Here is a 119,159-nt window from a genome sequence, read left to right on the forward strand (position 1 = left end):
TGAGTTGAGCTCCACTAATTATTGTTATTGTTATTGTTCCTCTCAGTCTCAAACCTACCAGGTTTGCACAGCTGGGACTCTCAAATCACATTTTCCTGCTAGATTCTGCCAGCAGGGGGTGCTACAGGAAGAACAAAAAGAAATAGAAGAAGCTCTGTCAAGGGGGAGGAGGATGCAGTTCTTTTTCCCATGTGACAGTTGGTTCCAGAAAGAAGTGGTTCCTGATTCCAATTTTTTCAACATTCCCACAACACCAGTCTTATCTTACCCCTCTAAAATGCCGGTAACCAACCAGGTTTGCTCCAACACCACAGAGCCCCCCTCACAAGTCTCAATTTCCCCCCTACTAAGTTTCTAGGTTCTAATAACCCCAAGCATTCCACTTATTCCTTGAACACTAAGCATAGCTGCCTCCTGCATTTATGATTGCTGTGTTAACTCTATGAACTCTTTTTGCACTTTCTGTTCTCCAATTCCTGATAAATCAATCTCTTATATTAATTTGCTCTAGTAAAATAACTGGTGGGGTTCTATTTTCTTGGCTGGAGCCTGACTGATATGAAAATTGCCATCCTCAGAAGGAAGGAATTCACTCTGAGGGGTAGTATAAATAATTCCAAAGGGCTGGTGGATGGAATTTCCTGGGACTCAGGTTGATGTGAAGCTTCCAGAAGCAGGGAGGTGATGCTGGATAAACCATCACATAGGCAGACAGCAGGTACAGAAAGATGTACTTTGGTGAAGTGGGAAGGAAGGAAGGAGGTTTGACCTTATGAACCAGCTGCAGTTCTTACATTCATGTGTCCAAGGGGAGGTCATATCTAAGAGAACACTTACACAAGGGTCTCTGTTACAGGAGTTCTTAGCAGTCTAGGGTATCACCCTGCCACTTCACTGGTCCAAGAAAAGCAATAGTCCAAGGTGAACTTGACAAATTATATGATGATACATACTATATCTTAGATGAGAAAATAATAGCATAAAAGTGTTACTCCATCAAAGAATGGGCACCACAGCCAAGTGTGGGGTGAAAAGGTAGGTAGATGAGCGTGCAGCAGCATTCCCAGAAAATTGCAAGGAAGAGCAAACAGTCAGACAAGCAGAGTTGTTTAAAGTATTCAATTAGATTGAGGTTGCTGGGGTTGGAGTAATCTTTTATTTGCACTACTTTTAAGAAATGAGTGGAGAACTATCACATTTCAATTAGGCTTAAAGAGAATTGCAAACTAAGGGCCTTGGCCCTTTACACAAGAGAATTCAAGACATCTATTTACAGGTAAATTAAAGAGTATGGGTCGCAAGTTTTTCAAGTCAGCAGTCAGTACCAATAGTGCTTCCAAATAGTATTAGTCTACAATATGTATATCTTATTTGTTTTAGAAAGTACAGACTAAAAACTAACACCTAACCAAAGTAAAAAAAAAAAAAAGAAAGTACAAACTCTTAGAAAACCAAAACTAGAATGCTATCTCCTAGACATGATAAAGAATACCTAACTTAATGCCAGTAGAACTACCTGACAATATATGTAAATAGAGGTTCTTTAGAGAGGAGGAAAATTATGTAGATAAGAAACTTGGAGACTGGGGATGTAGCTCAGTGGTAGAATACGTGCTTACTATGCACCGGTCCCTGTGTTCAATCACGAGTAGTACAAAAAGAAAAATACTTGGATCTGTGTAAAGAAGAGCACCAGAAGAGGAATAATTTTTTTCTTTTTTTTATTGTTGTGCTAGGTGGGGATACATTGTAGCATGTACAAAGGTTCTTACAATGTAAGAATAAATATTTTTGGAGTGAAAAAAAAAGAATACCTAACTTAAATCAGTAGTAAACATCATACTTTAATTAATCACTCAAGAGATTACTATCAAATAAAGATGAAGTCCAAGATGGTTGCTATCTACAAATTATTTACTCTCATTTGAGAACAAAACAAACAAGATAACTCTGCCAAATGAATTTGTAGAGTGTAGAATTTGAAGTACAATAGTGTTCATATATAAATGTTCTCTTCATCTTTGAGGTTCTTCAGTTTTATTGTACTGTATTTAGATGCAGTATTATATTGTCGATCTCATGAGCCCTTTCAAACTGAGGTCTTTGAATTCTACTATCTGAAGCCTTTCATGTTTCTTTCATTCTTAGAAATAGATTATCATGTTTTATTTAACAACAAGAAAGGACTTAAAAAAAGAAGCCAAGTAGAAATCCTGATTGAAGACTAGAATTGCTAAAATAAAGAAGTTGGAATGGATGGTATGAATATTAGGACAGATTCCAGCAAAGAAAGAGTTCATGAAAAGAGCAGAGCATATCTTCCCACAGAGCATCAGGGTATAATAAACAGTCAATATCCAGACAACAGGGGTGCCAAAAATAAAAGGAAAACAGAAGGGAGGGAACATTTAAAAAACATTATTAATGACAGAAAATTCTTAAAACTTGCATAGAGAAAAAGCAAATTACATTCAAAGGACCAAAAGACAGCAGATTTCTCAACAGTGTCTTTGACATAGAGAAGATAGCAGTGAAACTTTAAAGAGACCCAAAAATAATAGCTAAATGGTTTTCATAAAACATAGCAGGGAATTCTGACTTCTGAGAATATGATCTGTCTTCCAGAACTCAGGCAGAAGTTTGGTTATCAAAGTCAAAAGCTTAATCTGGCTATGTATTTAGAGGTGTGGCATCTGGAAAGTGATTAGATTAGATCAAGACATCAGGGTGAAGCTGCCACCATTGAAGCCTGGTGGCATTATAAAGAGGAGAGATACCTATGAAGAGAGATCCATAAGTTCTCCTTCCATGATGCGATACAATGCAGGAGAGGCCTCACAAAAGCCTGAGCTTTTTTACAAGCCACAATAAATCTTTCTCTCTCTCTCTCTTTTTTAAATAAAGTAGCCTCCTCAGGTGTTTCATTACAGTAAACATAAGTTAACTAAAACAGATGGAAACAGAAGAGAGAGGAAAGAAGTGGGGAGAGAAAGCAGTAGGAGAGAATGAGAAGGTCTGAGGCTGGAGACTGTGTGGTGAGATGCAGTCAGAAGAAATCTCCCAGTGAAGAAGTGATCAAAGAATATGTAAGGACAATTTCAAAGTTCAATTATAGTGATTTAAAAAGCTAGCAACTACTCTCAAACTATTTTACTCTCCCAAATTCATTGTAAGTACATGTATGAAAGAGAGAGACAGAGACAGAGACAGAGTGACTGACTAACTCATCAAGAAGGCTGAAAGCAATATCTGGATATTTTTGTATGTACCAGAGACAGCCTCACTGAAACAAGAAGCCTGCAAACAGAGGTGACCAAAAGAATGCAAGCCCCCAGGAATTTGTAGAAGCCTTGGAAGGGAAAAGAGGTTGGACTTCCACAAAGTTTTGAGCCAATTCCATCTGGACAGCCAAGCCGTGGGAAACTTCATTCCAGCTGACGTCTGGATTACATAGCACTTCCATGTCCAGAACAAATCCATTGTTTCTACAGTGGCTTCTGTACCTTGGGTTCTTCCTATATGGATCCTCCAATAAATGTTTCCCTTATGTCTGGGTTCTCAGACTATACTCTTTCCCTGCCCTTGTACTCTAACTCTCATCTTCATTAATATGTTTGGATTCCTTTCCTCTGTAGAAGCCCAACACCTTTCACAGTTTCCATAAGCACATCTCTTCTGATTTTCCCAGGCCACTCCCCACTGGGGTCACCCCCACTCTACTCACATAGCTTCATATCAATTACCCTGAACTCAAGGAGCCTGAACATCTGCAAGTACATCATGAGTTTGGAAAGAAAGGGTGCTTTGTTATAAGATTGCTTTATCCAACTTTCCAAACTTTCTTTTTGTAAAATTAAGACATGAAAACAGTCATAGGCAACATGCAAACAAGTACACATGGCAGTGCCCAGTAATGTTATAGTTACAAAAAAAGGTGAGCAGGATTTGGCCTACAAACCTTGTTTGTTAATTTTGCTCTAAGCAGGCACTTGCCAAGCAGATACCAGTCCCCTAGGATGTGAAATGACACTGGATTTTGGTGAGATTGGTCTGACTTCCTTGGGGATGTCTAATCCCTCCCCAATGCTTTTCACAGATTTTGAGGTTTCTCAATGAAGATTTTAGCTTTAGAATTCTGCTTTTGCAGGGACTGCCTCTGCTCTGTACCTGATGTACCCTGATTCATACACATAAACTATTTACACTACATTGTGGTGAGTGTATCAGTTTGCTAGGAGTATTTAATAAGATCGTTGGTTTAAACAATGCAAATTTATTTCTCCACAATTCCAGAAGCTGAAAGTCAAGGTGTCAGCAGGGTCAGTTTCTCCCAAGGCCTTTCTGCTTGGCTTGGTGATGGTTGTCTTCTCCCCGTGCTTTCTCCAGACTGCCCTGCTCGCAGGCCTTTGTTTTAGAAGGACACCAGATGTACTGGATTGGAGCCCACTCTAATGACTTGATTTTAATTTAATTACCTCTTTAGGGGCCTTGTCTCCAAATACAAATCACATTCTGAAGTATAAAGCATTCAGGAGTTCAATACTTCTTCAATGTGAATTTGAGAGTTACATATGTAAATTTTTATAAAACATTGTGTTTGTGGAAAGGGGATACCACCAAATACTTAACAATAAATAAAACTTTTCAATTGCTTTCTCTTGTCAAAAAATCTTTTTTATGAAGCATGGCAGCACATGCTTGTAATCCAAGCACTGGGGAGGCAGGGGCAGGAGGATTAAAAGTTCCAGGCCAGCCTGGGCTACATAGTGAGATCTGTCTGGAAAAAAAATAAGTCTTTTTGCACCACTCTGTCAATGTGGGCTTTAATCAGTCTCTATATCCCAAGTAGTATGCAGATTTCCACCACAGAACTAGCATCCCTTCATCTATTCCCTTTTACATGTTTACCTCCTTCCCTCTAGATCAACCTCATGGGCAATCAATCAATGATGCCTTTGTGTTGAAGACATAATGAAAACTCTGAGTCTGAAATATGAGTGAGTGCCTGTAGTTGGCAGTCCTCTAGGCATACTGTCATGCACCAATGCTGGAAGACTAATGCATCCTGACCACACAGAAAGAAGGCAACAAAATCTCTATGGTTTGCACCCTCCTGGACTCTGCTTTATACACTTCTTCCCTGGCAGATTCTTATGTGTGTAATAAACTGTAACTATGAGCATAACAGCTTTCACTCAGTTCTGTGAATCTTCCTAACAAAGTATTAAACCTCATTATGGTTTTGAAAACCCCCTGAATTTGTAATTGGTGTCAAAAGTGAGGGCACTCTTAGGTGGACTAAATGTTTTTGTGTGTCATGCTACTCATTTCCTTCAGATCCAACTAAAAAAGAACTAATCTAAAGTTCTTTCAAAGAAAGTTATAAAAATAGTGAGAGAAATACTGTTAAAAACTGAGATGCAACATGTTACCAGGGTACATCTGAGGCAAGAATACCCTAACTCCTCTAGCCCCCAAATTCAGAAATAGCATCATCAGTTGCCAGGCAACTAGATACCACAGTGTTCTAAGCAAAGAGAAAACAACATGGAACCAGAGACCAAAGACCTCCAACCAGATTGATCTGGACAAAATTAGAGAAGGCACAAAACCAGTAACAGACAAAAAAGAGGAGGAGCTTCCTGCCTGTTCATGGGAGACTTAAGAAGTCCCAGGTGACAAGGACTCCTTAGACCAAATTCTAACCACGCCTCTTCAGAGCCTTCTTTTTAGCTAGATCTCCTTGGCCTGGGAGCCCCACTTCAGCAACAATTAAGCCAACCCAGGACATGTATTCTCCTTACTGGAAAAAGAACAAGATCTCTGGATGGTTTTGAGAGACTACCATCTTGATCTGGAGTCACTGCCCATAACTGGTGCTTCCATCATCTTCATGGTGAATTCCTGGGGATCCTCAAATACATAAGGGTTTAGAAGCATTGGTGACCTAAAAGTGATGAGTACCTCATGCGTCCAGACTTCGTGAATCCCATGTTCCACAAAAAAGTCAATTGAAAATGAATATTTAAAAAATATAATTAGAGATTCCAAGATGGCGGCTAGAGGTAGGAAGCAGAAAGTGACCCTTCTATAGTGAAATCTTGGAGAGACGCTGGAGACACACTTTGCAGGCATAATCACTGAGAAGAGGCATAACTTTGACCCCTCCACACCTCCAGCCTGCACAGAGAATCTCCACTTCACGTGAAACAAAGAAACCAGGAGGGCCCCCGGGCCGCCAGTCGCCAGCGCCCAGACTGCTTGGGAAGATGCAGACCAGCTTACTGTCGATTAGTACACTAAAGTTCCCTTTAAACCTTCTTGCCTGATACCTTGTTCTGTTTTCTCCTTCCAGTCTGTGTATTTGTTTTTCCCATTTCTTTAACTTCTTGCTTTCCATCTCAGCTCACCCTTCCATTCTTTTTTTTTTTTTCATTTTTCTTTTATTATTCATATGTGCATACAAGGATTGGTTCATTTCTCCCCCCTGCCCCCACCCCCTCCCTTACCACCCACTCCGCCCCCTCCCTCTCCCCCCCCAATACCCAGCAGAAACTATGTTGCCCTTATTTCTAATCTTGTTGTAGAGAGAGTATAAGCAATAATAGGAAGGAACAAGAGTTTTTGCTGGTTGAGATAAGGATAGCTATACAGGGCATTGACTCACATTGAACACCCTTCCATTCTAAATATTACCATTGTTATTATTATAAGCTAGAAAATACTTAATTGCACACAGTACAGGGACAGTAACAACACCAAAGACAATGATAGGAAGACAGAAAAAAAAGGGAAACCAGTTTCCCCACAGCAAAAAATTAGTACAGGAACCAGAGGGGAATGAAGAAAACAGGTACTCAGATCCAAACTCCAACAAAATGAAGATAAACTATGCCAAAGGACTCGATGAAGCCCACAAGAATAATTTAAAAGAAGACATACTACAGGTACTCAATGAGAATTTTATAGAGATGATACTGGATAGGGTCAACCAAAATGTACAGGAGACACTCAAGAAATTCCAAGACAACAAAAATAGAGAATTTGAAAAAGCAAAAGAAGAAATAAAGGAAACCATAGAAGCACTGTATAAACACCAAAGTGAAAGAGAGAACACAATGAATAAACGGATAAATGAACTCAGAACAAAAATAGACAACATTAAAGAGGAAAACAGCCAGGAAATGGAAAACCTCAGAAAAAAGAACGAAACAGAACTGCAAAACAAAACAGAAGGCCAATCCAGCAGAAGAAAACAAACAGAAGACAGAATCTCAGAACTTGAAGATGAAATGGTAATTAAAGGTAAAACCAAAGAACTATTAATTAAACAACTCAAGACCTGTGAAAAGAAAATGCAAGAACTCACTGACTCCATCAAAAGACCAAACTTGAGAATCATGGGCATCGAAGAAGGAGAAGAGGTGCAAGCGAAGGGTATGCGTAATATATTTAACAAAATAATAACGGAAAATTTCCCAAATCTAGAGAAAGATATTCCCATACAGATGCAAGAGGCCTCCAGGACACCAAACAGACCAGATCAAAATAGAACTACTTCACGACATATCATCATTAAAACAACAAGTTCAGAAACTAAGGAAAGAATATTGAAGGCTGTAAGAGAGAAAAAACAAGTAACATACAAAGGTAAACCCATCAAAATCACAGCAGACTTCTCAACAGAAACATTAAAAGCAAGAAGAGCATGGGGTGAGATCTTCCAGGCACTGAATGAAAATAACTTCAACCCCAGAATACTCTACCCAGCAAAACTATCATTCAAAATAGATGGAGCAATAAAAGTCTTCCATGATAAGCAGAAACTAAAACAATATGTGACCACAAAGCCACCACTACAAAGGATTCTTCAAGGGATTCTGCACACAGAAAGTGAAACTCAACTTAACCATGAAAAGACAGGCAGCACCAAACCATAGGAAAAGAAAAAGCAAGACAGTAGAGAGTAACCTCAACTTAGGTACACACGATCAAACCTTCAAACAACTAAGACAACTAAATGACAGGAATCACAACAAACCTATCAGTAGTAACGCTTAATGTTAATAGACTTAATTCACCCATCAAAAGGCACCGCTTGACAAAATGGATTAAAAAGGAAGATCCAACAATTTGTTACTTACAGGAGACCCATCTCACCGGCAGAAATAAACATAGGCTAAGGATGAAAGACTGGAAGAAGATTTACCAAGCCATTGGCCCCTGAAAACAGGCAGGAGTAGCAATACTTACCTCTGACAAAGTAGACTTCAAACCTACATTGATCAAACGAGATAAAGAAGGACATTCCATACTAATAAGAGGGGAAATAGACCAAAAGGAAATAATAATTATCAACCTGTATGCACTGAATGTCAACGCACCCAATTTCATCAAACATACCCTGAAAGACCTAAAAGCATATATAAACGCCAACACAGTGGTTGTGGGAGACTTTAACACCCCATTATCATCAATAGATAGGTCATCCAAACAAAAAATCAATAAAGAAATCCAAGATCTAAAATATACAATAGATCAAATGGACCTAGTTGATGTCTACAGAACATTTCATCCAACTTGTATGCAATATACATTCTTCTCAGCAGCCCATGGAACCTTCTCCAAAATAGATCATATCCTAGGGCACAAAGCAAGTCTCAGCAAATACAAGAAAAAAGAAATTATACTGTGCATACTATCTGACCACAATGCAGTAAAAGTAGAACTCAACAACAAAAGTAAAGACAAAAAACATGCAAACAGCTGGAAACTAAATAACTCATTACTTAATGAAGAATGGATCATCGATGCAATAAAAGAGGAAATTAAAAAGTTCCTGGAAGTCAATGAAAATGAAAACACAACCTACCGGAACCTATGGGACACAGCTAAGGCAGTCCTGAGAGGAAAGTTTATAGCCATGAGTACATATATTAAAATGACTGAAAGATCCCAAATCAATGACCTAATGATACATCTCAAACTCCTAGAGAAACAAGAACAAGCAAATCCCAAAACAAATAGAAGGAGAGAAATAATAAAAATAAGAGCTGAAATCAATGAAATAGAAACCAAAAAAACCATACAAAGAATTAATGAAACAAAAAGTTGGTTCTTTGAAAAAATAAACAAGATCGATAGACCCCTGGCAAACTTCACTAAAATGAGGGGAGAAAAAACCCAAATTAGTAGAATCAGGAATGCAAAAGGGGAGATAACAACAAACACCATGGAAGTCCAGGAAATCATCAGAGACTACTTTGAGAACCTATATTCAAATAAATTTGAAAATCTTAAAGAAATGGACAGATTTCTAGATACATATGATCATCCAAAACTGAAACAAGAGGAAGTTAATCACCTGAATAGATCTATAACACAAAATGAAATTGAAGCAGCAATCAAGAGTCTCCCCAAAAAGAAAAGTCCAGGACCCAATGAATTCTCTGCTGAATTCTATCAGACCTTTAAAGAAGAACTGATACCAACCCTCCTTAAACTGTTCCATGAAATAGAAAGGGAAGGAAAACTGCCAACACATTTTATGAAGCCAGTATTACACTTATCCCAAAACCAGGCAAAGACACCTCCAAAAAGGAGAACTATAGCCCAATCTCCTTAATGAACATTGACGCAAAAATCCTCAACAAAATAATGGCAAACCGAATTCAACAACACATCAAAAAGATTATTCACCACGACCAAGTAGGCTTCATCCCAGGGATGCAGGGGTGGTTCAACATATCAAAATCAATAAACATAATAAACCACTTTAACAGAAGCAAAGACAAAAACCACTTGATCATCTCAATAGATGCAGAAAAAGCCTTTGATAAGATCCAACACCATTTCATGATAAAAGCTCTAAGAAAACTAGGAATAGAAGGAAAGTTCCTCAACATTATAAAAGCTATATATGACAAACCTACAGCCAGCATTATACTTAACGGAGAAAAACTGAAACCATTCCCTCTAAAATCAGGAACCAGACAAGGATGCCCACTATCTCCACTCCTATTCAACATAGTACTGGAATTCCTAGCCAGAGCAATTAGGCAAGAAGAAGGAATAAAAGGAATACAAATAGGTAAAGAAACTGTCAAAATGTCCCTATTTGCAGACGACATGATCCTATACCTTAAAGACCCAAAAAACTCTACTCAGAAGCTTCTAGACATCATCAATAGCTATAGCAAGGTAGCAGGATATAAAATCAACATAGAAAAATCATTAGCATTTCTATACACCAACAATGAGCAAACAGAAAAAGAATGTATGAAAACAATTCCATTTACAAGAGCCTCAAAAAAAATCAAATACCTAGGTGTAAACCTAACAAAAATGTGAAAGACCTCTACAAGGAAAACTATACACTTCTGAAGAAAGAGATTGAGGAAGACTGTAGAAAGTGGAGAGATCTCCCATGCTCATGGATTGGTAGAATCAATGTAGTAAAAATGTCGATACTCCCAAAAGTAATCTACATGTTTAATGCAATTCCCATCAAAATTCCAATGACATTCATTAAAGAGATTGAAAAATCTACTGTTAAATTTATATGGAAACACAAGAGGCCACGAATAACCAAGGCAATACTCAGTCAAAAGAACAATGCGGGAGGTATCACAATACCTGATTTCAAACTATATTACAAAGCAATAACAATAAAAACAGCATGGTACTGGCACAAAAACAGACATGAAGATTAGTGGAACAGAATAGAGGACCCAAATATGAAGCCACACAACTATAACCAACTTGTCTTTGACAAAGGAGCTAAAAATATACGATGGAGAAATAGCAGCCTCTTCAACAAAAACTGCTGGGAAAACTGGTTAGCAGTCTGCAAAAAACTGAAACTAGATCCGTGTATATCACCCTATACCAAGATTAACTAAAAATGGATCAAGGATTTTAATATCAGACCACAAACTCTAACGTTGATACAGGAAAGAGTAGGAAATACTCTGGAGTTAGTAGGTATAGGTAAGAACTTTCTCAACGAAACCCCAGCAGCACAGCAACTAAGAGATAGCATAGATAAATGGGACTTCATAAAACTAAAAAGCTTTTGTTCATGAAAAGAAATGGTCTCTAAACTGAAGAGAACACCCACAGAGTGGGAGAAAATATTTGCCAGCTACACATCAGACAAAGGACTGATAACCAAAATACATAGGGAACTTGAAAAACTAAATTCTTCTAAAACCAATGAACCAATAAAGAAATGAGCAAGTGAACTAAACAGAACTTTCTCAAAAGAAGAAATTCAAATGTCCAAAAAACACATGAAAAAATGCTCACTGTCTCTAGCAATAAAGGAAATGCAAATTAAAACCACACTAAGATTCCACCTCACCCCTGTTAGAATAGCCATCATTAGCAACACCACCAACAGGTGTTGGCGAGGATGGGGGGAAAAAGGAACCCTCTTACACTGTTGGTGGGAATGTAAACTAGTACAACCACTCTGGAAAAAAATTTGGAGGCTACTTAAAAAGCTAGACATTGATCTACCATTTGATCCAGCAATACCACTCTTGGGGATATACCCAAAAGACTGTGACACAGGTTACTCCAGAGGCACCTGCACACCCATGTTTATTGTGGCACTATTCACAATAGCCAAGTTATGGAAACAGCCAAGATGCCCCACCACTGACAAATGGATTAAGAAAATGTGGTATCTATACACAATGGAATTATATGCAGCCATGAAGAAGAACAAAATGTTATCATTTGCTGGTAAATGAATGGAATTCGAGAACATCATTCTGAGTGAGGTTAGCCTGGCCCAAAAGACCAAAAATCGTATGTTCTCCCTCATATGTGGACATTAGATCAAGGGCAAACACAACAAGGGGATTGGACTTTTAGCACATGATAAAAGCTTTAGCACACAAGGAAGGGGTGAGGATAGGTAAGACACCAAAAAAATTAGTTAGCATTTGTGGCACTTAACGCAGAGAAACTAAAGCAGATACCTTAATAGCAACTGAGGCCAACAGGAAAAGGGGACCAGGAACCAGAGAAAAGGTGAGATCAAAAAGAATTAACCTAGAAGGTAACACACACGCACAGGAAATTAATGTGAGTCAACTCCCTGTATAGCTATCCTTATCTCAACCAGCAAAACCCCTGTTCCTTCCTATTATGGCTTATACTCTCTCTACAACAAAATTAGAAATAAGGGCAAAATAGCTTCTGCTGGGTATTGAGGGGTAGGGAGGAAAGGGAGGGGGTGGAGTGGGTGATAAGGGAGGGGGTGGGGGCAGGGGGGAGAAATGACCCAAGCCTTGTATGCACATATGAATAATAAAATAAATAAATAAATAAAAATAAAAATAAAAAAATAAAAAAAAGAGGAGGAAATCACTACAGACCCAAGGAAGAGACTAATATGGAGAACTTATTTTCAGTAATAATGCCAAATCACAACTTCTTGGGAGTACAGTTTAGCAATTTTTTAAAAGGTTAAACATACATCTACTAGTTGACCCAGTCATTCCACTCTTAGAGACTTACTTAATTAAGAATAATAAAAGTGCATGTCCATAAAAGAATCTGCTCAGCGATGTTCATGGTAACTTTTTTATAATAGTTAAAAACTGGAAATAATCTATTAATCCATTAACTAATGAGTGGATAAAGCAAAATATGGTTAATCTACATCAAGGAATACTACTCAGTAATAAAAACAATTAACTATTGGTACAAAATTATATGGATTGACTTAAAAATAGTTGAGTTAAAACAACCAGATCCACTCCCCCATAACCAAAAAGAAAGAAAGAAAGAACATATGCTGCATAATTCAATTTTTATAAAATTCTAGAAAATGTAAACCACACCATAGTGATAGCAGCTCAATGGTTGCGTGGGATCAGCACTCGATGGAGGGATGACCAGGGGTATTAGGAAATTTGGGAGCATGGTGGATATGTTCATATTAGTGATTGTAGTGAGGATTTCACAGGTGTATATATATGTCAAAATGTATCAGTTTGCACTTTATAAACATGTACAATTGTCGATGTCAATTATATCCTAATAAAGCTATTAAAAGAAAATTATTAGGCACTGACAAAGGGAAAAATTAAAATAAACGTCTGTATCATATACATTAAAAAAAGATTATGCTTTTGAGGACAGGGACTCTGTGAGAGTTACTTATGGTGTGGAAGAGAGGATGAAGTCAAATCCAAGTCATTTTGTTAGAGAAGTTCAAAGACATTAGGTAGATTCACACCTGATTTGGAGATTAGGGAAAACTCTAGGAAAGAAGTTGTTTTCAATACAATCCCTGAAAATGTAAATGGAACAGTAAGGAAAGGATGAATTCCTTGTAGACAGAGCTATCTGAACAAATGCATACATTTGGAAGAGTGTATATCCTTTCCCTTAGATATCCTAAGTTTAGCTCTGTGGATATTGAGATCTATAGTTACATTACTAATCAAGCATTGTTTTTTTAATAGAAGCCAATGTTTAAAAGCCCTCCTTCTTTGTAGGACACTAGTCCTTTTAATGGCACTGAACTGTTTATGCAACAAGCACTGTAGTAACTATTTATATATCAATAGAACGTTGCTGGGAATATTCCTTTTAAACTGAAGATCCTTTAAAAATAGTTAAAGGGCCAGTGGTTCTTTGCCTCTAAAGGTAACTTTTAGATTCCTTAAAGTACTCAAAACATTTTAATATAAAGTTTATTCTTTCAATTATGTAAGAATCACATATTCAAATAAAATACTTAGAACATTTACGAATAAGGAAAAATCTCCCATATTCATGCCACACTAACAATCATTAGTATTTTTGTGTTTACTTACAGGATTTTATGCACTTCTGAACCTACTGGTGACTTAAAATACATAAATATTTGTTTCTGTGAAGACTATTTCTCTGTCCAGAAAAGTAATGAATTAGGTGGATAGGTTTATTGCCACTTTATATCTGGGGACTTACATTTGTTCAAGCACAAAGGATATATCTGTGCATTATATAAGAGATATCAACCACCACAATGAACTATAACCTTTTATTTTTCTGTGTGTGATGTATTTATTTATTTTAATTTCTTCCGGATATCGTTCTCATATGGATAGTTGTGTTGATGGATAAAGGACAAAACTCAAAGCACTATTAGCTTCAGATAACATTTCACATTTAATGATAAATGTGTTAATATTCTCTACTTAAAATCAGCCAAGCACTAACAAGTCCTGTTTGGAGACTTAGCAAACTTCCTGATATCAGCTTCCTGATAGTCAACTTTTGGTTTTAAGCGGTTTTTCAGTGGAAATGTGTGCATTTGATGAATGCTAATTACACAGTTCCAAATCTTCTTTAGCCAATCCATTTGCAGCTGTTATCCAAGTTATTTTGTAAATGTCTGAAACAGCTGTCAACAATCTGTGGGGGAAGCTCTTCAATCAATGAATTGACAGAAATGCAATACTTAGATTTTTTGGAGCAGAAGGCAAGAGAACATAATATACATCTATTTAGTGATGTAGCCAGCAATGAAAAGGAACAATTGACTCTGCTGTTATTTTAAAGCATTGAAGAGAATTTCATGCTCATGGGCATGGAAAAGATTATGACAAGAGTGCATGGCTTGGGTGGGAGACCCAGAAAATCAAATGGGGTGTGTGAATGTCCTAAGGATACGGACAGACAAATCTTATTTCCCATCAGTAAGAATGCTTCAAGTGGTGTATAGCAACATTATAAATCATATTTTAATTAAAATTTTAGTACTTGTTGATGTTGTTTGTTTATTGTCTCAATAAAACATTTTTAACAGATGACATCTGGACATGTTGCTTAATTTCTCTCTCTTCTACGAAATTCTTTAGTAAATCTAATTGTCAAGAAAGTCATCAGACTGACAGCTCTGGGAAATGAATCCTTTTGTGTAGAGCTATAGTTTGGATTTTGAATGTCTCCCAAAAGCCTGTGTAAAAGACTTGGACACCAAGTGGCATTATTGGGGGGGTGGGCAGTGGAGTCTTTAAGAAGTAGGGCTTAGTGAGAGATCTTTAGGTCATTGGGAGCACACATGTGAATAGGATTGAGGGACCTCAGCCCCTTCACCTTTCTCTCCAGTTTTGCTCCTCTGTCTATTCCCACAATGATATACTGACTCATGACAGGTCCAAAGCACCTCCAAAACTGGGAGCCAAAATAAACCTTTCTTTTCATAGTTAACTGTCTCAGGTACTTACTGTACTGGTGGAAATCTGACTAATATATTCAGCCTCAGAATTAGTATGTTCAGAAAAGGACTGCCTTTTTGTTACTGTTGGCCTCAATTCTGCACTAAAGAGACCATTTCTGACCATTTCTGAAAAGCGTAGGTTACTTTTTAACCTTGTTCTAATATTTGCTTCTTGGCTAGGGTTGCAGCCTTAGAGTATGCTTTCTGGATCCTCAGGGGTCAGAAATTTAATTGAGTCCACTATGTCTTTCCATTTGTAAATGGTCCCCAGACCATTTACATGATCTGCTTAAAAGTAATTCACTATTTTTCTTTCAAGAAAGGAAGAAAACCTCATCTAGTCTAACTTTTTATGTAACCATGATGTCCCTACATGGACAGTCACAACTTGTCATGTGCCAATAACCAGAAGATAATTCAGATGATAAGTTTGAAAAAGTCAAGTCATGGTGGAAGAATATATATACTCATCCCTGCAAATTTGAAACTGTGTTTCTAATGATCAAATTTATGAAAATATATTGTTGGTGGTGCTATCTTATAGATAGATGGAAGTAGTCCATTGCATGATGCTCTTGGGCAATTTTTGAAAGCAAACAAAATATCCTTTTTATTACAGATGAAAACAGAAAGTCCTCTTTGTTGGTTTTATGACTTCTTTAATCATTGCTAGATGTGTTTATTTGTTTCTTTCCAATTACTATTTCATGCATTATTTTCTCTTTCCTCCCCTAACTAACTGTCTTATGGTTAGTTTACTTGATGTGACCATCATTGAGCCATGGCCCTCTTTGGGCTACCCAAAGTAGATTCTGAGACAGGATATATGTACAAGTGATTTGTTTAAGAAGTGTTCCAGTAGAAACTAATAAGTGATAAGGCAAAGCAGAATAGGTTAGGGGGCAAATTCTAGCAAGACTGTGATCTCTAGCAAAGTTCCCTGAAGGAAAGATTCAGCCCTACCAAAGAGTTTGCCTCAGTTTATCTCAACTGGAGGCAAGAGAGCTGGGCCTTCATGGGTTACACCCATCATCATTGGGTAAGTACTGACCTGTTGAAGATGGAAATTCCCAGGCACTTTCTGCTCTCTGTGCCTGTACACAAAGTGACTCCAGTAGATCTTGGAAAGACAAATCCAAAATACACACAATTGTGGACAGTAGAAGCAAAACCATACAGAGGGCACAGGAGAGGTGCTCAATAATAAAAGATATCCAATTAACTTGACCAAACCCCAAAAGTATCCATATGTGTGTGTGTGTGTTGTGTGTGTGTGTGTGATATACAATTATATAATTGTTGTACTTTACAATTGGGATTGTAAAGATGAATCCTTACATGGAGATCATGATCTTTGTCCTAAAATAAAACACAAATGTCTAAGCAGTCACATTTTGAGTAGCATGCTTATTGCCACGAGAAAAAGAAGGCAGAAAGTTGAGATTCGTCTGCCCACTAGATTCACTTGGGAAACATTTAGAAATCCCAAAGCCCAGATCACACCCCAGACCATTCAAATAGAATCTCTGGGCCCAGGAACAGACATACTGTTCTTTCAAAATGTAGCCATTGTTAAGAAACTTTAGCATAGAGTCTTGGCTCAATATTGATTGTACTTGTAGAAAGATGTACTTGTTTTTCTTAAAATGTGTTTCATTTATAATCTGTAAAATGAATTTTGTTTCTCAATACAATAACATATTGGTGAGAAAAATCTTGTTTTTTGTTAAAATGTCAGGTTCCCCTATTAATATATTATCTGATATTGTTTAGCTGATGCAAGGACAAACTATTAAGCATTTTCCAGAAGTTTACCTGGAGAACACTGTTTTTAAAATTCAAAACTAAGAGGACTATTTAAAGAATAATCAGAAAGCTATCCTTAATCTTATAAAAATAAAAAGAGGATTCAGGAAAGAGCAGGAGGAAGGAGGAATCCAATTCTACACCTGAACAACAATTGCACTAGGAGGATCTGTCTGATGAAACCATTTTGGAGCCCTGGAGTCTACTGAAGTCCTCAAACTTCCAGAGGAAAGCTTGGAAGGTTAATTTCAACTGATTTTTTTTGGTCAATTTTAGCTCTTAGCATGGTAGCACTCCTGGCCTTCTAACTTGATGGCAGGTGGTTGTGCACGCAGCTTAATAGGAGACACAGTGGGTGACAAGGGCCTTTTCCTTCAAATATCGGGCTCTGCATCTAATTGCTGTTTGGTGCTTCTGGTGTTAGAAGTGCAGACACAGAAGCAAGCAGCCATTGTTCTTCCTGCTCTATTTTAGGTCCCTCTCCTTCTGGCTAAAATGATTTCTGGGAACTTTAAAGAGCCAATGACCTTTTGGTTTCTTTTGTTTTATCTCTCCTTTTTCTGTTTTGTCTGTCTTTGAACCAGATATTAAAGATGAGAGCATTTAACTGAGGCCAATAGGAAAAGGGGACCAGGAACTAGAGAAAAGGTTAGATCAAAAAGAATTAACCTAGAAGGTAACACCCACGCACAGGAAATCAATGTGAGTCAATGCCCTGTATAGCTATCCTTATCTCAACCAGCAAAACCCCTTGTTCCTTCCTATTATTGCTTATACTCTCTCTACAACAAAATTAGAGATAAGAGCAAAATAGTTTCTGCTGGGTATTGAGGGGGGGAGCGGGAGGGGGTGGAGTGGGTGGTAAGGGAGGGGGTGGGGGCAGGGGGGAGAAATGAACCAAGCCTTGTATGCACATATGAATAATAAAAGAAAAATGAAAAAAAAAAAAAGATGAGAGCATTTAAAAAGTAATAACATAGATGAGGAAACTTAGAAAGTGATCACACAGCCCCAGGGGCTAAGAAAAGGCATGTGAAGACCTTAAGTTTGCACCTAAGGTCTGATTTTTGATACAGAGACAGCTTGCAACAATTTTAAAAAATCAACAAATCCTGGGGAAAAAGGAGAATCCAATTTCCAAAGTTACAATTGTTAAATCTATATGTCCAATTTTCAACCCAAAATACCTAAAAGGCATAAAAGAAATACAAGCGTATAACCCATTGAAACTAAAAAACAAAAGAAACTATTCCTGAGAATAACAAGATGATGAACCTATCAGACAAAGACTTTAAACAACTACTTAAAACATATTCAAAGAACTAAAGGAAGAAGTGGAGAAAGTCAAGAAAATAATGACTGTACAGCATGAAAATTGCTATAAAGAGGTAGCCAGTCTCAAAATAAATCCCAAAAATTTATTCTGAAGCTGAAAAGTATGATGCTGAAATGAAAATTTCACTAAAGGAATTCAAAGGCAGACTGAGAAAGAAGAATCAGTGAACTTGAAGATAGGACAATTGAAATGACCAATTCTCAGATACCTAAAGAAAAGAGAATAAAGAAAAGTGAACAGAGAGTAAGAGGCCTACAGGATACCAGCAAGTCAACCAACATATGCACTGTGAGAGTCTCAAAGGGAGAAGAGAGAGAGCGAATGAACAGAGATTAATCAAAGGAATTTAGTTGAGAACAATCCAAATATGATGGAAGACATAAATATAAACATCCAACAAACTCAGTGAACTCAAAACAGGATAGATACAAAAGAGACCCACACCACAATAGATTATAATCAAACCATAGAAAAACAAAAACAAAGAGAATCTTGAATGCAGCAAGATGGAAGATTTACCACATATAAGGATCTTTCATAAGATTATTAGCAGATTTCTCATCAGAAACTTTAGAGGCCAAAAGGATTAATTAGTGCTGAAAGAAAGATTATCAATCAAAAATCATATGTCCAGCAAAAGTATCCTTCAAAAGTGAAGGAGAAATTAAGACATTCCCAGAAGCTAGGGAACTGTAGTCCTGCTGTGCAAGAACTGCCAATGCAGCTCTGCAGGCAGAAACCCTGAACACCAGGCAGTAATTAAGTTCATGAAGAAGTAAAGAAGTTGGTACATGGAGATAATAAAAGCAAATGGTATTGTAAAATCAGGATGTGACTCACTTCCTACATGAATTGAAATTAATCAATTAAATACAATTATCAGTCTAAAAGTTGATATTGTAACTGTGGTTCGTAACTCCATATTTTGTTGTTTATAGAATTAAAGATACTACTGCATAAAAACACAATAATTATGTTTTGTGACAGATGATATTAAAAGATATCTTTGTGGCATCAAGAACTGAGAGGGGTGGGGATTGAGCTATTAAAGAAGCAGAGTTTTGTTTTTGACATTAACCTAGTATAAATTCAAATAAAAGTGTGATAACTTTAAATATTAAATGTATTACCCCATGGTGACCACAAGGAAAATGTATATAGAATATACACAGAAGGAAATTTAAAAATTTCACTGTAAAAAAGTTAATCAAACAAAAAAGAGAACAGCATGAGGAGTGGACAAAAGCTATAAGGCATATAGAAAACAATAGAAAAATGACAGAAGCACCTCTTTATAAGTAATTGTTTTGAATGTAACTGGATTAAATTCTTCAATCAAAAAGCAGAAATTGGCAGAATGCATGAAAATAAAATGATCCGATTATGTGTCATTGGCAAGAGACTCACTTTATATCTCTAAATATAGAAATAGGTTAAGTGAAAGGTTAGAAAAATATGTCCCATGCAAATAATAACCACATAAGCATCATTCACAATAGTTAAAACATGGTAGCAATCCAAGCACCGATCAAGGAATAGCTTAACCAAACGTGGTCTATACCTGCAAAGGAATATTATTCAGTCTTCAGAATGAAAGAAATCCTGTCACGTTCCACGACATGGGTGAACTTCCAAGGCATTATGCTAAGTGAAATAAGCCAGTCACAAAAAGACAAGTACTCTCTGATTCTATTCCTTTGAGGTCCCTAGAGCAGTCAAATTCATAGAGACAGAAAGTAGAGTGGTTGCTGCCAAGGGCTAGGAGGAGAAGGGACTGCAGTATTCTTATTTAATGTTCATAGTTTGCAATTTTGCAAGACAAAAAGAATAGTGAAGATGGAGGGTGATGACTGCATAACGATATGAACGTTCTGAACACCACTTGACTGTGCACTTAAATGATTAATATGGCAAATCTTCTGTTATGTACATTTTATCACAATTTTTAAAAAGCAAAAAGATAGAGCTAAGGGGGAAAAGGTTTATGTGAAAGGATACTATGCCAATCAAGGAAAATGTCAAGGAAAAGACAGAAGGCACGTCTCAGCCAACTGTTTTTCTAAATCTTTATTTACTTACTCTTTTCCTAAATTTGGAAAATAAACTCCATCCCTATGGCCAAAGGAGAGGAAATCTGGATACCAATACTTAGTGCAAATAGTGTTTGTGGCAATGAAATTATGTCAAAAATATTAAAGGATTTTTTTCACTTATTTAGGATCTTTGATTTACTGTGTATATGCATGTGCATCTGCAGAAATTAAGAACACCTAAGAAATTTAAGAGATAATTCTTTTTTCACAACCAAGCTAGCCTTTGTTTTTTTCCTTTGAAGTATTTAATTACCATTGTATTTAATAGTGCCTTTTTTTACTTTCTTGATGATAAGATAATACTTTTCCATTGTTGGCATGTGTTTTTAGCACTTAAAATATGCAAGCTGGGGTATCCAAAATTAACACCATTTCTGGAATGATTGACATTTTTTGATTATTGTTATACTGGGGTTACAGTGTGACATTTACAAAAGTTCTTATAATATATAATAGTTGGATTCATCCACTCCATCATTCCCCTTTATCCCTCCCTTTCCCCATTCCTGGAATAGTTTCAACAGGTCTCCTTTTCCATTTACATACATGTGTACACAATATTGGCACCATATTCACCCTCCTTCACACTATCTTCACATCTTTCCCCCTCCTTGGAATGCTTACATTTGAATTAGGCTGTTCTAAGAATCAAACAAAGAAATAATGTGGTAAGAAATGCTTTGAAAACATAAATTATTGAATAAATATAAGGTATGAATTTTGTTCTAGGTATTGTTTATAAATCAAATTTTGAAAACCAAATTTAGCAAATAGAAATTTGGGAACTAAAACATGGTGTTGTATATAATGTGCAATAAATTCACTTTCATTAAATCCTAAAGATGCTGAACTTTGGGTATTCAATTAAATAATCATTACAATAATTCATTTATTGAAATACACAGATGCTAGGTCTCTCCATACAAAACAAATTGGTGATATCTAAATAGAAAAATGAAACACCAACACATTTTTAAGGAATAAATAGAAAAACCTGTATTTTGAAAATGATAACAGGGGATGGAGGCCAAATGACTGGTTGTTCTCTTCATTGTCCTTCACTGCACATTACAGAATTACCCTTTTTTTTTTCATTTTTCTTTTATTATTCATATGTGCATACAAGGCTTGGTTCATTTCTCCCCCCTGCCCCCACCCCCTCCCTTACCACCCACTCCGCCCCCTCCCGCTCCCCCTCCTCAATACCCAGCAGAAACTATTTTGCCCTTATCTCTAATTTTGTTGTAGAGAGAGTATAAGCAATAATAGGAAGGAACAAGGGGTTTTGCTGGTTGAGATAAGGATAGCTATACAGGGCATTGACTCACATTGATTTCCTGTGCGTGGGTGTTACCTTCTAGGTTATTTCTTTTTGATCTCACCTTTTCTCTAGTACCTGTTCCCCTTTTCCTATTGGCCTCAGTTGCTTTAAGGTATCTGCTTTAGTTTCTCTGCGTTAAGGGCAACAAATGCTAGCTAGTTTTTTAGGTGTCTTACCTATCCTCACCCCTCCCTTGTGTACTCTCGCTTTTATAATGTGCTCATAGTCCAATCCCCTTGTTGTGTTTGCCCTTGATCTAATGTCCACATATGAGGGAGAACATACGATTTTTGGTTTTTGAGCCAGGCTAACCTCACTCAGAATGATGTTCTCCAATTCCATCCATTTACCAGTGAATGATAACATTTTGTTCTTCTTCATGGCTGCATAAAATTCCATTGTGTATAGATACCACATTTTCTTAATCCATTCGTCAGTGCTGGGGCATCTTGGCTGTTTCCATAACTTGGCTATTGTGAATAGTGCCGCAATAAACATGGATGAGCAGGTGCCTCTGGAGTAACAGTCTTTTGGGTATATCCTCAAGAGTGGTATTGCTGGATCAAATGGTAGATCGATGTCCAGCTTTTTAAGTAGCCTCCAAATTTTTTTCCAGAGTGGTTGTACTAGTCTACATTCCCACCAACAGTGTAAGAGGGCTCCTTTTTCCCCGCATCCTCGCCAACACCTGTTGTTGGTGGTGTTGCTGATGATGGCTATTCTAACAGGGGTGAGGTGGAATCTTAGTGTGGTTTTAATTTGCATTTCCTTTATTGCTAGAGATGGTGAGCATTTTTTCATGTGTTTTCTGGCCATTTGAATTTCTTCTTTTGAGAAAGTTCTGTTTAGTTCACATGCCCATTTCTTTATTGGTTCATTAGTTTGGGGAGAATTTAGTTTTTTAAGTTCCCTGTATATTCTGGTTATCAGTCCTTTGTCTGATGTATAATTGGCAAATATTTTCTCCCACTCTGTGGGTGTTCTCTTCAGTTTAGAGACCATTTCTTTTGATGAACAGAAGCTTTTTAGTTTTATGAGGTTCCATTTATCTATGCTATCTCTTAGTTGCTGTGCTGCTGGGGTTTCATTGAGAAAGTTCTTACCTATACCTACTAACTCCAGAGTATTTCCTACTCTTTCTTGTATCAACTTAAGAGTTTGAGGTCTGATATTAAGATCCTCGATCCATTTTGAGTTAATCTTGGTATAGGGTGATATACATGGATCTAGTTTCAGTTTTTTGCAGACTGTTAACCAATTTTCCCAGCAGTTTTTGTTGAAGAGGCTGCTATTTCTCCATCGTATATTTTTAGCTCCTTTGTCAAAGATAAGTTGCTCATAGTTGTGTGGCTTCATATCTGGATCCTCTATTCTGTTCCACTGGTCTTCATGTCTGCTTTTGTGCCAGTACCATGCTGTTTTTATTGTTATTGCTTTGTAATATAGTTTGAAGTCAGGTATTGTGATACCTCCTGTATTGTTCTTTTGACTGAGTATTGCCTTGGCTATTCGTGGCCTCTTGTGTTTCCATATAAATTTCACAGTAGATTTTTCAATCTCTTTAATGAATGTCATTGGAATTTTGATGGGAATTGCATTAAACATGTAGATTACTTTGGGGAGTATCGACATTTTTACTATGTTGATTCTACCAATCCATGAGCATGGGAGATCTCTCCACTTTCTATAGTCTTCCTCAATCTCTTTCTTCAGAAGTGTATAGTTTTCCTTGTAGAGGTCTTTCACATCTTTTGTTAGGTTTACACCTAGGTATTTGATTTTGTTTGAGGCTATTGTAAATGGAATTGTTTTCATATATTCTTTTTCCGTTTGCTCATTGTTAGTGTATAGAAATGCTAATGATTTTTCTATGTTGATTTTATATCCTGCTACCTTGCTATAGCTATTGATGATGTCTAGAAGCTTCTGAGTAGAGTTTTTTGGGTCTTTAAGGTATAGGATCATGTCGTCTGCAAATAGGGATATTTTGACAGTTTCTTTACCTATTTGTATTCCTTTTATTCCTTCTTCTTGCCTAATTGCTCTGGCTAGGAATTCCAGTACTATGTTGAATAGGAGTGGAGATAGTGGGCATCCTTGTCTGGTTCCTGATTTTAGAGGGAATGGTTTTAATTTTTCTCCGTTAAGTATAATGCTGGCTGTAGGTTTGTCATATATAGCTTTTATAATGTTGAGGAACTTTCCTTCTATTCCTAGTTTTCTTAGAGCTTTTATCATGAAATGATGTTGGATCTTATCAAAGGCTTTTTCTGCATCTATTGAGATGATCAAGTGGTTTTTGTCTTTGCTTCTGTTAATGTGGTTTATTACGTTTATTGATTTTCGTATGTTGAACCACCCCTGCATCCCTGGGATGAAGCCTACCTGGTCGTGGTGGATAATCTTTTTGATGTGTTGCTGAATTCGATTTGCCATTATTTTGTTGAGGATTTTTGCATCAATGTTCATTAGGGAGATTGGCCTATAGTTCTCCTTTTTGGAGGTGTCTTTGCCTGGTTTTGGGATAAGTGTAATACTGGCTTCATAAAATGTGTTTGGCAGTTTTCCTTCCCTTTCTATTTCATGGAACAGTTTAAGGAGGGTTGGTATCAGTTCTTCTTTAAAGGTCTGATAGAATTCAGCAGAGAATCCATTGGGTCCTGGACTTTTCTTTTTGGGGAGACTCTTGATTGCTGCTTCAATTTCATTTTGTGTTATAGGTCTATTCAGGTGATTAATTTCCTCTTGTTTCAGTTTTGGATGATCATATGTATCTAGAAATCTGTCCATTTCTTTAAGATTTTCAAATTTATTTGAATATAGGTTTTCAAAGTAGTCTCTGATGATTTCCTGGACTTCCATGGTGTTTGTTGTTATCTCCCCTTTTGCATTCCTAATTCTACTAATTTGGGTTTTTTCTCTCCTCATTTTAGTCAGGTTTGCCAGGGGTCTATCGATCTTGTTTATTTTTTCAAAGAACCAACTTTTTGTTTCATTAATTCTTTGTATGGTTTTTTTGGTTTCTATTTCATTGATTTCAGCTCTTATTTTTATTATTTCTCTCCTTCTATTTGTTTTGGGATTTGCTTGTTCTTGTTTTTCTAGGAGTTTGAGATGTATCATTAGGTCATTGATTTGGGATCTTTCAATCTTTTTAATATATGCACTCATAGCTATAAACTTTCCTCTCAAGACTGCCTTAGCTGTGTCCCATAGGTTCCGGTAGGTTGTGTTTTCATTTTCATTGACTTCCAGGAACATTTTAATTTCCTCTTTTATTGCATCGATGATCCATTCTTCATTAAGTAATGAGTTATTTAGTTTCCAGCTGTTTGCATGTTTTTTGTCTTTACTTTTGTTGTTGAGTTCTACTTTTACTGCATTGTGGTCAGATAGTATGCACGGTATTATTTCTATTTTCTTATATTTGCTGAGGCTTGCTTTGTGCCCTAGGATATGATCTATTTTGGAGAAGGTTCCATGGGCTGCTGAGAAGAATGTATATTGTGTAGAGGTTGGATGAAATGTTCTGTAGACATCTACTAGGTCCACTTGATCTATTGCATAGTTTAGATCTTGGATTTCTTTATTGATTTTTTGTTTGGATGACCTATCTATTGATGATAATGGGGTGTTAAAGTCTCCCACAACCACTGTGTTGGCGTTTATATATGCTTTTAGGTCTTTCAGGGTATGTTTGATGAAATTGGGTGCGTTGACATTGCGGGCATACAGGTTGATGATTATTATTTCCTTTTGGTCTATTTCCCCTTTTATTAGTATGGAATGTCCTTCTTTATCTCGTTTGATCAATGTAGGTTTGAAGTCCACTTTGTCAGAGATAAGTATTGCTACTCCTGGTTGTTTTCGGGGGCCATTGGCTTGGTAAATCTTCTTCCAGCCTTTCATCCTAAGCATATGCTTATTTCTGTCGGTGAGATGAGTCTCCTGTAAGCAACAAATTGTTGGATCTTCTTTTTTGATCCATTTTGTCAAACGGTGTCTTTTGATGGGTGAATTAAGTCCATTAACATTAAGCGTTAGTACTGATAGGTATGTGGTGATTCCTGCCATTTAGTTATCTTAGTTGTTTGAAGGTTTGATTGTGTGTACCTAGCTTGATGTTACTCTCTACTGTCTTGCTTTTTCTTATCCTGTGGTTTGGTGCTGCCTGCCTTTTCATGGTTAAGTTGGGTGTCACTTTCTGTGTGCAGGATCCCTTGCAGAATCTTTTGTAATGGTGGCTTTGTGGTCACATATTGTTTTAGTTTCTGCTTATCATGGAAGACTTTTATTGCTCCATCTATTTTGAATGATAGCTTTGCTGGGTAGAGTATTCTGGGGTTGAAGTTATTTTCATTCAGTGCCCGGAAGATCTCACCCCACGCTCTTCTTGCTTTTAATGTTTCTGTTGAGAAGTCTGCTGTGATTTTGATGGGTTTACCTTTGTATGTTACTTGTTTTTTCTCTCTTACAGCCTTCAATATTCTTTCCTTAGTTTCTGAACTTGTTGTTTTAATGATGATATGTCGTGGAGTAGTTCTATTTTGATCTGGTCTGTTTGGTGTCCTGGAGGCCTCTTGCATTTGTATGGGAATATCTCTCTCTAGATTCGGGAAATTTTCCGTTATTATTTTGTTGAATATATTACGCATACCCTTCGCTTGCACCTCTTCTCCTTCTTCGATGCCCATGATTCTCAAGTTTGGTCTTTTGATGGAGTCAGTGAGTTCTTGCATTTTCTTTTCACAGGTCTTGAGTTGTTTAATTAACAGTTCTTCGGTTTTTCCTTTAATTACCATTTCATCTTCAAGTTCTGAGATTCTGTCTTCTGTTTGTTCTATTCTGCTGGATTGGCCTTCCGTTTTGCTTTGCAGTTCTGTTTCATTTTTTCTGAGGTTTTCCATTTCCTGGCAGTTTTCTTCTTTATTGTTGTCTATTTTTGTCCTGAGTTCATTTATCCATTTATTCATTGTGTTCTCTCTTTCACTTTGGTGTTTATACAGTGCTTCTATGGTTTCCTTTATTTCTTCTTTTGCTTTTTCAAATTCTCTATTTTTATTGTCTTGGAATTTCTTGAGTGTCTCCTGTACATTTTGGTTGACCCTATCCAGTATCATCTCTATAAAATTCTCATTGAGTACTTGTAGTATGTCTTCTTTTAAATTATTCTTGTGGGCTTCATTGGGTCCTTTGGCATAGTTTATCTTCATTTTGTTGGAGTCTGGATCTGAGTTTCTGTTCTCTTCATTCCCCTCTGGTTCCTGTACTAATTTTTTGCTGTGGGGAAACTGGTTTCCCTGTTTTTTCTGTCTTCCTGTCATTGTCCTTGGTGTTGTTACTGTCCCTGTACTGTGTGTAATTAAGTATTTTCTAGCTTGTAATAGTAACAATGGTAATATTGAGAATGGAAGAGTGAGCTGAGATGGAAAGCAAGAAGTTAAAGAAAAGGGGAAAACAAATATACAGACAAGAGGGAGAAAGCAGAACAAGGTATCAGACAAGAGAGTTTCAAAGGTATAAACAGGGAGTGTTAGTGTACTAATCGACAGTAAGCTGAACAGACAATAGAGAGACAGAGCGAGGATTGAAAATCAAAGATAAAAAAATAAAAAATAAGTAAATGAAAGTAATATCTATATATAAAAATGAAACCAAAAAACTTCCAAGTTTATATGCAATGCAGTTTCAGTCAGAGCAATGGGAACAAGAGCCCATTGACTGAAACCATGAACACAAATAAACCTTTCTCTCCTTTTAAGTTATTATCTCAGGTATTTTGTCATAGTGATGGAAAACTGACTAACACATGTACACTGAGGACATGCTCTTTGTAGATCTGTCATGATAATCATCTGAATAATCATGTTGAATTTGTCATGCTTCATGAGTTAAAATTATTTTGCTAAGATTAAAATAAAGGAAGTTTCTGCAGGGTTAAAAATCCTCAATGACATTTTTCTGTGCAATAACAATAGAGATGGAGGGTTGGGGATGTAGCTCAGTGATAGAGTGCTTGCCTAGCATGCACAGGGCACAAGGTTTGATCCCTAGCACTGCATGCAGAGAGAGAGAGAGAAAGAGAGAGAGAGAAACAGAAAGGGAGATGGAGGGAGGGAAAGAGAGAGAGAGAGGTAGAGGGAGAGAGAGACCCTTTAGACAATAATCTACTGTGATGGCCATTCCTACACTGAATTAACTAAGCATTAAAATATATTTAGCTGTCAGTCTAAATAGAAGGTACACAAAAATGTCAATTCACATGCATTCTCAATTTAGGAAAAGGAAATAAAGTGACAAAATTATAACATATAATACTTACATGACATCAAAAATTATAATCAATATATGAATATTGACCACTGAAAGATAGTGAAGAAAAGAGAAAAAGGCAACTTATGTTTTATGTGATCACTCATTCAACCAATCTGCCCTCAAAGTGTTTGAAAGGACCTCAAGTTCATCTGGGTGATGCTTCAATCCCCTCTGCAATATCTTTATTAAGTGGTTGTTACAAACTTTGTGGATAAGTTTCCTCAACATCCCTTCCAATTTCCTTCCTTCAAATGTATTTATATTCTATTTACCAGGTCCCAGAGATGGTTTGGGAAACTGTCAGTAAAAGAACAGTGAGAAAACAGTTAAAACAAAAGTGCTTCCCCCCATATTGGTAAAATAAAAAGCTGGACACATGATTTAGTTTCTGCCAATCAGAGACATTTACATGAAACTTGAGCTTGGATCTGAATGAAGCTAAGGCATCCACCTGGTTGCTGCTATTCAAGGCAGAGGCACTGCTGGGGCTGGAAGGTGTTCCCAAAGCTCAACCATAGCTTGGTCACCTTCCCTTCCAATGATTTCGTAAGTTAATTAACATTTGGTAGTAAATCCCTTTCTATTAAGAACAGTTCAAGTTGTTTCTGTTGCCAGTAACTGACCACACAAAGTGGTGCAAGGCATTACCTTGATGCTTGCTCCCATTTTTTTTTTGTTTTTTAGCAAATATTCCTCTTTGCTGCTGCTGATACTATTATCTGTGTGATCACAATATCCACACATGGAATTCTGAGAGCCAAAATTCCATTGCTTTCCTCACAATCTATCTTTCCAACAACTGGTCAACTATATATAAATAGATGTATACTTATACATTTACCCTTAAAATATAGAAGTTATGCAAATTCATACTATCAGTTTTGTCTTCCCTGCTATAAATTTCATGAGCTTATTGAATTTCTAAACTGAATTCTTGATTTTGACAACATAAAGAAATACATTGCCCTGATTAAATATAAGGAATATGAATATTTGACAAGTGCATGCCTTGAAGTCAGCAATCTATATTTAAAGTAGATTGGATATATAATTAGGATGACAGGAAAACATGGATTTATCATATAAGCATGAATATTTCTGAGCTTCAAAGGTCACTGGGAATGTAACTCTAATAGCTTGGTTGGAAAAGAGATATGCTTATTTCAGGAAATCTGTATTTCCCAGGATAAAATGTTCCTCTGAGTCTAAAGTCAAAATATCATCATGCAGGTGTTTACAATTTAATCACAGCAAACTCTATTCATAAAGAGATGAGATAGTTTAATCACGTCAGCCTATGATATGCTCATTGAAATGGGACACAATTTCAGATATCAGATATGATACTTGATTTGGGAAAACACTTAAAAAATGGGCCAAGAATGTTCCTTTGGTAGAAATAGGGAAGGTGTTATGCAAATGCTTAAGAGTTATCTAAGGATATTGAAAAACAATTTTTAATCACATGAGGAAATTCTATGTTGTAAGTATTATGAAACAGGGTAGATTAATTGCTTTCAGAGAGAGCTTAGAAATAGTTCTGCATAAAAGTAAAAACATGAATTAGATGGTTTCTTTATTTTGATTTGCAACTCTATAAAAAGGTTAAGAAATAAAACCGTCTCAATACATTTGGCAGGGAGCAATGCTTTCCTTCCTGATTTCTTAAATTACTTTGTAATTCTTTCATGACTATTGCAATCTTTCTAGAATTGCCATATTCCTATCAATATCTTTCTCCCTCTGTAAGGTTATAAACCTCTAAAAGGCAGATTTCATCTCAGTAACCCAGATAGTTCCTGTCATCTGAGCCTTACAAAACATATATATAAACACAGATTGTTGATAGAGATAAAGTAGATCTAGTGAGATAAATCTCTTTCTTATTCCCTAAAACACCAAAATTCCACTTTCCAGCTGAGATGTTGGACAGGATTTTCCATGTCTCCAAATTGTAAAATACCCAGCTGTCTGATTCACCTTCTAGAAGAATCCTCTGGGCTTTTCTGAGTAAACAAAAACTGAACAGCTCTTGGGTTTATGTCTGTATCAGGAAGCATTTGCCAAGTTTATATTCATTGTAGGTGACATAGAAAGCAAGGGGGTCACATGAGCTTGGGGACAGCCTGATGGAGGACACCAAAGAGGAGGGTGGGGAGGACATGGCAAAGCATCCACATTTAAATTTCACACACATAAAACACAGTGCAGACCAAAGAAAACATATGTAATGGGAAGTCAGTTTTTCAACATCTGAAAAGCAATCTAGACAAATCTTGTGTCTACACAGGAGATGAGATGGGGGTGGAAAGGGGTAACTGAAAGCAGTAGACAGAGTGGCTGGGTTTGGGTGCTGACACAGAAGGACAAGTGCCACTAGGTCCCTGAAAAGAATGGAAAGAGTTAGCACATCTAGGGACAAAGGATAAGTCAGTGCTCATAAGACACACTTGGCAAAGACTGGGTATTAGACAGACAGTTAAGGATGAGGTTGTGTTTGCTCCAGACCCAGGTCAAATGTCATCTGACTCCATTCCTTCCTCACTAAATTGCTAAATGAGACAAAAATTTTAAGGTACTCTGAACAGTGCTCAAGAAATGACATGTAATGTTATATAATGCTCTTTAAAAGCTGTAATACTATCTATAGCATGTATTTATATGCACAAGATTATGTAATGTATGTACTTCTCTTTTATATTTCTTAGAATTCCCATGGTCCATCTAAATCCCACCCTTTTCCCAATAGAGACACATGACATGTCTGACTCTTACCTTTGCTTCATTAAAAGGTTAAGAAAGAAAATTATACTTCAGAATCTGTCTGACTTTTCAGATCTGGGTCACAATCTCTTTATTTACATTTTCAGGCTGTGTTCAACTTCTTATAAGTGGTATGCTTTTTAAGTTGCCTCCCTGCTGTGAAAAGTGGCCCTCTTCTATTTGTCTTAAAATAGTCTCTCTTATGCCTCAGGGAGTTTCACTTTAGTTTGAGTTCTGGAATTAGATTATTAAATCAGTATTTACTTTCACAATAATCTTAGTGATTTTATTGATCTCAATTATATTCATTCTTCATATTCATTGGTTTTTATTCAGAAAGTCCTAGTATCTTTAACCTACTCAGTCTATAGCCTTGGTCATTTACTTCTATTTTGCTAGGTCTTCTTTACTTCCACTCAGTGTCCTTCACAGAAGATCCTATATCAAGTCCAAGTCCATGCTCATGACACAGATGAAAGAAATCTCCTTTGGGGCTGGACATGTAGTTCAGTGGTAGCATACATAGGCCCTGGGTTTGATCCCCATCAGGTTGGTGTGCAAAAAAACAAAGAAAGAGAAAGGAAAGGAAAGAATAGAAAGACCCTCTCAATGTCACAGAGTATTTTTGACACATCTTATTATTTCAAATAGGGAAAATGCTTTTAATCCTATCTCCCTATTGCCTACAGGTATTTTGGGGGTGATGGGGGTTGGGAATGAAACCCAGGACCTTCTGCATGCTAGGCAAATGCCCTAAATGCAATTTTTTTTAATGACAAAAATCTGTGCAAAGAAATTGCAGGCATAGTCAAGGAATCACTGGCCCTAAGCACATTGTCCCTGAACCTGTGCCTGTCTGAAGATATTTTCAGTGCACAGCAAATGGTGTGATTGATCCACTTTCATGTTCCATGTAAATTTGCTTTATTTTTGATAACTATGCCTGGAGAAATGAGGCTTGAAGCATCACAACAGCATTGACTGACAGCTCCCGAAGTGTGTTGTCTCTTTTGTAGCAAACATAGTTGACAGCTCATAGGTAAAGAGTGTATGCAGATGGGTTTGGTCCACACTGAACACAGTGAAAATAATCAAAAGAAGGTACTTGTTCTATGTGTTATTTATTAAAATTCAATTAATGTGGTAAAATGTATGCATCTTGAAGAATATACTTACTAGGCTGACATCCTAGCTCATTTTTAAACTGTTATAGGAGCTTGATATGTAACAATTATATACTGAAATTATTTCCTAAATATTTTACCTTTTCACTAAAATTTACATTGCTCATTTTCTTCCTCCACATATACTATTTATTTAGCAGGGAGTGGTCTAGATAATCACAGATTTTTCAAGTTTTAGTTTTAATACAAATTTTCATTTATGGGCACCTGCCTAGGGCATTAAGTTAAAAATCTGGCCACATTAAAAAAAAAGAATCCTGAAGTTCCATTTCTAGGTGCCCAAAAGAATTAAAAGCAGGGACTCGAACTTCCATTTATATATCTATGGTCATAACAGAATTATTCACAATAGCAAAAGGCAGCAAAACCCAAGTGTCCATCAATGGATCAATGGATCAATGGGTAAACAAAATGTAGTATATACATACAATTATTCAGCTTTTAAAGAAAGAAATTCTGACACATGCTACAGCATGGATGAACCTTGAGGACACTGTGCTGGGTGAAATATGACAGCCATGAACCTATGGCATGGTTTCACTGATATGAGTTTCCTAAAATAGATTCACAGAGACAGAAAGAATGGTGTGTTTGAGGAGCTGTGGAAGGAAGGGATGAGAAGTTGGTATTCAGTGGGTACAAAGCTTCAGTTTGGGAGGATGAAAATGTTCTGGAAGGGACAGTGAAGATGGCTGCAAAACAATGAAAGCATACTTAATGCCACTGAATTATACATTTAAAAAGGTTAAAATGTAAAGTTTAAGGTGTGTATTTTTATCATCATCATCATAACCATATATGAATTTTGCCAGATGAAGAAGATGGAAAGGCCAACAGGTTAAATGTAATGAAATATGACCGACTATTAAATGACTCATAAAAACCTCTTGAATTGTTTGAAGGATTTATGCTAAGCCACATGCCTCGGTACAAGAAGTTTGGATTATGACCCAAGAATATGCATTTCTAGCAAACTCCCAGGTTTATGAGTTATCTATTGCTGCATAACAAATTGCCTCACACTTCAGTGGCTTAACACAGTATTAATTTATCTCTTAGTCCAAGAGCCTGAGGTTCCTAGTTCTGGCTCAGGGTCTCTCCTAAAGTAGCAGCTGAGATGTGACTGGAGGAGCAGGCAAATGCAGGCCTGGCTGACTGGCCCACCCCCTAGGACTGCATCTGCATGAGAATTGAGGTCTTGAATCCTCCAGCATGGACTTCACAAGCTGGCGGGAAGCAGGAGCTGTAGCTGAAGAATAGGTGTGCAAGGTTAAATGTTGAATGAGGGCTCAGCCTGAGGTGGCAGTGAAAGCCAGATTGTAGGAGACCTGGGGCCTAAGGAAGCAGCCCCAGGCCCCACAGCATTTGCTTCAACAGAGCAGCTCTGCTTTGATGTTCTGTGTACCGAGGTTACATGTAACATGTGTTTAGGTTTTTTTTTTTGAAAGTTCGACTGTGTATATATAGCACAAATGTAGAGTTTCACAAATAACAAAAAAGTGAACATCTAGGAACCCAACACTCATCTTCAGATAGAGAATGTTGCCAGGAGACTTGGCTTCCCATGTATCCTGCTCACGCCAACACTTGCCTTCCTCTCAGGGATATTTACTCCCCTGAATTTTGTATTATCATTTTCTTGCTTTTCTTTTTGGTTTCACTATGTAGGGATTAAACCCTTGAACAATATCTTGCTCAATTTTGCTTGTTTATGAAAGTGGAGTCATGTTATATGTATGCATATGTGCTTCCTATTTTTTGCTCCATCTGGTGAAACTCATCCATATTCATATGTGTAGTTATGGCTCCTTGGTTGTCATTGCTGTATGGTACTCTCTTAGTCATTCTTTTCCTATCGATAGTTTATTTTTGTTGTTACAAAAAGTATTGCTATGAACATTCTCATACATCTCTCTTGATGCAGGATACAAGAATTTCTGCAGGGTATACATACCTAGCATTGTTGGGGATGCTCACCTTAACTTCAGTAGTCACTGATCATTTGGTTCATTTCATGAGAACTGTACCAATTTATGCTCCTACCAGCAGCATCTAACGATTCTCCTATCTCAACAACACTTGCTGTTAGTCCAACAATTTGACTTTCTTAATGTTTGCCTTACAAGTTGACTTTGGAACCAAACCTCACATTGTATATGACCCTAACATTTTACACTTTTGGTACCTATGATGGCTGATGCTTATGACATAATAGGTGCTCAATAAATGAAGGAAAAATGAAAGAAATTAAGTGTTAGCCATTTGGTAAAGTTCATATTTCTTGATATTTTAAATGTTTGTCAGCACATTTCAATATTTCTGTCTCCAAATTATGTACCCAGTATCAACCAGTACAGTGTATTTGTCCCCAAATTCAAAGGCTACACAGTAAATTTAACACAGTAGTTTGTACAAGTGTTGCCCCAAGAGGTGGGAAATGTATTACATTTATTTTGCTGCATTCTAACAGAAGACTATGACATTTTTAAAAATACAAAAAACAAAAACAAAAACAAAAAAATCCTCCACAACTCCCAACCCTAATTTCAGTGTTACTACATGCTTCAACATAAACCAGTTTTAATGGTATAAATTCTGCTGCCATAAACTTACTCAATTGTTTTCTATTTCCACTGTTAATGTTTCATGGTTTGGTTTTGTTTTTTAAAATTTGCAGTGTGTAGGAAATGCTATTTAAAGGCATCTATTTTCGTGAACTATGAAGTCTTGATTCTCAAATGCTAGTTCATGGATCTCTGCCAATTTTTGATGAAATTTTCACTGATCTAAAAGATAGTAAACAAGGAGGAAAACACAGGGCAAGCTTTTCATACTGCCCCACACATTCCATTTTTAAAGGACTGTTATTTTTTCTTAAAGTATGCCATTTCTACTGTTCTAATGTTCAAATATTGTTTTGTGAGATGTCAACATGGCCTTGATCACCTTGTATGATCTCAGATTTTCTGTATGTGTGTGTATAGGTGTATATTAATTTTACTGATCCTTCAAATCTAAATGTTTCGAAACCCTTTTAGAGTGGTTTATTTGGTGGTACTGGGGTTTGAACTCAGTGCCTTTAGCATCCCACCACTTAAGCCACACCCTATCTTGAGCTATTGTTCAGGCAGAATGTCTATTTCCTGACAGGCCTCAGACATCTCAGACCTCCATCCTCCTACCTTTGCCTTCCGGGTAGCTGGGACTGCAGACGAGTACCACCAGCCTGACTTGTTTTTAAGATAAGGTCTCACTAACGTTGATCCTCCCATCATCTCGCCTCCTGCGTAGCTGGGATTATAGGCGTGAGCCCTAGAGTGGTTACAGCATAATTTAATTCATATTCGGTAGCTATCAACTGGGAGTTACTGTCAAGAGCAGACACGTGTCCGAAACCAAGATGTATTCATCTGAACTCAACAGCTACTCAGTTCCGAAGGGTTTCGAGTAAGCCTTCGTAGGGATGCTCTGGGGAGAGACGTGCAAAGGTGAGGAGGGCAGTGTTTGTCCTCGGCCTGAGTCACGCAGTGAAGACGCAAGGTAAGAGTGCGTGCCAGGGAAGCTAGAGAGGTTTGACACTAGCTGGAAGCCTGACCTGGATCCTGAAAACAAGAAAGGGTGGAGAAAGCCCATCTAGGAAGACAGGACGACAGGAACCTAGGAGTGGGGTGAACTCACAGCGCGAACCGAGGGAGGTGCGGAGGCTGCGCAGGGTCCCCGACCGCCGGGCTACGGTTCCCGAGAGCCGGCTCGAGAGGCAGCGGTGGGCAGAGACCCACGTGGAAGTCAACACTAGGGAGGATCGAGTGCGACAGAACCCAAACCGCGCGTGACAGAACAGAAATGCCCGCCAGCCCGCCTCCTCCCGCTCGGCACCGCCCGCGAGGTGGAGCAAGACACGCCCCGCGAGCGCCACACACCGAATCAGCGGCGAGCTGTCGACGCCCTCGGGACACGCCCCCTATTCCTACGGCCCAGAAAGCCCTTGCTCCGACAGCGTCCCGAAGCCGGCGCCGCTCCGCGCCTGCGCGGTTCCCAGGCCCCGCCCCCTCGCCTCCCCCGCTGGGGTCTCCCTCAGCTAACATGGCGGCTCCCTGTGCGTCTTGCGCCCGAGCACTTTCCTACCGGTTCTTTCTCGGGGCTAGGGTTAGCCTCGCCCCAAGGCAAGAGTATTGGAAAACCACTGCAGCAGACTTGCAGGCAAGTACCGGATCCCAGGTAAGGCCCGGAAGAACTGGAGGAGAGTAGACCATGTGGTGCGCGGATGTGGAGCCGGTTACGACCCCCTCATACCCCCGGAATCCCCGCCCCGGCGTCTCGTGTGCTCTCAGCGAGGGACTCGACGGTCTTAGGTTTTAATAGAGGTGTGAAGTTAGTGGAATTATTGGCTTGCGGCGGACCCTTTAGGGGTTCTTTCTGGGTTTTCGGGGTGCGGCGAGGCGTTAGTTATCTGCAGATAGGGCTGGAGCGACCCTTGCCTTGGCTTTGCCCTCGGGCTGAGGGTTGGCGCCTCGGTGTGGCGTCGGCTCCAGAGGCGGAAGGCCGCGCCTGGGGACCTTGGGGACCGGACTCCTGCAGTGACTGCAAGACTTTGTGGAGAGAATAGTGACATTTTTTAAGTGCCTTGGACCTGTGCAGTGTCTCTTTCTTAATTTTCTCCAACACTGAAGCATTGGAGACCGGAATTTGTTCACTTCTAATCCACCCGGCAGTGACGTCACAGCTGCGGCACCTCGCTCCGGCTGATTAGTGCCAGTTCACTGGCTAGTCCCAGCAAGGGAAGAAAAGTAGTTTAGTGTGAGATGTAGCTGTGTTCTAGGCTTCTGTGGAATGTCCACTCGGGGATTTCCTGTAGGCCCATAGCGGGGTGTGTGTTCACTGTTACCACCTTTAGGTGGTAATTGAAGCCTTTGAGATGAATTAGATTGTCAGGTAGTGTACAGCAAGAAGAGTAGACAGAGGGACAACTGCTTTGAGTATATCCTTCCAGTGTCCACATTAAATATGAAAGGAACTAGAACATGCAGGATATTTTTATTGTTGACAATGTGTATATGGGGCGAGTGGTACACCTCTGAACCTTGTGTTTTTCCTTGTGTCTTTCTCCATGCTCTTATAATCATGTACAAACATCCTTACTTTTTAAAAAATAAAATGGAGCCGTATTGGATTGCATTCTTTTTGCTTTTCTAACTTACAAGTATAATAGAAATCCTTGCAAGTTTCCTGTTATGTTTCTAAAGCATTTATAATTGCTTTAGAAATAAGTGCTTTCTTCCTACTAATAGTGTTGCAGTAAACATCTAGTTCTAGTTTTTAGGTACTAATGCTTTCATTTCTGTGGGAGAGATTTCATTTGTGAGGTTACTGCTGCAAAGGGATGTGTGCATCTTAAATTCTAATAACTGTTTTTCATATAACTGTCCATAAAGGCTTTAGCAATTCACATTTTATCACTGATGTATGAGTGTCTTTTTCTGTCTACAGTAGAGTTTATTATATTCATTATAATAAGATGGGTGAAGACTGATTTTTTTTCTACTTTTTGTTCCCCTGATCACTCTTGAAGTAAAGCCTATCCCAGCCCCCAATATGGCAAGTGTTTACAGAGGCCTCTGAGCCAGGCACTGTGAGGTAAACAACTTACAGTCAAACAATTACCTGAGAGCTTCAATCCTTAACACTCAGGGAATGGTCCTGACACTGCTGAATCTCCAAATTCATCAATACCACCACAGCATACATTTGCTTCATGAAGTACTCAGATATAACTGAAAAACTTAACTGATTGCTTTAGATCCTTAATGAGGCCAAATATACAGCTAAAGACATTCATAAGGCCCTTTGTTTTTGATACAGATCTTGTCTTACATATTAATGTTTCTTAATATTCATGTTAAGAAACACTTATCCACTCCCATATCCAATATTGATGGCTGTATTTCTCTTAGGGCCCATGTTTCATAAAATAAAATTTTTAATCACTTTTATGAGTGACTAGAACATTATGCCCCCCCTTACCTCTCCCCCCCTTTTTTTTCAGATTTGGGTCACAACTCATTAGTTATGAAATCTCTTCAGAGGTTACAAACAACTTGAAAGGAGTAGGGAGAATAGAATAATAATCAAGTGCATCTTGTAGAGGGTGTTTTTTTTGTGTCTTTTTATGTGTAATTATGTATTTGTGGCAGTTATCTTTGGATCACTTAAAATTTGAGAAATATTGATGCAGCAAAGAGAAGGAAACAAGTTTTGTTAAGGGATGACTTCTGAGATCTCAGTCCTGGGTTCTCAGTTGAGACCCTTTCCAGTAGACTTCCTTCTTCCTGCCAGCCAGTCTTGTGGAACGCATGTTCATGTTAGTGCCTCAGTGAGATACTAGGTATCTGAATGTTCCAGCTTTGGAGCACAGAGCTTTTCAGACAATACATCCATGAATATCAGGGATCTACAGTGTACTGTGAGATTTATAGAGAACTACCAAAGAGCGCAGAAGTTAAGAGCCTAATTCATACTAGAGTAATAGAGGGTAGATATGTGATCATGGGCAGCTTCCCGGTGGAGATGATAGTAAAGTAGAGCCTTCAGCAGCAATTAGGAATTTTACAAACAAAAATGACAGAGGTATTCTGTTCCAGAAAGACATAATAGGTACACAAAGGTAGAGAGAAGCACAGAGTAGTAGTGGATCTTGACAACAATAAGTAATTGGTTATAGCTTAGGGTTTGGGTAAGAGCCAGGCACATTTTGTACAAACACAGTGTGCCACTCACTGAATGAATTTTGGAAAAGAGTTCCCTTTTTCCCAATGTGGAGATGGGAGAACACGTCTCAAATCTGCCTTTCGGAGACTAAGGTTTAAGGGTATTTATGGAATAAAGAAAGTGTTGTTGGAGGCATGGGGAAAGGTGATTGGAAATAGGGAAATGTGCAGTAATAGGGGAAATGTGCATATGTGATCAACTTCATGACTCTTCACGGGACACCCATTCAGAAAATGGTGGTGTTAGCATGAAATCAAAAGACTTAGATGCATTAGATGTTTGTGCAGGTTCTGGGAAGGGCTGCTGGTTTCAGTGGATTTGAGATTCCTCCAAGTTCTTGGAAAAATGTAGACAATGTCTACCACCTGGCCCATAGTCATAGATGTTATCTGTAGCAAATTAATGGGAGTACACTATTTAGCTAGATGACCTCTAAAATAGGTAAAAAAGCTAGTGAAAGATGGCAGTTTTATTCAGGTTTTCCTTCAGTTTCAGTGGTGACAAAGAGACTTGAAGTTTGGTAGGCATCAGAGAATGGTCTGCTTTATTATGCTAAGGTACTTAATTTTTTTTTTTAACATGTCACAAATGAAAACTGTTGGCATTATTATGGGCAGTGGACAGTTTCCTTTCATGGTGTTCTACAAAGGTTATGGATTAATTCTTAAATCCTCTTATGAGCATAATTTAGTATAGGAATGTTAATTTAGTTTTTTATATAGTCATAATTTTTAAAATAAAAAGTGGGCCAATTGCTATTTTGAAAAATACTGCTACAAAATATTGGTAAAATATTTTCTTAATTTTTATTTCCTACTGAGCACTTTTTAGTGCCTAAACATTCCATTTTTACCAAACCAGTATGTCTTTATTGATTTGAACTGGCTTCCAGACCAAAATGATCAATGACATTTGGTATATTTTGGTTTCACTGTAAACACATTCCTGTCTGTCTAAAGTACTTGTTTGTTTTGTCTCTTGTGAACTCCTGGAAGCTGTAACATCCTATACTTATCGCAGCATCCCATTGGTAGTAGTAAAGTGTTAATAATATTTTTTGACAAATAGCTAAAAAAAATGCTTTGAAAAGCACATTTTAAAATTGATTTGTAAACTGGGTATTTGTAAACTATGATCCTAGCACTTGGGAGACTGAGGCAGGGGATCCAAGTTTGAGGGTATCCTGGGATACTTAGCAAGTTCCAGACCAGCCTGAGTTACAAAGTGAGACCTTGGCTGAAAAAAAAAATTTTTTTACTTTGGTTTGTATCAGATGCTTTATACACTTCTGTAAATTATTCATGTTCTTCCTCAGATAATTTTTGAACATATGTATTTAGACATATATGTATATGAACATAGGCTTTTTTTTTTTTTTTTTTCTTTGCTGGGGATTAGACCCAGGGGCCTGGTGCATGCTAGCCAGGTGCCCTACTACTGAGCTACAGTAATTACTGCAAGGTGCAAGGCTCTACTGGGAAAGAATCCACTGCTCTCAATGTGGCTGTTTAGATCCTTGTAGGCTGTTGTCCCCAGCCCTTGAAAAAAATTATATGTATGTATGTATATGGGTGGGTATGTATATACATACATATATATATATATACACATATATATATATATACACATATATATATGTATGTATATATATATATACACACATATATATGTATGTATATGTATATATGTACACATATATATATGTATATATGTATATATGTACACACATATATATGTATATATATATAGTGGTACTGGGGGAAAATGACATTCTTTTTTTAATTTTCTTTTGCAATACTGAGGTTTGAACTCAGGGCCTCACACTTTGCTAGGCAAGCACTCTACCATTTAAGTCATGCTGCTAGCCCTGAATATGTATTTTTAATCCTAGTTTATTAGCATTGGAGGAAAATCCCCCTTGGCAGAATAAGTTGTTCTCTTTTAGATGTCATGTATCCTTACATAGGCAGACTTTAGTGTGTTCCTCATCACTTTAATTATGAAAATACCCCTACATTAGGATTTTTTCTCATGTAGCAATTTGTAAATTTCTTATTTAAAGAAAGCACGATAATAGGTGCCACCATCATCCTCACCCCTCTTTTCCTTCTAAAACAAAAAGGTAAACTTGATGATTGTAATTAGGACGATGAATGTATTATTTATTGCTGTGTAATAAATCACTCCAAAACATAGGTTAACAGGCATTTGTTATCTCAGTTTTTAGGGACCAAGGCTCCAGGCCCACCTTTGTCAACAACTCTTGCCCAGTGTCTGTATTCAGATAGCAGTACAGTTGTTGGCAGGGGCTACAGTCATTGCAAGGCTCTGCTGAGAGAGAATCCACCTCACATCTGCTCTCAATGTGATTGTTTAGATCCTTGCAGGTTGTTGGCCCCAGTTCTTTGTTGGCTATTAGCCAGAGTTCTGTTCTTGCAAGTGAACCTCTCTGTAGGGAAGCTCACCACATCTTGCTTCCCCTAGATTAATCAACAAAGGGTGAACAAGAGAGAAGACAGTCTTTTTGTAACCTAATCTTAGAAGTGATACCTATCTTTTAAAACTTATATTCTCATAAGAGAATCAAGTCACTAGGTCCAGCCTGCATTCAAAGGAAGAGAGGATGGCACAAGAGTATCAACACCAGGAAGCAGAGCCATCTTGAAAGCTGCTTACAACAGTGGGAGACCCACATATACTTTTGCTATTATCTGTTTTGTGTGTGGGGAACTCTATCCCCACTATGCTGCCTAGTACAGTGTCTACAAGTAGCCCAGAGATGCTCACTGTTTCTTAAACACATGAGCCTAATGCAGTGGCATGCTCCAGTAGTTTCAGGCTATGAGACTTAGAATTGTTTGAAAGGATTGCTTGAGTCCAGGAGTTCAACACCAGCTTGAGCAACATAGTGAGGAAACCCCCATCCCCTATTGCAAAAAAGAACACCACACACACACCATTCTTATGTATAGGCATATGTGTATGCAAGTGAGTGCACATTATATGTACATGCAAATATCTACTACATTATTCTTTTTGACAGGTAGGATTAGTAGTGTTAAAGAAAACTTCATCTTTATCATGTTTCCTTACCTCATTATGCTAACATTCTCATTCTAACAGTACCCAGTTTCTCTGAAAATGTACAGAGCCTGGCCTATAGTAGTTGTTCAGAGATGTGAAATGAATTTGTAAAGTAGTTTATTATGAGAAATTTCAAACATATACAAAAATGGAATAATTGAATGGGCCCCATGTATTTGTCTTCCAGCTTCAGCAATTATGTTTTCTCAATCTTGTTTCATCTCTCTTTCCACTTTACTCCCACCACCTCCTGGAGGCACTTAATGTAAATCTGAGACATTTTGCTATTCTAATATTTGAATATACGTTTCTCATATATTCTTTTAAACATAGTTTCCATGCTCCTACCATATTTAACAGTGAACAATAATTTCTTAATATCATCTATTATATTTGAACAGTCTATGTTCAAATTTCCCTAATTATCCAACAATAACCTTTTAAAGTTGGCATGTTTCAATTATGATTCAAAGTTCATATGTTTTATTGGATTGGTAAGTAGTAAAATCGCTTGGTTTATAACAGTTTGTGGGATGTGTATGAATGGTGAAAATTTGTCAGCAGTGTAGTAAATTTTCTTTTTTTGTTTAACCTGGCATTCATTTACCCTTCATGACAGTGTCTCAGTTTCCTCAGGAGGAATTAGTTCTTTGCCATTAAATATAGCCCAAAAGAACTATTATCTGAGGCACCTGGCCCAAGGTTGCCCCAGTAGATAAGCATTCCTTTGAGATCTTGAACGTAGAGACAAGATGGTTGGAATTCATTTCATCTTATTGGTCACATTCCGACTACATTGAACCTGCTGCAGATCATTGCATCTCCTATTTTCCAATTGCCAGAGATTCCTTGGATCCTACCTGTGTTCAGTTGTCATCTTGTGGGCTCCTAATAGCATTCTGAGAAATGTCTCTTTTGCTTAGGTAAACCATAGTGCTTTCTTTGCTTGCTGTCCAGAGACCTCCAATTGATACAAGTATATACCTATTCAAAAAGGTTACTGTAACCACTCTGAGTCCATACGTTGTATCTATTCAGATTTTCTACTATATGATTATGTTTTTTAAAATTCCTAGAAGTACTTTTTTCTGCCTTTTTAAATTCAAAGTAGCAGCACATTCTTTGTTCCATTTTTACCCAATTAAACTAAAAGGAAACTCCTAATACTGCTGTAATAGCACAGAAGTAATGTTAACACTGGCATTTGGCCAAATTCAGGACGTCACTGCTGTCAGGATGTGTCTGCTTTTTTGGCAGCCTGCTGGATTGAAATTATACTTGTCTGACCCTCTGATTGTCTTTTAAAAGAAACAGATCTGTCAGGTTGTATCTATACATTCCATAAACAAAGTCTGGTGAAAATTCTTATCGTAGCTTTTCAGTTAGAAATGGAACCTGTATAAAATTTTGTTGGGAATTGTTTTTAACAATGGCAAAGAAATTTTCTCCAGGAATTCTTGGTGTTTTGGGTTGAACATCTAGTTTTTTTACTCTCAGCTTTACCTTATTTAATGGATTGTGCTAATGAATAATAGACTCCTTTGAATGTAAATATTTTTGTATGAATTCCTTTCTAAGATAATTCAGAACATTTAATAAATACATTCAGTAGCTTAGCATTGATGCCGTGATAGCTTTGTACATTTAACAAGTATTACGAGTTTCCAGAATATCATATTGTTAAGTAGTGTGTAGCTATGTATTTGAAAAAGAGCTAAAGAGCTTTTATGAAAAATGGCAAATTAGGGGCATTTTAAAAAGCTCTTTTCAAGTGAACAACAATAAAACATTTTGTAAATGTATTTAAACCTTATTTATATTAAAACTAGGAGAGTTGCCATCTTGTGTCACAACCTCCAGAGAATATAGATAAGCACAAAATTTTTAATCAAGTGAAGAAATAAATCTTCACCACAATAATCAATTCTTTTGCTTGAGAAAGTGCTAAAATGTAGTAGCAACCAAAGAAGAAACAGAACAGTGTGGAAGAGATAGATGAGAACAATACAAAGGGAGCTTATTCAGCAAAATGGAAGAACTACAGTAGTCCCCACTTACTTGTGCTTTGCTTCTTTTTTTTTTATTATTCATTTATTCATGTGTGCATATGTTGTTTGGGCCATTTCTCCCCCCATCCCCCGCCCCCCTGTGAGTTGCTTTTTGTGATTTCCATTACTTGTGGTCAGCTGCAGTCCAAACATACTTGTGTTGACTCCTTCAAGAGAGATACCACATTCACGTAACTTATTTCAGCATATGGTTTTAATTATCCTATTATGTTAATCTCTTACTGTGCCCACTTTATAAATTAATCTTCTGTAGCTATGTGTGTGTAAGAAAAAGTACATAGGGGTTCAGAATTGTGATTTTAAGCATCAGCTGTGGGGGCTTGGAATGTAGCCCTCTGTGGGCAAGTGGGGACTACTATATTTTACCCCAGCTACTTCACATTGTCAAGGATGATCTAAGAAAGTTTGGGTGAGGGAGAGCTGGATGACACAGGATTAGGAAAGAAAATATATTTAAAAGAAACTGCAGAGGCATGAATTTTGAATATAGTCCAGTGATACAAAAAACTAAAAGTTCAGAGTGGCTACAGTAAGCAGAATTGATACTGCAGAAAGAGGGAAAGAGCCCTGAAGTAAAAGTTTAAACACTGTGCAGAATGTAGAAGCAAAGGGCAAGAGATAAAACTAAGAGAAACTGATACATACGGAGAACAGAGGGACATTGCCATGACCCACAAGCATAATAGGCCAGTGGGATTCTGGGGGGAGGGGGATTCAGAGGCACATTAGTAAAATAAGACCAGATTATTTACTATCCAAATTGTCAGAGTGAAAGACAAAAAAAAAAAAAAAAAAACACACGAAAAAGAAAATAAGGATGCATTAAAAAGTATAAAGATCAAAAAGATAAATGAGCAGTGGTGCACACCTGTAATCCCAGCACTTGAGAGGCTGAGGCAGTAGGATTATGAGTTCAAGACTAACCTGGGCTACATAACAAGACCCTGTTTCACAAACAAAAGATAAATGATAAAACATAATAGTTGTTAATACCAATGTAAATGGGATATTTTCATCCATTAAAAACTCAAGATTATGTCAGGAAAAAAAAAGACCAACCTAAGTGGCATAAAACTTAAATGAAAACCATGAGTGATGATGCTTTAATCCAACAGAATTGAATTCCAGATAAAAGTATTTTATGGGACTGAAAAACTTTGTAATGCTGAAGACTCCAGTCCATCCTAACATGCTGCTTTAAAGAGTATATTGAACATACCACTGAAACACACAAAGGAATCTACAGGAAAGAAAATATTACTTATATTGTATGAATGTAGATTCCTATCTACTTTTTTGGTATTTTAGTTCACAAGTATGGTGTGTAAGTACAAGTAGATACTTAAATGTTTTTCTAATATTTTCTTACAATTTTCTTTTCCTATCTACACTTTATCTCTTGTTTGGTTGGTTGTTTTTGGCACTGCTGGGGGTTGAACTCAGGGCCTACCTACACTTGCTAGGCAGGCATGGTACCACTTGAGCCACTCTTCCAGATAGGATCTTGGTTCATGCCCAGGCTGTCCAGGACCACGATTCTTCTATTTGTGCTTCCCTGTGTAGCAGAGGTGACAGGTGCATGAAGAACCCTGCCCTTGATTGACATGGGGTCTTGCAGACTTTTTGCCTCAGCTAGCCTCAAACCACGATCCTCCCAATCTCAACCTACCAAGTGGCTCGGATTACAGATGGAGCCACTGTACCTGTCTCTGTCTACTCTTTAAACTGCATCATTGCCATTTGAATATGAAGTATTCAGTCCATCAAACCTAACCCTCTTTACTCTCAGCAGACCATCTCATCTCCTATTCCACAAAAGTGACTATAAGACAAGCAGCTTTACCTTTTTGCCTACTCTTCCTCATCTGTAAGATGTTTTGCTTCTTGTGACCATTTTTTTTCTTTTCTGTTTTGGTGAGACTGGGGTTTGAACTCAGGACTTTGTACTTGCAAAGCAGGTACTTTGTTGCTTGAGCCACACCTCCAGTCGTGTTTTGCTTCTTAATATAATACAGAGACTTCTCTTTCTGACACTTATTCATGCCTGCCATTTCCTCTACTCCAATGGTGTCAGCATACATATCTCATGGATTTTTAACAGACCCTTACCTCTACTTCAGGTCTCTCCTGAACACACACCCATACAGCCATCTGCCTCTTGGGAGGTCCATCAGATATCTGAAACTCAGCATTCCCAAAGTCAAGCTCATCCCTCTCCTCCCTGGTCTTGTTCTCCCTCTACAATTCCTTACTGCAGAGAACAGAACAATATTCACTGAGAGGTTCCTTTCTCCTCCTAATGCTGTGTATGTGATGGTGGGAAGTGTAGTGGTAATAATCTAAAAAAGTATCTTCTGGATTTTTTTGAATTCTGGGTTCAGCTGCATTGCAAGTAAATTGTTTTAACCATGGACAAAAATCATAGTATTTACAAAACCAGCAGTGTAATTATCCTTTTGGCAATGGAAAATTGGAGAGAATTACCTCTGATCTGTGACTGTTAACTTTTGGCCCCAAGTTCATGACTGCCATGTTTCTTGGGGAGAAAAACATTTTGTCTTTGTTTTGAATATGGGGAGCAAGAGTCTTCATTGCTCAAATAAGACATGGAATTATTTTATGGTTTTTAACCCAAAACAAACAACTCCTTGTAAAACATTAAAATCATGTGGTGATAAACTACTGAGGCAGGGAGTTGATGCTAGTGACACTTGGCGGTGGGCAGGGGAGGGGAAAACCAGCTGTGTCTAAAAGAACAGGCTAACTATAACTAATAGTCCCCCCTACCCCTCCCCCATTACCCACAGGGGAAGGATTCCAAGACTCACAGTAGATTTGTGAAACTGCAAATAGTACCAAACTGTATATTTTTCCAGTATATGCATACTTATGATAAAGTTTAATTTATGAATTAGGCACAATAAGAGATTGACAACAATAATACAGCAGTTATACACTATACTGTAATAAAAGTTAGGTGAATGTGTTATGTCTTCATCTCAAAATAAATTACTGCACTATACTCATCCTTCAACTACAGGTAACTGAAGCCAGGGAAAGCAAAACTGGATGAGGGGAACAATCTGCAATAAGAAAGTTGTGTCTTTTTTTACTCACTGATAGTAACAGTGTCTTTACAAAGCATTATAAGAAAATGATTATTGATTAATAATGTATTTAAAAAGCAGAAGCTCCTTTGTCCTCTCCAAGGGGAAAAATACTTAGTTTCATAGAATATTAAATAGTCATTTCTTACCCATTAAACAGTAGGAAGATGCATCTTTAACTGTGTTACTTTGGAAGCATCTAAGAACATAATTTTTACCATTAATTGGAGATTGTAATATTTTCATTGTCATTACCATGACAGTTACTATAGAGTGATCTGAATTTAAGATTCTCAGGTGGAAGGAGAAAGATGTGGGGGGAATGGTCTGGTGGATGATGTATGTGAGAGATTTTGATGTTTATGAAAAGGACAATAAGTATGTTACCAGGATTGCAGTTTTAAGTCTGAATATTAAGAATGTTTAGAAATATTGGGGTAGGGATAAAGATTTAAGATCTTAGGAAAAGCCAGGGCCAGCAAGATCTGTTTTAGTTATATCCAGCTGCAGAATGCAACTGAATGTCATTTGAAAACATTTTTTTTTCTGGCTCTTTAGAACCCTTTATTGAAAATGAAATGTTAATGTCTTGGAAGGAAATTCCTAATACTGTAACATAAGAGGACCAATAGGAAAGCCTTTATTTCTATATTAGTAAGAAGAAATCTCAGTGTTTAGTGAAAATTTTTTTTTTTTTTTTGCTGGGTGGGGGTACATTGTGGCATTTACAAAAGTTCTTACAATACACCAAATATGTCATGCTTGAACGCACCCCCTCTGCTGTTCTCCTTCATACCCACCTCCCCCCATTCCTGGAATAATTTCAACAGCTATCATTCTTTCATTTTCATGCATGTGTACAAAACAATTTTTTTTCTTTTTTTGGCAGTACTGGGGTTTGAACTCAGTGCCTCATGCTTGCTAGGCAGGCACTCTGCCACTTGAGCTACTCTGCCAACCTTGTTTTGTTTTGGGTATTTTTGAGATAGGGTCTTCCAAACTATTTGCCCAGGCTGGCTTCCAGCCTTCATCCTCTTGTCTGCTTCCTGAGTAGTTAGGATTACAGGTGTGAGCCACCAGTGCATGGCCGTGAAACAGTTCTTCGTTGTATTAATATAATATAAGGATAGTGGACTGAAGTCCCAAACTAAGCCAAACCTACTTAGGCTGTGTTTTTACTCTCAGACAAGTTAAGGATCCACAGACCAAGGATACGAGCCCCAGATATGTGTCATTTACTCCCATGTCTGCTGGGCTGCATGTGCACTGGCCTCTCTCCTCTTTATACCATGTGTGTGACATACCACCACTGACTAATTAGTACCTGATATGAATGTTTATGGTAGATAAGAAGGTGTAGCATAACCATCCACAGGTATCTTGAAATGCTAGTGGTTTAATCTACTTTGTAAGCAAGATTGGGGGGGAGGAGTGCTTTTTACTTTGTTTCTGGAATCCCGTTGACTAAGGATTATTATAAAAAAGATAACTGCTTGACTACCTGTTTGATTCAGAGACAATGGCCTCTTAGATTGCTGTTTAATTTCAGATATTTGCTTTTCTTTCCATTTATATTTTCTGTTAGATATTAAAGCCAATACATACCACAGTTATTACAACAAAGAAAAATGTTCCGGCCTTAAGACGTGAAACATACACACAGGATTTTATTAAAAAGCAGATTGAAGAGTTCAACATAGGAAAAAGACATTTAGCCAACATGATGGGAGAAGATCCAGAAACTTTTACCCAAGAGGATATTGATGTAAGTACAGTTAACTCCATTGGAGAAGTAATTGCTATAAAGTTGTAGATATTGAAAGCACTTTTCTTTAGCATAAGCACATCAGCTCTGTAAATTTTAATCAAACTGTCAAAATAAGGAAAAATGCCCTATACTTTGTATGTTGGAACCATGATTTCAAAGAGATGCCACTCCGCATGAAGCATCACAAAGTATGGAGAGTTTTATATTTTAACCAGAAATGGATACTTTTCTCTACTCAGAGTCATAGAAGAACTGTGAATGCTTACACACTATTTGGAAACATTTGTGCTTTTGTGTAGTCTTAGACTCTGCTGTCTAAGAACTGATAAAACATAGTAATGGAAATAGAGTCCCATTTATGGGATCCAATAAGTAAGCCTTGCCCAATATTTTTATCAGCTCAAATATACACTTGGATTTTCAAAATGAGGACATGTTCCTAGTTTCCTTTTTTTTTTCCAAGGGAATTGTTGTTACCTTGTGTCTCTTGAGTTTTTGTATGAAATTTTAGGATTGGCTTATCAATTTCTACAAAGAACCACCTAGAATTTTGATTCTTGCTGAATCTCAAGAGTAGTTTTGGGGATGTTGCCATCTTAATGTTAAGCTCTGATCCATGCGCATGGGATGTGCTTCTGTTTATTTAGATTTTTAATTTCCCTTAGTGATTGTTTTGTAGTTTTCATAGTTTTAAGTTTGGTACTTTTGTTAAATTTATTTCTTAGTTTCTTTTTTTTTTTTTTTTTAAATCCTACTGTAAGTAGAATTGCTTTCTTAGTTTTCTTTCTGGGTTCTTTATTTCAGGTTTATACAGTTGCGTTTTTGTATATAGCATGTATGTTTTTGCATACTGACCTTAAATCTATAACCTTGCTGAACTCATTTACCAATTTTCCTAGTTTTTTAGTGGATTCCCTAGGATTTCTATTACACCGTCACCTGTAATGTAACACTAGATATAGATAGATAAACTGTCAGTAGGAATGGTTTTACTTCTCTTTTCCAGACTGGATGCTTTCTATTTCTTTTTCTTACCTAATTGACCTTGCTATTACCTTCAGCAATGTTGAGTGGAAAGTGACAGAAGACATTCTTCTCTTGTTCCTGAGTTTAGGATGAAATACTCATTTTTTCATCATGAAGTATGATGTTGGCTATAGGCTTTTCACAAATGCTTTTTATCAGGCTCAAGAAAGATACTTTTCATATGCAGTTTGTTGCAGTTTTTTTGTTGTTGTTGATGGGTTGGATATTGTCAAATGCTTTTTCTGCTTTTTTATGATCGTGTTCTGGGGTTTTATTCTATTAATATGATATTATGTTGATTGGTTTTAGATGTCAAACCAACTTTGTGTTCATGAGCTTGATTCCACTTCATCAGTTTATATAATCATTTTGTTTTATTTATTTAAGACAAGGTCTCTATGTAGCCCAGGCTGGCCTCCTGCCTTGGCTTCCCAAGTGCTAGGATTATAAGTGTGCACCACCACAACCACTTGATTTGTAATTTTCTTACAATGTCTTCGTCTGATATTGATACAGAATAATAATGGTTTCATACAGTGAGATAGTGTTCTCTTCTGTTTTGCAAGAGTTTATTAAGAATTGGCATTAATTCTTCTTTAAATATTTAGGTGAATTCACCAGTAAAGTCATCTGTCCCTGTCTTTTATTTATGGGTAATTTATTTTTTTATTTTTTTATTTTTTGCTATTTTGTTAGTGTGTATTTCTGGTGCAAAGGGGTGAAATTTCCATACATCCATACATGCATATAATGTACGTCCATAACATTCACCCCCATCACCTTCTCCTTTTACCCTTCCCCTTTTCACTGATTTCCCGCATACACACCCCAAAACATTCCTCATTTTACATTCATGTCACTTTTTTTTTAACAGTACTAGGGTTCGAACTCAGGGCTTCAGGCTTGCAAACCAGGCGCTGTGCCACTTGAGCTATGCCTCCAGTCCTCCGCCAGCCCTGGTTTATTTTTCTTAACATGATGGTCTCCAGTTCTGTGCATTTTCCTGCAACAATTTCATGTGTGGCCAAATTGTGTATATCTACTGCATTTTCTTTAACCATTTATCAGTTGATGGGTATCTACACTGATTCCATAGCTTGACTTGTGAATACTGCTGCAATAAAGGTGGGTGCACAGGCATCTTTATTGTATGCTGACTTAAATTTCTTCAGATATATGCCCAGTGGTATAGCAGGATCATATGGGAGTTCTATTTTTAGGGCTTTTTTTTTTTGAACCTTCTTACTTCTATAGTTGCTACACTATTCCCTCCAATAGTCCAAAAGAGTTACTTTTTTCCACATCCTTACCAACATTTGTTTGTATGTTTTCTTGATGATAGCCAATCTGACTGGAGTGAGATGAATCTCAGTGTCATTTTGATTTGCATTTCCTTTATGGCCAAGGATGTTGAGCATTTCTCCATGTGTTTATTAACCATTTGTACTTCTATTGAAAACTCTTCAATCCAATTGCCCATTTATTAATTGCATTATTTATTCTTTTACTTAATTTTTAAGCTTTTTATATATTCTGGATATTAATCTCTTGTCTGAATACCTGGCAAACATTTTCTCGCATTTTATCAACTGTCTCTTCATTTTGATAATTGTTTTCTTTGATGTGCAGAAGCTTTTTAATTTGATCTAATCCCATTTATTAATTCTTGGTCTTATTTCCTGAGCTATTGGAGTCCTATTGAGAAAACCTATATATCTTCAAGTGTTTCCTATAGCAATTTCAAAGTTTTGGGTGTTAAGTATTGAGGCCTTTGATCCATATTGATTTGATTTTTTACAGTGTGAGAGAGAGGGGTCTGGTTTCAGTCTTCTAAATGTGGATGTCCAGTTTTCCCAATACTGTTTGTTGTAGAATATGTCTCTTCTCCAATTTGTGATTTTGGCACCTTTGTCAAAAATCAGATGGCTGTAGCTATGTGGGTTTATTTCTTGGTCTTCTATTCCATTGGTTAGTACCATGCTGTTGAATTCAGGTATTGTGATACTTCTAGCATTACTCTTTTGCTCAGGGATAACTTTGGCTATTCACGGTCTTTCATGTTTCCATATAAATTTTAGGATTGATTTTTTTACTTCTGTGAAGAATGTCATTGCAGTTTTGTTGGGGATTGCCTTGAATCTGTAGATCACTTTCAGTAATATAGCCATTTTCAGAGTGTTCTGACCCATGAACATGGGAGATCTTTCCATTTCCTAGTGTCTTCAATTTCTTCAGTGTTTTATAGTTTTGGTCATTGTAAAGGCCTGTCACCTCCTTAGTTACGTTTATTCCTAGATTTTTGTGTTTTTTTTTTTTTTTTTGAGGCTATTATGAATGGAATTGTTCTTTCTTAGCCCATTTGTTATTGGTATATAGGAAAGCTACTTTTTTTTTTCTGTGAGACTGGGATTTGAATTCAGGGCTTCATATTTGTAAAGCAAAAAAGCTACTGATTTTTGTATACTAACTTTGTGTCTTGCTACTTTGCTGAAGGTACTTATGAGATCTAAGAGTTTTTTGGTAGAGTCTTTAGGGTCTTTTAAGTGTAGAATTATATATTTTGTAAATAGATAATTTGACTTCTTCCTTTCCTATTTATATCCCTTTTATTTATTTTCTTCTGCCTTACTGCTCTGGCTAAGAATTAAACCACTAAATTGAATAAGAGTGGAAAGACTGGACAAATATCCCGTTCCTGACCAGGGGAAATGCTTTCAGTTTTTCTCCATTTAGTTTAATGTTGGCTATAGGTTTATCATGTATAGTTTTTATTATGTTGAAGTATGTTCCTTCTATTCCTAGTTTCTTTGGGGCTTTTATCATGAACAGATGTTGAATTTTGTCAAAGGCTTTTTCTGCATCTATTGAGATAATTGTGTAATTTTTTTTTTTGTCCTTGATTTTGTTTATGTGCTGTATTATATTTATTTATTAGCGTTTGTGGAACCATCCTTGCATCTCTGGAATGGAAACAACTTGTTCATGACATATGATCTTTTTAATGTGTTGTTGAATTCAGTTTGCAGTTTTCTTGAGAATTTTTGCATCTATGTTCATTAAGGAAATTGGCCTACAATTTTCTTTTTTTGTTGTGATCTCAGCCAGTTTTGGTATGAGGGTAATAGAATAAATTTGGTAGTGTTCTTTCTATTTCTGTTTTATGGGATAGTTTGAGGAGCATTAATGTTAGTTCTTCTTTAAAGATCTTTTGAATTCAGCAGTACAGCTGTCAGGTCTTGAGATTTTCTTTGTTGGGAATCTCTTTATTATAGCTTCAGTACCATTGCTACTTACAGATATGTTTAAGTTGTTTATATCTTCTTAGTTCAATTTTGATAGGTCATGTGTTTAGAAATTTATTTGTTCTGGATTTTCTAGGTTATTAGGATGTATGTTTTCAAAATTTTACCTACTGATCATATGAATTTCATGGGTATTTGTAGTAATATCCCCTTTCTCATCTATAATTTTATTAATTTGGGTCTTTTCTCCCTTTTTGTTTTGGTTAGTTTAGCTAAGGGGTGTCCAGGAACCAACTCTGTGTCATTCTTTTAGTGTCCATTTCACTAATTTTTGTCCCTTCCTCTATTATTTCTTTCCTCTACTGATTTTTGGGCTTGACTTGTTTTGTTTTTCTAAGAGCTTGAGGTGCATCATTAGGCTATTTGAGATCTCTCTAATTTTTTTGGGGAGGTGGACTAGGGTTTGAACTCAGGCTACACACTTGCAAAGCAGACACTCTACTGCTTGAGCCACACCTCCAGTCCATTCTTGCTCTGGTTATTTTAGAGATGGGGGTTTCATGAAGTATTTTCCCAGACTGGCCTCAAAACATAATCCTCCTAATCTCAGTCTCCCAAGGAGCTAGGGTTACAGGCTTGAGCCACCAGCTCCTGGCTTCTCATTTTTTAATGAAGATACTCATAGCTATGAATGTTCCTCTTAGAACTGTTCTAATTCCTCCCCCTTATCTTCAAGCCCTGGTGTCCCATCTTCAGTTTGATACGGTCTATTGGTGAGGTTTTCTGCTGAGAGTTTTTTTTTTTAAATTTAGCTTTATTTCCAGGATTTCAGTTAGACTTTTAAAAAGATTTTTAATCTTTACTGAATTCCTCTTTGATATCCTGTATTGCCTTCCTTATTTCATGCAGCTGTTTATTTGTATTCTCTTGCTTATTTGTATCTCTTTGAATTCATTCAGGTATTTATTCATATCTTCTTTAAATCCTTGATAATTATTATAATCATTCTTATGAATTTCTGAGATTTCATCTACTTCACTATCATTAGAGTTCATTGTGGAGTTGGTTGTTGACTTTTGGAGGAGTCATGCTGTTTTGGGTTTTTTGTTTTGTTTTGTTTCATACTTTTTGTGTTTGTAGATTGGGATTTGCATACCAGAGATAAAGTCATTGGTTGGAGGTTTCAGTCACGTTTAGTTTTTTGGTTGAAGTATTCTCAGCATTCAGATAGGACTGGCAGGAGCCAGGTTGATGTGTAATTTCTCACCCTTGGAGTGGTGGTATGGTTCAGTAGCCAGACATTTGCCTGTGTGCTTAGGGCACCAGGCCTGATCCCCAACATCACTCAGAGAAAAAGACTAGCTGGAGTCTCTTGTAGTTCCCAATATATAGATTAATGCTATATGTGGCTGGGGGCTTGGCTGGTACAGTTGGCCACTTCAACAAGGGCTACTTTCTTCACCTCCTTGTTCACTAGGAACCACTGCTGGCTGCATGAGCTTTGTTCCCCCTTGCTCCACAGGCCAACCAATTTTTGCCCCCAGGGACAGCAAGCTTCCAAGCCCAGGGGTGTTCCCCAAATGTGTTGGAGTTTGAGGGTATAGAACACTGAGTCCTGGATTATTCGGTGAAGACTGAAGACGTCAGGCACTATGCCTTCGGGTCTTGGTGGTTTCAAATACCACCCAGCAATTAACTGTGGGAGGGAAGAATCTGATCTGCCTCAAAACTCTCAGAGTTGCTCAGTAACAACTCTCACAGCTGGAAGTTAGAGGCCAAGCTCTCTGCCAACCATGGGCTCAGATCTGTTTCCACAGTTATCCTCAAGTGATGGGCTTGCTCCTTGCCAAAGAAGGCGAGGCTACTGATCATCAAGGCTTTCACTACTTGAGCTCCCTGCTGCTTAAACTTCTCAATGGGTCCTCCTCCCTCCCTGTCACTGATTCTCCACAACCCTCTTACACCAGTGTCTGTCTTACACCCAGACACTGTGGCAGGGTGCCCCTGGGCTCCCAGAACCATGATTATTCCTTGTTTTCAGGTTGTGATAGTAGATCAGTCTTAAAACAATAGAACCCCTCTCAAGATGGTGTCTGCCTGTAGCCCTCTTGAGATTTGAGGAGCAACATGCTTTTCTTTTCCAATGATAGGTCTATCACACAGGAGTAGTCATTGTCACAATAAACCCCTGCTCTGGATTTAAGGTTTATGGCAACTGTGGGCTTCTAAGTCCATTAGGTTTTGGCCAGGGTTGCCTAGTTTACCTTCTGGTTGTAGCTTTGGCATCTCTTCTCCCCCAGGGAGCTGGGGTTGGAGCTGCAAAATGTTTCCTCCTTTACTCTGCATCTTTGTATCTTTTTGTCAGTTGTTTTGCCTCTTAAGACTAATATAGATGCTTTTCCTCTCTCTCTCTTTAGCATAGTCTCTCCCTTGTTACCCTGACTCTTCTCATTCATGGAGTCAAACTGAGAAACCTTCTAGTCTGCGATCTTGTACGCCTCTCCTCTTACTCTTTGCTTTTTAAAATGGTCTTGCTCTCCTTGTGGTCTCTGTGTCCATGAATAATGGTCCTCAGCAGGAGGCTTACTACTCAGCTGAGTTTGGCACCAAAGTGTTTTTGAGCAGCTCTTAGCTACTACCTTTTTTGGATGTGCATGGGGGCATAATTGACTTATTGAAAGAAACAGAATCAGCTCAGCAATTTTATAGCTCTATCTGAAGGAGTAGACATTTTCACACTGTCCATGTTAAAAGTGAGTTACATTGTTTGGAGTGGCTAGTTCATTGCTTGGATGTTTATTTACTCTGAGTAGTAGTTTGAGATGTTAAAATTATTTTTGTGAGGGTTTAATTTATGCAGAGTAGCATGCCCTGTAATTTAATTCAATTACTAGTTAAAAGTCTAAGCCCACTATAATTTTCACATAGGTAAATTAAGTGCCATTGTATTCAGATTAAACCATTAGTTATTTTATACATTTTAGAAACTGCTTTTTCCATGCTACTTAGCCGATTGCTGAAATAATAAGAGCACAAACCATTTATGAAATGTATTGAGACAAAACATATTTGAAGATTTAAAACAACTCTTTTTGATTCTAAAATATTTTCAGCTGGTAGAGTGGCTCAAGTAGTAGAGTGCCTGCCTAGCAAGCATGAGGCCCTCAGTTCAAAACTCAGTGTAGCCAAAAAAATTTTGGGTTTTTGTTGTTGTTGTTGTTGTTACCATGTGAACAACAGATACATATTTGTGATGCCATTTAGAGTATCCTTTTAATATTATTCAGAGAAATCTGAAAGGATCCTATTAGTGAATATATCAATCAAATAGAAACAAAGTTTTAACAATATATTTAGTTTTTGTTCTCAAAATCCCAAGAAAAGATAGTTATCATCCCTATATAAATATGTGCAATAACAACTGTCCTGTACTTGTAAAACTGAGTGTCTGTGTATTTGGTAAAAGTAATTTGATGTCATTTTGTCATTCTGCTAATATAATAAAAATTTTCCTTTGTCTGTAGACATGGCTCAAGTGGTAGAGTGCCTGCCTAGCAAGTGCAAGGTGCTGAGTGCAACTCCCAGTACTGCCAAAAACAAAACAAAATAAAACAACAAAAAACCCTCCCTTAGCTTTAGCCAATTAAGTATTAAGTGATGAAATCATGAGTTAATATGAAAAATATCTAGTTATTCCTTTAAACTATGTAGATTTTAAAATGAAGTTGAATTTCTTGTGAGAAATATAAATGTAGATCATGTAGAACCTTGTATTCCATTTATTTCTTTTTGGTTTTGATAAATTCATTATAGCTCAAGTGCTATAGAAAGATGGGCCTGAGATTAGGAGATTCTTTGCAGTGTCACTACTATGATGAAAAGGACATAGCTCTCTGTCACTTGATTTTCTCAGCCCTGAAATAGTAGTACCTGCTTGCCTACCTCAGAATATAACTAAGGAGCTCAAGATTAATACAATGTACTATTGTTCTGATCACTTTCTGTAGTAAGAAGCACAGTCTACTATAACTGGAATCATTCCCTAGTGCTCTAATTGCCTTTATCACACAAATCTTCATGCTCCCAAGACTGAACTCTGAGGAGAATCATCTGAAATACTGTTGAGTACATTTATTTACCATTAGATTAAGTTAAAGGGGAGATTACTTTTTCTCCTGTAGGTGATGTGTCTCACCTAGCTTTGTGTCTGAAAGCCCATATGGAAGGAACTGTTAGCTATTTTCCTTGACACCAGTGACTTAATTCTACCATGCTAGACTTTGCTGTGCATGATTGATCAGCTTTCTTGAGTATCACATTTTATATCAATTAACTCTTTGGCATTTTTTTTTAATTTTAGTGGATTCTCTTGGCATCTGAGGAGATAAAAAAGCCAAAGAGTATAGTGACAACCAGTTTCTTGTTTATAGTTATATACACATTGTGCTTCCTTTTTTATTTAGTTTTTGAAACTATTGTTTTCTAAGAGGGTTGGCTATAATTTAACTGGAAGAAAGACAGTATATGTGATGAGTTATTTAGCATTTTCTTTCTGAAAAAATGCTTAGTTATTTCCAAAGACAAAAATAATTGATCCAAAAATGACTCAAGTGGTAGAGTGCCTCCCTAGCAAGTATGAGACCCTGAAGTTCAAACCCCATTACCACAAAAAAAAGAAAAATATTTTACCCTTCCATTGCTTTTATATATTTAGAAGTTATAATGCTTTCTTATATTTGACATTTAATAGATAAATTAAAATTAGGTATAGTCACTTTTATTTTATATGATTAGGATATTAGATGTTTCACAAAAGTATATTTTCCAGATAAGGGAAAGCTATTATTTATAATGAAGACTACCACCACATACTGAAAACCTGTGTGTTTGTGAGATGCTATCAAGGAAGCTGATATATATTATCACATTTAATCTTTATAAAAACCTTAGGAGGTAAATACCCTCTTTTAAATTATGAAGGATACCAAGGCAGTATGAGATTCCTCTGAATCCAAAGACTATTCTTTCCACATTCTCATAGATAAATGTTTTAAGTATTATTTTCTATGATAAATTGCCATCTCCCAACCATTTTTAGCAGAGTATGGTGAGTACATTTTAACCTTATAGTGCCTCAGGATTCTCCTTTTTAGTATGATTGTTACACCCTGTCCCTGTACTGAGTAGCCTGGACATGCTTTATTACTGATTCTTGTCATTTCCTCTCTTGTCACAATGTTTTATGTCTGTATGTCTGCCTCTCACTGCTGTCACCTGCCTGCCAACCTTCTGGCATAACTAAATTCGTTAGCCATGTGGATTAAAACTAAGAGCCTTTGGACTAGGAATCTTTCCTCCTAAGTAAAATCCATCAATTTGTGCTAGCTATTTTAGCTCTTCATAAAAGTCTTTTTCGTCCATTTCTGGGTTTACAACTTTATTTCAGAGACTTGAGTTTGAATAGAAATTTGGTTTCACTGAATATACCATGTATATTTATGTGTGAAGATTATACCCAGTTAATCTTACATGCTAAGTGTTTCTTTAATAAGGCCTTTTGAAGAGTGAGTTGGTAAAGCACAAAGAAATATGATGTGTAAGATTTTTGAGTAAAAATAATTCTGCTTGTCACATTGGTACTTATTTTAAAGTCATATCATTTTGAATATTTGTTATTAAGGTTATAGCAGTAACGTATGTCTGGAATTTTAAAAAACTACTTTGCTATAGTAAATGCTCAACATTTTATTAAATTTATATGAAAAATATTTTCAATTGGTGTAATAGCAAATGAACTAAAAATAAATTAGCCATTAACAGGTATAGATTTTCTTCAATTATATCAAAAATAAACTACCTCTGGTCTACCAAATCACTCAGGTGCTACTGATAACCCTCAGAAGCTCTAACAGGAAGAAAATCAGGTGGTTTGTAACAATTAGTAATGTGTATGTTGTATTGTGCTGGAAGTATTTTAAATGCATGATAAATACTTTGAAAATAAACCTTAATGCTATGGTTCTCAAGTCGTGTTCCACAGCCTTTCACGGGTTACTGCCAAATGTTGATGGGTGTGTTTTGGTGGTAACAGTATTCATTACTGTTAAGCGGAATCTGTCAGGTGAAACATTGAGCTGAGTGGGTTCTGTCATGCAGTGGAAAGGAATTACCCAAGAAGATTTTGTGTGTATGGAAGCTGTAAACAAGTAAGCCCATAAGTGGTGTAACAGACATAGGTCATAATCAGTTCTCCTTTTTGACCCATAGCAAAGGACAGGCAGGTGAATGATACAGCCTAAGGCTGTGGAACTTTATAGACATAGGGACACATTATTTATGCAACAGCAGACATGGGTAATAATGATTACTAACCTGCTTAGTGTTGTTGAGTCTCAGTTCTTCATATGTACCAAAAAATTCTACTCAGCATCATGCTGTAAATATAAAAAAGTTGAGGACCATTTTCCTTTTTGAAGTAAGCATGTAGTCATAAATTTTAGGTTGGAGACATTTACTTACATTAAATATGTAAGTGCTGACTTGCACTTGCATTTACTAATGTCTTTATTTGGGAATTAAAAGTTAAGTTCTACGTTCTACATTACTATAGAGTTTCAGGAAAAAAGCCAGCAAATTGATATATAACACTGCTGAGGTCTACCAATTACTTTTTAATTGGTATTATAGACCTCATTCTAAAACCAGAATGTTTTATTCTCCTAAGTGTGAATATGCTGTGTGAGGTTTCTCTAATTGATTTGCTGTGCCCATTCCATTTGATGTATCATTTTTCACAATATTTCATAATTTGTGCTCACTTCTAATGAACAGAGTCGTTAGGACAGGCATGTCTAAGTACAACTGACAGCTAACATTAGGTGCCAGATGCAGTTTATAAAGCTATGTAGAACTGTAGAGAACAGTTTAAATAAATTAGCACCTGTACATTAGTCTCACTTGCTGGTAATTTATAAGCGAATCAGTAGAGATGACATTTAGGTAAGTCATTGATCAAGTTAACAGCTGCAAACCCACTGCCCAGCTGGGATACCTAATTAATAGAGATTGCATTCCTGACCCAGTGCTTCTCTTGGGTTGAGCCTACATCCTTTTATACTTTGACTTAAGCCAAAGAATGTAGTTAAATACTTCGCCTTCATTTTAGGGAGCTATTGAATTAGCAGGATTCTGGTTAAAATCTAAAATTAAAAATAACATATTTACTAGTGAGGTTAACTTTATCCCATAATTTAAAATTTAATCCCTTAGATTAAATTTTTAAAAATTTATATTCCTTTTTTGTCAACATTTTTTTTTATTCGGGTTAAGTATACAAGACATGCGATAGTTTTATTAAATATCTAAAGTTCTTCCTATAATTAACATTAAATATATATTCCATTTTTTCTTCTGGAGAAAAGCAGAGTTTTTTGTTCCAGTTGATTTTTGTGTGTGTGTGTGTGTGTGACCAATCAACCTTTGAACCTAAGCCATATTTGTAACAATTTCTTAAAATGTGATGTTTAGGTTAAAACATCAAAGAACATCACCAAATTAGTTCCAGACAACATTTAGAACTTAACATAAGAAATACTAAGCTAGAACTTATAGGAAAATGCCCTTGTTTTCTATTTCTATTGCCCACATTTTCTTCTGCTGAACTAAAAATTAGATTAATGCATCAATAGCCTTAAATCAGATGATTTTGGTATCTTTTTCTGTATATATACATATATATACACACACACACACACACACTCATCGCATATATACTCATATGAGTATATTGATGATATACTCATTAATACATGAGTATTGATGGTGTTTGGATACCAGTGTGTTTACTGTCCACCACACCCAAAGTCTGGTTCTTATACTGAGCAAAGGTCTCACCCCACCCCAAAAAAAGAAACTTGCCTAGCAATATTGTTTTGAGGCTTCTTGAAGAAGTATTAATTGAGTCCCAAGTGACTTATTTAATTTTCTTTTTGTAGAAGGATTGGGTGTTTCCTAGTTTAAGTAATAATTTTTCAAATAGGGAAAAAGTCCTTATTTCAGATAATTAGAAATCTCTGTTCATTCTCTCAAGGTTGGCAAACTTGGTCCAACCAAGTAGACCAAGCCACATTTTGGAAGTGAAATGTTACGTCTCCTCAAGTTTCAAGATACTTGAGAGACTAGGCCACTTATTGCTTATGCTTATTGTCTAGTGCCTAGTAAGTACCACATTGGACAGGGTGGGGGAGCGTACAAAAAACAGTAGCAGTGAACAGCTAGGTTGACATCAACAGAGTATTTCCCATGGGTTTTTGGAGTTTTTTTGTTGTTGTGTGTTTGGTTTTTTTGGTTGACTTAATTTTACCTATCATAATACTTTAAAATTTGCATTATTTGTTATGCTGTTTTGGATGTTCCTGTGTAGTATGTTGGGAAAACTGCAAAAAAAAAAAATCAAAGTATTTCAACACTTTCTTTGCCTTTTATGTTCCTCTTTCCTTCCCTCCCTCCCCCGCCCCTGCACCCCACCAAACCAGAGCCTTGTACATTCTAAGTAAGCACTGAGCTTCATCCCTAGCCCACTTCTCATTTTCTTGTACTTGTGAAACTTTTCCAACCAAATCTTTACCTGAATTTAAATTTTTAAGTGGCATAGCTTCTATTCCCAACCATTTGTGTTTCATATTCTTTATAGTAATTACCTTAATTGAAATACCCTCCTTGGTGTGAGTTTTCTAGATTAAGCTTAATATTTTCCATTGCATTGGAAAAATTGTATTTCTAGTTATAGTAGAGTAGCCCATGGAAAAAGATCTTATCTTCAATTCAGTGTTTTCCCAAGGTAGAGCAAAAGCTGCCACTTTTGAGGAGTATGAGTGAAATTATTTTAATCATCTTCAAGGACAGCTTGAAGACGTGCCTTGAGCTGGTAACTTTTGAGAAAAAACTGATTAAGGAAGCCCTGGGCCATCAGTGAGAATGAGGGTAAAGATGAAGAGTTAAATCTTGTATTTGGAAGGGCTCGAGCAGATACCTTTGCACTAAAATGAACTTCAAGTCACAGTGCCAAAATCGATCCCCTTAGGGGCCAGCAACACTAAATTGGTAGGGTATGTACCACTGAGCTAGTTTGTCCTAATCCATCTTTGCATTAGGCCTTTAATCCTGGTGAAGGAAGATGAAACTTTAACATTGTTGCTTGTATGGTGGAAAGGTGATTGGAGAAGAAAGACTGGCTATAACAATCTAGAGTTTTATGGATTCTACTTGCTATGTGTGATTTTTAATTAAAACATAAAATGAAAATTTATTTTTTTAGTCTTATAAACCATTTATCAATTGTACAGTGAGCCACATGGGCTACTGGCTATCATTAGCACAGATATATGGAGTATTTCTGGAATATTTCTATCAGCAGAAGTAGTTCTCTTGGGCCCTATTGACTAGAAGATTGCTCTTCCATTTCTTTCCAAGTAAGAATTTTGTATTTTTGTCTTGTGTTATTTAAAAGAAAGAGAATACTTGGGAGTATAAGTAATATTAATCTGCTATCTGTTATTATATTGTCTTTCATTGACACAGTCCAGAATATCTGTGGACTTGGTTTTGAAAACAATTAAAAAATACTACAAGAGTAAATAGAAATTCAGAAGTATAGAAGTAGTTTCTTTATTTGAATGAATCAACATCCAAATGTTTATTAAAACAATAATGCAAATTATACACACACACACACACACACACACACACACACACACACACACACACACACACACACACAAACCATATGTGTTAGAACCAGAATTGAGAAACATCAAAACATTTTAGGCTAATAGCAATTCAGTAAATACTAATTTGTATACTTTTCTTATGAAAATTTCAGTTATGCAGAAAAAGAGAAATTGTTCAGTGCACACCCATATTACTATCACCTGGATTAAATAACTTTTAACATTTTGTCATATTTGCTTCAAATGTATATTTTTTTGGCTTGAACTTTCTTTAAGATATAAAGTAAAGTAAATTCTAAACATTGTGTTTTATCCCTAAATATTTGAGTAAACATCTTCAAAAAATGAAGACATTTTCCTTTATAAACATAATACCATTATCAGAGCTAACAAAATAAACTTGATTATAGTTGGTAGTAACAAGTAGGAGTATTTACATATGTTTATGGTTACTGGTCCCCAGTTGTCTATAAAATGTTCTCTGTAGTTCATTCACTTAAGGCCCCTTGCAGTCCATTTGATTGTTGATGTTATCCTTTAAGTATCTTCTGGGTTGTAGATTTGAACTGAGAAATTAGTAACTAAGACCATTCTTTGCCTTTGAGAGTACACCTTCATGCATGACCAAGGTAAGATAGATCTTTTAACAGAGCATGGGAGAAAGAAGAACTGGTAGAAAACAAAGTAAGTTATTTGAGGAACAGCTTTGGATATGTATTTGGAAACATAAATGGAAAGAGTTCTGAAGTCAGTTAACAGAAGTTGTTTGGAGCAGGGAAATAGATTTGGGCTCTCTATGTACAAATGCTTGAAAGGAAGAGACCTAAAGGTAGATCTCTGCATTATGAGATAGCAAAATTTTATTCAGAAGAGCACAAGAATTGCTTGCAGAAAAGGTGGGACCACAACAAGGCTGCAAGTGACTGGGAGACAGCAGTTTATATGGATGAGAACTGAAGGTAGGTTATGGGATTTGAAAGAGACCTTGGTGACTCCTGAGAAAGCAGTTACAGGACCAGAATAATGGTAAGGACAGATTGAAATCTGTGGAAGCAGGGATTTTGAGAAATGTATGTTTCTAGGGACAGGAATGTGTATGGGAATTGAGAGTAATGTGTTGGCCCAGATGCCACAGGAGTTGTAAAATCTTGTTTAGGTGGCTCATTCACATGACCTTTGAGATAGCTCATAGATGTGGCAGTATTTGGTATGTTAAGAAGCAAAGGTGAGTGTCAACTCTCTGATTGCTGTGAGGAAATTGGAGTCAGAGACAGGCTGGGGCGAGAGGATGCCTGGATCTTTCTCCTGTGTTCTCAGAGGTGAGCACAGAGAGTTCTGTAACTGGTATAGCAAAGAGGAGATATAGCTGGAAGTCGCAGCTTCATAAGCAGAACTGGCACTTGATCTAGGTCTTGAAAGCCAAATGGGAGTGTGTGAATGAAGGAGTAAACAACAGGATGCCAGGCAGACAAAACAATATGTAAAGGTACTTATTTAGAAAGGAGAACACTGATAAGAAAAAAAAAAAAAAGGCGTGAAAATTGTCACCCCTTTGTATCCTCTGTGTAACCTGTGTATGATTTTTATCATAGGTTCTGTGTGCTATTATGCCACATAGTTTTACATATAATATTACAACAGCCCCTGTGTTTGAGATTATATATGTGTTGTCTCAACTCATAGGTTGGGAACTATACATTACTCACCTTACTTCTAAACTAACCTAGAACTCAAGTGGGGTAAATATTTGTTGAATAAAATTTAGTAAGGTAAATAATTGGTTCATTTTCCTTTGTTTAAAGGAATTAATTCGATCTCTTGGATTTTTCTCTTAATTTTACTACTAACTAGCTGAAAATCCTTGATGTGAATAAAGAAATCTGTTGTCTGAGAGAACTAAGTTGGTTCCTTGGTATAAAAACACATTTGAGAATTTCAGAAAACTCAAGTTTTGACTTTGCCATTTATCTCAGTGCCATATAAGTCTTAAAATAATGTGGGAAACACTGTGCTTTATGTAAAATGGAAGTTTTGTGTACTTATTTAACATTATTGAGTACCTACTTTGTGCTGTGGTTTTACAGATAAACTGTTAATCCCCACAGTCAGCAGATAAAGTTGGTGTCCTTACAAGTCAGAATCACTAGAAGTGTCGATATTTTAAAAACATACAATAAGACAGTAAGGATTGCATGTTCTTACTTACACTTTCATCTTATTCTCTTGTTCACTACTCCTTTTCTTCTACAGTGTAGTGAAAGTGAAGATTTTCCTGTTTTATAGCACATAATGCTCTGTCCAAAACAAACTTAACACTAACACTCAAAATTCTCTTGTTCTTTATATATCCACTATTTATTTCAAAAGGATTAACTGGTAATTAGTGAACCCAGAAAGCAGAAAAAATTTTTTTTTTCATTAAGTCAGGTAGTCCTTTTTTTTCCTTCAGAATTTGAAAAAAAAAAAATCTGTATAGACTGTCCATAGGAGACAAATGGAAAGGTCATGCCAGTACTGTCCTGTGCATACTAAACACATAGCAGGCAGCATGGTGAGAACCCATCTTTTCTGTTACATATATTTTGTTACTTGGTTTACAAACAATTGGCTTATTCTTATTTATATTCCCTTTTTCAATCTGTTCTCTTCCATCTTTCAGTTTTCATACTGTTTTACTAAATTTGTGAGGTTTTTTAAATTTGACATTATCTTAATATCATAATATTTGGTACAGTACTTCATATTGTAGTACCTAATATAGTGAAGGATTTTAAATTTTAAAAATGGGCTAACTTACTTTTAGCTAAGATAATTATTCTTAAAGTGAAGTAATCTTCCTGGTCCTTTCAGTTGAATTTTCAGAATACTTCAGCAGATTCTTTGTTGACTTGTTTTTAAAAACTGCCTATGGATGGTTTTCAGGTTCTACAAGTTAACTTCCTAGTGACTTTTCTAAGTCTTAGTGCTCATGAGAAATCTATGGGATGGAACTCTTCAGTTTTCAATTTCTTCTAAGATTCTATTCAGCAATCACCTAAGTTAAAAGTAATTTATACTTGAAAATGATGCCTCTGATAGCTTGATGCTTGTTTGAGCACCAGTGTTCTATCTCACTTGTGACTAGTGAGTTTGCCCTAAGTGAAGATTTAGGCTCAGTGTTCCATGCCATGTGCTGTTTTCACCACCTTGTTCAGTAGCTTTCTTCCTAGGATTCTGGTAGCTCTGGAGCTGTTGGGTGGACCATAAGGACAGGGTCTGAAGGCTACTGGCCATGGTGCTGTAAATGAGACAGTTTGGGTGTGGGGAAATCTTTCTTATTTTGAAATTTTTAATATTTTCCACACCTTTGTACTTAGACGTTTTTCACATTTCCATTGGATTTGAAAGTTCAGTGAATACAGACATACCATGCATAAGCTTCACATAGATTTGCCAGCTATTAACATTCTACCACATTTCCTTTGCCTCTCTATGTTTATAAACTTATTTTGGACTGATACCTCAGGTATCATAAGCTTAACTCCTAAATATATCAGCATATTCTTAACACCTCAATACTTACATCCTTCATACCATTGTCTCCCACAATACCAATGTCACGTCTAATATAATTATAACAATTCTACAGTGTCATATATGTATGTAGTCTATATTTAAATTTCTGCAGTTTACACAGAGATTGCCTTTATAGCCATATAGTTCTTTTGTAAAATCTAGGCCAGTTAGTTGTACAGTTGTCCCACATTTTGGCTTATTAACTGCTTCCATTGTGATTAGATCTACAATATATAAAGGATACTGCTTAGGTGACATTGTGTATGATTCTTAAGCACTCTCTCAGGAGGTACATATCTTGTCCCACTGTTGATGATGAGATGGCTAATTCTTTGCTTAATTGAGGTGGTGACCAGTGGACCTCTTGTAAAAGCACATTTCCCCTTGTGTAGTAAATAATCTGCAGGATGATAATTTTGAGTCCCTGTGCATTTTCTGTTCCTGCGAACCTCTCAGGCAGTGCTTTATCATCTATTGATGGTCCTTGACTGAATGATGTCTAACTTGGAACTTGTAAGATAATGGTTTTCTACTCCTGTCATCCCTTCTACTTTTACTGCTGGTATTGTTCTATAAAGAAGCTTTCTTTTTCTCCCTTCCCCTTAGTGTGTTTGATTTAAATATACATACACCCACTTATTGAGTGCTATATGGCATTGTAATTGTTCTTTTTGATATTCAGATTGTCCCATCTTTGGCCAGTGGCAGCCCATTGAACACTTCATTTTTTTTTTGGCGTAGAAAGATATCTCAGGCTCATTTTAAGCTTTCTCTGTCTTAGGAACTAATAAGAATGACCTACAACTAGCCTTTTCTGCCGTGTACTCTGTCCTTTATACTGAGCTATTATATTTGAAAACCAAGATTTGGGGGGGGCCTCTGTGCTCTTTCAAGAGGACAGAAATAGGAAATAACGTTTTTTTAAATGTTATAGGAAATTTTTTATGTTGGTTTATCTAAATTACACTTCATATTAAAGTTTTCCCCCTTCTTTTATATCTGAATCTCTTTTGTTCTACAGTAAAATTTTGCCCCCCAAATTAATACATTTATTTATTTGCTCTTTGCTACAATATGCACAGAGCATTTCAGAATTATATCAATAATATAACTGACAATAAGCCTACCAAGTAAAATTGATTTTTTTGCAGTTTTTTAAATTATAAATTAGGGGTTTTTTTGCTTAGATTTTTCAGCTTCTCTTGCCAGTTTTGTTCTTTAATATGTAAAATATTTACATGCTTCAAATTTGACTATATACAGAGATATATCCGGGAGAATCTTGTCTTCGTCTCTGGGTTATTCTCACCCTGTTCCCACCTACACTGTAAGAGATAATGATTCTTATTGGTCTCTGCTTTGTCCTTCTTGTGCCTGTAAGAGCAAAAAGAGGCCTGTGTATATTTTTTCCCTATACCCATATATATTTTCTATTTCTCTTTCTCTTTCTTATACCAAAACAGCATTCTAGGCACATTTCTTTTGCATTTTGGTGGATTTGTTTTATGGCTGTCTAGGACTTGGTTCCACAGACTTGTACTTTGCATTGATGTGTGTGTGTGTGTGTGTGTGTGTGTGTGTGTGTGTGTGTCCTGAGTGAGTCTGTAGAAGTGGGATTTCTTTGCATGTAGTTCTTGTTAGAAAGTGCCAAGCTTTCACTGCAAAGGTTGCGCCATTTGGTGCTCCCACCAGCAGTGTGTCATGATGGTTCTTTATAACCTCACCAATAGTGTGCTTCCAATTTTATGACTACATTTGAACTATGTTTTATTTTTTAATGTAATTTTAAAAATTACAATTTCTGATTGCTTTTGAACTTTGAGTCATAGGTAAGAAAGACTTTTCCATATTTAGGGTCTAAAAAAACATGTTGAGTGCTAGGACTTGTTTGGTTTTATTTTGTATATTTAGTTTTCTAAGTCATTTGGAGTTTATTCTTCTATATGTGTGAGGTTTCGATTCACTTTTATTTTTCCGAATGGCAGTCAGTTGTCTTAGTATCAATAAAAGTATTAATAAAAGATCCCTTTCTAATGCAGGGAAGAAAGGAAAAGGGGATGTTTAGATTTATTAAATTAGCACTCTGGTGTTTGTTCTAAATTTGTTTAAGTTTGTACAGGCTGATCAAGAGAATGAATCTTGGCCCAGATACACAGTAGGCCCCTGATACAGTTGAATTTACACCCTAATCTGGCTCCTCTTTTCAGAGCCAGAACCTGGTCCAGCACATTCACTGTGTGGCTGGGCAGAGGAAAGCCCATGCTGAGAGCAGACTCTGTAAAGAGCAGTGCTGTGTTTCAGTGTGTTACTAGCGCATTTGGTGTTTAGCTGGTATTCTAAAATCCCAGACCACAGACCTCTTTTATCTGACACTATCAAGAAGGGGAGTGCAAATGGTATTGTCAGTAATTGAATAATTGAGAGGAGAGTTGTTGATGAAGACTTCAAGTTTTAAGAAGTTACTCACAAGTGGGAAGCAGTACTCTTTGCTAGGGGACATTTGGAAATGTGTAGGGTGAAATTTGTCACAGGCACTGGCATAGATTGGAAAAGGGCCTGAATATTCAGTGAGTGTGTGGGGGTGGGGGTGGGGGAGGTTGCCTTGTAATTGAGTTGTCATGCCCAAAAGGTCAATAGCATACCTAATGAGAAACAGATACTTAAGAGGACTTGTTTGAGAAGAGTGTAGTTTAAGAACTCTGGAAGGACTGGGTTGTAGGTCACTGGTAGAGTGTGTATCTAATGTGTGAGGCCCTGTTTTCAACCCCCAGCACCAAAAAATACAATAAAATTTCTAGGAAAAATTAAAAAGAGCAGTTAAAACCATCATGGGTGCCATGGTGGATGTCACAGTTTAAATATGAACTGTCTCCTAAAGGCTCATTTGTTTTGGTCCTTAGCTGGTGGTGCTAGGAAGTGGGACCTAGCAGGAGGAAGTAGGTCACTGTAGGCATGACTATTAAGGACATATCTTGTCTTTGGTTCCTTCCTGACTCTTCCTACTTCCTGGCCACCATGAGGTGTATAGTCCCTACCTACCCCCCCTGCTTCTATGATATTCTGCCTCAGCTCAGCCCAAAGCTATGGATCCAGCTGACCTTCAACTAAAACCATGAGCCCAGATAAATCTTTTCTCCTTTAAACTGTTTCTCTGAGATATTTGTAACAGTAGCAGAAAACTGAATAACACAGTGGATGAGTCTTAGAGCCTGCTCTTTCCAGGATTTTGTCTTTGGCATTTGCATGCCCAGCTGGGAATTGGAGTGCTTGCCCTGAGCACATTACCACAGAAGCTATATGGGAGGGCCTCTAATTTCCCTTTTCAGAAACAGATTCTAAATGTTATCACATTCAAGGAGTGACCCATTTGAAGGGGACACTTGAAAGTTCTCAATAACCACTTTAATAATTACAGGTTTTTTTCTTTTTCGGGGTGTGCATTTAGTGATGTTATCCCAATTAAAAAATGAACTTAGAAAATGCATATGGAACTCTAGTTCAGTGTCTAGCTGATCATAGGCATTCAATAACTGTTAGTTATAGGATAAGCTTATTTTATAACAGTTGTTAATTAACCATTATATATTATTTTCAGAGAGCTATCACTTACCTTTTTCCAAGTGGTCTGTTTGAGAAACGAGCCAGGCCAATAATGAAGGTAGTTATCTTAATTACTTTTAAATTTTTTTCACTTAGTTTTATATGTTACAGTAATTATCTAATAACATTTTAAATTTATTTTACAGCATCCTGAACAGATTTTTCCAAAACAAAAAGGTAAGTTTGCTGAAGAATAAGCTTTTTCTTTGTTACAGTGTTGGGTTATATATATCAGCAATTGCTCACATATCGTAGAGTTGCTCTCCTTTGTCCTGGTCATCATGAAATAGGTCAGAAATACTTTGCAGCTAATAACAAATGACCGGAGTTTGCAAGCTGTTTCTTTTTATTAATGATATTAAAAGTAGATCAGATTAGAGCTCATGCTTACACTAATGTCACACTAATTATTTGCATTTTAATATGCCTTTTTGAGGAAGAATTTAGTACAGATCTGCTAACAACTCATTCAACTTTTATTTATATTTTATTCCTTCATTTTAGAGGCATATTTTCACTGAATATAGATTTTTTTTTCCCTTTTTGTTCTTTCAGCCCTTTAATGATGTAATTCCATCATCTTGTCTTTTGTTGTTTCTGATGAGCAGCTGCTAGCCATATTTCATTCCTCTGTTTTCTCTGGCTTTTAAAAAGATTTTTGTCTTTATCTTTTAAATGTATTTTTTAAACACTTGAAGAACATCCAAACAAGCTTTAAAGTTGCCAGGGAGTTTAATACTATAATTACCAGTGCATTAGAAGCCTCTTGCCCAGTGTAGACTTGTGGTAGTTGTCAATTAATTTAAAAAGTATTAATGCTAAAAAAACAACTCTTTAAAAAAATACACAGAATGCAAACTTAGACGTATTCATCAGTTTTGTGCTATATCGCTGGAGGAAATTTTTGAGTTTGTATCTGTTCTTTCTCTCTGGTAGAACAAAGAACATAAACTTCCTAAGAAATTTAGTGTAGAACATTTCTATATTTCCATGAACTTTTTCCTTCAGCCACACTAAAGTTGAACACAGCTTTTTTTCTTTAGCAGTTTTTATCCCAAAGCAATTGTCTAAAGCATTCAATTTAGTTTTCATAGGCAGCAACTATCTTTACTGTTTGTGCTCATATTTAATCTGTTTATGTTCATGTCCGGTACTTACAGAAGTAAGTGCCTGTGATAAATAGGTTAGGGGTAAATGCAACTGGCTTTTAGTAACATGTAACTCTGCAGCAGAAATGTGTGGGAATAGCAGAGAATAGCTTGAGAGCTCAGTGTGCAGGCAGCATTAATTAGTCAGTATGAATTAGAGTTGACTAAGAAAGCAAATACTTCCATAGAATCTTTGTTTAATGTTATGTTTCTGCTTAAGTTTTAATTGTGTTCAACTTCACTCTTGAAATAACTTTTATTTTGAATATTTATGTCCTATCTTTCCTATTTCCTTAATTATTAAATGTGATTGATTATAAAATTTGTAACATCAGTTTAATAATAGCTTCTAGGGAAACAAATAAAGACTTATTAAAAGCACACCTCAGTTTCAAAGCTGTAGCTCAGTTTTAGACTACAACTGTGTGTAGCAGACACATACCTGTACTTAGTGGCTTTCCTACAAATGTTGGAAATGGCAGGGATTCCTTCTCCAGCCCCTTTTTTATTTTTATTGACTCATCTGTTTTTTAGCTCCCCACCTATGCTTCTCCTTTTTTCTGTGTTAGTTGTGTCCCTTCTTATCCTCTGAGACTTGTTCATTCTTTCAAATCATACACCTTCACAGTATTAGAACTTCATTGTTACTAGCAGCTGCAATGTTACAACTGAAACTTCTGTCTATCCCTGCCAAATGCCAGTGTATAATTTTGGAAACATGGCAGTATTGCTAGGATTATCTTACATTGCAGCTAATCATATTAAAGCAATATTATTATTCTTTTAGAATTAGCAAAATGGTTTTTGCTGCCTGCTTTCCTACCTCTCAGTTTCATTGTGCTTTGTAAGTATAGGACAAACTGACTTAAGAGTGAACTTTAGATTCAGATGGATTTGTAATGTACTACCACTTTCCTTATTGAAAGATGAGCTGGGTGCCAGTGGTTCGGATCTGTAATCCAGCTATTTAGGAGATTGAGAAGGGAAGGATCACAGTTTGAGACCAGCCCAGACAAATAGTTAGAAAGACACCCCATCTCCAAAATAACCAGGGCAAAATGAATTGGCGGTATAGCTCAAGTGGTAGAGTGTCTGCTTTGCAAGTGCGAAGCCCTGAATCCAAATCCTAGTCCCACCAAAAAAAAGGTGAAAGCTTCTAGATTGAGTTAACATAAAAAACATGCTCTGCAAAGTACTGAAAATATTGAGGAAAATGAAGATATTCACCAGATTGAGCCTTTAATATTAGACAGCATGGAATTCAGAGAGGGTGAGGAATAGTTCAGTGAGACAAGAATGTTAATTTATATTGATAAAACCACTAAGTGGATTTGATGACCATGAACCTTCTTGCACTAAACATTTAGCATTGGAATGCTCTAAAGCAAAAGCTGTTAACTAAGGCTATAAAGAATTTGAATAACGCAGCATGATTTTATAGCTATCAATACAAATACAAAGAGTAAACTTTCAAAGGAAATTCTTATGAAATATTAATAGAATTATTGTGAAATGGGTCATAGGGAAAACCTAAAAAGTCCAAAACATAGATAATCCTGTCAGTTGGATTTTCTGACTTAAAATTATATCACTGATAAAGATGAAATCAAAATTAGATTACAAACTACATAGAAATACATGACAATAAGAACAGTTCCTATCAAATCCTATGGATTTATGGACATTGTATCATGCAGAGACAAATGTAATATATATATATAATAAATTTTATTAGAATAGATTTGTTATACAGAGGGGATTCATAGTGACAATTCTGATTAGACTTATATTGTACATTAGTTACATCGCTCTCCCATCATCTCTCCCCATCATCCCCGTCCCTGCCCCACTTAAAGCAATTGAAAGAGATTTCTTAGTTCTATTTCATATACGTATATGAAGTCAGTCAACCATATACCATCACCTCAGACAAATATGTATTATTAGTAATTAAGCAAGATTAAAAATAAATAAACTGTTCAGCTTTCAGAGCTAAGTATTCAGTTTAGGAAGTCAGTAAAAGAATAACTGATGACCGTGATAAACAGATTTTTAAAAATAAGTATGATAAATAAAACCAAGTAGCTCTTTGAAACAGCCAGTGAAATCAATCAACTTTTGGCAGATTTGATAAAGGAAAAAAGAAAAGAGAACATTAAGTTTTGTTTGGTGGCACTGGGGATTGAATCTAAGGCGTCATGTATGCTAGGCAAGTGTTCTATCATTGAACTATGTTCCCAACCCAGTATTAAGAATTTCAAATAATAACATTCACAGGATATTTTAACATACAGTTATTTTCCTTCTGTCTGTGACATAACTTGACCTTAGGGATTTGTCATTTAAGAGGACAGTGGTAGGCATTGTGCATGCCTATAATCCCTCTACTCTGGAGGCAGAGAGTCAGGAAGGAATGCAAGTTCAAGGCCAGCCAGGACTGCACAGGCAAGCTCAAGACCACTCTGGCTGTATGGTGAAACCCTGCCTCAAAAAACTAAGTGCTGAGGTTGAATCTCAGTAGTAGAGCATTTGCCTAGCATGGGCAAAACCCTGGGCTCTATCCCCAGCACTGCAGTAAAAGAAACACAAATTAGGAAAATCAATTATTAGTCATAGATGTTATATTTGCCCACTGAGGCAGTGAAAAACCATAAACTAAAGACTCTATTAGAATTTTAGAAGATTATCATTACTTTAGTATCTGAACTCAAAATGTGAGAACTGAATTGTTCTGAAAAAATTTTTCTTTGACAGTACTGGGGTTTGAATTTAGGGCATCACACTTGCTAGGAAGGCGCTCTACCACTTGAGCCATTCCACCAGCCTGTTCTGAAAATTTTTTATGATGCCCCTTTATAGAAAGTGCCACAGTACAGAGTAAAATGTTGATGTGGAACTCAGATGAATGTTCTGCCAATTAATGATATCATGGTGGCCAAAACTACACACAAAGAAATCAGTGTGAGTTGGAGGTAATGATGATCTAGGTATCATGACAGTCTCAATGATAGCAAATGAATTTCTCCGTCTTTATGTATTTTGGCAGATAAGAACCATTTTAAAAACACTAAATCCCAGATATATAAACACATGTGTACATATACATACAGACATGTGTGTGCAGGTCCCTTTTAATCCATTTAAAGGAATGTTTAAAAATAGATTTTATCCAGAAGATGACAGAGTTGGGTTAAGACTTTAAAAAGTCATTGTGTGTCTTTGGAATTAGGAAATTTAATCTCTAGAACAGAATTAAATAAAGCAACTAGTAGAAGGATAGATGTACAGCTATCAATATTTTTTAATGACATATTAGGTAATTAAGTCACAAAAAAGCAAAGGACCATGATAAGTTTCTTGTTTTGAAAGGGAAAACCTCTCATTGACAAAAAGACACTAGCAAATTTGAAATATGACATAGGGCTGAAACCTAGAATAAACTACTCTTACAAATTAGTAACAGTGAAAAGAGCTTAATAAGAAAATGGGCAATGTGTAAATGAAGAAAGTAAAAGCTAGTAGACATTTGGAAATATCAGAGACCACAAATAATGTCCTATAAAACAATAACAAGAGACTGTTTAGCCCAGAGATTAAAAAATTTAAATATTATGGGACAACAAAAAATTGGAAATAATCTGAATGTTCATTATAAGATTTCTAGATAAACTGTCAGAGTCATACCATGGGATCTGTACAGGTGGCAAAAATCTCACTCTTAAGAACAAACTTATGTTTGCTTCTAAAAACAAGCAAACTATACTGTTTCATGCAGGCGTACACATGTAGGTGCACAGAAAGAGTCTAGAACAATATAATTCCCATTAACCCTCTTAACTAAGCATTTTGTAATATTTAACCTTATAGAAACAGTATGTTACTTGTATAATTAGCATTACCTATTTGAAATCTAACATCACCTATGTTGGTAACTAAGTGGGAGGAGCAACAAAATAAGCCATTTATAAGTACAGATAAAATGTACAAAATATGTAAGATTTATATACAAGATAATAAAATGTAAAGATCATAAGTGAAAATCTGAATAGTTTCCAGAGTCTTAGTATGATTTTGGGGAATACTTGCTAAGTTTCAAGGTGCAAGGAGCAGCAAGAAATTTTTTAAAAGGGTAATGTAAGGAGTTACTCTGTGTGGTATCGAAATGCAGGAAAAAGCTGACAAGTGAAATGGTGGTTGTGGCAGGACAGATAGACCAATGGACAGAGAGAGAGATTAAGTGTCAGCATCTGTTCATGCTGGATTTTGTGAGTTCTAAGACACAGTTTTTCAAATTTTAGCATCTTTAACAACAGGATGCACTTTTAAAACAAATTATTGGGATATGTTCATTGTACAGGGGGATTCATTGTGATAATTCCAAATAGGCTTTCATTGTACATCCATAAGATCACCCCTACAATCTCTCCCCCTCAAACCCTTTCTGCCCCACTTCAAGCAATTGCAAGAGGTTTAATTGTTCTATTTCGTGTACGTATAGGAGGTCTATCCACAATATTCCCTCACCTTAATCTCCTTCATTCACCTTCCCTCCTCCCATAAGTTACAGCACATACTGTACCTAGTTTACCGTCCTGTCTTTGGTTATTAATTTCTAAGTCGATGTTCAAAGGGGTTTGTCGATATACCCCTGCTGTGAGTATACTTTACTTTGGTCAGTTCAGCTCCTTCTATTGCTCTCCCTTACTCCTTCACTCCCACCCCCCATTTTTCAACAGCTTTCAATACATATCCTTATACAGAATGCACTTTTCAGTGGAGCTCTGATACCTGCTATGGTTTGACAGTTTTTTCCTTTGTGTGAAATATATTAAAATGGGTGTCTTAAAATCCTTAGATTTTAAGAATTTAAAATTTAAGTCTTTAGATTCAGTGAAACCAAATTTATATATGTGTATATATGTACATTATAAAATCTATATGTGCACATACACATTAATGTTAAGCCTAAGTTTAACAGTAGTCATCTACATCCATGATGTTTGTCTTTTTGTCACTTTTGACTAACTGACTCAACAGTTCAGTGAAAATCCCTTGTATCTGTTGTAGAGGTACAGATACTGAAAAATATAAAGAATTTCATGATGTCTATGAAGATGTTTTATTTAAAACAGCCATAAACTATTGACAAATAAGAAATACAGTTTTAACTTTCCATCTAAATACCCAATCAAGACTGATTTTTTTCACCATACATTAAGACATTTGCTCCTCCATTTTAAGTGTCTTCACATAAAGTGAAAGATGGTCTTGCAGCTGATAGAGTTTTCAGTAGAAAAGTGCTTACTATTTTAAAACAACAACAACAATAAAAAAAACTGTATGATGACTGCTCTCTTTGCAGAGATAAAATAAAACTTGGCTTTCTGTTTCACAGACATAAATTTCAGATCGATTAACTATTACATCTGAAAACAAGTAAGAATTCCAGAGGGAAATAGCTTTCGAGAGCTCAACATCTTTTAAAGAATGCTTTCTCAAGAGAGACATAGGAGATGTGGAAATGTAGCTGTTACAGTGGTTTCTGCCTCTTCAAAGGTCCAACAGCATACATCGCAAACATATAGTATATTGTGATAATAAAATGTCACGCGAAGGGGACAATCAGAGCAAAAATGTGGAAAGATCAATAATGAAGAAAAGATTAAGAAATAATGTCATAGAGAAAAAGCAACAGATTCAACTTGATGATAGACATATTTTAAACTAATTGATTATGAAAAATACCATAAACAAAAATAACAGGATGTGGTAGACTGGGAGAAAATAGTTTACAACTCATGCAGTGGACCTAGGAGTATAATCTTTACTGTAAAGAAGTTGCTACGAATAGTTAACAGAAAAACAAGTCAAAGGACGTGGAGTTAGTGTTGGCTTGCCTACTGTAGTAACTCCATTTCTCATTAGTTCAGTGGTTTTTAGCTGTGAGGGACCACTTGTATTTCATAAGGAATTATATGTAGCTCCTTTCTGAGGGCCTTTTCCTTGTAGAGGTTTTAAACTCTCAAAGGTAGATTTCCACAAGTTGAAACAAATGATGTGGCATAGAAAAATAGTTCTTTAGTTTTTAAATTTGTTATATTGATTGAAAATTCATGGAATTTTGAATTTTCTGAATCTACTGCATTATTGGTTACCATTTTCCTTTTGAAGAGCATGGGAGTACATAGTTTCTGTAGCCAAACCTGAATTTTTTTGTTCTAAATAGGCAAATTGAGCTATTTTATGTATTTTCATTTGAAATAAATTGCAGAAATTCTCATAGTGGAATATTTTATTAAATATAGACTGTTTTATGCTACTAATGAAATCCTAAACATTTGCGTATTAAATATGCGAAACTAAACATGAATTGTAAATACTAGTATTTCTTGTACTTTTAAAAGTTAATCAAAATTATAAATGTGTCTCATACTGCAATTTAATACAGCTGTTTGGTCTACCTCTGTGTATGTTTTTAATTTTTTTCATGTGGCTTTTTATTAGCAATCCAGTGGGGAGAAGATGGCCGTCCATTTCATTTTCTCTTCTATACTGGCAAACAATCTTATTATTCATTAATGCATGTAAGTATGTTATATTCATGATAAATAATATGAACTGTAAGCTACAAAACTAAATAGTTCTCAGCTTCAGAGTTTCTCGTATTTCATAATGGACAAAAATAAGATGTCTAAAGGTGATGAAATGCTTATATTTTTATGTTTTAGTTTTGCTAAAGGTAAACTTTGTAGAATATGTATCAAAATTGTCCTTAAAGTGCTTTTACTTACAAACTGAAATCATCTATAGTACATGTGTATGCCAAGAATACAGTGCTGTCAGGACTGTGAGGCATTTAATTTACCTCGAGTGCTATCTCTACTTTGTTTTTGTTATTCATATGAAATTTTTTCTCGTCATGGGTTAATGCAATGTATGAGTGGAGAATTTGGGTCCAGAAAACTTGATTGATCTTCTTACACTTCAACTTCCACCTGATTTTGAGAGTGCTATAAACAATTCTTGTTTTGATTTCAGAGCTGTTCTTGATAGTATGCAAATTTGGGAGAGTTCCCTAGAATTACCATGAAAAAAGGGCTGGATAATAGTATCCAGTTTTAAAGGGCTGAATCTATTTTATTCTTAGAGCACGATGTCAAGTTCTGTTTTACCCATGGTATGATTTTTTTTCAAGTTACAGAAATATTTATGGGGCTTCCCTCATCCAGTCAGATTTCAGTGGCTTGAATCAATGCACACGTTTACTCTGCTTTTTAGGCTTATCTGCTGTCTGTTTGTGCTCCACACACCCAAAGGACAAAATCCCCACTTGTCAGGTACATTTATTTCTTGGGGGGAAAAAAGAAAGCCTTCTTTTTACTTTTTGTTGACCTTGGGCAAATGAGCTTCTTGCCCTGGCAGAAAGGAAATGAATGATAAATGTAGAGGGTGTCTTTGCTGAGTAATGGAGCTGCAACTCAGGCTTCCACCAAGGCTCTCTCCTGCGCAGCCTGAGGCTGCCCGAGGACCCCTGCTGTTCATTTAAATAGGTATGTCAAATCTGCCTCCAAACGCCGCTGGTTTGATCTGTGGTAATATTTGTGAAGGTTCCATATGGACTTGAGCCCCCTGCAGTGCTAAGAAATAATGTACAACGCTTCATGGTGCAGACGCAAATTTTCTCTGAAAAGGGATGCAGTGCTGTGTTTTAGCTGTCGGAGGGGATGATGGAGCTGACGCGCTAGGCCTGTCAACTTGTTACACGGATGGGTTGCACGCAGCGAAGCTGTGGAAAATCTGTGCCTTTTAACTTTTCTACTTAATCACGGTTGTAGCATTGCCTTTAGACTGTATGCTACATTAATTCTCTTCCTGCCTTCTGCCTTTCATCCCAAGTTTCACGGAAAAAAGTAAAGCATGCAGGTCTTGCAGAGGAGCCTTATCAAACAGCTGTCAACTGACAAGCATTTGCATTTGTTTGGCTGAAACTGAGCAACCCAAGGGGGAGATACTGTGTTGCATTCCATCATAATGAAGAAATTATATATTGTAGAAGGGGCCTAACTTTATTTTTAGCTTGTTTATGTGTTTTAAAACATATTGCTTTAGAAACTGATTGGTTTCTTAGTGGATAGAATTTTACCTTACTCTCCAACTAAAATGCCAAATTCTGTCTTACTGATAATTATTCTTTCATTATGAGTAGTGTAGGTTTTGTTACATATAGAAGAGTTCTTGGCCTTTTGTTTCCATTAACTTGGTAATTCCTAAATGCTTGCCAATCACCTCAGCATCAGGGATGGCAGATGTCATTAATTACAACTGTAGTCATACCCATCTCATCTCTGAAAGCACACAAATCTCCATCCTCTAAGGTGCAAACCTTGAATTAGCGATTAAATGTTCACTGTCATTGAACTTGTAGAAGGCACTTCCATGTGGAAGTTGGGCAGTACACAGAAAGTCCACCTAATGAGACTTGGAAGATCCACATGTTTTCTCTCTTCTTTGTTCTCGTCCTCACAGCAGTGGGGCGGGGTGGGGGGGGCACTTCCTCTTCTTGTCCTGGGTGATCTCTGTGCATTCCCCACCTTTGCACAGGAAGTAGCCCCTGAAGACTGACAGGCTTTAAAGACTTGTAAATGAATTTTTGCTGCTACCATTTGTGTTTGTTGATATAATTTTCTTCCTCTATCACAGGAAAAGACTCTAAGCCAAAGTGTTTTCCCCATGTCTTTGACCAGCTGTGATTATATGAGACATGGCAGTGTCTGGCTAGGCTTTTTAACAAGGAAACAGATCTGGAGCTGTGTGCAGCTGTGTGAGGAGACCTTTCTAAGTCGATTAACCTGTCTTATATTCTGTAATCATGCTAAGTCTTTTTTAGTATTTGGTGATTATTTACATATTAAGTGTGCTGTGCATATTACTTTATAGCAACTAATAAGGGATAGTCCTGGTGCAGTTTACAGTTAAGGACAACACATAACGCTGTAGTGAGTACCGTCTCCGGTTGAAATACATTTAATCCATCCAGTTTTTGTGGAAAAGTGGGGAGGTTTTAAGGAGAGATGACAGTGAAAAGAAACATAATTTATTGTTCCTGCTCAGAAATGAAGCAAGATAGGAAATTATAAAATGAAGGAAAATTTGCCAATCCATGTGGTCTCACACTTTATGACTATCTCATTCTAAAGGTTCATTTGAAGGTCAGTTCAGACCCCCATTTTCCTGTAGACATAATGATCCATTTGTCTTCAGGTTCCTGGGAAAGCTAGTAAAAATAAAAAAACTTACCACTTTTATGATAAGATTTAACTATTTAATAAATTTATTATGTATATTATACTTTCATTATAAAATTAAAATAGAATTTATTACAAATTTTATCATAAAATTTGTATTGCTAATATGATATACATATATAACAAAAAGCTATAAAACAATACTAAAAGAATTTCTTTAACAATAACAAATAATTTGAAAAAAATCAAAGATTTCTTAAGTTTTTTGAAGCAGCATTGAAAACTGTAAAGAAGACTATGTTGATGTCATGGGTAGGGCTTTTTTTTTAAACTCCAAATAGATGGCTTCCTATTTCCTGAGTAGCTGTGTTAGAACTTAGGTACTTTTCAGGCATGAATTGGGGCTTCAGTTTAGGTTTCAGAAGAAGAAAGAAAAGAAAGAAGAAAAAAGACTTCCTGAAACAGCTGAGCACAGATATAAAAGAAGGAAGGAGGTATGGAGAGGGAGAGAAAAGAGGAAAGGAAGAGAAGGAAAGAAAAGAAAAACTGTACAGCCAAATAGCTAAGCTGTGACTAGACTAAGGAGAAGACCCTGTGTGCCTAATTGGGGGAGTGGGTAAAGGGCTAGATCTAAAATTCACTCACTAAAAGTGAGTTGAAAATGTGTTAGCTTTTCCATTGCTGTAACAGAATACCTTAGATCAACTTGAAAAAGGAAAAGGTTTATTTTTGCACACAATTGTGAATGTTTCAGTCCATGGTCAGTCACCTTGTTGCCTTTGGGCCTCTGACAAGGAGAACATGTGGCAGAGTAGAACTGTTTGCCCATGGCAGGGAGGTGAAATAGAGAAAGGAAGAGACCAGTGTCCTGCAAGGGCACACCTGCAAATGACTAGAAGACCTCCTATTCCCCCAAACTCCACCACCTCCCAACAGTGCCACCCTGGGGACCAACCTAGGGCCTTAGTGGGATACTTACCCAAACCATAGCAAAAATCACTTAAAACTCATTACTGTGAAGTGGGAACTCTTTTGTCATATGTGGTTTATTAAGTCAAGGTCTGTCTTTAATGCAGCTTTCCCCAAAGTGCTTACTGTGAAATACTCTTTCAGAAAGGGGTCTGAGTGAAGTCAGTTTGGGAATGTGCCTGTCGTGTACTGGGGAACAATACCTAGCAGAATGCAAGCTGTGTAGGCTGTGAATGCGGAGACCTGTGCTCTAACCCACAGCCTTCAGAAGGGACCATGGAAGGAAGCCTTTGTAGACAGAACACCATTAATATCCCATGAAACTGCTGCTGGGGAAAGGTTGTACAAGATGTGGAATGCACTCTAGTGTCCTTGTGGGCATTGCTCAGACACATTTTTCCAAAAGAAAGGTGATAAAATCTCCTTAGTTTTAGGCTTGGTATAGCCCCAACACGATAAGCACTTAATAATGGAATATGTTCAAAGTACTTCTTTAGATTGAAGGTAGTTGATGAAAATCACTCCAAACAAATGTTTAAAATGAAGTACTAAGTAGTTCATTAAATACCTAAACTATTGTGTTAAATCGAATAAACTTTAAAAACATGGAAGAAAACCAAGTACTTCTAATCCTTTTACCTTAGAAACAGGGATAATTAGCCTTGTGAGAGAAGTACCTGGCTTGTTCAGAGGTTGTGAGTTTATTTCAAATGATTGAAGTAACTCAAATTCTTAAAGCCCAGGGGAGTAGACTTGGAGAATCCAGGCTCAGTAGCCATCCTCAGCGTAGAGTATCATCAAATTCTTGCTTGGTTTAGATGTTTCTAGATCCTCTTTGTGACCTTACGATGAATATTTAAAACTCCTGGAGATATAGTGATTAAAAATGGAGTATAATAGTGACCCTTCTAACACTGAGCTAATACAAATAACTGTTTTATAACTATGTAAAGTGCCTGTTTTTAAAAAGCTATAGAGTGGTGTTAAGGGATCTCTGCATGCTGTTTCAAGACTTCCTGACAGCAGGAGTCGGTAATTAATTCAACAGTAGGCATTGCCGTTCTAGTGGTACCTTTAATGTACACTTTTCTCACATGTAACCATTGTATATTTTATATGCTCCAAGCATAACAATTAGGGAAAAATTTTTTTTAAGAAAACAGATTCACCTTATTGCCTCTATGTTGATTTTAATCAGGTTACTTTTTTAATGGCACAATTGTTATTATAATATGTGATTTTAATTTAAGAAGAAAAAATACAAGTATGCAGTAGCTGAGTTCCAAGCACTTTGATGTTGTCACTCCTGGCTGCACTTCCCCAGAGTGCTTTTCATATGACCTGTATTTGACACTCTGTTTTTTATGTTGAATAGCATTGCACCATGGATGTATAGACTGTACAGCATTCACAGAGGAGTAGCAGAGATGTACAATGGAAGTAGTCACTTGGAACTTGAAGTACACAGCAGAAACATCTCTGGAGGACATCTATATTTATTTAATTTGATTTTATTTATGCCAGTGTCCAAAAAACTGAGGTGGTGGTTATTTAAGAAATCAATTTTCCGTGTTTTCTTTAATAAACACAAGTTATGTGACTGAACTAGTATCTAAAAATGATTATTACTATTAGTTTGTTACTATGTATTTCGTGTAACAAAATGCAGTTGACTTTTTCTATGCTACCCTCCAACGTGAAGTGTTACTTGTTTACTCTCTTAAGATTGAAATTTCCATATGATTAATATAACCAAAACAGATTTTAGAAGGCTACTAAAAATCATATTGCTCATTCTTTGAGAATAGTTTAGTTTAAGCATTTCTTTTCTGTAACCTGAGCATCTGGTATTTTCAAATTAGGCACCTTCTAAATTTGACTCATACATTATGGAAATCTGATGACACGAGGGGTGGATAGGCTTGCTTTGATTTTATGAAATATTAATCATAGCTGTGATTAATGATTCAGCATTTCACATCTGGGTTATTCCTGTCATATTTGAAAATTACACTATTAAATACAGTATATAAACTTAGTGGAGGTGGGGGTAATTCTAATTCTCTAGTGTTCCTTAAAAATTAAGTGGAAACTTAACAATATACCAGAAGCTACCAGTGATAATCTGTGATGTTGACAGTTCCTGGCATATTTTATACCCTCAAGGATTCTTTAAAATGTAAATCAGAACAAATCTCTTTAGGGAGGTGAAGCCATGGAATCTGCTTTTCTAGAGCACTGTGGACTCTAACCAAGGTACTCTTAAGAGTGATCTTATTATAGAGAAGAGAAAGAATAAGTAGAAATGGTTAACCAATAGGCTTATTTAAATTATTTGACTCTTGAAAGCCCTATGTCAGTGCTGGCAGAGTGGCTCAAGTGGTAAGAGCACCTGCCTAGCAAGCATGAAGCATGAAGCCCTGAGTTCAAACTCCAATGTGCAAAAAAAAAGCCCTCTGTCTCCTGCTAGCATACTTGACCATTGCTATGGGTCAGCTACTATGCTAAGTACATGTTTTCTTATTTATAAAGAAGTATATGTTGCTGGCACTGTGGCTCAGTGGTAGAGGTGTGATTAGCATGTGTGAGACCCTGGGTTCAATTCCCAACACTCCTCTCCCCCAAAAAAAGGAGTGTATGAGTGACGTAATTTGTTGGGTTATAACTAATTGTAGGCATTTCTTAAATGAATGGAATTTAATACTTCTCCCAAATTTTTTCTCACAATTTTACTTACATTGTTTATAAATTCCTATGTGTGTAAACATAACACTAGAAGGAAATGGCATTGTGGAAGAACATTTTTTTAAAAATACAGACTTTCAAGTGAAAATTTCTCAAAAGTCGTTGGAAAGAGTTAAATTAGCAGGCCAAATTTTCACTTAAAACTTACTTAAGGAAGTCAGTTATTGCCTTGGTTACTCCAGAAAATTAAAGAAACCCTTTGAGCATAGGAGGCTGTCGCTATTGTTGATATTCTGATTAGATCATACATCTTTAGCTAGCTGTGAAAACCATACCATCTCTGGCCTCTGCACCCTCCAAGTCTCAGGGCTGGGGAGCACGTACCTGCTGCGCTTGCTGCCTTGCACCCAGGCATAGCATCCTGCTGCAGGCCTGCCTGTCACCCAGCTGGGCCAGGTGTGCAGTGATGTCCACTTGCTACAAGTGAGCTGGATTCCTTTTGTGGTAGGCTTTACCTGTTCAGAGCACTTGAGGATCGTTTTCTAAAAACAGGTGCATAGAAAATATTTTCATATACTACCCAGTTGGAGTTCCAACCCAGTCAGTGTCTTAGCCCTTTAAAATAGGGGCTGGGGATTGTAGCTCAGTGGTAGAGATGTGCTTAGCATGTGTGAAGCCCAGGTTGGATTTCCAGCCCACCCCCCACCCCCCACCCCCCTCCCCACACACATTAAAGGCAGGCTAACCATAGTCAACAAGGCTTTCCAATTCTTGGGAGACATTGTAAAATTAAACATTAAGTACAATTAAATATTAGAGAAGTAGTTCACATGTAAATGCCATAAATTTAATGGGTAGGTGTCTTAAGTTTAAATATATACTGTGATTTTTCTTAAGGAAATTTTTACACTGTGAAACTCTAAGGAAAATAGTTTACAGGGTTTTTGTTGTTGTTGTAATCCTCCTCCCTGAAGTGGAGTTGTAAAATTTTTACATTTATTTTTAAAATCTGTTAAAGTGTGCAATGATACATGATACTAAATTCTCACTGAAATCTCTGTCTTCCTGTAGTTTGGGAAATAGTTTTCTTTAAAAGCATTTTCGTCTTATTTACTCTGCAGTTAGCGTGAGGAGGGCACATTAGAATGAGGACTACTTATAGGAAAAAAGTACAAAGTGTATCATTAGTAACAGTGTGCTATTTTATTGCATGTGTATTTTATTTACCATAGGAAGTATATGGAAAGCTACTCCAGTTAGAAAACTACAAAGGTCCTCTTCCAGAAAAGACTGAAACCAAGTAAGTTCTTTTCTTGCGTTGGAATGTGTGTAAACTTGAAAACATGGCATGTAATTACTGGCATACCTAAGCCCTAATGTGTTAATATTTCAGTATTAATCGTTAAAATTAGGGTTCCAAACAGGGTGATTTTTGTTTCAGAGGAAGCAAATTTTGAGGATATTTTTATGTGACCTTATTGCAGATTTATGTATCAAATGGTATTTAATTTCTGTATTTAAATTCAGTATTTGAATTTGAATTATTTTGTATATAACCATATTTGCATGTTTTTGTTTGTTTGATTTGGTTTTGTTGTTTGCTTTTTTTTTTTTTTTTTTTTGAGATAGGGTCTTGCCTTGTAGCCCAGACTGATCTGGAACTCACTGTGTAGCCTCAACTTATGATTCCCATGCCTTGGACTCCCAAGTGCTGGGATTACACATGTGCCCTACTACATCCAGCTTTTACCTTGATTTGTGTGTGTGTGTGTGTGTGTGTGTGTGTGTGTGTGTGTATTTCAAGATTTGTGCTTCCATTTGGAGGTGATAAGTCAGATCCATCAAACTATGCAACTTACTCATTCACTGTTATTGGGCAAAAAACTCAAATTTCTGGATACACCTTATTCAAGTTATGACTTTGTTCTCAGTCATTTGTGAAAACCAGTGGCTTTTTAAATGAGTTCTAGAGTAGCATATTTAACTTTTCAAACAAAATATTTACTCACATCAGTGTCTTTTCTAAAGTAGATTGAGGAAATGGAGTAATATTTCTCATAAATTGTGTGCTTAGATGAAAGTACTGCTATACAGTATGAGAAATCTGTTTTCCAATCATAAATTGCTTCTGTATATGGGATCCTTTGTGGTATAACTAATTGCATGGTTAATTAAAAAGAGAATATATGTGATACTTTAACAGAGACCTGATTGGCAGCAGATGGCTGATTAAGGAAGAACTAGAAGAAATGTTGGTGGAAAACCTGTCAGATCAAGATGTGAGTAATGAATCTTTTGAATTTAAGGGGACTTGTACCATAAGAATGGAGACAATTGCCATATCAAGGATCCTAATAGTAATGTTTTTCGGGGGCAGGTGTTCCTAAGACAGCTTTTCTTTAAAAAAAAAAAAAAATTCCATGTTGATTTCTGCTATGGGACAAGGCTCTTCTGTTTGATCAGGACAACTACATGTCCAGTCTCCCCACCCTCCTTTGTAAGTGTCTTCGTGTCCTTTGCCAGTTGTCTTAGGGAGTGTAGCACAGCAGGTGAGAATTTGGTTCCTTGTAAGGCCAGTAGCTCATTTCCCAGCTAAGGATGAGTGCAAGGAGTCATTGCAGGTGAAGGAGAAAAGGAAGCAGCACCTGACTCCCTTCCTGCAGTATGCAGCTCTACTTGCCTCATTCACGTGTCACTCTGTGAGGAAGTGGTCTTCCTCTTGGTGTCTGCCCACCACTGTGTCAGAGTCGGTTGGAATGCTAAACCTCACCCCAGACCTGGCACTGAATCACTGGGAGGACACCTAGTGTCCTCCTGTTAATAATCTCCCCAGCTGAATCTTAGGCCCAGTAAAGATTGTGACTGCTGCTTAAGGCCTTAATTGCATTCTTACTTTGTTAAATGCTCGCCCGGCATTATCAGAGGATGTTTGAAGATTTAAATAGTTGGATGTTATAAATATAGGTGACTTTCTGGAAGATTTGAGCAGAGATGTTTCACAAATTGTTTGAAGAAAGATTTTTTTTCTTCTGTGACAGTGATTAACACTGTTAGCACCTTGCCTTTTGTAGATTTTAAGTCATTTACTTCAGTTGCTCTCTTTCTCTCTTAACATATTGGAGAAACTAATGATTTGGAAAAGCTGAAATTTGCTTAAACAAAATGTTGGACATTTGGGTAGTGGTTGATCAGAGGTAGTTTCCAATACCTTAACTGCCAAGTGTTGTTTCACTTGAATTTAACTGAAAAACCTTTTTGCTTCTTCATTGTTTCCTTCTGTTTTCTGGCCACTTTAATTTTTATACAATTAGGGTTTTTTTCTTCATTTTGGAAATACCCTAAAAACTTTTCATGCAGCTGTAAAAACAAAACATCGTATATGATGATCTTCTATACTTTTGGGGTACTGGGTATCAGAATAAATCCTGAAGTTTGTGGCTTAGTGAGGTGGGGGTGGTTTGTGACTTCTCAGATCTTAAGTTTAGTTTGCAAGCAAGGCTGTGTCATATCTGTGGTGACCCTTTGCTGTTTAAAAAATAGTGGAAAATATATAAGGATGGCTGAGAACAAAGGACACAGGCCAGTGAGTGGAGGGGAGATTGGAACTCTGGGTAAGTATGTCATCCTTATTTAGAAAACTATCTCCTCTTTTATTATCTCACAGGAAGCTGTATTCCAAACAGTTCTTTTAATATTAATCTTTCTGATGAGATTCTTAAAGATTTCAAATTATTAGCGGATTTTTACTATAAAGGCAAGTGGTGACAAAGTTGAGTGTGGTTTTTAGAATTGGCAAAAACCATACATAAGGTTATCAAAAACTGGGTTTCACAATCCATATTAACTAAGGATCTCAAGTATTAGTTGTTTCCTTCTCCATAAACACTTTAGAATGATTATTCTGGCTTCTAATTTTAAGGGGTTAATACCAAGTTGTTTACTTTCTAATCACATGTTCAAGAACTATTAAAAAAATGCACAGAGTAGCAAGGATAATTTATTTCAAGAGGTTGCCCTTTAAGTCAAGTATCTCTTGAATTTTTAAATAGCTTGATTGTTCAGTTTTAAAGGAAATCATAAACATTAAAGTAACACAGCTTGAACAGCCAAAAATATATTTACCAAATGTATTACGAAATATAATTTAAGAGGTACATTTTCTCAAAATCAGATTCCTTCCATTTTACTATACATAACTTACTGGAAATTATTTTTAATGCTCCTTTTGATACAGTGCTAATAAAAGGGTGGAAATTGCACTTGAGCATCTAAATATTTTTTTGAAAATGAACTTAAATCTCAATTTCATAATCATACTACAGAGAAATTGATTTTTCTTTGAATGATAAATTTCTTTGTTTCTCCAAAGAAAAGATTTAGCACTAGAGACACACAGGAAAAGGAATGCATCTGCACGCTGTTTTAAAAGCAGCATGAAGATGCAGAAGTGTCATCCTGTCAAAATTCATCAAGAAAAGCAACATTGGAAAGATCAAGTATATAAAAATAGAAAAACTTTAGCAAATGCAATTACACTTGCATCTTCTAATGAATTTTTATTTTTATTGTCTGTAGTATATGCAGTTCATTCGGCTACTAGAAAAGTTATTGACATTGCAGTATGGTCCTGCTGAAGAAGAATTTGTGCAGAGGTTCCGCAGAAGTGTAACTATTCAATCAAAAAAGCAGCTGATTGAACCTGTGCAGTATGATGAGCAAGGAATGGCCTTTAGCACCAGTGAAGGTAATGGCATTCCATGAAGAAAACAAAATAAACCAGTGAGCACTGAGAAACTATAATTCTTGCCTTTTGCTGTTGCTCTCTACTATGTGTTTGATTTGTTTGTGCTTAGTACTGCTACATTGGATTTCCAAGTTTTTTGATTCTATTGAAGTTTTTAAAAACTGAACTTACAGTATCCCCCCAAAAATGTGGTTATACACCTGTACAGTCATATCAATACTTTATTTATTTTCACATTTTAACTGGTAGAATCAACAAAATAAAATACAGCTGTGTTCTCAAAAATAAAAAATGCTCAATGAAGCTGGATATCAGATGTAAAAACCATGTAATGTGTGAAAACTCGAGGCCCTTCACTCACATTTTCTGTATATATGAACAGAGACATTTGACATGGTATATCGTTTAAGAATTGACCTAATATATATGTTTGCAACTCATCAAGATGTAACCTCATTCCTTTCTCATTTTCACCTACTGTTTTCAAAGAAATGAGACCTTTCCTGAGAATTCATTTCTACCCTTATTATTTCATTATATTGTTCACATATTTTAAAAAATTACATTACTATAAATATTTTATTGACTATACATAGGCAAATTGGTTGAGTTTTTGTTTGGTTGGTTTTGGTTTTTTGGTATGTGTTTCAGTTTTTTTAGTGGTACTAGGGTTTGAAGTCAGGGCCTTGCACTTAACAGGAAAATACTCTACCACTTGAGCTGCACCCGCAGTCCAGTTGTTTTTTATGAAAATGAATGGCTGTTGGTGTTGAAACTGATTAGGAGTCATCTCAGTGTTTCTAAAATGGAATTGAAAAACAAAATGACCCCACAAAAAGCTTTATTACATTAACTGTGGTATAGCTTACCTATTTTACTTTTGTTTGATTTGTAGTAAGTTCTAGAACTCTTGTGAACAGCATTATATATTGTTATTCTGCAAAAACACTGGTCTTAAGATTTTTACTAACAGGAATTTTGCATTTTTAAAGGTAAAAGAAAGAGTGCAAAAGCAGAAGCAGTTGTTTACAAGCATGGAAGTGGAAAAATAAAAGTGAATGGAATCGATTATCTTCTTTATTTCCCAGTCACACAGGACAGGTTTGGCTTTGGTTTTGATTTTTGTTTGTAAAGAAATGTGTTCAATAATGCGTCATAATCAGAGAATTTGAGAATTTCAAACTATTTGTCTGGAGGATTATTTCTCGTCACTGATACAGAAAACTAGCCCAATGGAAGCTTTTGCTATTTTTCTATGTAGTTTTCCATATTCTTTTTAGAAAGATCTCTAGAAATCCTCATTGACTCTTGTTGTCAGATCCAACTGGAATTTGAATATTCTTTCTTATATGTATCTACGTTCTGAAACTCATGTTATGCCAAAATCTAAGAAAGGCGGATTCTGCCTTCTAATTTGGGGGTGCATGTGCACAAAACAAACCAGCAAGCCCAGAGACCATTCTTGGCTCTTACAACTCATTTAGACCCTAGGTAAGGAAAAACACGAACAGATTTTCTGTGCTATGGTTGTTTTCCTGACCATAAATATTAGAAAAGGGCTGCTTTACCATTTTTGGACTCTTTCCTTTTTAGAGGAAATTGCTTGTGCATATACTGAGCAAGCAAAGACCCCAACATTCACAGATTAAAACAGCTGGTCAGCACCTCTCAGTTCCCATTTCTAAATGTGAGCTATGCTTCTTAAATTTTATATCACACAGAGAAATAGACATGCATCATAGACAGATAGCACAATTCTTCTAATCCCCTTCAAGCTCTCTGTGAGTCACTTCATAGGCCTCTTCTTGAGACAGTCGTTATCTTTGCAGTAGTTCACAAGTAACAGAAGTTCCATGTGATTTGTTCCTCCTTCCGAATCCTCCTGTTTCCTGAAGGTCAAGAGAGCTGAAGCTTCTCTGCTCCCAATACTTGTTGTGTAAGGAAACAGGCCCTTCTAATGCCATGTAAGCTTCAAGAGAGAATCATTACCTCTGGAAATGTATGCTTATTGTATTTGTGTGTGCTTGTGTCAAGAAGTAGCCTACTCTTCACTCTATTTAATATGAATTAAACTAATTCTGCCATCATCCCCACAGAGAAAGGAGTGGAGGAAGTTCAGGAAATGACAGAGAGAGGCTCATGCCTCTGGGATTGGGAACTTGAGCACTGGAAACTGCAAGGAGGAACTGCCTAGCTGTTACTTTGTATTCGGTTATACCTCCTGCTGATTGCACAGAAAGCCTCACCTCTGGCTACCTTGAGCTGTCCAGTTATATCCTTAGATCTTTTTCTTCACTTGAACTGCACAGCATTTACTCAGGATCATCTGTGCTCACTCTCATCTATGCCATTTGAAATACAATTCCTGTTCATCAAGGAACACCTCATTAGGAAACCTAATGCTAGTCTTAGTGGGAATAGGTGCTCACACCTTCTCTCTGTTTTAAGTAGCTATCGAGGCTTAGGACAGCCCTGCTAGCCATGGACTGGCCTTTCTTTCCTCTTGGAGGAGTGGACAGGGGCTCACAAGTCCGCAGCAAAGTGACCACTGGCCAACAGAAAGACAGCGGAGCCAAGGATCAGGGATATCAATTCTAGCTGTTTCCTAGCTAAGACCTTAGCAAAAATGTTTCAAGATCACATCTCCAGTTGGGAGGAGGGAACTGAACATCATGATCTCTGAGATATCTACCTCACAGTCAGTTAAACTGCCTACTTCTCTTTCCAGGGACATTTTTGGGAGAAAGTTTTTCACAAACAGCATGCTGGTCAGAGGGAAAGAAGGCAGTGTAGCCTTACCCATATTATCAGAATGTTGTATTCACTTGTTCATGTTTATAGCAAACATGTATTGCTTTGCACCTGGTGCTGTGGATTGAAGGTCGATAGCCTTTCTGGAAAGGCCTTTGCTCTGTTAGGCAACCAATAAAGCAACATTTAATGGCCATCTCAAAGAAATACATTCCTCACACAACACTAATAACTGTGTAATAGAGGAGACATGGTTAGCATCTTAACCAATTACATAAAAATAAGAGAGAATGTATTTGGTACTAGAGAGTACCAGTCAGAGAAAATAAGAATGAGGAAATCATTTATTTACTTTTTTTTTTTTAACTTAAGCTGATTTGTATAACCAAGAACAATACTAATGGGGTTTTTTTAACTGAGGATTCATCTGAGATCCCTGAGAAGAGAGATGAAAGTATTGTGAAATATTTTCGTGCCATATAACTGCTTTTGCATTGTGCTGGTTCTCAGTCCAGTATAGTTAAAAGTAATATCAGGGTCTAGGTGCAGTGGCTTACACCTGTAATCCTAGGTCCATTAGAAGTAGAGATCAGGAGGATGGAGATTTGGGGCCAAAGAGGGGAAAAAGTTAGATCCCAATCAATAAGCCAGGCATGGTGGTTCATGTGTATAATCCCAGCATAGGTAGGAAGGTTGCAGTCCAGGCAAGACTGGGCAAACACACAAAACCCTACCTGAAAAACAGCCAAAGCGAAGCGGGGCTAGGGATATGGCTCAAATGGTAGTAGAGCTTCTACCCAGTAAGCTTGATACCCCAAGCTCAGAACCCCAGTACTGCCCACAAAACAGTGATTGCAGTATAATCATCATTTGCAGTTGTTAATCTTTTGGAGTGTTTTTCATTTGTTAACAAATTTGTTTTTGTAAACAAATGAAAAAAATGGGGTTGTACCAACTTCCAACTGTCCATACTCTTCTTCATGGTTCTTTCTTACCTTGACCACTCTTGCTTCATTACTCTGGTATATCTTTAGAATCAGACTATGAAATGTATTTTTCTAACTTTTAGCTGGTTATTTACATAAGCATGTGTTAGGGAAACTTAAAACTTTAGGAATTAAGACAGACAAGTGTTTAAACTCCCAAACAAATACCATCTAGTAGTCTCTTTGTAACTTTACTTCCATTACAAACCCATTTATCTCTTTGGTGATGAGAGACACCCCTGGCATGTACATTTGACAGGACCATAGCCTCTGTCATGCAGTAGTGGAATTGGATTATCAGTTGTCAGTCTATAGTTACCATATTATGGCCACTACTTGCAATAGCACTGTTTTTTAGAATGTGACTAGTCTTGGTTTGGCTGCTTGAAGCATTGGTCCAAAAGACAGTATAGATTTATGGTTTTTGTTGTTGAGGTAGGTCTGTCCCTGTATAGTATTGGTATGAGTTCAGTTTCCTATGGCCTTGGAGAGTCAGTCCACATGAGATTATTTTGCTCATGTAATGGGAGAGTCGCATTTGAATGACCTGCTTTATACACCTCTCAACTTAATTGTTAAGCTTTATTTGGGGTCTAGAAAGCCACAGTATCAAATAAAACAAGCAAATGCAATATAAATGGACTTTTCTAAATAAAAATTCAGGGCTGGGGATGTAGCTCAGTGGCAGAGCTCTTGCCTAGCACACAGGAAGCCTCAGAGTTCAATCCCCAATACTGAAGAAAAAAAAAAGAAAGTAAATAAAAATTATCTGAGATATGAAGGTGAAATCAAAGGCCTTGACATGATACCTGGCACATAAATGGTGTTACAAATGCTTGTTCATCTGAGCGAGAGTAGGCCCTGGGCCATTTTCCGTGTTGACAGCCTTCCCCATAGTGCTTCCTGGGATCATGGGAGTGTTTGCCATCCTGAGGAACAGACCTGATTGACTGCATGGCTTAGAGAACAACAGGAACATGTGATTTTTGGTAGGAAAGTGTTCAGTCTTAAATGTAGTTTCGGTAACTTAAAGTTACCATATCAAGATGCACATTATACACTAAGCACACACTCCGCACTATACTTTAGTAAATCCAAATGGCATTTGGTAATTGCTTGAGTAGGCTTATTAATTTTGTATTTGATCATTAAGTCCAGAGAGGATGATTCAGTTGATCAATGGAGTCCTCCAACTTGATGACTTCTTTACAAGGTTATTTTCATACCTTGCAAAGCTCTAATGAGATAAGGGAATGCTATCCTCTCTATATAGTGTATTTTTATACCCATAAAAGGAGACATAAGCCTTTCACCCCTCAGCACAGCAATCTAAACAGAAGCACTAGTGTTTCTATATCTTGGTATAATATATTGATAGAGAAGAACAATGACATGTAAAGTTGGCATGCGTCCCAGGAAATCATATATCTTTATAGGAGACTTAACTCCATGTGTTTGTGTTGTGCTTCAGAGAACAGTTGATGTTCCCTTTTCACTTCCTTGACCGACTTGGAAAACATGATGTGACCTGCACTGTCTCTGGGGGTGGGAGATCAGCACAGGCAGGAGCCATCCGCCTGGCCATGGCTAAAGCCCTGTGCAGTTTCATCACCGAGGATGAGGTCGAATGGATGAGACAAGGTATGCGTTCAAGGTTGAAGATCCTTGTTGTCCCAGTGCTCTCTGCAAGTGTTTCCTTAGTGAAAGAATACTTAAACATGGGACATCACAGCTTGCTTGTTGCACCTTTCATGCTGCACAGCCATAGAGTCTTTCAGGTTTGAGTTCTATAAAGTGAACTTGAATTAGAACAAGAAAGAAGCACACTCACAATGATTATGATTACTTGAACCCTGCTGAAATACTCAGTCCCAAAGCTAGGGAGAGTTTACTTTGGCATTAGGTACAACCTTTTGTCCACTTAACTGATAATTCCCTTGTATTTGAGGCAAATTGGGTATTTTTGTTTTACCAGACAAAAGTGTAATGATGGTTTGCTAATGACTTCAGGTACTTCCAAAATTATTGGAGGATTTAATTTTTTTTCTCTTGTGATGTTAGTTTGAATTTTTTTTTGTTTTGTTTTTGCTCTGTGTGACCCTGTCACCTGGGCATGAATGCAAGAGACCCCACAAGGTAGGGAACAGAATATGCCATGGATTCTTGCATCAGGGCACTACTTAAATAAATCAGGCTGGTGTCTATCAACGGCAGAAAGTACAATGTGTACTGCAGGCAGCTGCACTGGCCTGGGCGACTCAGCAAGTGCCTTGGTCCACAGTTCTTCTGGCCCCGTAGATGGTCCAGCCACTTGGGTTGAATATAAGCACTGCCTATGGCCTAGGCTACTTGAGTTTTCTAAGTAATTTGCCATTATATAGGATATTCATTGTCTACTCATTAAGATAATTTGATAGGACCTGACTAATCATTCTATTATTTGAACCATGTGTATATCAACAAAGTAAAAAAACATTATAACTTCAGTTCTTTTCTTTTTTTAGGGGTGGGGGGGAAGAGACTGGGTCTTGTCTGTAGCCTAGACTTGCCTCAAACTTGCCATCCTCCTGCCTCAGTCTCCCAAGTGCTGGGATTACAGGTGTATACCATTATGCCCTGGCTTTTCCTTAATTTAAACTAGATAGAAGTCTTACATGTATTTTGTCCAAAGTATTATTGTTTTATTCCATGCATGCTGGCTATATAGTAACTTAGGTTTTCCTTTGCTATCAGGCCATTAAAAGATCCCTAATAAAATATCAAAGCCGTGTATCTAATGAAGAGAAGTGTTAGTGTTAGAAAAGTAAAAAGAACAAGGCAAACTATCGTCTGTTTATTTACTTAGCAAAGCAATTTAAGAGCATTCTTATCTCTGGTATCCATGGTCTTTACTAACACTCCATGGCTCCAAGTCCATTTGGATTGCCAAGAGTAACTCTGTAATTGCCTGGAAACATGATCACTCCTAATTACTAGATGAGTGGCAACTTTTAGTTTAAACTGACTTTATTCTTACAGAATAAACTGCTATGCCTTGAATATAACTCTAAAACTTACTACTTAAGTTCTAAACAAAATACCAAGGAATATCACTTTTACAGAAATTATAATAACACAAGTTTCATTTTTCAAATATGTTTGGCAAGTCATACATTCAAGTGTACACATGGTATCTGTGTGCTTCCTCAGACAAAGGTGTTTCTTTTCTCCCTCTTGTCCATTAATACCCTCACCTTTGTACTAGTAAGCATGCATGATAGGTTCCATCACAGTGAATAGTGACTGGCCATAAGAGAGTACCTTTATCTTAAATGGAACAAGTGTAAGAACCAAAAAGGAGTCAGAATTCCCACAGGACAAGGAAAATAGACCCATATAACATCACTGTTGTTTGTCTCAGAAATTGGAAAAACTATTCCCAAAGAGTGAAAGCACAGCAAGCTGCTGTCTTGAGATTTATACGGGGTTGATAAATTATTACAGGTCCAGTTGCTTCTCTCTGATGTTTTTCTAACAACAGTAGCTATAAATTCATGCAGTTCACCTACATGTCTGCCAGGCAGCCTACATTTTTCATGGCTCATAAAGGTTCTCTTTATGCTGCAGCTGGACTACTTACTACTGATCCACGAGTCCGAGAACGGAAGAAACCAGGCCAGGAGGGAGCCCGCAGAAAGTTTACCTGGAAAAAGCGCTGAGGCTTTTCACACAAGAGGCGAGGAGCAGTTCTGTGTGTGTGTGTGTGTGTGTGTGTGTGTGTGTGTGTGTGTGTGTGTGTGTGTGTGTGTGTGTGTGTGTGTGTGTGTTTGTGTGTGTGTGTGTGTGTGTGTGCTACATATTGGACCATGATGAGTGTCTGCTGGCCCATGTGAGGACAGCACTTTTGAAGCTCTTCATTTGTGAGGTGATTTATTTTTAAATACTACTTTGTAAAGGTTACCATAATAAAAAGAATGTTAGCTTCATTCTGCTATTTTCATTTTTTTTTTAACTTTTTCAAAAGATAACTATAATATAAAAATTGTGACATACTGGACTTGAACACTTGGCAAAATCTAGTCCAGGCTACCTCATTTTGCAGTTCAGAAGGTTCATTTTCAAAGACTAAAAAATCTACCAGAGCCACCATTGCTAATTTAATGCTAGACCTAAGCTAGAACTCATTTTGCCTCATTCTATTGTTTTCCCCCATGGCACTTCTTAACAACATCTTTTTGAAGTTGAGAGGTTAGAGCACTCAGAATAACAGAATTGATTGTCTGTATCAGGAGCTCAGCCAAGCTGGAACATGTGGGAGTGGCAGCCAGTGAAGGTCACAGTCAAGCCTTTAGTTCGTTACTGTGATTAGGAGCAAAAGGCTAAGCCCATTTCGAATAAGTTGCTTTCCCTCATGAGATCTGCTGAGTAAAGTCTTTGTAATCAGCCGTGGTCAGATCAGACTGGTCACGCAGGTGGTTCCAGGAACCGGACTCCTTGGTCATAGTGAAGGGTTAAATTGAGGAGTTTGCTCCAGAATTTCCAAGATCCCTTAAATGAAGAAATGTGTACAGTTTAATCATCATGCAATTATACAGTGGGTTTTGGAGGGGGGAAAGGGGCTCTTGTGGTAGGGCACTTTAAAATCTTTTTCAGTACAGTTGCCTTAATTAAGTAAAAAATTCTCCTTCAAGAATTAGGCCCTCAATGCTCAATTTTCCTTTATATGATTTCTTTAAATTTTTGTTTTAGAAAGTCTCACATAATCCATGTACAGTAAAATAGCATGATGAAAAAATGAGGGCTGGCAGAATGGCTTAGATGTGGAGTATCTGCCTAGCAAGTGTGAGGCCCTGAGTTCAAACCCCAGTACCACACAGAAAAGAGAGAGGGCCTTCAGGACTTTCAAGCACATTTCCATCTCAGCTGAAACTGTAGAAAGTCCGCCCTGTATTTCTGCTGCACGGCATCACTCTAATGACGTCTGTAGCAGGCTTTGGCCAGCCATGTTGATTTGGCCTCCATCTGTTGGAGCATGCTCCTTGCCACTTTGACAGAAGTGGCTTAGTTCCTCCTTGTGATGATGTGGAGATGGTGGGGCTCCTGTCAACATCTGCTAGGCATTTGCTGAGCCCTCCTACCTGGCATGCTTGCATCCTCCCATCAGCCACTTGCAGTGTCAGGGAGGTGATACAGTTGCATGGAACCCTGGGTGCTGTGATGGTAACACCAGGAGGACAGAAGATAGCCTTGAAGGATGGTACAATCTTGACCCAGAGGCAGAGCCACCAGCTGAGGCAAAGGTGAGAGAAAAGCCTGCATTGTGCTGGGCAGGCCTGGTGGAAAAACCAGAAAAAGTGCAGGAGGGCTTCAGGGACCTGAGGGTGTTGTGGAGATGTCACTGCACTGCCTTGTCTTTCTTTGAGAGACTAGCAATAAAAGCTGAGATTAGAACAATGGCTTCAAACTATTGCAGGACTCTTCTCTCCCCCAGTCCCCCCAAGTTTTTTTCTTGGTGGGTGGGAGTGGGTTAATGTGAAGTAGTGTCAAAGTATACAGTACAACCACAGTATGAGCCTTGTTAAGTTGAGGCTTGGCTCTGGAACATTAGGCTCTGGGGGAAAGGCTTTGAGAGTCACCTTCAGGAGACTGAGCCACAGTGGGGAGCAGTAAGGGAGGACAGCGAGGGTGGGTGGAGCAGCTGAACAGACCTGAGAGTATACCGGCAATAGGGGGCAGATGTTAAATACTAAGTCAGGCACTAGGGATGCAGAGTACTAAGAACACTGGGAGAAAACTTGGGGGCCATGACAGCAGGGAGTCAACTTGGATGGCGGGGAGGTTGACCTAAAATTGGAAATGAGCTAGGACTTGGAAGGGGTCAAGGGAGCCTATCCTGTGGAGGGGGATTTGGAACTGCTGTGATGGAGGTGGGGGTGAGGGATCAGTGGGAAGGACCAAGGCTCGCATCTGGAGAAGCCACTTGAGAGTGCAAAGCTCAAAGGAGGGAGGCTAGCAGCACAAGCAGGAGGCTATCCCTCAAGAAGTCACAGTACTTCCCCACTCCTATGCAGATCCCTCTACCCCTCAGTCTCCATTTCCTTGGGTCAAATTGGGGTCCTTATCTACTCAGCCCCACCACTATCCTGTGAAGATCCAGACACACAGACTTTATAAGCACAGGAGCTGGGTGGTGCAAAGTGTAGGTGAAGGGCAGTCATGGCTTCAGGCAGTCCCTTGTCCACAAAGTATTTCAGGACCAGGAAGTGACAGTTCCTAGGACCCCCCCACCTTCTCAGATACCCAGCTACCTTTCCTGGAAATACTTTTGGGTAGCATTTTCTCTGTGGCTATTTATTCAATGGGCATTTAATCACATTGTTGCCTTGAGATAAGAGTTCCTACTTTGCTAAGTATCACTGTAAATACTTCATAAATAAAAATACACCCAAGGGGCCCCACAGTAGAGCTTGCATAGCCCTTGGTTCAATCCCCTGTGTGTGTGTGTGTGTAATACTGAAAAATTAATATTACATCCAAAAAAGAGGAACAGTAGATAGAATTCAGTATTTCATTAGAATTAGAAGATACCTAAAGATCAGATTTTTACAGAATGAAGGCCTGTCCCACTGACCCTCCCAGAATTGACCACTTCCTGCAGATAATCACCTGCAGGCATAAACTTCAGATGGTAACCATCAATCCAGAGCCCACACCACACCACCTTTTCTGCCAGCTCTCACACTTCTCATCAATATTCCACTGCTACGATCGCCCCAGGGCTAGTTACCATACAAGTGGTAACACCCCTATACTCCAGAGCCCACTGAAATTGTTCAAAGTAGCCAATCCTAAGCCCACCCAGATTTTTGCCTGCCCTGCCCATTTCTTCCAGCAAAAACACAGTAAAGGCTCTTGCCCATGTTTTTTCTTACTCCCTCTACCTCCTGACCCACCCTGGTGCTCCCCAATGTGGCCCTGAATGGTGTGATATGTCCCCTGTAGAATCTGTAAGTCATCTCCTGATCTGCTGGCCTCCTCATACCTGAATAATAAACCCAGCATTTTTAAAGAAGGCCTTAGCCTTCAGGCCCTGTTACTACAATGGTAGAATCAAGAGGCCAGAGAATAACTTTTCTGTTCCTGTCTTTCTGTTACTTTATTTTCATTCAAACAGTTCTTTACCACAGTTATAAACACTAGCCAGAAAAATTCTTCTAGGAATTTTTTTTTTTTAAGGAAAGCAGCAGCTTCCACTTCTAGCATGGCATGTTCATTTTATTACCAAGCCAGTGGTTTTACCACCATGCAGGGTGCTAATCACTGAAATGACCAGTTTTGCAAAAGGAAAGGTTTAGTCACAAGGCAGTCAAATATGGAGTTGGAAAAACAGATCTCATGTCTACCTCCCTGAGGATAAATTTAGGGATATTATGGGATAAGGAAGTGGGGTGATTTAAAGTGTGGGGAAAGGAACTTTAGGTGGAGTAACCAGCATCTGCATGCATAGTCAATTCATGGCTTTTCATGGAACACATGTTCAGAAAATGGAGACCTTAGCATGATCTGAAGGTAGAGTTTTGAGCTCCCTTCTGTCAAAAGGTCACCATTAGACACCTGCACAGACCCCAATGAAGAATCAGTGATTTCAACAAAGGGGACTTTAAGTCCCTGAAATGTAACCTAGGCAGCCGAAATCATCATGGCCCATCAGAGGCGTTCCCTACAGCACAGCTAGTGGGGACTAATAATGTATTGCCCATCTATTTGACTTCCAATATTAGTGATTTTTAAAAGTCAACCAAGAGCATGTAACTAGGGGAGTTTGGGCATTCCAAATCAGAGAAATAAAAAGTACAAAGGGTTGGTTAGTGTAAATATGACTCTGCCAACTATCTGGTAATTATCAAAGTTAGCATTCTGTCTTCCCGTGGAGTCTTGGAGACTGAGGTCTTATTTGTTTGTTTGTTTATTGGTTGATTGATTGATTGATGGTTACATTCCTGAGCATGGTTCTCAAGTCCTTGAGAGAGGCTTCTGAGCTGAAAAGCATTCATACAGACAATTGTCAGTCCTTAATAAATGTCCAGCAGAAGGTTGTGTGCTATGCAGCAAAGCCTCAGTTTTAACACTACTTCTTAAATCACTGCTCCTTACACTCTAACAAAAGTTAGAATCATTTTTGAATCTTCTATGAAAACTGTGCAGGACGATTTCAAATTTATTCCTTTCTCATTTTCCCAGGACTTGATTATACTTCTTAAAAAGATTAACATCTCTCCAGGAGAGCCCTGCTCACAGCCAGAGGTCTTCTTCTCAGGGTTTAGAATGAAAGATTGATCCTGAACTCTCCACACCTCACCATAGGCCATATCCACCAAGAATGCCATCAATGCTGGTGGGGTAAACTGTTCCCTCACAGTGTCCCCACTATTAAGTCGAATTTTTTTTTTGTAACCTCAGAATATTGCTTCTTTGAAGTGAGAGGAGGAGATGGTTGTGGGTGAAGGTAGTTATTCATAGTGCTGTGTAACAGATAAAGGAAACTGAATATTTGAGTCCAGGGGTCAATTAGAGTATGTTAGGACTCTCTTAGTTATAGGTTGTAAAAATCCAACTTGGGGGAATTTGTTGGGAAACTCTCAGAGTCCGTAGTGTTCCTGAGAGCAGAGTTGGACAGCCTCCTGCTGGAAGGACAGCCAGTCTCCAGGATGAAATGCCCCACAGCACTTATCTCTGCCCTGTTTCTGACTCTGTATGTGGAGCTGCTGTTTCAGCTCCCAAACTGAATTTCTCACCCTTCCACACTGGGCTTCCTAGGGTTTTCACAAAAGGTACCAGGAAATCATTCATGGTCCCCTCCTGAGCTGACTCTGGGAGCTGGAATCACTTTGGAATGATGGCAGCGAGGGTTGGAGTCTATGGTCAGAGCAGAAGGAAGAACAATTCACAGGAGATAGAGCCTTCCTCCTTGAAGGCAGCAAGTTGCACAGACAAAAGAACTGTGCCCTTGGTGTTGTCCCTGGGCCATCTTAAATCAAGTTGTCATTCAGGCCTGTATAGTATGGTGTGAATCATCTAAGCCATAGATGTTTGTCTGTTCACCAGCCTACTCTATCTTCTTAGCCACCTTTCCAGGCTTACTGTCTCCTCCCTCTCGTACCCTCCCAGCAGCCATTCAGAGAACTGAGCTCAAAATGTCACCTCTATGCATTGGCCCTATGCTCCTGCTACACCACGCCTCCTTTCCTGGCCCCACTGTTGACTCTCCAAAGCACCCAGGGTGGGCCTGTGGGTCTGCCACAGCTTGTCACAGGGACAGCCATGTTTTCCTCCCAGTAGACTGGAAGCCCGACAAAGGCAAGTGTGGGGGTCGGCTGATCTTCATTCCCCAGGTCCTGGTATACAGAAGATGCAGAAATAAATATTTGCCTAATAGTTGAAGGACCTCATCACTGATTCCCCATAAAAATGTTAATCATTGAGAAGGTGGCTGTATGCTGGCCTTGCAGAGTCTGGATTCTTCTCTCAGTTAATACTGTTTATTGGTAACTCATTTGGGCCCCACAGTAATGGGGTTACAAAGAAAAAGTCAAGTCAGAGTTTTTGTCCTGGGAACTTGGAGTCTAATTAGAGAAACACAACAAACACAGAGGAAACAATTAGAAGGTAATTAAGTCCTGGCTGTGAGGTGCTGGCATTCAGTGGAAGCAGAAGGACTCAGAGCTTGGGGAGTCACCATCACTGTGGTGCGAGGTAGGGACACACCTCATCTGTCACATGGAACTGGGAGCAAATGACAGAGCCTCATGGATCCTTGGGCTGGGAGAGGCCTGACATAACACCTGGCACAAAATAAGACATTTAGGAAGCCATACTTCTTCTTGCCTTCCCTGAGACTCATCTTTCCTATCTGGGAAATGGAGACATAGCCTACTCCACAGGGTTCCAAGGACCACCGAGAGGAAATGCCTGGCCGAGTCGGCTACTTGACAGCCCCATGGTAAACAGGTGTTCCCAGTGTTGACTGAAACAATCCATTCCACCTCAAGGAGAAAGGGAACCCTGAGGTACACATGAAATGTATTTAGAGAGGCCTCCCACATGATGTCACCACTGTTTGTTCTCCTCAGCAGCCCCCTCTCCAACTCTACACTGTCCTTTTCTTCCTGAGAAAAGACTCAATCAGAAAGCTGGACTAACTTGATACTTTCCTGGCTCTTGGCCTGTCTGGAATCCATGTTGATGTCCTGTCTTTGAGAGGGTCCTGTGTGGTCTCATCTCTGTCTCCCTTGCCATATCTTGGTCGTGGTGAGTCGACCATGCCCTGACATGGAAAAAAGTTATGGGGCTCTCTCAATAGATGTCTTTGCAAGCAAAGACCATTCAAGCTAGGGGCCATGGTGATACCACCAGCACTTTTGTCTTCTTTCAGAAGACTTACGTTTTGTGTTGTTGGGGTTTTTGTTTGTTTGTTTTGGTTATTTTGCAGTACTGGGTTTGAACTCAGCCTCAAATTTGCTAGGCAGTTGATCCCACCATCTAGCCATGCCACCAGCCCTTTTTTGCTTTAGTTCTTTTTCTCAATAGGGTCTCAAATTTTTGCCTGGGGCTGGCCTCAGAGTGCAATCCTACATATGCCTCTCATGTAGCTGGAATTACAGACACACACCAACATAAACAGCTTGTTTGTTGAGATGGGATCTCACTTATTTTTTTCTCTAGCCTTAATCCTTCCTTTTATTTCCTCCAGAGTGGGTGGGATTACAGGTAGGCACCACCATGCCCAGCCAAAGATTAATTTAAGTGACATAAAAATGTCCACACTGGAATAATAACATATAAAGCAATAATGTATCATAACATTGAGGTGTTTGAGGTGCATCTAACTGGAGATCTATATACTACGAAGTCAAGAATTTCTATTCAAACAATTCCCACTCAGCTCATTACTATGATGGGACATGGTTCAAACTTTTAGTCAAATTTTATCACAGCTTATTTAAATTCTGATTTTTTCTACCCCTTCCTTTAAAATACTCATTGTGTATGTGATCTGTAGTCACATGTACTCAGGAGGCTGAAGCAGGAAATTCCTTGAACTAGAAGTTCTCAGCCAGCCTGGGGAAACTTGTCTCTTAAAAACCAAAACCCAACTCACTTGTTTAAAAAGCATAATGGATTAACAGTGGATTTTGATCTTTGTCTTTAACTTCCCTAAATCAAAGCCGCCTCACCACCTAGGAGGCCTCCCCACCTGAGGGCTTCCCATGCCAAAATGATTCCCCTCCAGTCCCTCCTTTTCCTCCCACCTGGCCTGCCTCCTGCAATGGGACCAGACTGAAGGACTGTCCCTTCCTCTCATCCCCACACAGCTTCTCTGCTGCTTACTGATAGATATCTTGGGTCCCTTGGGTGTAGAGGCTGTGACAGAAGTCAGAAACATATAATAGCCCACCCAGACTCCAAAGCAGAGCATTCACTTGTACACTGCTTCCCCCACAGAGTGGAATCCACTCATGGGTCACACAAGATGGATACCCCACTGCCCCCTGTGTAGGGAGTGTGACTCCACACTTAGGAGGTCTGAAGGCAAGAGCAAGTCAGGAGCACACACATGGGTACTTTTCATTTCTTACACACCTGTTTCATTCTAGCACTAAAGTCTTTTTTTTTTCTTTATTCATTTATTCATATGTGCATACATTGTTTGGTCTTTTAGATTGTTCTTAAACTATTCTTGACTTCTGAGCCTCATAAGCAGAGTAACATAACTTGCTTGTGGTTCAATAAATCTGCTTATTTCCTTTACATTGGGATAATTAAAGTGTTTAGACATGAGTGATTTACTTCACATTCTATACATTTAATCTAACCAGCAAAATGAACCTGTAGCCTCCTCTTAAGGTGTTGGGATCTCTAGAAGGTATAGCTCAGTAGTAGAATGCTTGTTTAGCATGTGTTGGTCCTAAGCAAAAAATAACATGGTGGCTCACATTTATAATCCTAGCTACACAGGAGGCAGAGATCAGGATTTTAGTTTGAAGCCAGCCCAGGCAAATAGTTGCAGATATCCCATATCAACCAAAAAAAGCTGGGTTTGGTGATCCATGCCTGTCGTCCCAGCTGTGCATGGCCACGTGCTGGCCATGGCATAAATAAAAGACCCTATTCATAAAATATCTAAAGCAAAAAGGCTGGCAATGTGACTCAAGTGGTAGAGCATCTGAATGGCAAGTGCAAGGCCCTGAAGTCAAACCCCAGTACTGCAAAAACAAAATAAATCCTTTTAGATCCTAGAATCTCCAAGAACAAGAACAACCTGCCCACATTTGATTTCAGCCCAGTGAGACTACACCTGCAGTTGGACTTCTGACCTATTGCACTGTAAGATAATAATTTTGTGTTGTTTTCAGCCATCAAAGTTGTGCTAATCTTCTCTAGTAGCCATAGAAAACTAATGTGGAGTCTATAGAGGACCAATTGTTATTACTTTTATAGCAGAGAGAATAGAGACTGGTGATTGTATGTTTCAGCAGATATTAAATAAAATAATAATAAAAAGACATCATAGAACTGGTGCAAGAACTCCAGGTTCCTGGCAGAGGTGCCAGGGAGATGTTTTCAATGCAAACCAAATAATGAAAGTTCCTTTTCCTACACATTAGGAAGCCCCTCCCTGGCTAGTCTTAACCTTGCTCGTAGGTAGGTTAACTGCACTTGGCTGCCTGGAGTTATGTCCTGGGAGGGTTCCAAATCCAAGTTCATCCAGACAGGAAAGGGCCCTCTGGGTTCAAGATAATTGAGGGGCAGAGGGGCAGAGACTTTGAGAGTATTTTCACCTCCAGTCTTACAGTCATATTCACAGCCTGGTAAGACCTGACCAGATTGTGGGTATTGAATTCCGCTCGCCAGAGCTCTGTGCCATATCAGGGGATGTGCTCTCCTGATTATCGTCTGTAGCTTTCATTTATCCCGCAAGCAATTGTTGACCAGTACTGTACACATCGCTGGGCTGACTGCTGAGGTTGAAAGTCCAGGTAAGCGGGGCTACTGTAAACATGAAAGAGGAGCATCCAGATTTTCAAGCACTAGTACCCTTCTTTAACCACAAGATGGAGCAGTATACAACCGAATAAACAACTAAATGAACTGCACAGAGAAGACAGGGAAGGAGATGGGCTTTCCACCCTTCCTGGATTTAATCAAGGTGATTCATGTGCATTTTAATGCTCTTGAAAACATCAGGCATATTAATTATCTTTTAAATCCATTCATTGCAGTTGGATATCTAAATTCTGATTTATTTCTCTTGTGCTTACATTTGAACCTATAATTATCTCACCCATTAAAGTGATTCCATTCGTTGAAAGAGGTAAATTGTTAGAAAAGCCTAGAAGCAGCAGCTTTCTCTAGTGAAGTCTGGTATGCACTGTGCCCATCTCAAGCTGCTCTGTCCCCAGTACAGAATGGTAACCATTGGACTTTACGATGTCATTTCAAAATGTGTATTTGCATCAATCTTCTGAATCATTAATGTACTCTCTAAGTGTTAGGGTGCCAAAAAAAGAACAATACAAGATACTAATTTTAAATATATGAAGACAAGTATTAAGACACTGAGGCTCAAGAACAAGGAGCTTAGTACTTCAGTCCATCGTGAGACCTGGGCAAGAGGACCATGGGAATCCTACAAGAATGATCTGGTGGCTTTGTCTGTGTGCAGGGCACAGGACTGGCAAGATCAGTCTGCCTCCCACTGACTAACCATCTGACCTGATCCTTGGGTTGCTTCCAGCCTTTCCTCCCTCCCTTCTTTCTTTCCTCCTTTCTTTCTGTCTCTTTTTTCTTTCTTTCTCTCTATTTTTGCCATCCAAGCAAATAATTATTTTGCTTCCATATTTTCCAATAAGTACTGGCCTCTAACTTTTAAAAATCTTGTATAATTTCTTTATGGTTAAGAATATTCAAAATCCTCTCTTCCAACTGCTTTGAAATGTGCAATATGTTGGCTGTTAGAACTATAGTCACTCTGGTGAGAAATAGAATACCAGAGCTTGTCCTCCTAACTGTAATTCAGCTCCTGTTTATCACCCTCCCCCGTTCCTCACTCCTCTACCCTCCCCAGCCTCTGGTTAGCACCATCCTACTCTCAACTTTTATGAGATCAACTCTTTTTGATTCCACATATGAATGAGAACATTTGTCTTCTTGTGGCTGGCTGGTTTCACTTATTATGTCCTCCAGGTTCATCTAGCCAAAGTTTCCTCTACTGAAAGCATCCAGGTACACTGTGACCTGTGAACGACCAAGGCTGCAGGCAGGAGACGCCCATCCGACCAACATTCAAGTCTCAACATCAGATGCAAGGAAAATTCAGTGATGTTGTTTTAAGCAGGGTGATAGCTAATAAGATATAAGGCTTCTTTTTTGTTGATGATGATCGAACAAGATCTGTAGCATTAGAATCCAAAATGAGCTTAGAAAATGGAGAAAGAAAACAAAATTGCCATAATCTTAGCAACAGCCAACAGCTAGTAATTATTAGGGATTCTCTTGCAGTGTGCTGTCATGTGAAAAGATACTTCATATAGTTGCCATTAGAGTATGCACACAAGTTTACAATCATAACCGTGTTTCTGAGTAGCTATAAGCTTCATAATTACCATTTTAATGACCTCATAATATTCTATCCATTGAACATATGTTCCATAATTTACTTAACTAGTTTCCATACCGTTAGCCACATGTGCTTTTAAAAATAATACTGTAAACAATATGCCAGAAGCATATTCATACGTATGCATTTTCTTTTATTTATTCTTGGAGTATGTCAACAAAATTCACTAGAAAAGAATTCAAAGGGGAGGCTTTATTTAAGAAAAAAGAAAACAGTTGGCAAACCAGGGAGACTGCAGCCTTCCTTATAAAATGAAAGGGTATTCCAAAGGACAAAGGGAGGGGCTGCGTCACAGAGAGAAATGTCCTGCCCCGGGGTCCCGTGTGTGTGTGTGTGTGTGTGTGTGTGTGTGTGTGTGTGTGTGTGTCTAAGAGAGGGAGAGCACATACTCAATCCTGATTGGTCAGTTTTTATGTAAATGAGGGATGCAAACCACGCCCTATTCCTGGGCTGAGATTTCTATATAATTGTAGGCCATAGTCCATTGGCCCCAGATCAGGCAGCAAAATGAATCTTTCCTAGGACTGTTAACAATTAAAACAGGGACATGTTTCACAAGGGCCACCAAACTCAGTGGGATTCTCCAAGGGAACACAGAGTATGTATGTGACCCACAATCAGCAAATGGTTCTCTGGCTCTATTGTGAATTTCAGGCCAAGTTAGCTACTTGGCTCTCTTCTTAGAGGAGTGGCTTTTCTTAAAGTTCACAGAAACTAACTTTATCAAGTAAATGGACACCAATTATGACTTTATTGTGAAATAAACAGGAACTTGCCTTTTCCAACATGTGAGTGTCCAGGCTTCACTCAACATTGAAAAAGGTTCCTGCAGGCAAAAACTTATGTGTGTGCCTGTGCTCTCCTCCTGTCATCCTCTGGCTTCCTTGTCCCACCATCCCCACTGTAGCACCTGTCCTGGTATCAGCTTCCAGCAGATCAGCCCAACTAGCTACTGCCCATCTCCTCCTGTCCCCAGGAGCACTTCTCCAGACTTCCATACCAGTGTGGGAGAAATGTGAACACTGTTGGAATCAAAATGGAGTCTTTTGTGTCAACCCTAACAAAAAAGGTAAATAAAGTCAGGAGGTCATGAATGAGCCTACACACGACCACAACATTTCACACACACACATCTACAAACACATCTGCCCAGCACCTGTGTTCAACTTTGGTTATTAATCAATGCGGCCAGAAATTCAGAATATCTAATGCAATCTTCCTCTTCTTTTGGCAGTACTGGAGTTTGAACTCAGGTCTTCATGCTTGCTAGGAAAGTGCTCTACCATTTCAGCGATGCCGCCAGTCCTTTTTGCTCCGGTTATTTTGGAGGTTTTGGGTCTCTCTTTATGCCCAGGCCAGCCTGGACCAGGGTCCTCCTATTGTAAACTTCCCACTATATCTGGGATGACAGGCATGTACCACTATGCCCAGATTTTTCTGTAGAGTCTGGCCTCAAACTTCAATCCTCCTGATTTCAGCCTCCCTCCTGGTTTCAGCCTCCCAAATAGGATTATAGGCTTGAGCCAATCGTCCTCATTTTTGTCTTTAAAAAATACCCTTTGCCTCACTCTTTCAATCACACCCATAGTTCACTATGGTGTGCATATTCCCTTCACAATGCTCTGCAGTTCCCAAATAAATCTTCTTTGAAAAATTTCAGTGCTTTTTTGGGGGAGGGATGGATTTAAGACTGATACCAATATACAATCCATACTCTTTCATGCCTCAATCCCAGGTAAGTTATCTCCTGCCTCTAAGTCGTCTTCAGAATGCCTCTTTCCGCCCACTTCACTTTGAGCAGACATTTAAAATATATTTTTAATTGTACATACTTACAGGGAGTAGTATTCAATGCATATGTAGGCTGTGTAATGACCAATTCAGGGTAATTAGCAATTCCTAGCCTTAAACATTTATCATTTCTTTATGTTGGAAAACCTCCAACTACTCTTCCAGTTCTTTATAAAATACATAATAAATTGTTGTGAACTGTAGTCACTGCACTGTGTTGTAAAACACCAGAACTTATTCCTCCTATCTAACCGTACTCTAGCACCCATTATCCGGTCTCTACCTCACTTCCCCTACCCTTCCTGTCCTCTGGTGACCACCATTCTACTCTGTTTTGTTGATTTTAATTCCACATATGAGCAAGACCAATACTCATCTTTGTGTGCCTGGCTTATTTCACTTAATATCTTAAGTGAATGTCTTCTAGTCTCATCTGTGTTGCCACATGGCAGGATATCATTCTTTGTGTGGCCAAATAATATTCCATGTGGCTAGATACCAAATTTTCCCTATCCATTCATCTGTTGATTGACATCTTCATTGATTCCTTGGATACTGTGATTAATGGTGCAACAAAACCTGAAAGAGTACAGGTATCTCTCTGACATACCAATCCATTTCCTTTGGGTACATGCCCAGTAGTAACATTGCTGGATCCTCAGGTAGTTATATTTTTAGGTTTTTTAGGAATCTTCCACACTACACTCCAGAATGGCTGTGCTAATTTACATTCCCACCAGCAGTGTACAAGAGCTCTGCTTTCTCTACTGTCTACAGCGTTCGTAATTTTTGCCTTTTTTATTATAGGCATTGTAACTAGGGTGAGATGGAATCTCATTGTGGATTTGATTTGCATAGCCCTCATGATTAATGATGGAGAGCATTTTTCATAGACTTTCTGGCTGTTTGTGTATCTTTTCTTCAGATTTGTCTGTCAGATTATTTGCCCATTTTTTAAAAATCAGATTATTTGGTTTTGTTGTTCAGTTATTTGTGGGGGGATTCTTACGTATTATGGATACTAAATGAATAGTTTACAAATATTTACTCCATTCTGTAGTTTGTCTCTTTGTTCTGTTAATTGTTTCTTTTGCTGTGCAGAGGCTTTTTAGTTTTATATAATCCCATTTTCTACTTTTTGCTTTCATTCTTGTGCTTTGGGGGGTCTTATCAAAAAAGAAAAAACACCACCTATATTGATGTCTGAAAGTGTTTCTCTTATATTTCTTTTAGTAGTTTCACAGTCTCACATCTTACATTTAGGCCTTTGATACCTTTTGAGTTGACTTTTGTATATGTTAAAGATGGGGTTTAATTCATTCTTCTCCATATGGATATCCAGTTTCCCCAGAATCATTTATTAACGAGACTGAGAAGATATTTTTTTGCATCCTTCTTCAGTACAGCACTATTCACAATAACCAAAGGTAAAAATAACCCTCTGTGGAGGGATGGATGGATAAACAAGATGTGGTATGTCCATACAATGGAATATTATCTAGCCTTTAAAACCAAGAAAATTCTAACAAATGCTACATGATTAAAACCTTGAGGACATTGTGCTAAGTGAGATGATCTAGTCACAAAAAAAGATAAATACAGAATTCCACTTATATGAGGTTCGTGGTAGAGTCATCAATTCACAGAAGCAGAAGGCAGAATGGTGGTTGCCAGAAGTGGGGAGAGGGAGAATGGGAGTTATCTATTTAATGGGTACAGAGTTCAGTTTGGGAGGATGGAAAAGTTCTGGAGACAGATGATGGTGATGGTTGCACAACAATGTGAGTGTACTTAAAGGCACTGGACTGTACACTTAAATGACTAAAAGGGTTAATTTTACCTTATATTTTTTACCACACTAACATTTTTTTTGAATTTTTTTATTGTTTTATTATTCATATGTGCATAAAAAGCTTGGGTCATTTCTCCCCCCTGCCCCCAACCCCTCCCTTACCACCCACTCCACCCCCTCCCTCTCCCCCCCACCCCCTCAATACCCAGCAGAAACTATTTTGCCCTTATCTCTAATTTTGTTGAAGAGAGAGTATAGGCAATAATAGGAAGGAACAAGGGTTTTTGCTGGTTGAGATAAGGATAGCTATACAGGACATTGACTCACATTGATTTCCTGTGCGTGTGGGTTGCCTTCTAGGTTAATTCTTTTTGATCTAACCTTTTCTCTAATTCCTGGTCCCCTTCTCCTTTTGGCCTCAGTTGCTTTTAAAGTATCTGCTTTAGTTTCTCTGTGTTAAGGGCAACAAATGCTAGTTAATTTTTTAGGTGTCTTACCTATCCTCACCCCTCCCTTGTGTTCTCTCGCTTCCACACTAACATTTAATTTTAAAATAGCCCCACAGGCAAAGTTAAATGCCATGCATGTGCTCAAGTCCTTGAGGACCTGACTCAGTTCATCATTTTAGGCACTATCTGCTGCCTCTCCCTGAACTGCAGCTGCGCACACTACTGTGGCCTCCAGGATACTTGGGCAATGCGTGACTTGGGCAAAGCCTTCCCGTTCTCCCCAGGCCTGGTCCTCCCAGTCTCAGGACTGGCTTCACACCCACCTCCCTCATGGAAGTTGTCCTCACTGCAGCTCCAGGCAGAGGAAGGACTGGGCTCACCACAGCCCCTGGCACTTGCTTTCCTTTGCATTTTCACACTAGGCAGAAGTGTTGACTGTACCTGTCTCCTGCCTGGCTGTAAGTTGTCATCTCTGCCCAGGTCAGTCTCTGCAGAGAGTGGAAAATCAATGCACATTTGGCAAATGAAGAAATGAAGAAGTGAATCTTCTCAGGACAACAGCTGAGTGGAGGGCAGTCCTGTTCCTCGGTTTCATCATGGCCTTTGGCTGCGGCATAAATTGCAGTTTTTAATTTCTCTAAACAGTAATCATAATAAACCCTCTCATGCATCTACTTCAACTTACTTCTGATACTAATAAGTGCTTACAGTGTTTTGGTCTGGAAATGTTTTTGACAAAGAAGGCATGTCTGCAGGACCATCCTGGCAGCTTCCCGGTCAAGAAGACCGGTTTAAATGAAGCTGCCTCAGGAGAAATTGGGTAAAATATGCAAGCCCAAGACAATCTGATTTCTGCTCCCTCTAATTCATCATCCATCTGGAACAGGTGTATATTGGAAACAATTCTAGCCATTACCCTAAAGTCAGCTACAGGGCACCTGGACCTTCAAATAACCTCAACATAGCTTACTGCTTACTAAGAGGAAGGACAGAGCTTAAGGCAAATGCTGGGCATTTATACTTCATGCTACTGATCTTGTCAAAAAAAAAAAAACTAACTTCTCTCTTCTCCAACTCCAATCACCTGTAGAGGTAGAAATCAAAACCTCTACAGGTCAAAGCAAAGTCAAGTTGGATGGATTTCAGGAGAAAGCTATTTGCAGTTGGAGATCTGAGATGTTTGTATCAAGATACCAAAGCAGGATTCAGATCACCTTATGACTGTCAAGTGCTGTGGTGGAGTTCCCCTGCTCAAAATTAGGTTGTTTCTCAATTATCCCTCTCTGCTATGCTCCTGGAGGAGCCAGGGACACTTGGCCTCATATTTGGTGTTAAAATTAAACATTGAACTGGCTGGTGATTGTTGAATTTCAAAAGAAATCACTGGAATCCCCAGTCTCTGAAAGCAACACAGAGGATGAATTTTCAGCAAGGACGGTTTCATAGAGCAAGTAGAGCTAGCCTTATCATAAAACTCCACTTTTATAAAACAAGTTGTGATCTCTTTGGGCTTTATTGAACTTTTGGAGGTGTCTTTTTATATTCTCTATCCTTCCCACTTTGTCTTGAGCCAGAAGAGAGAGCTCTGATTAAGCTCTGAGCAGTCAGCACATAGCTTGTCTAAGGTGAACATGCATGTCCACAGTATATAGATTGTCACTTGCTGACCCCAAGCCAGTCAGTAAGGCCACATAGATACCTGAGGTGCCAGGCTTTTCCTAATGGGGTTGAGAACAGCCAAATACCAGCCTCCTATCCAGAGTCGTGCTTCCTGTCTGGATGTGGATAGTTACCCAGGTATCAAAATCTGGCACCATGAAGTTTTAGGAATTACAGTTGAACTCTCTTATTTACAGATGAGAAAATAGGTCATTGATTTGCCTGAGAGCTCACAGCAAGCTGTTGGTGCAGCCAAAATAAGAACATGGGTTTCTTGCCTCCCAGCTCAGACTTCCTGGCATTGCAGTACAGTGAATGCATGACATTTGTGAAAAAGCAAGTCCTGAGCCAGGAACGGAGCAGATGCTACCATGCAGAGGACATACCGACATCCTACTGGGCCAACTCGTGTTTCGTGGAGTCCATCACTCAACATGCATTCATCCTCCACCATCGCCCTTTCATTCAGCTCTGAGGCAGTGCAGCATGAGCTGAGTGGCCTGAGTCCTAACTGCCACCTATATGTCTCATCTATTTGCCTCCTTGTGCCTCTCTTTCCGTATCTATAAAATGGTTCTATTCCTTCATAAGGTGGTTCAAGGAATAAATTAACTAGCATACGTACAATGCTTATAATAGTGCCTAGCATGTAGGAAGTTGTATGAAATCTTTGGTGCAGCACTGAACTGCAGGCGACATACCCCGATTCTGGCAGTAAGAGGGCACAAGCTGCTCTGTTTGAAGCTCTTCCGCCATTCTCAGGGGAGCCAAGCAACAAAGGTGACAGTAGTACTCACGTGTCAGTCAAAGAGGCCCAGGCCTCACAGAGTTTGGAGATTTAGGGGTGACTGGAGGCTAGAGCTCACCTCCATGTTCCGTATTTCTGCACTTGAAATTAACCAAGACAGATGTGAGATTTCAAACAATGTCTGATAGCACGCACATGAACGAGCATGCCTTGTTTAAGAGCAGTAGCGTAAGTAGAATGTGAAGTTTATGGGTTTTCTAATGAGAGAGGCAAGAAATGAAACCAAGAGGTAATTTTTGGCAATTCATCCAAGTGATAAGAGTTCATAGGATGTTGTCAGGCAGGAAATGTATTGCTCTCAGTCTCGGCATTTATGCCAGAGATTTCTCTCTACTTCCAGCTCTCAAAAGGCACTTCAATTGTTAGGAAATCTTCTTGGAATATTAATAAACTAAATACAAAACTTCCCTTCCTATCACACAGGAACCTTCCTGATCATCCCTCTGATTTGCATTTTCTACAAAGCAGGAAGGAATTTCATCAAAGGCATTTTTTATTCCTGGGTTTATTTTGTTAAGTACAGGGAGGTTATTTTCTTAAGTACTGATAAATATGGCTACTTTTTCTTTTTTCTCTAACTTAAAATATCTCGTACTCCAATTTGAGAACAAGGAAAGCTTTGTGAGCATCTGTGTGCATGTTTTTGCATGAGCCTTTGCCTTCATTTCTCGGAGGTAAATGCCAAGAGTGCAAGTGCTGTGTTGCATGGACGCTGCATGTTGAGCTTTGTGAGAAACTCTAAACCATTCCCCAGAGTGACTGAACCATTTTACGCCATCAGTAGAGTTCACAGATGCAGTTTTCCAGCATCCTTGCTAGCATTTGGTATTGTCACTATTTTCCATTTTAGCCATTCTGGTGGGTGCTTAGTGATTCTTGTTGTGGTTTTAGCTTGCATTTTCCTAATGGCAATTGATACTGAGCATCTTTTCACAGGCTTTTTGGTCATTCATGTTCCATCCTCGAGGAAGATATAGCATGTCTCCATCCCTGTCTTCTGCCCATTTTCTTATTGGATCGGGTTTTTTTGTTTGTTGTTTTTATCATTTAGTATTGAGAGTTCTTTATATATTCTAAATAGTAGTCTTATTAAATATGTGGTTTGAAACTATTTCTTCCCACTCTGTAGCTTGTATTTTCACTCTCTTTCAAAGACCAAAAGCTTTTTAATTCAATAAGGTCATTTTTTTTTCCTTTTATGACTTTTAGTTCTTAGACTTGATACCAACTCCTAGTCTTAGATCTGGAAGATATTCGTGTATTTTTTTTTCTAAAAGTCTTACCGGTGATGTTTTACCTTCTCTTAAGCTCATGATCCATTTCTGAATTAAATTTAATTGTATAGGCGGTGATGTTTTAGTCAGGATTCATACATTTGCTATGAATGTCAGTAACAAACACACACCAAGAACCCAATCCGTATTTCTAAACACAGTTATTCATTTAAAAAGAGCCAGGTTTGGGGAGAAAGGTAGGGGGCGGGGGGAAGGGGGGAGTAATGACCCAATCGTTGTATGCACATATGAATAAAGGAAATTTTAAAAATTAAAAATAAAATAAATGAATAAATAAATAAAAAGGGCCGGGGCTCCGTGTCTGGGTCAGGAACAAACAAGGTAAACGTGGGTCATCTTGGGCCTATGTATCTTCTAAAGTGAACCTCATGCTCCCACGTGACCAAGCAATCCACTCCTACATTTTACCCCAAAGAAATGAAAATCATGTGCACACAACAAGTTGCTGTATGCAAATTTCACAGCAGCTTCATTCTCACCAAGTCCACACTGGACGAAACCCAATGACTGTCAATAGCTAAATGGATAAATGAGTTTGACGTGTCCTCCAGGCCAAAACTACTCAGAAACAATAAATAATCAACCTTGATACATCCAGTGATGGGGATAACTCTGAAAAACATGACGTGAAAAAAACAACAGACTCAAAAGAACAGACTGTATTATTCCACTGATAGGAAATTCGAGAAAGGCCAAACTAACGAATGATGATGAAAACAGATCACTGGGCCAGCGTGATGAACTCACCAAAAAGAGCACGAAGAAAGTTGGAAGGATGACGGAAATCCTATGTCTTAAATCTGGTGGTGGTCACAAAGTGACCTTGTCAAAACTTACTGACTCCGTAGTTAGAATGGGTGCATTTTATTTTCTATGAATAATATTTCAATGAAGTTGATTTTTTATAAAGGAAAACTAAATAGCTGGGGTTGTAGATCAGTGAAAAAGAGCTTACCTAGCATGTTTAAGACCCTGGGTTGTATCTCTACCACTGATAAAAGAATAATAAGGAGGAGGAAAAGAAAGGGAAAAGTGAAAAAGAACACAGAAGATACTTTGAAGAGTGCTGTGGTTTGGATTGGAATCTTAAATGTCTCTTAAAAACCCATCTATTAAAGATTGTTTGTCAGCCTTTGCACTATTGGGAGGTGGTGGAACCTTTAAGAGGTGGGACCTAGTGGAAAGTCTTTAGGTCACTGGGAGAGTGCCCTTGAAGAGGATTGCAGGATCCTGGTCTCTTCCTCCTTTTCTCTTTCACTTCTAGTTAAGAAATGAGCAGCTTCACTCCACCAAGCACTAGGCTATGATGTGCTGCTTCACCACAGGCCCAAAAGCAACGGGGCCAACTGACTATGGACTAACAATAAACCAGAATAAAATTATTTTTCTTTCTCTCTCCTCTCCTCTCTTTCTCTCTCTCTCCTGCCACCCCTCCACCCACCTTCTGAAGGGGATTTGAACTCAAGTCTTCACACTTGCAAAGCAGATGCTCTACTACTTGAGCCACACCTCCAGTCCATTTTGCTGTGGTTATTTTGGAGATGGTGGTCTTGTGAACTATTTGCCCAGGCTGGCCTTGAACCACAATCCTCCCAATCTCAGCCTCCCAAGTAGTTAGAATTACCGGCACGAGCCACTGGCATCTGGCAAAACTTTTCTCTTTATAAATTTATTAATAAAGGAACTTCTTACAGTAACAAAAAGCTGCCTAACACAAAGGGCTTCTTTTAGTCAAACTGGGATAATTTGAGTATCAAAAATGAATAATGATAAAATAATGAACAAATTAAAAATCTACTGGACCATAAGAGAGAGAGGCAAAGAAGCTTATCTTTATTTAAGGATCCATATCTAGGAAGTAAACATGTAAAGAGAACCAAGAAAATGATTATCAGAGAAGTTGGGGGTGTGGGCAAGGCATTGAACCCAGGATGGGAATTTGGGGTGTAGGTAATTCTCTTGAACTAGAAGGTAATTTTACTCACAGTTCACTTTAGAGTTATCCATAAAGCTACACACATCTGTATGTTAGCATGTTATATTTCACAATAAAAAGAGTAGCCTCGTATTCAGAGAAGTCAAACCCCAAGTAGCCCATTTCAAAATCCTATTTCAATCCACTGATTCCATTTCTCCATCCCAAGCACCTATTACATCTCAAAGGGGAGATGTATGTGTAATTTTAAAAACAGAATTCTTACATAAACGTTATCAAGAAAGTCATTCTTACAAAAACATTTTTAGGACTTTGAGAAATCAAGATGAGAGATATCAAGTTGTCAGAAGAGAATTAGCTCTATAATCAATTCTCTCTTGTTTTCGAAGGCTTCAAAATTTCTTCAAGCTATAAAATGTCTAGTGTTCTCTAAATATGGAAAGAGGAAATGAAATGGAGAATCTCCTTAATTTGAATTAATGCCCAGCTAACTTACGGTCTTGAGTGGGTTGACTTTCCTTAGCTCCCTCCGAACATATTAATTAAGTTATCAAAAGAAATTTGATTTTCATAAAAAAGGCATCTGATGAGGATCTGGAGGAGTGCTGATTGGAGTCTAAGGCACACAGAGGTCGGTGTCAGGGGCTCCAGCAGCGCCAGCTCGGGGCTAATTGATGAGCACCGTTCATTCATTTTTGCTTCCTTTCTTCCCTTCCACACTGTCTGTACTCCTCTATCATTAACTTGATAATAAAAAGCCAGATGATAAAAATCAAAAGTAACAGACAGATTCCATCTCTCCTAGCTCAGTCTTGGGTGAAAACCTTTTCATCTTCAGAGGGATTTCTTCTCCTTCTTCATTTTAACACATTATTCCACTTTGCCTGGAAAATTATTTCGGTCTCAGACAAGTCTTATTTATTCATTCTTGTGGATGAAAGCAGAAGCCTGGGTAATGCAAAATGATACAAATCCAGAAACCTTTTATATTTGACTTTCAAATGTGGACTTGTACTGACATTTGATTATGCATATGTTTAATATTCTGGAAATTTAATCCAGACAAAATAAGAGTCTCAGAATAAGCATCTACCTAGAAAAAGTCTGAAACTATCCTGGGTCTTGAACGCCACTCCTTGCCCCAGGTGCAGGCACAGTGCACCTCTGCAGAGCACAGATTACAAAGCTCCCTCTGAGCCTCTTCATCCTGACTTCTCACTCACTTGCCTGAAGCGGGTGGTGCCAGTGCTCCCCAGGGCATCCTGGATGCTGTGGCTGTATACCTTTCAAAACTTGTAGTCACTGATGCAATTATAATATTTGCTAAAATACCTGGGAAGCTACCTTCAAAACGATTGCTGCTCACTAGTCCAAAGTCTGCCTTTTCTAGCCTCTCCTTCTGACCCATCCTGAGACAAAGGTCTTACCTGCTCTCATGGGGAGATTCAAAACGATTGCTGCTCACTAGTCCAAAGTCTGCCTTTTCTAGCCTCTCCTTCTGACCCATCCTGAGACAAAGGTCTTACCTGCTCTCATGGGGAGATTATACACCAGTATATGAGGGTGCTAAGGAGTACCCTGGAGTCTAGGCACCACCATGGTTATATTTATTACCCATCTGTCCTTCCTCATGGGCAAACTGAGTAAAACTAACATAGGAATAAGCAAATGGTCCAACTGTTTGAAGCAGCCTGAGCAAAGTGAACATCTCTGGGTCTTCCCTTGAGATGGTATACGCTCTACCATGACTGCTTAGCTTATAGAAAGAGCAAACCAGCACCTACGAGGCAGGCATGGTCCTTCCCAGCTCCTTCTCCCAAGCTCCATCATGGATACTGCAAAGCCATTTCCTCAGCTTTCTTTGGGTCAAGGGTTTGCGTTGGGGTTCTCTTGACTATGAGGAAACCGAGGGACGGTGGCATGGTTAGAATTGCACTGTAGAGTGGCAAATTCTACACAAGTAACTGAAGTGTGAAAGCAGGAAAGAAAGGGGGAAATGGAGGAGTGAGGGAAGGAGAGAGAAAGGAGGGATAAGGAGGAAGAGATAGGAAAGAAAGAACTGAGGGAGGAGAAAGAAAAAGGGAGAGAAGGAAAGAAGAGAGAAAAAGAGGAAGGAGGTGGGGAGGGAGGGAGAGTAGAGTTCTGCAGTTGATGAAACTGTGCCTAAGGGATGGAGACACCTCCTCCCCCCAGCCTGTGGTTTCCTCCAATGCTGCCTGGAAGGTTTAGGTGGGAGTGGGTGTGGGTGAGGTTAGGT

At 37.9% G+C, this 119,159-nt stretch overlaps 1 protein-coding gene across 3 annotated transcripts; it reads left to right on the forward strand.

Annotated features, from left to right (window-relative positions):
• Positions 1-36,077: 36,077 nt before the first annotated feature.
• Mrps9 (mitochondrial ribosomal protein S9) lies at positions 36,078-96,481 on the forward strand. Of its 3 annotated transcripts, none has more exons than XM_020179668.2 (11): positions 36,082-36,262; positions 48,655-48,834; positions 69,984-70,046; positions 70,135-70,165; positions 77,641-77,720; positions 85,268-85,335; positions 86,239-86,314; positions 88,611-88,779; positions 89,772-89,880; positions 93,988-94,157; positions 96,123-96,481. In XM_020179668.2, exons 1-11 carry the CDS (start codon positions 36,128-36,130, stop codon positions 96,212-96,214), a joined length of 1,173 nt encoding a protein of 390 aa, XP_020035257.1. In that variant the 5' UTR covers positions 36,082-36,127; the 3' UTR covers positions 96,215-96,481. The 3 variants fall into 3 exon arrangements, with proteins under 3 accessions (XP_073906564.1, XP_020035257.1, XP_020035258.1); XM_020179669.2 differs by having other exon boundaries at positions 36,083-36,244; XM_074050463.1 differs by lacking the exon at positions 93,988-94,157 and having other exon boundaries at positions 36,078-36,262.
• The last annotated feature ends 22,678 nt before the right edge of the window (positions 96,482-119,159 follow it).

The sequence above is a fragment of the Castor canadensis genome, chromosome 12, assembly GCF_047511655.1.
Source record: "Castor canadensis chromosome 12, mCasCan1.hap1v2, whole genome shotgun sequence".
In the NCBI taxonomy this organism is placed as follows: domain Eukaryota; kingdom Metazoa; phylum Chordata; class Mammalia; order Rodentia; family Castoridae; genus Castor; species Castor canadensis.

Coding starts and splice junctions, on each gene's coding strand:
- Mrps9 (XM_020179668.2), top strand. CDS start 36,128: ATGGCGGCTCCCTGTGCGTCTTGCGCCCGAGCACTTTCCTACCGGTTC. Junction 77,721..85,267: donor CTTATTATTCATTAATGCAT/GTAAGTATGTTA, acceptor TATTTACCATAG/GAAGTATATGGAAAGCTACT. Junction 94,158..96,122: donor GGTCGAATGGATGAGACAAG/GTATGCGTTCAA, acceptor TTTATGCTGCAG/CTGGACTACTTACTACTGAT.